This window comes from Bidens hawaiensis, unplaced genomic scaffold (assembly GCF_021521415.1).
Source record: "Bidens hawaiensis isolate Kalapana, Puna unplaced genomic scaffold, B.hawaiensis_p1.1 tig00014039_1, whole genome shotgun sequence".
In the NCBI taxonomy this organism is placed as follows: domain Eukaryota; kingdom Viridiplantae; phylum Streptophyta; class Magnoliopsida; order Asterales; family Asteraceae; genus Bidens; species Bidens hawaiensis.
Window position 1 is genome coordinate 268824 of NW_027492209.1, and position 123874 is coordinate 392697.

Here is a 123874-nt window from a genome sequence, read left to right on the forward strand (position 1 = left end):
CACTAGAACGATATAAGGCCCGGTTAGTGTGTGATGGTCGTTCCCAACAAGTTGGTGTTGATTGTGGAGAAACATTTAGCCCCGTCGTTAAACCGGCAACAATTAGAACAGTGTTATCTTTAGCTTTATCAAAGTCGTGGCCTATACATCAACTCGATGTCAAAAATGCTTTTCTACATGGGAACTTAAATGAAACGGTTTTTATGCATCAACCAATGGGCTTTCGTGATCCAACTTATCCTAATCATGTTTGTCTACTCAAAAAGTCTCTTTATGGCCTCAAACAAGCACCGAGAGCATGGTACCAACGGTTTGCGGATTTTGTTTCACAAATGGGTTTTCAACATAGCCAATGTGATCATTCATTATTCATCTTTAACCAAGGTCCTCAAATGGCATTCATATTATTATATGTTGATGACATTCTGCTGATAACATCTTCCGATGACTTAAGAAACAAATTCATGACTCGGCTTTCTAAAGAATTTGCAATGAAGGATCTCGGACCCCTTAGCTACTTCCTTGGAATCTCGGTTACACGGAACTCAAACTTTCTATTTCTTTCGCAAGAAAAGTATGCTCGAGAAATCCTTGAACGAGCCGGCCTCTCGGATTGCAACCCAGCAGCCACCCCGGTTGACACACAGAACAAATTGAGCAGTAATAATGGGACACCGGTTGACAATATTACACAATACCGAAGCCTCGCCGGCGCGTTACAATACCTCACCTTTACCCGACCGGACATCTCATACGCAGTTCAACAAGTATGTCTTCATATGCACGCCCCTAAGACCACTCATTTAAATGCTCTTCGAAGAATTCTAAGATACATTAAAGGCACAATCTCATATGGTCTTCACATTCAACCATCCTCGACATCCTCTCTCACTGCTTATACCGATGCCGATTGGGGAGGGTGTCCCGACACACGGCGTTCAACATCCGGTTATTGTGTATATATGGGTGACAATCTTCTCTCATGGTCCTCCAAACGTCAACCCACTTTGTCCCGCTCAAGTGCCGAGGCTGAGTACCGTGGCGTCGCTAATGTGGTTTCCGAAATTTGCTGGCTTCGCAATTTACTACTAGAACTCCATCACCCTCTACAACGCGCCACCTTAGTCTACTGTGACAACGTGAGTGCTATCTACCTATCCGGTAACCCAGTTCAACATCAACGCACAAAACACGTTGAAATGGATATTCATTTCGTTCGTGAAAAGGTCGCCAAGGGTGAAGTTCGAGTTCTACATGTCCCATCACGGTACCAAATAGCCGATATTTTTACAAAAGGGTTGCCAAAGGTTCTATTCGACGATTTTCGAACCAGCCTCAACATCCGTGATCCTCCCGTTTCGACTGCGGGGGAATATTAGAATAAGAGCTCAATCATATCATTGATTGGCATCATAATATTGTAAACCGCTCAATCATATCATTGATTGGCATCATAATATTGTAAACCATTTACTATAGCATAATTATAGGAGGATTCCTAGGATGACCATTGACTTGTAACCATTATATATTGATTGTAAATAATGAGATGAGATCACAGAAAGAGTTACAAACTCTAACATTGAAAGATGAACATAGAAATGAACCATAGAACATTAAGTCATTGATGAAAATGTTGATTCAATATTGTTTTACTAGAACAACTGAAACTATGCATGAGCTAAAACACCCTAACAATATCATGTTTTGTTGGGGTTCGTCGGATTTACCACTCTCCATCGTTTTGAATCGTGTTCTTCTTCCATGTGTTTTTTGACATTATCTGAAACACAATAACATCGGAAAAGTATACATGAACTAGAAAAAGAGTAACAACATGAACGATCGATGCTTACCATTGTCTTCATCAATTAAATCATTTACCATTTTTATGGTTCCCGGAAAGACTTCGAATATATATTTACAAAAGGAAGAAATTAACAAAAATACATGACTTTTTAAACAAAAAGATAATTATGAATCCCATAAAAAGTTAACAAACAATAACTACTTGATAATCATCAAGAGTATCAATAAAAACAAAGCAGTAATAACCTATATTGTGTTTTTAAATTTCCAATGACTTCTCACACTCCTGACTCCTTAAGCTATGCGTAGTGGAGGGGCTACAAAATAAGACGTTTTGTGCACAATCAGCAAAATGTGGTTTTTTTTTGTTTTAGTGGAGTGTGTCTAAAAAGTGTAAGAAGTAATTTGATGCGTTCGATATGTTGATCTGTTGGTGGATATGGAAAGCGAGTTTATTGTGCGGTGTGTTTTATTTTAGTTGGGGCGTGTTTATTGTGTGGTGTGTTTTATTATATCTAATGATGAAAACCACATTTTCTACACTTCTTAGGAAAAATTTACTTCTTATTATAACCTTATACATACATACACACACACACACCACACACAAATAAATATAATAATATTCTTAAAACAATCATCGGCGACAACCCCCCCCCCCCCCCCCCCCTTATCGCCCGGGGGGGGTACTCAAAAAATCGGCCCAAAAGTGGGCATTTGTCGCCCCACTACGGACAACCTAATAAACAGTAAGACATTTTTATCTTAACCCTTATATACATACACGCACACTAGAACAAATGGGAACATTCAGCCTAAAATCTACATAAGAGAATCCTGATATCTGTTAATCTCTACCTTCTACAAATGCACCCATACGATTACGCCTATTGTTAGAATACAGAACCTTGGGTCTAGGGTGGTCTTGAGATACCTCAATAATTAGCTAAGAAAAACATCCCAATGTATGGTGTGTTTATGAACTGACTCGGGAGGCTAACGGTAAAGGAAAAATACAGTCGTTTAATTGTCAAGAAGTGTTCCCAACCAACTAACTGTGCTTATATTAACAAATGAATATAAACGAACTTTATTTTTCTTAACGTAGACACATGAACGAACGAATATATAAATGTCAATGTGTTTGTGTTTGTTTCTCTATTCGATTTAACTCCCTCAATATCCGCCCAATTCGTTATTAATATTGTATGCTAATTTAGATCAAGCTGCGTGGAAGTGTTAATGCTGGCATAAATCAGTTTAAATAATCTGAAAGTTAATGTTAACTATAGATCCAACTATTCACTTAAGCTTTCAAATAATCTTTAGCTAGACATTGGTGCCGCCATTCTTGAGTAAGATGAATATATATAATTTAGATTAATCGCATCAGCAGCTTCTCTATCATCATGCTTAACGACAGATCACAGTAGCATATTTCAATCTTTTGCAGATAACGGAAGAAGCTTCTGCAAAGCAAGCTAGCAAAAATGAGGAGAATGATGCTGGATCCAATCCCCCCGAAACTGAAACAACTATGGGATACATGTGACCTAGAAGCCTTCATCATCTTAAGTCTTTCATTGCAAACGATTCTGATTTTCGTTGCTCCTTTGCGAAAACGATCAAAAAGCAAGTGGATCCTCGTACCATTGTGGTGTGCGTACTTGTCAGCCGATTGGGCGGCTAACTTTGCTGTTGGGCTTATCTTGAACAGCCAAGGGGACCCTGGTGAGAGCTCAGACAATAAAAAAGGTAGGAACCCTGTGGAACATGAAGACCTTCTTGCCTTCTGGGCACCGTTTCTTTTGATGCACCTTGGCGGTCCGGACACCATTACTGCTTACGCGTTGGAAGATAATGAGTTGTGGGTTCGACATGTTCTTGGTCTTGTCTTGCAATGTATAGCTGTTGTTTATGTGTTTATTATGTCACTTCCACGTAACGGGCTATGGATTCCCACCCTGTTGATATTCTTGGCAGGGATGATCAAATACATTGAGAGATCCCGCGCGCTTTATCTTGCGAGTGTGGATAGATTCAAGGATTCGATGCTTAGAGAAGCTGATGCGGGAAAGAATTACGCTAAACTCATGGATGAATATTATAATATGAGGAAAGCCAGACTACCCGTGAAAATAGAAGAGATCCCTGAGACAAACGCAATGGCTAAATCCACCATCAAGGCTACTAAAGCGGAATTATCCGAGTTGGACGTGGTGCGGTTTGGTCATCAGTTCTTCGAAAAATATGTCGGGCTCTATGTTGATATGATATTCAATGTAAAGGAATGGGATGAGAGCCGCAAATTCTTCCTCGATAGGACCTCGGAAGATGCATTCAGAGTGGTTGAAGTGGAGTTAAACTTCATGTATGAAGTTCTCTTCACCAAGCTTCGGGTGGTGTATACTAAGTTTGGAACCATTGGTCGGATTATCACTCTAGCCGGGGTTTGTTTAGCATTCGTTTTATTCGCACTGGAAAGCAAAAGCAAGTTCCGGGAGACTGATGTTATGATCACCTATGCTTTGCTCATTGGTGCATTGGTTTTGGATATAAGTGCTCTACTCATGCTCTTCTTTTCTGACTGGACCATCATACATTTACAGAAATTGGTGGGTGGCGCACCTCACAAGACTCTCAAGATCAAAATCATGAATTCACTTCTCAACCTCCGAAAAGGGATGATCGAGGATGCCAATAGAGATGCGACTGTGACACCGGAAAGCAGGGTTAATCAGTTCAAATCTAGTATATGTCAAATGCAAGTTATCAAGTCCCGAAGGTGGTCGGAAACCATTCCATCTTACAATCTTATCTACAACTGCTTGCACCCACGTGAAAAACGATGGGGAGAGATTGTTGACGCATTGGGGCTCACCGTCTATCTTGATAGCATAGCTTACGTAAAACCGAGGCCTTTCACCCTAGAGCTTAGAGACTCCATCTTCGAGGAGTTAAAATCAAAAGCCGAATCCGCAGAGGACTTGCCGAAGGCGAAAGAGTTAAGTTCCGCGCGAGGTGCTCAGGTGCTGGAAACGCACGGCTGGCATAGCCTAGCAGTGAAATATGTTTCAGAGGTCAACTACGATCAAAGTCTCATTCAATGGCACATGGCTACCGAGATATGCTACAACTGTGACCCCACCTACAAGGAAAAAGATGCCCGAGGAATGAAAATATCGAAACTATTATCCGATTACATGTTGTACCTTCTATGCATGCAGTCAAGCTTGATGTCAGGAGTGGCGGGTGTTGGACAAATACGATTTCTTGATGCTTGCGCAGAGATTTGCGCGCAAGTTAAAAGGATTTCGGACATTGAAAAATATATGGTGCCTGAAGGAGAAACGGTTAGAGGTGAAGATAAGCAGAAAAATGTTTGCCAAGGGATTCGTAATGCATCAGCCGAACTGAACTCCGATTTATTCGAAAGTTGCAATTTGGCGAACGAGTTATTGAAGATGGATGATAGATGGGAGATTATAAGGAAGGTATGGGTGGAGATGTTGTGTTACGCTGCGAGTCACACACGCGCCAACATGCAAGTAGCACAAGTGAGTAAAGGTGGTGAACTTATCACCATAGTTTGGTTATTGATGACTCGCTTTGGCTTGGGAGATCGGTTCCAACAAAATATACGTAAAACAGCACAACTCTTTGTTGGCAAGTAGTTAAAAGGACACAAACAAATTTACCAGGAGTATCACTGACAAAATTTTATATATAATACGCATTTTGGTGTTTTTGAATGAATAAACTTAGTCGTAATTACCTTTTGTGTTTGTTGTTATAAACTAAGTGTGTACTAATGTAAGCAATTCAAAGTTCATAAAATACACATATTTTGATTCATTGGGACCTTGCCGAACTCGTTTATAAGAAGATAAAAATATAAATAAAAACATACAAAACGAAAAAAGAGAAAAACAAATAAAATGAATGAGACCCACCATTTTAGATTTTTGAAAGTCTTTTCCCACAAATCTTAAACCTCCAAAAACCATCTAATAGCCCATGCCACGGTATACGGTCCTTTTCCTGCCGTTGACAAATGCCACATAAGCAGATATATAGGTTGGTGCTCGGGAGTTAAGATACGAACACAAAACCATCACTACGGTGCTGTTTGTTTTTCCTCAGAAGGACTTCTCCACCTCTTTTGTCTGCACTGAGAAGAGGGCGCGCAGACGTTGGGCTCTGCAGTGTGTTTGTTTTTTCGAAGACGTTTCATTAAAAAACGTCTGCGCGCCCTCTTCTCCCAGAAGTGTTGGTATTATCACTTCTTTAACCTCTTCTACACATTTTAGCTTATAACCGATCATCATCCTCCTCCTAACCCTATTCAACTCCTTCATCCTCACCAAGCCGCCGGTCGCTCCACACCTCCTCCGCTCCAAGCCGGCTAACTCCACTCCTCCTCCTCTCCACTGCCGCCGCCGCTCCATTCACCACGCTGCCGCCGCTGCTCCGGCATCTTCTTGAAGGTATGCTTTCTTTCTATTCTTTTCATTTTAGGGTTTCTTTCTATTCTTTTCATTAGGTGAAACTGAAAATGATTTGTTAAGTGATTGTATTGTAGTTAGGTTCTAATTTGTGCTAAATCTTGTTAATCGCATGCTACAGTGTGTTTGTGTATGTATATGTATGTCTGCTTCCGTCGATAACTTGACCCGTCGTGTCGATACACGGCCGCTGCTACTACTGCTGCTAAAGGTAGTCATTGAGGGATTATTTAGCCTAGTTCTAAACTCAATACCCAAATGCAGCATATTAGAACGAGCAGGGGAGCATAAAATCGGAATTTGTGAGCGTAAACTTGAGAACATAATACAACTTTATGTGTTATTTTTATTTTTTGACTCGGTATCTGTAAACTGGTCAAAAAATTTTATAAGTAATAAATGTGTTATTTATGATTACAAATTTACAACATATGGATTGCCTTAACAGTAATCTGTTTTTTTTAAATAAAACAAAACCCGTTGACCCGTTTACAATAAAACACAACCCAAATTGATCCGGTTATCAATAAATGGGTCAAAATTTTTGCAAGTATAATATATACTAACTGTGATTACGAAAAATAATCTAACTTTTTGATTAAATCATAACCATTTTGACCCAATTATAACAAAAACCCACCCAAATTGACCCGTTATCAGTAAACGGGCCAAATCACCACCATTAATATTATAAGATAATTACCCGATATAGCAGGAGTGAAAACACCATCACCAATTGTCATGCAAGTTCCAAGAAGAACAAAAATCAACAATCCTTTTCTAAACTTGGTGTGTTTTTCAAAGAAAGATTTCAATGCAAAACTTTGCCATGTTTCTGCAGTCTTTTTGACACCTTATGCAGATAGTTTCTCATCAGTTTCTTGTTGATTTGGAAGCATGCTAAGTTTTGCGTGACGGCATAATAAGGAGTACAATGCAAATGTGCCACCTTTAAAACACATTAAATGCCAAAGTTTATAAACGGTTTACCATATTTACAAAATCTGTTTTCACTCCTGCATGACAATTGGTGATGGTGTTGATTTTTGTTCTTCTTGGAACTTGCATGACAATTGGTGATGGTGTTTTCACTCCTGCTATATCGGGTAATTATCTTATAATATTAATGGTGATGATTTGGCCCGTTTACTGAGCGTAAACTTGAGAACATAATACAACTCTAGTTCTAAAAAATATTTTGACTCGCCCGACCCGTCTTAATAGGACAGTTGTCGGGAGACAATCCAATCAAAACCAACCAAACAAACCCTTTTTGGCTACTAGTATTTAAGCATCATCTATTTGGACCTAAACCCATTGCGACATGTTTCTAATCCACCTGACCTGCCTGCTTTGCTACCTCTCAAGTCATAAATATTTCTTCAAAATAGCCAAGGTTCGCTTCGTTTATATTGCTTTTCTTCTTTCTCCAAATACCAGGCCTTACCTTTAGTTATATATTCTGTAACAACAAACCAACATCACACCTTGGCTTCTTTTCATGCCCTACAAACATCCTTTACTACATGTTTACACACTGCATTATTCAAACAAAAAAGCTCACTGCATACTGCCTGATATGCATATTTGTTCGTTTATTAAGGAAATGAACTTGTTCGTGAACGGTTCAATATCGACGGTTTGGTTTTGCTCAAACTAACCATTTTGATATATTTTAGTTGCATAATACTGATATATTTTTGTTTTATAGTTACTAGTTAGTGATTTTGCTCAAACTAACCATTTTGACCAATAAGTTTGACAAAATAATTGTTGTTTCTTGTTAGTTGATCATAAAAATGGTAGAGAAACAACATTGGTCGAATGAGCAAATAAAATGTTTATTAGAAACATGCATTGAAGAGAAAAACGCTGTGGGTAAAAAAGGGTTGAGTTTGCACAAAGAATCGTGGGCTAAGGTAATACGGGTTCTTAAGGAAAAGTTTGGATTGGATTTGAGTCAAAAACAAGTCAAAAACGCCTATGATAATCTTAAAGCCAAATACATAGGATGGTTGTATTTGAAAAACAAAACCGGCAACATCTACAACCCTCAAACAAATACCTTTACCTTAACGAACGAGGAATGGGAAGACTTTAAGAAGGTATGTTCATATATTTTTATTTTTTAACATCTACCTCTACCTTAAAGTCCACCCCTAGTTTATTTTTTAACATCTACCATTATTTTTTTAGGGGCATTCGAAAGCGGCATCCTTAAAAACAACTCCATTAGCATTTCCTGAACTTCATGCACAACTGTTTGATGAGAACATTGCCACGGGGAATCGCAAGTGGACCTCAACCCAAACATCAGTGGTTGGATCATCCTCTTGTCATCAGCTCCAATCGGTCCAACAACTGATGATTATAGACAACACAGAAGATGATGCCTGCACTAGTCCTACTACCGAGCCTACTTTTGAGCCTACTCCTGAGCCTACTTCTGAGCCTACTCCCGAGCCTACCCCCAAAAGGGCTAAAACCTCAAAACCATCATCATCCGTCACTTTTGAGGATTTAGCACTTCACATGAAAAATGCTTTGTTACATTTGACTAGGGAAAAACCTGAAAAAAAACGCCCGATAGTTACAACAGTTGTTGAGTGTTCTGAGAAGTTAAGTTTGGTTGGGTTAGAGCCGACGGACCCTCTATATTTGGTTGCTTTTCATATTTTTGGAATGTCCACGGACATGAGAGAGGCGTGGATGGCATTGCCAAATGTTCCCGTCGTGTTAAAAGGGTGGATCGAGATGACGGCTAAAAATTTAGGACTTTTGAAGTAGTTTTTGTTTTGTTGAAAACATTATTTGTTTTTGGTGTATGTTTTTTTAGTTATGTTGAATACATTCTATGCTTTTTGGTTAAGTTTAACACATTGTATGTTATTTTATGGCTATGTGACATGGTTGTTTATGCTTTATGATAATGGTTGTTTATACTTTATGACATGGTTGTTTATGTTTTATTAACAGGTTCATAATGAATAATGATGAGAAAATACTTCTGGTAGTTGTTATGTACTTGTATATCCGCTTTTTTTGGAAGAGGGGTTTGAAACGAAAACAAGACAATGATTCGTCAATGACGGGACATAAATACACGTTAGAGTTATTGCAAGGAAATCCCAAACAATGCATTGAATTGTTACGCATGTCCCGTGAATCATTTGTTCGACTATGTGCACATTTTAGAACAAATTATTCGTTAAAGGATAGTAAACATGTTTCGGTTGAGGAAAAGATGGCTATGTTTTTTATGATAATCGGCCATAACCAACGTTACGTGGTTATCAAGCGTAGATTTCAACACTCAAAGCAAACAATTCATAAATTCTTTCATGAAGTGTTGGATAAAATGATGCTTTTCGCCAAAGATATGATAGTACCAACTTCTTTCAATCCGAATCCAAACATTCCGGGACATAACAAGAGGCTACGAAAGATTTTTAAAGGAGCGGTTGGTGCACTTGATGGGACCTTGATACATGCTGTTGTTCCTACTAGGCAACAAGATTTATATAGAGGAAGGGGAAAGGGTGATTGTTATCAAAACGTATTAGCAATTTGTGATTTTAACATGATTTTTACTTTTCTTGTGGCCGGATGGGAAGGGGTAGCACATGATTCTAGAATATTATCAGAGGCATTATTAGATCCACACGCGCCATTCCCATTTCCACCATCAGGTATTTTTATTGTTTGTTAATTATTTCTATGTTAGTTTAATATTGTAATTAATTGAAAATATTTACAGAGAAATACTATCTTTGTGACGCCGCGTATGCACACATACGAGGATTTATGGCTCCATATCGTAATGTGAGGTATTGGCTTGGAGATTTTCGTCGGAGACGTGCGTTAACCAATAAAGAAAAATTTAATCATGCACATGCAAAACTTCGAAACGTCATTGAGCGTGCTTTTGGTGTCTTGAAAGCAAGATTCCCTATATTGAAGAGGATGGCACCATTTCCATTGGAAACACAAAGGAACGTTACCGTTGCATGTTTCGCACTACATAATTTTATTAGGAAACAAGGTTTGGACGATGAGTTGTTTACACAATACGATCAACCCAATGTGTCGATTGGAAATAGTCGTGGGCAAATTGATGCTGATGAAGACGAGGTTGAAGCACTTGGCACTGCATCAGATCGGGAATATATGACTCAGTTAAGAGATGAAATTGCTGAGCAGTTAATGCAAAATACGGAATAAATGATTTAAAAAATGTTTGTGGTATTATGAATATTATTTCAGTGTTGTTGACTATTATTTAAATTTTGATGTTGAAGACCTTTTTTATTTATATTTCAGTTTATTTAAATTTCAGCTTATTTTAGCAGTCTGCAGATGTTAAAAAACAAACAGTCTTCTTGTTGCAGACTGCAGAGTTTTGGTCCACCTCTTCTGCTACAGATGTTGGCAGATGTGGTTTCGCAGTCTTCTGACATTTTACCTCTGAAAAACAAACAGCACCTACATTGACATAAGCCAAAACGCAAGGATCGCAACACTCAATAAAAAAAGCCTTCAAGAGGGTAGTATAGTGTTAAATGCTAAAGTCATTCTAACTTAAGTCTTAGGACTAAATCCAATTTCAACTATTTTTATTCCTTTAAAAGCTACCTACCCGGCATAAGGTACATTTTACTTACACGAATGGTTAGTAGGGTACGTTGGTTGAGTTTTATAACTTTTACAGTAACGAGTTCTTGTGGTTCAAAAAAACACCCAGACAACTGCAAGTTAGCTTAATGCAGGCTCACCAAGATCTTCATAAGGTCTAAGTATTCACGGAAGCTAACCTAAAGCCTAAACTATAAGCCCTATGTAGTGAAGTTAAAAGGAATCGAACCGCTGTTAGAGCCACAATATCATTTATGCTACTAGGTGAACTACTTTTCCCATCTCAAAAAAATTACCATGTAGATCTATAATTTGCTTCTTTCTTCTGAATAGAAAGATCAACAATAACAAAGAATAGATACATCTAGGACAAGTCACATTACCATATTCAACTATGATTAGAGAAAACCGAAGCAAAATCCGCGCTAATAGTAGCTTGACCGAGACTGATATTGGTTATAATTTGGTGCATTTGGGGTGTGATGTCCATATAACTTTATTGGATCAGGAGCTCCATATGTTGAACCTTCAAGGAATAAAAAGATGCAAAATTAACACCAATAAAAAAAGCTACATTTTCTGTCCCTAAAGATGCAAAAATTGAATCTATATCCATGTCATATACACATAAGGTGGTTATGTGACCGCATCTCTCTTTCCCCAAACAAGTGCTTATGTGGTTCTAGCATTTCTCTATAAAAAATTGGTTCTTTAAGGAACGTGCTATTACACGCATATGTACATTAGTACATATAATATACATACGTAAACGGTCTGTTCTGATCAAATATAGGAGGCTAAGAGCATCAAGTTTACATAATGATGAGTACATGGGCACACAAGTATTTGTAGCATGAAAAAAAATCCACAAATAAAAAACGTGTTACTAAAGAGGGAACTAGAACCATGTATCTAATTTCTAAACAAGGAATCAGATAATAAGCTGAGTACATTTGGTTTAATGTAAAAAAAATGAGCTGATAGCATTAGAAATTTCAACATTAAGGTGAGAATGTGATTTAATTTATACATTGATGATTTATTAACCTCCCAAATAACCTTATTATAAAAGTTTGGATCTTTTTTCCTGTAAGTTGCTGTAATCATGATTAACATGTTAACTAATTATCACATTAAAAATAAACAAAAGAAACGTCCAACATCCTATTATCTTTTCAAGTTTTTAGTTTTAACTTTTAACTACCATGTAACTAGCTTTTTGAAACACATCCTAACGATTCTACTTTCTAGTTATGTTTAAACTCGAGAAATAGAATATATGATGACATACTTAAATTAGAAGTGTAAAAGAGCCGAGCCACTAAGGATATACTTGGGACTGCTGGCTAAGAGTTTAACCAAGCCCTGGCCTATACTGAAGTTAATTTAATAAATGAGCCTAAACAAGCCAGTTATTTGTGTGAAAAATAATCTTTAAATAATACAATAAATGTATGGTTACGTAATATATATTATTATACATATAAATGTGATAATAATAATAACTTAATAATATATATATAGAACAATAACTATACACAAACATACACACATACAAGTAATAACTTTGGGACTTGTGAGATTCACTTACCATGCTGAATTGATGTAACAGGAGAATGAGTTGAAGTGTGCATATCAACCTGACGAGCAAAAGACAGTCCACCAAAGGCATTATACAGAGATGAAGACCTTGGTGCATAGCCTTCTACAGGGGCAGGATGGTAATTTGTGTTTGCGGTATACTGAGGAGATATATCCATTGTTTCATTACTTGCAGTATGGTAGAATGAGTTTCTCTGATAAAAGTTGGAAACAGTGATGGGAGCTGTTACTCTGTGCTCATATCCACTGTAACTACGGCGGTTATTCAAATCATCCCTAGGGAGAAATCTGCCTGAAATTAAATCATCAGGCATTTTGTTTATTTATTAAGTTTGATTAACATTGTCAAACATTATAATTCGTGTCTAGTCCACCCCTGGCCTAGAGGGGAAAAAAATGAGCGGTTCATGTGGGGTGGAGTCAAGGCGGGTAAGTACGATACAAACTCGAGCTGAATTGACCTGAAACACTTTTTGTCCAAAGGTTTTAATTAATTTTATAAACAATCAGTGAACCAGATATGATTTTATAATAATAATATCATTTCAATAACCGTCCAATTTTATAAGTAAAACTAGGGGTGTGCATGGTTTGGTTCGGTTATTAGCCTCAACCAAATTAACCAATCGGTTTTCGGTTACACAGATGGTCCCTATGGTTTGGTCCAAATTTTGGAATTCGTTCACAAAATTCAGAAGTTCGAGATTTAAATTTTAAATAATAAAAATAACTATACTAACAATTATAATACAACCATACCCAGTAGAAATCTCACCCACAGCAAAGCTATTGGTAAGGTTTGGGGAGGGCAAGATGTAGGGAGACCATACCTCTAGCCCAAGGGATAGAGAGGTTGTTTCCAGTGAGACCCTCGGCACTATTATACTAACAATTATAATATAATAATAACAATAATACGAAGAATATAATAATAATAATAATAATAATAATAATAATAATAAAACAAGGGTTAAATTGTAACTTTTAAAAAAGCAAATAAGTAAAGGAATTAAAGTGTAACTTTTAAAGGAGCTAAATATTAATATTATCTCACACATGGGCTACATTCGTAACTTGTAAACTTTAGTGATGAAATCCATAATTTGGACATAACCACAGGGACTATCCATGTAATTAACTTCCGATTTTTTACCTGTTTTTAATTTTTAGCATTTTTATTATTATTTCAACTGATACGTAAAGCATAACCTAAACCGACCCATACATTACTAAACAAGTAGAAATTGCTACTTCTACAAGCCAAATAGGATTTCAATTGAAAAAAAAAATGATACCTGATGGAATCGTCTGATATTGTAATGTGACGGTGTTTGAAATTCCTGAAGTTGGATGACTTAAATGTTGAGTTCTAATGCCCGATTGCAATTTTGCTTTCATTTCATCCAAACATTTCTCTGATTCGGTCATGTTGAGCTCTATGTATACAACCTATATTTTAGAAGAGTAACATTTAAAAATAACTAAATAATATAAGTAATTGTAGGTGTGTGTAGGATTAAATGTATAACATGGTCATATAGTGATGACCTGATCAAAATACTCATCTGTCCCAGGCATATCCTTGCTCCTAGGCAAAACAAAATTGGCTGAAAGTACCAAAAAGCACAATTAAAAATAAATGATTCAATAGTAAAAATGATGACAATTTATCATTAAAGGGGAGTTTGAAGTCTTAAATTTTATTTTGAGTTCGGATTTCTAATAATTTAGAGCGAAATAACACATTTGGTTGAGCTAGATAAAAAATAATAAATATGATTATTGAGACAATGGTAAGTTAACCTATATGTTAAACACATGAACCCTAACAAGACACAAGTTTCACGAGTTGATGCAAATAAAACTCATGTTACCCGAATTGTTATTTAGTTAGAATTTTTTGCAAACTAACTTTAGAATTACAACCCTACAACTAAAAACATAGTTTAAAGAAGATGGTTGTAGTGAAAGTAATGTTTATTACTTGAAGGTGTGTCTAATACATAAGCCACTACACCTATATATACACAACTAAACCCTAGCTAACAGCCCATAAAAGGCCCATGGGCTCTATCTAACCAAATGGGCTAAAACCCTAACTAAATACAATTAACACTCCTCCTCAAGTTGGAGCATAGATGTTAATCATGCCCAACTTGTTACAAATAAAATCTATCTGAGCTTTCCGGAGCGGTTTAGTTAGAATGTCTGCTAGCTGAAAATTTGTCTTCACATGAACTGGTTGAATGGAAGGAGGATCAATTTGTGTGCCTACTACCCGATCTCTGATAAGGTGGCAGTCGACCTCAATATGTTTTGTCCTCTCATGAAATACTTGATTCTTGGCTATGTGAATAGCTGACTGATTATCACAGTATAGCCTCATCAAGTCATTAGAAACAACCCCGAGCTCTCTGAGAAGACGACGAACCCATGTCATCTCTGATGTTACATCTGCCATGGCTCTATATTCTGATTCGGCACTCGACCGGGAGACCGTGTGTTGCTTCTTACTCTTCCATGATACAAGGTTTCCCCCAACAAACACACAATATCCGGTGGTAGATCGTCGAGAAATTGGACAACCTGCCCAATCTGCATCTGAGAACCCTGATATTCGACCATCTCCTTCTTCCGTGAAGGCACCTACACGACAATGACCCTGATCAGAGTATAATATGCCCAAGCCAGGTGAGGTCTTAAGATATCTTAAGACACGAAGGGCAGCATCCCAGTGACCGGTGTATGGTGTAGCCATAAATTGGCTCAGAACACTGACAGTAAAGGAGATATCCGGTCGTGTGACGGTTAAATAATTAAGTTTACCAACCAGCCGTCTGTATCGCTCAGGATCTTTCATTGGATCTCCTTCCTTTGGGAGGAGTTTCTTTGTAGGAAGCATTGGTGTATCAACAGGTTTACAACCCAGTAAGCCACATTCAGTTAACATATCAAGAACATACTTTCGTTGGGAGAGAAGTATTCCTTGTGGAGAGCGGGATACTTCTATGCCAAGGAAATACCTCAGTCGACCTAAGTCGCTTACCTGAAACTGAGACTGAAGAAACTGCTTGAGTTCGGAAATCCCGACCTCGTCATCACCTGTGATTATAATGTCATCCACATAAACAACTACGATAATCCTCTTCCCTTTCTGGTGTCTAAAGAAGACAGAGTGATCGTAGGCACTCCACGTCATCCCAAACTGTCCCATAACACTAGAGAATCGACCAAACCATGCTCTGGGAGACTGTTTAAGACCATATAGAGAACGACGTAGTCTACAAACTTTCGAGGCCTCCTCCTCAACGACGAACCCTGGGGGCTGCTCCATATATACCTCCTCCTCAAGAACACCATTAAGAAAGGCGTTCTTGACATCAAGCTGGTGGAGCGGCCAATGATTAATGGCAGCAAAAGCGATGCAAATACGGACAGATGGCATTTTAGCAACCGGAGAGAAAGTTTCATCGTAATCAATGCCATATGCCTGAGAATACCCTTTTGCAACCAACCGAGCCTTTAAGCGGTGTAGGGAGCCATCCGGGTGTAGTTTAACCGTAAACACCCAACGACAACCAACAATACGCTTCCCTTTAGAAAGTGTTTCAAGATCCCATGTATGATTGGACTTTAGAGCCCCGATTTCATCTTCCATAGCCTGTCTCCATCCTGGGTGAGCGAGAGCGCTCGTCACATTTTTAGGAATCGGGTAGGAATCAAGGGTAGTGGTGTACGCATGAGATTCAGGAGATAGGTGGGTGTAGGCAACATAGTCCTGAATTGGGTAACGAGTACATGTCCGGGGTTCCTTGCGAAAGGAAATAGGTATATCGGGAAGTGGGGCACCAGGAGGATCATAAACAGGTGTGTCAGAGGTTGGTGGATCGGGTAACGATGTAGTAGTGAGAGGTGTGGATTGCTCAGATGTAGGCGGAGTATCGGAGGGTATTTCGGGGTCGTGGCCAGGTTGTGAATCAAGAGTCGCTGATGTTTGACCCCTACCCCGCCTAGCATATGTGAAAAGCAGTGGCGGAGATTCTGTCGGTGGGTCAGAATCAGTAGAGATTGGATCGGTAAAAGGAATTGACACAGGAATGGTGGGGATGAAGGGAGATGTGGGTATATCGAGGTCGGGAAACGGGTCAGAAACAGGAGTGGAACACTCGGGAAAGTAAGGAGACTCGTGAAAAGTGACATCGGCACTGGTAAAGTATCGGTGAAGTGATGGGCTATAGCATCGATACCCTTTTTGAACCCGTGAGTAACCAAGAAAGACACAACGAATGGCTCGAGGATCAAGTTTGATGGTTTTTGGACTATGGTCATGAACATAGGCGACACAACCAAATACCTTAGGTGCGAGAGGAAATGGATCATCGTTGGGAAATAGTATAGAAAACGGTGTTTTACCATGAAGAACGGTTGAGGGCATGCGGTTAATCAGATATGTGGCAGTGAGAACGGCATCTCCCCAAAAACGATGAGGAACACGTGATTGGATCATGATTGTGCGAGCAACATCCAATATGTGACGATTTTTGCGTTCGGACACACCATTTTGTTGAGATGTATAAGCACACGATGATTCATGAATAATGCCGTTGGTTTTTAAGTATGAAGAAAAGTCGGTGGAAAAATATTCTTTAGCATTATCAGATCGTAAAGTTTTAATGGTGGTGTTAAATTGGTTTTGAACATAAGCATTAAATTCTCGAAATATGGAAAATACCTCACTACGAGATTTCAATAAATAAACCCAAGTAGTGCGAGAATAGTCATCAATAAAGGTAATAAAATATTCAAAACCCAACGTAGATTTGATAGGGCAAGGACCCCATACATCAGAATGCAACAGTTCAAAACAAGAACTGACTCGATTGGGCACCCTAGGGGGATAGGGACGCCTGGTATGTTTACCAAGTTGACACGACTCACAATGAAAATTAAAAGACGAAAGTGGTAAATCTGGTCGCATTTGCCTCAGAACTGCTGTAGAGGGATGACCTAACCGACAGTGAGCCTCCCTGACAGCGGAATCACATAAGTTTGCTACAGGATGCGAAAACGGGGATATACGATAGAGACCTCCTGATTCAAAACCAGTACCAATTACCCGATTTGTTTCTAGTTCATGAAAAACGCAGTGAGTTGGGTAAAAAGTCACAGAACAGTTGTTTTGTTTGGTAATCTGACTCACTGAACAAAGACTGGTAGGAAATTTAGGAACAAATAGGATAGAAGACAGTTTTAGGTTTTCCGAGTTACTGATGGATCCTATGCCGAGAACGGGACATGAAGATCCATCGGCAAGACGTACTGGTGCATGGGAAACATTTTGAAGACTAGAAAAAATACCCCGATTCCCAGTCATGTGATGTGTGGCTCCAGAATCAATCACCCATGATAAGTCAAGGCTAGAAGGTTTACCTGAATGTGCCGAGCTGGTTTGAGGATGAGGCAACTGGGAGGTAAGAAACCGTTGAATAAGATCATGCTCCTCTTTAGTAAATGTATACATGTATGTATTTTCGCCCATAGTGATACACGAAACTGAAAATTGACTGTGAACAGTAACAAGTGCGGGTGGAGGGCAGGAACAGATTCCGGCGTAAACAGTTACTCGTCGTGAACAGTTAATCCCGGCAGCGAACAGTAATTCCGGCAGCGAACAGTAACTTTCCGGCAGTGAACAGAAATCCCGGTAGTGAACAGTGTGTTTCCGGTATGAACAGTGTTTCCGGCAATGAACAGTACCGGTGAACAGTGCTCGCGTGAACAGTGCTCGGACAGAACAACAAGGCAGGAGCTTGTTTCAGATCTGAAGGCTGGTCAGACTCAGGTTCGGGTCAGATCGCGGCTAGGGTTTGGATCGAGAGCCGTAGCTCTGATACCATGTAAAGAAGATGGTTGTAGTGAAAGTAATGTTTATTACTTGAAGGTGTGTCTAATACATAAGCCACTACACCTATATATACACAACTAAACCCTAGCTAACAGCCCATAAAAGGCCCATGGGCTCTATCTAACCAAATGGGCTAAAACCCTAACTAAATACAATTAACATGTATAACTATGAAATAAATAAGTTTAACTTTAAACTATAAAGTTGATGCTCATTTCTTGTTGATCTTTTAAATTTTGTCATTAAAATTTAAAACACCAAATCAGTTTTAGTTATGATATAAAACCTTATTTTAAAAATGATAAAAATAAATAAGATAAACGGATCAATGCACGACCCGTTTAGCTAAACGTACTCAAACCCGCAAATTTCATGTCAGGTTTGTGTCATGTTGTCGTTTCGTGTCAGAAATTCACACCCCTATTAACAAAGTACCTATCATTTCATTGACAGCTTCAGCAGAAACCTCGTTTCCCATTTCTCTAAATCTTTTCTCACTGCGAGCTTTGAGATCTTCGGGCCGAGAGAAAGCTACAACTGCCATCTGATTTTAACCATCTTTTTATTTACAATCAGTTTATTCTCTACATGTTACATAAATTATTAACTGATGACGTTTACCTTCTGATAATTAGCAAAAGGCTTCAATTTGCGCTTACGAGCACTCTTGTAAACACTTGTCTGGTCTATAATTAAATTGCACGGTCTTTTAGAAGCCCGGGTTAATAAGGTATTAAATATTGTAGTTGCACGGTCCATTAAGCGGTCAAACCGCTCACCATAGTTTTGCTTGCGTAGCAGACCAGGAACCTAAGACGGGTCAATTCAGTTATGTTGTATCTCTTACTTATAAAACACGTTTAATCAAAGAAAACTGGTCAACTGGGTTGACTGGGCCTGGGTTAAATGTCGCCCAAAGTGTATTTTAAAAACATAAGCACCTTATGAAACTAGATCACTTTTGAAAAAAAAAAATTGTATTCATATTTGCCATTATAATTAACTTATAAGATAAAAGAGCTCAGGCAACAATATTTCTGATAATAAAAAAAAAGTAGGAGTGTAAACAAAGCAAGCTGGCTCGTGAGCTACTTGAGATCGGCTACTTAAAAGCTTGAATCGAGACGTCCTTACACGGGAACGAGCCTTAAAAATAGCTTGTTTTATAAGCGTGCCCAAGCCCGAGCTTCATATATCAAGCTCGAGCTGGCCCGTGAGCCAAATGAGCCACTTATTTTTATATAACTCATACTTAATGTATTAAGTATGTATAAATTTACATAATAGTACTTATTATATATAAAAATCTGACAAAAATAACTACATATATAAATATGTTATTTATAAAAACTATAACTATAATTGTATATAAATTATTTAGAATGTATGAAAATTATATAAAAAATAATAAGCGAGCTGAGCTCGAGCTTGAAAAACGACTCACAATCCGAGCACGATATTTTATAAAAAGAGCGCGAACAAGCTGGGCTTGAGCTTGAGCTCTAGTAACTCAGAACCAGCCTAGCTCGAGCTTGAATAAACGACTCACGAGCCAAACTCAAGCTTTAGAAAAGGTGCTCAAAATGAATCGAGCTCTCATAAGTCACAAGGAGCCGAGCTCAAGCTTGAAAAAATGGCTCACGAGCACGAGCCACACTTGAGCTTTATAAAAAGAGCTCAAAACGATCCGGGCTCAATCCTAGTCGAGCTCGGGCTCGGCTCGGCTAGTTTACACTTCACACTAATAAAAAGAAATACACCTTCATTTGATCCAGAGCCAAAATGAGCCGAGCTCGAGCTTGAAAAAATGACTCACGGGCCGAGCTTGAGTTCAAGCTTTATAAAAGAGCTCGAAACAAGCCAATCTCAAGCTTAGTCGAGCTCGGGCTTGGCTCGGCTCGTTTACACTAACAAAAAGAATATAGACCTTCATTTGATCCAAAGCCAAATTTGTTCCAAGCAAAATATATCGCTTTTCAGGGTGATCTTTAACCCATCTTTCGGCCCAAGTAGTCTTTCCAGAAGCAGGTAAGCCCACCATCATAATCAATTCACAATTACAAACATCTGAAAACGGAGGTCCCACCAAACCATTTCCATCCTCAAGCGCACACGACCACGGTCTATACCCATCTAATGGAACCAAACCATCTTCATACCCGAACTGCAACCGAACCACAACATTCTTCAAAAGAACATGTGGAAACACAGCCAAACCACCATTAACCAAACGGCTCGCAACATCGAGCCATTTCCCGTTCTTGGCAAAACCGATGGAACCCATTGGTTCGCTTTCCAAATCAACAACACAAAGAATTGTGTCACCAATATCAAACCTCTCACCATAATCAGAAAACTTTCCAGAATTAGAAAACTTCCCGGTCCCGCCAAACCCAAAACTGTGTTCGGTTTCACCAAGGTTTCCTACCTTGTCATCTATTCTCGAGATGCCGACTCGACAGAGGTGTTGTTGACCAATGGGAGTGTCATCCATATCAACAGGTTGACCAGATACTATTTTGCAGCTAAAACAATACTTCCCTCTAGTTATACCTACATTGGCCCGAGCACCAGACCAGCAGTAAGCAAATCCATGCTCATACAGTGCAGAACCTTTGAGGCCGTTTTCTTCAATATCAAAATCTAGTAACAGACAACAAATCACTCAATTTATCAGATAGTATAATCCTGGAATTAGCAATATGATTTCATCCAACTTATCAGCTAATATATTCTGATTAAATCAGTAATATATGATTTCACCTAACTTACGAGCTAATACCATCTAATGTAACTAGTAACATGATTTCACCTAACTTATCAGCTAATATCATCCAGGAAGTACCAATATGATTTCATCCAACTTATCAGCTAATAGCATCTGATTAAATCAGTAATACATGATTTCACCAAACTTACTAGCTAATACCATCTAATGTAACATTATTTCACCCAACTTATGAGCTAATATCATCTAATGGAATCAATAATATAATTTCACCTAACTTGTCAGCTAAATCATCATCTAATGGAACTAACAATATATAACTGGTAGCATTAGTTGTCCTAGGGTTTTGTTACACAGTAAACAGAGAATTGGACATTGAACAGGTTCATGAGATGCAAATTGCTAACAGAGTAATAGATCGACAAAATTGGAAACCCTAACCTGTGATTAATATTAAAAAGAAATGGAAATTGGTACTGCATTCATTCTAGGGTTTTGAATAGGAAGAAAAGTGGGAAGAAAGTAAGTTAATAATAATAATAATAATAATAATAATACCTAGATCAGAATCGGCAGGGTTAAGAACGACTCGATGATTGTTGAGCAGTGAATAAGGATGATCGTAATATAGGCGTGGTTTCTTTCCCGGCGAGTGGTTTTCGTGTGCTGAATAACGTTCCCGCTTCACCGACGACGCCATCATTGAGGGTGTGTTTGGGATTCCTGAAAAGAACTTTTTGTGCTGAGGTGGTAAGGTGAAAAGGTTTGTGAGTATTTGATAAGGAGTTTTAAAAAAAGTGTTTGAATTAACATAAGTTAATAAGTTATTTTTTAAAAAGTGTTTGGTTTAATTTATTGATGTAAAATGACAAAAAAAGACACCAATTGCACACATTTGGTTATTGATGCGATGCAACTGACAACAACACTTGATTGCAATACTAATGGTAACTTCATTAAGAGGAACACCAATTGCACACATTTGGTTGAAAAGATGAAGAGAGCAAGTGTAATGTTTGATTTTAGTAAGAGCAGTTAGCAGCTAATTAAACTTAACAACCGAGGGCAGGGGGCGTGTTTGAGACATTTCATCGAACAGGTTCAGTGCATCATTCAAGTTCCTGACTTTATGAAGCTTAGACCGATTATCATCCGAGTGAATGGAAGTAGCTTTAATAATGTGAGTACCAAATTGTAAACCTAACTGTAAAGATGAGAAATGGGTACCTCTGAAAGCATCAACAGCAACAGATTTTTGAAAGATTCATCATCATCATCAAAACCCATTTTGAAAGATTTATTTGTATTTTGATGATCGGCAAAGAGGTAGGAGGATGTGTTAAGGGTGGGTGGGTGAAATAATGATATGCATGGTGGGTGAAATAATGAAAGGGAGCTGGTGGAAGAAGGGTGAATTGGGTATTTAAAATGGATACGGAGATAAGCTAGGATATCCCAACTTATACAAAACCCATTTTTTAGCCTTATTAACAGGAAGAAATGCATAAGGACTTGTTACTTCCCAAACACTAAAGTAGAGAAAAAAAATTATTCATCTTAATAAGTTATAAGGAGTGAAAAATAAGGAATCCCAAACACCCCCTGAAATTGAAATGAGATGAGAGTAAATTTGAGTTCGATGTGATTAAAAAGAGTGGAAGAGTTTTGAAAAATAAAAAATTAATGTCAATAATAATAAATGTTTTAAAATATTTAAAAGTCAATAACATGATGGGTCAAGCTCATGGGTTGTATCTTTGATTATTTAGATTTATTATTTTCATTTTTTTATCATTACCAATGGGCTTTCAATACCCGGTAAAGAATCTTACGTTTAAATCTACTTTTTCGGGGTTATGTTCAAGGTCAAGTCCTCGACTGCCGTGAGACCGTACCCTCTGATGTGTGGGAACCGGATGGGATCCGTAAACTCCCGCCTTGTCGGGTTCGAACCTGGATTAAAGCCTTGATTCGTCTATTCACCCTGATATCCGTTGAATTGGCCCAAGTGAGAATCGAACTTGCATCTCCATTAAGAGAGGACATGCCTCTTACAACTAGACCAACTTCTCGTGATGTGTTATAGTTTAACTAACAACAAAGTTATTCTTTAATCTTTTTTATGTAAAAAATAAATGAGCGAATTTGATTGGTTAGAGAAATACGTGATCACCGCTTCCCCTTGACTAACGCTCACCATTATGCTGGTGTAAGAATAAATATATTTTATATATTTATTTATGTGGCCATCATTATCATTTATATAATAATAGATCAAAATAATTAATTATACCTTATTATATATTAGCTTGGTAATTGTTGATGGGCCATATTACTCTTAATAGCTAATAAAGGGTTTCCCCTTGGATGTATATATAGAGAGAATAAATTAACATCATAACCTAATCACACACACATAACAATTTTGTGTGCCTCCTCTCTCTTCTAAACCGGGTTTCCTCTCAAGAACCCTAACCATCCTTAACTATACATCATAAAGGGGAACTCGATCAAGATGACAAGCATGTCGGCTACATCATACCTTGCTGCGGTTTCTACTCTTCATGTTGTAACAGGTTCATAGGTTTAATATTTATCATGTTTTCTATTACTTACATGAAGAACTGATCAACATGTGGTATCAGAGCGATGTTGATTAATCAGTTCTTCATGTTTTTCCCTAAATCTGGAATTAAAATCGAAGAACATAAATTTTGATTAAAACCCTAATTTTTCCGGTTTTCATATTTTGTTAAGAAAACTGGTTATAATTGCTAAAATTCATATTTAAAACTCTAATATATTCGAAATCTGTTAAAAATATGTTTAAGATTTCGATTCCAGAGAAAATTGATTAAAGATTCTTCGAAGATGTTCTTCGTGTTCATCATAAAAACCGAAGAATCGCCCTTATTTTGGATGAATCGTAGGAATAAAATATGTTGTTTCCAATTTTGATTGTTTTTTATCTATTAAAAATTTTGAAACATGATATAGTTTTATTAATAAAAGATTTCAAAATATAAGATAATTAAATCAAATCTTTTAAAGTTGGAAACAAGATAATCCATTAAAATTCGAATTCCATCTTTATCATAAATTAGTTTATGGGATTTAAAATTAATTGACGGGACAAAATAATTTAAGAGTTCAAAATAGTTTATGGGTTAAAGATCTAAAATTAAATTTCGGTTTTTCTAAAATGGTTTTGGTTTACCAAAATCCCGATGACCTTATAAAACCCGAAAACTCTCATAATCCCGAAAACCCACTAAAATTTGGGCTCACTAAAATTCCCGAGAACTCATAATTCCCAAGAACTCAAAAGTCTCGATAACTAATTTCGCGAGAACTCTAATATTCCCATAAACTAAACCTAATTAAATGTTTTGTAAATAATTAAATCTTATAAAACTTTACAAAACATAAAAAGCTTAATTTGAGTGAATTTTGATATATCACTTCTGCCCAAAGGTGATGTGTTACATTTACCATCATTCAAGTTTAATTGAAAGCTTTTGTTAGTGTTTGCATAACATGATACAAATGTCTCACTTCTGTCCAAAAGTGATGTGTTACATTTTTATCTAGCAAAACTAGCCAATGCATAATTAAAATAATTGTCTCACTTCTGCCCAAAGGTGATGTGTTACAATTATTTTGCACACATACTTAAATAAAATTTAATTCTGCCCAAAGGTGATTTATTTTTTGTTTAAGTAGAACTTTTAATTATAATCTGTTAGTTTGATATTAATAATAGACATATCACATCTTCAATAAAATATAATGATCCTCACATTAATGATCCTTCATTAATCTAATGATCATAAATTTTAATATGGATTATCTTAATATCCCATAACATTACTCACTATAATTTTCTTTTATAAATAGCTATCTCATCCAAATCATCCACTCTGATCTCAAAACACAATTAAATTTTGTCTCAAAAAGAGTTTTAATAACATTTAGCCCTTCTCAATTTTAATTATCCATTAAGACATTATATGACTATCCTACTGCTCTTTCTAATAACAATTATTCCATTGAAAACTAGAGCCTAACAAATGGAATGAGTCAATCATAATGTCTATTACGATAATGATAATCAAGAACTTATATAAATAAATGCTATCACTAGAGTTATTATAGAATTAGTTTTTCCTAAGACTAATCAAAATAACTCCCAAGATTCATGCACTCCTTAAGAATTCTAACTATAAGGTTAGATGGTATTATTGAATATATCATAATGTACAATCATAACCCATAAAATTAAGGGCTCACACATGATATTAAGCACAATATTCTAGTACATTGCATACTCAAATTTTCAATAGTACAATTTGGTGCATTAAAAATCAACTATAATACTCAGAAGTACCAAAGGAAAATGAGTGTGTTGATCTGCAACATATGTACAAGAAAAGAAGCATCCGGTACTGGAAAATAAGATGTTATTCAACTCACTACCACTAAAACATAAAAGAGGATTATTCTAAGGTTCATAAACAAAATACAAGTATTACTTCCAGCTTTAAGTTCTCTAAGGAGAAGTCTCATTGCAAAAATATGCCATTAGATTAGGCATATGCATTACAAGATTATCCATAATTCAAAAGAACAATTGGCTAAAATTGATAGTTATATATTAATGATATTTAAGTCTGCTAACCTAATATTCTCATTAACACATGATTGGTTGAGTCTAGTTCTATATGTTTACCCAAAAATCAACAAATAACTAACATGAGGGTTAGTGACAAATTTACATGTTAAGGTTATTAGAACCATGATAAACTGTCTTCAAATTACGCTTTATGATACCTTAAATATTATGTAGATTAATCAGAATTTAGTATCAATACTTAAGCTACTATGTCAGTTTAAGGTTTGCATAGCCAAAATAAAGTCACTATTACCTTAAACTCTCATATGATTTGTTATCAATATTTGGATTGAAACATTTATAAATTACAACTAGATGATACTATATATTTTCACAACTTTTGTTATCATACAAATAAAAATGTAACAAAAGACAAATGAGACATATAAAATTCATCCATTAAAACCAAATTTCATGAGAAATCATGACATGGTTGATGAGGGTTATTTTTCATATAATCTCATTCTTAGTGATTTTAAATCATGGATTAAATGCCCTACACATTACTTGGCTTAAGGAATAAGTATGGGTCCACCATAAGTTATATTTCACTGACATTCGTGAAACTTATTCAAACGGAATATTCAGACATAATTCTTTTATTATTTAAAATGCTATTTACTTGTATCTAATCAGTATTCTATGGTCCGCGGTCTTAAAGAGATTCGTTCATATATACTTAATACGATTTCAATAAAATATGTCCTTTAAGTTTATTATGACATCTGGACGTTAATGGAATCAAATCAAGTCTAACATATATATGATGGATTCCCACGTCACGTACATCATTGAAACTTCTCTTGTATTTTCCTAGAGATATTAAAGATCAGTGGGAGCCTTAAGTGTCTCAATCATAACTTACAAGATTTGCAAGAGGTGGAGGAGTGAAAAATTGATATTGTCTTAATTACACCTCTTGTACAAGACACTGCTCCATCACAATACTATTTCATCAAAACTTATCTCTGTAGAATTTACTACTACTCTTACAAAAGTTTCGGTGTTTCTTAAATGTGGGCATACTCCGATTTCTTACTGAAATAATCCTCACAAGAGAAACTACGACGACTTACATCATTAACTCGATTTCTGTTAGAATTTATTGATCTTTAAATATTGACCATAAGCATGCTAATTTCCTAAAGGTTTTTAAAGTCAGTGGGAGCGGTGAAAGTCCTTATAATGACTTGTTAAAAGTCATTAAATTTTACTCCAAATTTAACACCAATTACACCTCTTGTACACCATACTGCACCAACTCTTACACACTTAGAATCCTGAAAATGATAGCAACCTAACTAAGAGCTAATCCATAAAACTGAGACTTTTAAAATTACCCAATAATCAACTTAGGAGGCCATCTAGGTTTTCAAACCTACTAAATTTGATGCTTATGTAACCTCCCTAACTAAAGTTGAATTGGATGTTGGAAAGTTTAATGATCATAACCCTTATAATTAAACCATTATCATCAATCATAATTAACTCCATAAGTCGCTAACGTTTTGAGATTTGGTTGAATCACCTAAAGGTGTTCATAACTAAACGAAATCCTAACACAAACGTTAAGACACTAAGAAGCATAATTGATTATTAAAGGTTAGATTCAAAAAGGAATAAATCATCAAAGAATCTTATAACCTATATTATAAAACATTTATTTGAGGATCATCACTATTCAAGCAGCTTATAATAGTTAAAGAGCTACGTTAGAAGAACATTAAAACAACATTCCCTAATAACTGACTTACATATCTACATGCTCATAAAACAACCTAAATGTTATAAACTGAAGGTTAATGAACATTTAGTCTATAAGTCAATAAAATCCATGTATGGGTTAATGCAAACATCAAAATTTGATGAAATATTTATACAATTATTTTCATCAAAACCCAAGTGGATTAATGTACCTACCTCAAGATGAGTGGGAGCAACTAAAAACAAACTTGTCCTTATATAGATGACATTCTTCTGACAAGTATATGTTACATAAGTCAAAGCATTGTTCACACACTTTAATATGAAATATCTTAAAGATATCCCTGACATAATAGATATCATAACATTCTGAGATAGACCCAAAGGGATATTAGTTTTGTTCTATAAGTTTTATCTTAAATGGGTCCTTACACATGTAACAAACAATATTGCTCTATTTAGAGGATAATAGGATCATTGTGATTATTACATTATGCTTCATTAAGTAGAAGCCTTATGTAGGTTCAAGTCTATACTCGTTCAGATATTACTCAATATTGAACACACTAGATATGCCTAGATTAATGTGAAACATCTAAAAGAGTATTAAAATATCTTTAAAAGAAACGAAAGACTATAATTTAAAAGAAGAAGTGAGAATTCAAACCGGTATATTACTCTAAACTTTGTCATATTCAGAGATAGGAAAATATAATTTTCGGGATATATTCTTATGTCAGTAGATAAATCTATCTCATGGAGGAGTCATAATGAACTGATAACAACAACCTAAGTCATAACAACATAATATGTTGATTAATTACAACGTTGTTGTCAATAAATGTTGTTGAATATTTATTAGTGGACTCATAAGTTTTATTAAACTCCAAATAACTTATATATTGAAGACTAATTGTGATAACGTCAGCTACCATGTTTTCTCAAACAGTAACAGTTTGAGAGGTGTTGCATTAAATTTTGATATGAAATTAATTATTCGTTTATGAACGAATTGAGGAATCTAAATTTTCATATCGAATACATTCATGATATGCTTAAGGATCCTATAACTAAAGGTCTATTACCCATAAGTATTATGAAAGCGCTTATAATCATAAGGGGTTTATTAATGACCACGTACAACTGCATATCGTACTATGAATGATTAACTATTAAATTTCCTCATCAGTTTTGATTTTGTACGTCTCTTAATATGTTCTGCATGCATAATGACATATAGACGAATTAAATATACAAATCAAACGTTCTGAAGGGCTTACTTGAAACTTTTGATCATAACTACTTAGGTTTTAAATAAGGACTGCAGTATGATTAATGGGGGTCTTGAGCTGATGTTCAATTCAATGACTGTATTTCTCTGTTCCAGTTTGAGTTTAAAACTAAAATGAGTGTTAACTCCTGATCAGGATTATCTAATACTCATAATAAATGATTACTCGGCCAAGTGGGAGAATGTAAGAATAAATATATTTTATATATTTATTTATATGGCCATCATTATCATTTATATAATAATAGATCAAAATAATTAATTATACCTTATTATATATTAGCTTGGTAATTGTTGATGGGCCATATTACTCTTAATAGCTAATAAAGGGTTCTCCTTGGATGTATATATAGAGAGAATAAATTAACATCATAACCTAATCACACACATAACAATTTTGTGTGCCTCCTCTCTCTTCTAAACCGGGTTTCCTCTCAAGAACCCTAACCATCCTTAACTATACATTCTAAAGGGGAACTCGATCAAGATGACAAGCATGTTGGCTACATCATACCCTACTGCGGTTACTACTCTTCATGCTGTAACAGGTTCATAGGTTTAATATTTATCATGTTTTCTATTACTTACATGGAGAACTGATCAACAGCTGGCTCTTGCGCCTTTGCGTGTGGTGCTCTCTTTCCTGATGTGAAGTGGGTTTTATTGGCCGCTACACTTGATCTTGTGGATTATCACCATTAGAGATAGCTATATCTAGATATGCAAATGAATCAAACGTTCAATGAATTTCTTCTTCATAAAATTTGTATATATTAATTAATTTATCAAACAAACGAGCATAGACAAAACTTTCTATCTATTTAACCGAATGAGCAAACAGGAACAAGTATTGTTCATCATGAATGCCCTATTGTTTAAATTTGTTTATATTTTTTTGATTTACATTCATTAATGTTTGTTAATGGATATTAGGCATAACAAATTAATATTCGCAGCTACTTTTAATTGGTGTTTGGTCAATCTTGTTTGTTCATTCTTTGACCGGCTATATTCCTAACATGTTTATAATGATCAAACATAAACGAACATGTTCATCTTTATAATGAACGAACAAGAACAAGAAACCTTTATTTCATGATTGATTGTTGTTGGTGCATTTTGTGACCGTCGCTATGCAATTCAGACCAGCGGAGACGCCATAGGTGAAGTTAGAACAACTTCGCCTTAGGCGAAGTTAGAACAACTTCGCCAACGGCGAAGTTAGGACAACTTCACCTTAGGCGAAGTTATCACAACTTCGCCATAGGCGAAGTTATGAACAACTTCGCCTACTGACGCCTACTGAAGTTTATATATATATGCGTGTGTCTTGTTTAGTTTTAAGAATCCAGTAATTCAGAGAGTTGTGTGTTACAGTTTGAGTGTCGAGAGAGAACAAACAGAGAGAGTGTCGTTAGGGACGACCCGAGGTAGAGCTCACCTCGGGTCGGTCGTGTTTTCTGTTTATGTTCTGTATGTCTCGTGGTTGATTATTATATATAAGAATCTGCAGATTTGTTTATCCCGTTCTTGTGTAGGTCCCCTCGGGGGCGTCGCCGATCGATACGAGATCCGCACGAGGTCTAGGAGTGCGGAATCCTCCTAGACTCGTTTATTGGTGTAAAGATGAAGAACACAAACACGTACACGAACAAATACACGAACAAATACAAGAACGGGATAAACAAATATGCAGATTCTTATATATAATAATCAACCACGAGACATACAGAACATAAACAGAAAACACGACTGACCCGAGGTGAGCTCTACCTCGGGTCGTCCCTAACGACACTCTCTCTCTGTTTGTTCTCTCTCGACACTCAAACTGTAACACACAACTCTCTGAATTACTGGATTCTTAAAACTAAACAAGACACACGAATATATATATAAACTTTAGTAGGCGTCAGTAGGCGAAGTTGTTCATAACTTCGCCTATGGCGAAGTTGTGATAACTTCGCCTAAGGTGAAGTTGTCCTAACTTCGCCGTTGGCGAAGTTGTTCTAACTTCACCTATGGCGTCTCCGCTGGTCTGAATTGCATAGCGACGGTCACAAAATGCACCAACAGTCTCCTCTTTGACCGTTGCTCTCAATTCTAACAAACACGAAAGATCATCTGTTACAAAACATGCACCAACAGACTCCCTCTTAACTGATGATCTTCTGTTTGCTCTTCAACCAGCCGTGTCTGAAACTGTCTTGTAGCTTCACAAATCTACCAATCACCCAGCGTCTTCCATATCAGATCTCCCTTTCAGTGTAAGCTTCTCCGACTATAATGATTGAGGTCTTTGAAATGCATGCATCCTCGTGCCAATAGATCATCTCAACCAATCACGTGAGTCCATCTGACTTCACCAACACGTGAAGTTGGGCGTCCTCCACAACTTCACCAACTCGTCGGCATACGATAAGGTTTAATTTTCAACTACTCAACATCAAGTGATCAATTTCATCACAAAACCACCTTGACAGAATCTAACACATGACCATTAATTAATCTGAAGCATCTTCAATCACCAGGGATAACGATCAAGAACATAAACACTTTAATTCCCGATTAAATCCAACTTGTTCCAGAATTTTCACTCTAATAAATGAGCATCACGTTTCAGGATCCAATTCTCGAACGCCTTGAAAATAACATAAATAATATGCTCTGACCGCAATCCAGTAATGACAAAAACCTTCAGTTCAATTTGACTTTCTTCAGTTGGTCAACCTCTAACAACAACAATTTCATTGCCCACAAACACCCAAATATGTGTCAATATCCAGTTTCAATCAATATCCCATTCACAAACTCAACTCCATATCCAGAGTTGACACGTATTTGTTCACACGTAAGACCCAGAGATAACAAGTTTCACTCGTTGACGGAACAACGTCTTCGGTCTCACAATAATCGTGTACACTTGGCCATAAAAACGAAAACTCCAAAACACTCTTTTTTTTTTCTCGTTAACTTCGCCTAAAGTCAACTTCACCTAAAGTCAACTTCGCCTGTTCATAACTTCGCCTGGCTATAACTTCGCATGTCCATAACTTCGCCAGACCTTATATCTTCGCTGAAACCCTACGAACAGTGACGACAACTTCGCCTGATGAACAATAACTTCGCCTGCGGCGCTGTTCGGCCAGAAACGCACAGAAACGTGCCAGAAACACCAAAACGCAGATCTCGAACCATAGCATAAGAGCCTAAGGCTCTGATACCACATGTAGGTCCCCTCGGGGGCGTCGCCGATCGATACGAGATCCGCACGAGGTCTAGGAGTGCGGAATCCTCCTAGACTCGTTAATGGTGTACAAGATGAAGAACACAAACACGTACACGAACAAATACACGAACAAATACAAGAACGGGATAAACAAATCTGCAGATTCTTTATAATAATAATTAAACAAACACGTTACATACCGTAACATAAACAGAAACACGTCCGACCCGAAGTGAGCTCTACCTCGGGTCGTCCCTAACGACACTCTCTCTCTGTTTGTTCTCTCTCGACACTCAAACTGTAACACACAACTCTCTGAATTACTGGATTCTTAACCTAAACAAGACACACGTATATATATATATAAACTTCAGTAGGAGTCAGTAGGCGAAGTTGTATAACTTCGCCGTTGGCGAAGTTGTTCATAACTTCGCCTAAGGCGAAGTTGTGATAACTTCGCCTAAGGCGAAGTTGTCCTAACTTCGCCGTTGGCGAAGTTGTTCTAACTTCACCTATGGCGTCTCCACTGGTCTGAATTGCATAGCGACGGTCACAAAATGCACCAACAATTGTTTGTTCGGTTAAAATTAAACAAGCAATACAAACATGCCCATTTCTTGTTCGTTCGGTGAATTGGAGGGTAAGAGAGAAACAAACAGATTTTAAAATAACAGAAGGTTGTTTGCTTTAATTTAATATTTTATATGCTTAAGTCTTCACGAGTTTAATGGGCCAATTAGTCCCAATAGTCATCCTTGTTTCTAATTTGCGCCTAAGCCCATTCTAAGCTTACCCAGTGTGACACTGTGACAGTGTGACCGTGACGTAATGACTAGTGTTTATGATAACATGATAAACTTGCCCACGGGTCATTATACATCACAAGGTTTAATTATCAACTTCCTTTTTAATAAATTTACCTTATTTGAAACTTATGTATTTACCTAGTGTAAGCTTAAATACTAAGGAACTAGGTTATTAACCCGTGTACGACACGGGTGGAAATATTTAAATTTTTGAACAAACAAATGTTATTTGAAAGGACAACATAAGTTGTTATATGTTATTCGAGACGATAACATACTTTAAGTTGAAACTAATATTGGTACAAAAACCAATGATTGCGAAATACAAAGATAAACCCAAACAATATTCAAATTACAATCTTTGAAAACATAATCAAAAATTAAAAATGTAAAATTCATAAGCTACTAAAAAGGCTTCCTTATAAACAATATTTATTCTTTATTTGTAACTTTGTCTTCCTTGTTTAATATAAGAATTTTAACAGCACTCTTCGCTTTTAATAAAGCTACATAGAGTTGTCTATGTGTAAACACCGGGTCTCCGAGATATATGTCAACTCTTGCTAGAGATTGACATTCACTTTCGTTAATGGTCATTCCAAAACAGAATACAACCGGAAAAAAACTACATTCTCTTAAATTTAAACGAAAGTTTCTTATCTGAAGGTGTTAAACTACAACTAATTATATAAGTGCAATTACCAGTATTAGTACCTGAAATAACTTTTACTACAACAAAACACCTACCCAAATTTATTACTCATAATCTTGGATTTTGATATACATCCTAAAGAGATTATAACAAAATCATATAACAACTAAAATAAATATATAACTCTATCGGAAAACCACAATAACTTCACTATATCAATTCAATATTGGATTTTGATATAGATTCTAACGATATTATAACAAAGTAATGTAAAAATTAAAATAAATATAAAACCTTACCAGAAAACGTTACCGGAAAACCGTAATAACTTCAACATATCAATTCAATCTTAGATTTTGATTTACAACCTAAAGAGATTATTAAAAAATCATAAAAAAATTAAAATAAATATAAAACATTACCGGAAAACAATTCAACCTTACCGGAAAAACATATAACAAAATTGGCCATTACCGATATATAGGACACGGTGAAGGAATAAGCCGAAAGAGAGAGGAAACAGAGAGAGAGGGAGAGAGAGAGAGAGAGATTAAAATGGTTTGAGTTTTCAATCTTGAGATTTATATAATGTAAATGAAATGATTTAGTAAGTTTTTAAATTCTTATAAAAATTCAAATAATAATATCAGAATTACATTAATAAGTTAATTATGATGTTTGACTAGATTTTAAAAAATATTTAATAACTATTAATACTCATTGATTGTCTAGTATTTTAGTTTATTTTAGAATTTTTTTATTCACATGAAAAATAGAGAAGTGGCAGATAAAAATAAAAAATTTAAGAATACACCAGTAGGAAGATATCATGTTGAGTTAAAGTCTATTGTTTTAATAGTATAGTTAGATGGTACGGTGGTACCTATACACCTAGAATGCTTAGTAGCATGACAAAACCAAATTCGTATGTTTATGTTACATGATTTTGACATATTATTGTGGATGCCCACATATCAAACCTTGACACTACCCGATTACTCTGGGCCATTTGATTTATCTTTCTCTTATTGATTATGGGACAATCAACAGGGACGCCAAATGGTGACGTGCACCATTTATGATTATGACATATTATTACTTGTTTATTTAAAACTAGGTTATTGACCCGTGGACGCCACGGGTGGACAAATATAAACTTTTTAACATGAACCAGTAATATTAAACTGGAAAACATAAGTTCATACATACATGTCGAGACGATAAAGATAATACACGATGGTTAATAACGTGGGTAACAAAATAAAAACATTACTAAACATAACTTCAAAAGCAAAATAAACTGCATTTTACAATCATTCTATTCAATAAAAATAACAATTTCATATATTACTAAAGAGTTCCTTATAAACAACATTTGTAGTTTTAGTTGTCACTTTTCCTTCATTGTCTAATATAAACATTTTAACACCGTCTCTACTCTTCACTCGTGATAAAGCAACATATAGTTGACCATGCGTAAACACCGGTGCTCGTAGGTATATGCCAACTCTTGCGAGTGATTGGCCTTGACTTTTGTAAATGGTCATTGTTGTAACAACTCGGGTTATTCGATTTAATTATCAATGTCTAATGCCCGACTCGTTTTTGTTTCCGGGTAATGTTAATCAATAAGATATCTAAATTATTTTATTATGTATTTTTTCTGTATTATAATATTTATATACATATTCTATTAATATTTTTATAACTTAGCATTATATACAATATACACCCTCAAAGTTTAGTTTTCACCTCCTTTTATCCATATCTAAAGTATAAGGACGAGTTAGAAAATCTACAAAAAAAAATAATATATTATGTTGTTATCAAACCAGGACCTATAACCCAATTTTGATTCAAACCATATACCCGTTTGTTTGCTTGATCCGTAATTCACGTGCTATAATGGAAATTGATTCTTGCAAATCTTTCACTTACCAATTTCGACCTACACCGACGTTGTAATTAAGGAAAACGATCATTAATATACGAATTTAACATGTTTTAGTAAACCCGACTATAGCGTAATGGTGATTTACCATCTAGGATTGACGATATTATAATTAAATAGGTATTCTGCTTCTAATCCAGCCGACGATAAAACCCTAAAGGAATTGAAGTATAAAAGCTTGTGGTATCGTTTTTGCTCGTCGTTTTGGCCGTCAGCCTCAAACAACCGTTCACCATCGATTCTTAACATAATCTGGTAACTCATTTATGCATTATGATCGTTTTTACCAGTTTAACAATAACCCTAACATTAATAAGAAATCTTTCATCATGTTAACGATTCACAGATTTAGGGTTTATAGTGATTTGGGGGTAAATCAACTGTTTGTTTATATAATTTGGTTTCTGGGTATAAGCAACTGGTTTGGGTGGATCAGATGGTTTGTGTATGCGGGTTTGGATCCGGTGGTCGCGGGTTCGAACCCGGCTACCTGACTTTTCAGATTTTATTTTTTTCTTATTAGTTTTGTTAAATATTATAATCTAAGTTTAATAAATGATAAATTATATTAATTATTAGATAAACATTTCCTTACTAAAACCGACATCTTGAAGTTATGTTCTTGTCAAATCTCGTTAAAATGCTTTCGTTTACATGTATATATATGTATTATATGTATGTTACTAATAATAATAAAAATAAATCGTTGTTACTTTATTAAAACCCGAAATCAAAATTTGATTATGTTAATTATATATATATATAATAAATGTATTAAATAAATTTTATTAAAAGATTCAAACAAAATATATATTTAAATATTACTACCTATTATAACTAAATAATTACCCATTATTATTATGATAATTTATTTATATACTTGTATTTTATTATTTTTGGATAGTAAAAGTATATTTTATAGATCAAATTTAGCTATCTAAATTATTAGTTTACAATTTTGAGTATATGTTTATCATATCAAGTGAACAAAGGCAATTCTATAAATATTAAAAATAACGACTTTAATAAATAAATGGTAATCTATAATATTAATCTTTGCAATAATAATTATTATGGGAATCAATCGTTTAACCAATAACGTTCTAATCACAACCAAACTTGAATCCATCGAAACCCTAAAAAAAAGTATTTATATGCATTATATAATTTGCAACTAATTAATATTATATTATTAATTAGGAATCCTTGTCGGTGCATCCCGAAGGGTTCATCATTCTCACACATCATTTTAATTTCGTTCATCCTATCAAGTGAGTAATCACTCCCCTATTTTACTTGTTTTCAAATGCTTTGAGGACACTTGCGTACACCATTTATCATATTATTTATCTTATTATTTCTCAAACGCAAAATGTGATCTTTGTGTTGTGTATTAATTGAATGATTTCCTGTTACTTGCTATTTGCTTACTTGCTTACTTGAATCTCATTCGAAGAGGTCCAACATAATCTCATTATAGTATGATCATACGACCATCGTAGTGGCCGGAGCCCGATCGCATTGGCAATAGTTTCACCGACACCTCATTTTTGGTAACCAATGCCCATTCACATGGCAACAGTTTAGCCCATTCTTTATGGTTGATTGTTTATGTATGTGCTATGGTTTAATTGTTTATACTCACAGATAATAGTTTGCCTATTTTTATTCACTTATATCATTATATATTATTACCATTTTTGTTTGTGTCAAAACTGGTGATCTACTCACTCAACATGTGTTGTTGACAAACATATATTTTGTACGCATTTGCAGGTTATAGATTTGGATTGCTTATCGAACTAAAGCTCACATAGAGATGACTTTAGGATAAAACATATACAAGAATAGTTGGTTTTGTATTTGTAATTTTCATTATTTTTGTTGTATACGAATGTTTTTTGATAATAAATAAGTTAATTAGATATTGTCCCTTTATAATTTCATGATAGTAACCTTGTGAGCTGTGACATTCAGTTCACGCCTCGAAATTTCCGCCGTAGGTTAGGGTGTGACAATTGCAAAACAAACCAAAACAGGAAATTGTCGTCGTTTTAATTTAAATGAAAGTTTCTTATCTGTAGGAGTTAGACCACTACGAGTTATATAAGTGCGAAACCCAATATTGGTACCTGAAATTACCTTGACTTCGATAAAATGCCTCCCCAAACTAATAACTTGTAATCTCGTCCCATTGCATAAACCGTTCTTTTGATCAATATTCCTTAGTAGCATTATCGACACACCAACTTTTAGAACTAATCGATGATTAGGCATGCCAGAAATCTTTAAACCATTTCGAAAATCTGGTGAGTGTAATGCTGCATCGAAACCAGGACCAACACTTTCAGAGTTGTCGTACACGGGTGGAAATAAAAAAAATGTATAACAAACACGTGTAATTTAAAACCACAACATATGCTATACACAATAATTCTGAAATACATATTTCTTTTTAAACTATAACTGAGTTTCCCTATTTTTAAATCAAAATTCCTTTTGAAATGATCTCGCATGTATTAAATTTAGTTATTAGTTTATAAAACTAAACTCCCTAAAACGAGAAAAGTAATTTGTAATAAAACTACTGTAAGTGAGTAATATATGGTATCACCATTAAATGAAAAGTTTCATATTGTAAGAGCATATATATTAGTCATTTTGTTTTGTTTTAATTTTTAAAGTAACAAAGTTTGACTTTGACATCAATGTTTGACTTATCTATTGGATAGATAATACTTACCTTAGAACTAAATTTAACAACAATTATCTCCAAGTCTCCAACGCATTTGTACTTTCCAACCACTACATTGAATCCACATAGCTCGCGTAAATATGTTCTTCAGCGCCAACAATCGATTATAATAAGAATATAATAAAAATCAGAGGGCCGTGTATACACCGGTGATGATTATGACTTGTATATTTGACTTTCAAAATAAAGAAAAAGAATGTTTGTGAAAAGAATTCGTATTGAGAAAATTGATGTTTGGAAAAACAAGCATTAAACATATAACTCAAATTTAGGAGTTAACTAATTTCAAACTTCGGAGATTTGAATTATTAAGTCAACATAATAAATTGTGATTAAGAAAAATTAGGAAACTCAACTCAAAATTAATAAACAACAATTAAAATTAAAACTCTAATAAAATGTGATTTTGCTAAATTAATTATCTGATATTTATATCACAATGAGTTACCTTGTTACTCATATAATAATGTGATAATTTAATTTTCTAATTTTTAATTATTAACTCAACATAATATATTTTGAGTAAGAAAAATAGGGAAACTCATTTCAAAATTTGGAAGCAACGAATCAAATCAAATTAAATTAGAAAATTAATACAACGGAAATTTATTAAATCAAATTATACTAAATAGTTAATTTAATTAAAGTATACGCAAAAGAAAAAAAAAAACAAACATATATAATTATTGGTTTAATTACATAAACAAAAGCATGTCAAAACTCTACCTGTCAAAAATGACTGGGTGCAATAGTTTTAATTGAACCAACGGCTGCCTCTAATGATCTTTTGAGAAACTTAGTCAAATGATCTTTTGAGAAACCCATATGACTTCTGCAAAAAATGACACAATATTTTAGATATATGAAATCAAACAAATACGTACATACTGATGAACAATTCTTTATAGCTTTTTCCATTGTTAGCCTCAAAGTGCACTAACAATAATTACATGGTTAGGTTCATCTTGTATTACCTAGACAATTCTTCCTGGTTATTTACAAATCCCTTGGCGTCACCCCATATAATAAACATATATTATTAAAGGGAAAATGTCAAACAATAATAATAGAATTTAAGTTTAAATAATAATATCAAGAGAGAAATAAACAAACGTTTCAACATCAAACCAAGCAACTAAGAAACACGGAACCATAATCCGTTTAAACAAACGTATTCAAACGCTGAATGGAATTCAATTTTTTTTCTAGAATGAGAAAAAACCAAAACCACCACTAAACCCTAGAATCAGTTGACCCAAATTCATTTTAATCCATCACCCACCCTCAACTGACCCTCTCATTTTGCCAGCCTTACTTTAGACCCATTTGATGTAATGTAGCTTGTCATTCCAATATAATCCACCAAAACTAAATAGAAACTTAAGGACTCACAACTTGATTTCGATACCTTATCTTAAAAAAATATGCATTGTACCTGGTGAAATCTTTGTTGCAGCCGCTTAACTACTTGCACCGGTTATCGTGACCTGCAAAATTGGCTTTTACTAATACAAACAAGTATTAAGATAATAAGAAAATGATATGTTACAAACCTGTTGAAGAAATTATAGGAGATCGAGACATTAGGTAAATTGACACCCATAATACACAAAAAATATCTTCAATGATGTGAAATTGAATATGCGATATGAACTTGCAAGTTACATTGTTAGCAAAAAAAATCCTATATACCTTCACATATAAACCAACTCAAGTTGCAATTCCGTAATCCTGCAAAAAATAAAAACTACCCGAGTGGTATGAAGTGTTGAAACCACATGATGTTCGAAGAAAAATACAATTTATATATATTAAAATAAATCAAATTCAATTAATCTAGTAATGTTAGATTCCAAGTTGCAATTTCACTATATAGATTAAAAATATTCATTGTATATGGAAACTATCTAACTTGTAGCAATTTATAGGGAAGAAGTCAATCACAATTAGTCGATTAAACCCTAGACCTTAAATCATTTAAAACCGACAGTCCATTTTAGAGCACTAAATCAAAGTTGTAGTAATATCCAACTTCTCCATATTGTAACTCTAATTATTTAAAACCCACGGTGGATTAAACACAAATCGATGAAGATATTGATTATCCAACAATAGAATAAACGTATATCGTTTAGATATGATAATACCTGAAATATGGGTGAGATTTTACATCCAATCAAAACACAAAAAGAATGAATAGATGTAGCATTAATTGTAGAAACTCTGTGATGATTGAATGGTGGAAGACGACGGAGTGTATCAGACGAAATAGAGAAAGAGTAGTTAAGATTTTGTGTAAATTAATTTTAAAATTGCTCTTCCAATTGAAACGGGTGAAGAGAGTGTATATCACTTTCAACATTGTAATTTTTTCTTTATTATAATAGATAGAAATTCTATGGATGAATGATATTTTTGGAAAATAGTTAATTGAACCAATAGAAATGTGTTAATAGTCTAAGTAGATGGGTTCCTAATTAACTGAATTTGTTTTTGAATTATACAATTAGAAATAAATATTAAAAAGTGGTTGTTATATATGGAAGCAACATGGTTTGACCAATAAGAAGATGTCACGTGTCAATAAACTCTAGGTTTAATAGCATATAGGTTATTAATCTGTGTACTACATAGGCGGAAATATAAAAATCGTTAATTAAACACAAACACACATATATTTAGATTTGATGAAATGTAACAGATTGTTTTACATAAATTGGTCGGAAAAAATTGTTTTACCATAGTAGAAAAGTTATGTCATGAATTGTGCGATGCAGCCTAACCATTAACATCATCAGTTCAAGTGTTCATAAAATTATTAACGTATCAAACATAGACCAAGCTAAAAAAAAAGTAAGCATTGAACCAATGTCTTTGACGAAATAAAAGAATTGACAAGCCATCATTTTATGTTTTTGTTATGATCACTCAATAAACTAAAAGAGTAAGAATTCAAATTTGTTTGCATATACGATTTACCAAATCATTACTAAAATTCACCATTATATATTAGAATACAATACTGAATTAAAAATAAAAACGCAGTCTATACGTAACAACCCAAACCGCAACCTGCAAGAATAAACAAAGCAAACAAACATTATTTACATGACAAAATTTTCAAAGTAATTATTTAAAGAGGAAAAATAAAAAAGAATAAATGTTAGTCACTAACTACTTATCTTAAAATAAATATAAATTAAGAATAACAACTTCAATACCTATTTTAAGGAAACGTTAAAACCTAATTAAATATAATTAATACAAAATAAGTATTTGATTTTAATAAATAAGGAAATCATATTAATTGTTTAGAAAATTGCTTGAATAAAAAATGGTAGCAATTTTGTGTTAAGAATTATAGAAAGGTAAAGAGTCTAATTTTCAAAAAAATATTTTTTTCTAAAATCATTTTAAGAAATGTCAAACATGCATCTTGAAAGTAACAATTTTGAATATAACAATGCAAAGTATGTTTTGCAATTGTTTTAGTAAACAATAGAGAATGCAAAACTTGAAATTTAACCATTAATTTTAGGTTTTGTATTATGGGGTGATGGGTTCTTTTTGATATATAAGAATATGAATAAATGATAATCCAAAACAAAACAATATGAAAATGAAGTTGACTAATATGTATGAAAAAACATATTAATACTTTCAAAATGATTCGAAAAGACTTAAATTTAAACGGATTTACATATTAACGTATATAGAAAGTCTAATTTTTTTATAAAAGAAAATACTATATAATTAAAGTTTCATTTAAGATATAATTATTGGTCAAAATCAAAAGAAAAAACTTAAGTCAAAGAGCTTCACATATATAGAAAGTATAACTATTGTTAAATCAAAAATTATTGGTCAACATAATACAATTTATTATTGAAATTAAATTTTAGATATGTGAGAATGTTGTAAACCCATTGCCTTTATATATGGGCTAGTACTTCATACTGCAGCCACAATTACAAGTCCTAAATTATATACGGTTGCAAGAATATCTAAAATAAATAACAATGATTAAATGAATTATTTAAATGGTTTTGTTCATAATAATAAAACTTACACTGATAAAACTTTATCAACGTTTCATGTTATTTTAGTTATCAACAAACTATTTAGCTTACTCTGTGTGTATACATTTTCATATTTATAAAATAACTAAATTCTATTTTATTGCACATTGAATTTTTGCTTTTAAAAATTAATAATAAATAAATTGAATTGTTTTATGATTGTTCGATTTCTCAAGGTCAAACTATGTAAATACATTAAAATAGAGAATTTTGTCTAAACATGTTCATTTTGGTCAATACTATCAAAGTATTTTGGTAGAGAATTTGATACTTTTAGCATGACTGAGTAAACTTGCACTCAATCATTAATTTCACAAACAATAAACGTGCACTCAGTCATTAATTCATTAATTTCACAAACAATACCAAAGAGGAATAAAATTGTACATTGCGGGAACGATAGGCTTGCAAAAAACAAATATAATTAACACAAAGAACAGTTTTAACACCCTTGTAAATAAATTCTAAAACCTTAAGATCAAATATTTAGACAGAGAACATCAATAAATGAATAAAAATTGAACCTTACCATGATGATCAAACAGTGAATACAAAGATCGGAATCAAAATCCTGTATGAAACACAATCAACCGATTAAAGCCGTAAATAAATAAAAACTTAGATTAACAAACAACAAAGACGGTATTCACAAACCTAATACCTTAGGGAGAACGACTATAGAATCAATTGGATTTTGAGCGGTCATACTGAAATTAGGGTTAACTTTACTTGAGAGAGATGATTGGTGAGTTATATATATGTCATTGAAGAACTGAAACTGAATGATCCCAATTGATGTGGCCATTAAATCATTTGACTACCAAGTAAAATAGTTGGCAAAATAATTAGTGGTCAAACTTCTTAAAATGATATTCTCATATTAAACCATTTCCTTATATCAAGATATCCTTAATGATCATAATTTAAATATTTAAAACTTTATCTTTTGGTAATTTAATATTTATTTATTTTATTAATCATAAATTGGTTGTGATTAATTAAATTTGTTTTGAATTATTTTATTGGGAAGAAAATCAAAGAAAATGTAGTTATATATGGAAGTAATAGGGTTGGATCAATAAGAAGATACCATGTGTTTATAAACTCTATTGTTTTAATAGTATAGGTAGATTATCTAAAAAATAACACAGGTGGTGAATGAAATTAACCAAAAAATAACAAAGGTGGTGAATGAAATCAACCAAAAATAATAAAATATATTAATTTTTTTTAATATTTTGTATTTGAAACTATAGGTAGGATTTTAAAATAATACATTATTAGATCGAAGGTCAATGGGTCAATCGGTCAACTACGGTAATTATAGTAAAACTTAATGATTGTTAATTAATTAAAATTTATATTCAAATGTAGATCATAATTGATACAATAATGAATTCAAATAGGCAGGGGGAATATCAAATTTACAAATTTACACATTCCGTAATTAAACCATTGCCTTTCCTATTTGGCCGTAATTAAATTTGATATCAATTTACAAATTTAGACCGTAATTAATAAAATTTATTAATAATTTAAAAAAATTAAACATGAATGGTACAAATGGGTCATCCTTTACTAAATGTATATATATATAATCTAACTGATAAAATACAATTCAACACAGGTTGTAACATAAAAATAATGTATTATAACTGATAAAATACCATTATCGTAATTTTTTATATCATTTGTATCTTTAGCTTATGATAATGTATAATTAAATTATATATTACATATTATCTAAAAAAATTAACACAGGTGGTGAATGAAATCAACCAAAAAATAAGAAAGGTGGTAAATAAAATCAACAAAAAATAATAAAACATTAAAAAAAAATTTAGGTCAACTATGAAACTTTATCACCACTTTGTAATCTCTTCTATTGATGAAATAACAAATAATTAATTAAATTATATATTATATATTATCTAAAAAATTAACACATGTGGTGAATAAAATCAACTAAAAAATAACAAAGGTGGTGAATGAAATCAACCAAAAATAATAAAATATATTAATTCTTTTTTTAATATTTCGTATTTGAAACTATAGGTAGGATTTTAAAATAATACATTAATTAGAATATTCAAAATGAAAAATTAAAGATTAAAGGAAAGAGAAAAAATAATACTTTAATAGCATTGATGAATCTTAATTTAATATATTATTGATTTATTTTATTAACTTGAAAATTAGAGAAAGCATTGATATACATGGAAAGTATGAGAATTAACCAATAGGAATGAGGGATGTGGACTTAAATCTTATTGCTTTAATAATATAGTTAGATAAGGGATTCTCTTGCTTGTTTGTTTTATTACTCGGTAAACCTCGTATTACTCAACTCTTTTTTCTCTTAAGTACTTTGGGGTTGAATATGCTCACTGTTGTTTTTATACAATTGCATACCAAACCACTTTGGATGTAAATCTCATAACTAACTCTTCCTTCTTTATCTTAAATGTTTTGGATGAGGCATGCTCTTGGTCAATACAATATTATATAATATAAATTATAAGTTCGGTGTCGCAAAGCGCTGATTGAGCCACTTTACGACACCTTATTGGTAGTTTTTTTTATTGTTTTTTTTAGTTTTGGCCATAATAAACGTAATGAAAACATATCGAACGAGAATTTTCTTTTTGTTCTTAATTTTTTATTATTTTGTTTTAGTTATGGTAACGTGCCGAACGCGACGAAAACCAACCGAATTTGTGTAACCGCGTTTTGTGTTAGTTCTAGTACTGTAACGAAAACCGACTGAATGTTGATTTTTGTTTTTTTAGTTTCGGTACCGTAACGAACATAACGAAAACCAACTGAATTCACGTAGACTCAACCGCCTCAAAGCAGGGGATCGATGGTTGTTTGGTTTTACAAATGATCGAGTTTTACCGATTGACGCCACGCCATTGGTACACCCCAAATTTTATATATTTTTTTTATTTTTGTTTTAGTCCCGATTTAATAACACACGTAACTGTAACCGACCGAATTCGCGTCAACTTACCGTATCAACGCTTGTGTTTTACCACCGCTCGTGTTTTACCAACTTGCCCGGCACAACGCGCGGGGTAAAACACTAATTTTATATAAAAGACTTACATTTTGGGATTTTAGCAATATCTCCAGTCGTGCTATCTTTTTTCGATCTTAAAGGTTTGGAAAGATAGTGATGATTACGTCTTTGAACCAATGTCGGCTTTGAGGAGAAGAGGGGGGGGGGGGGGGGGGTTGATTGGGGTGCCTGAAATAGGTATTGTTAATGCTAAAACCCAATTACCTCACTTAGGTCCATTTTAATAAGAAGAAACTTTTGTACAACTCAAATCACAGTAAGGTCATTAACAATATAATCGTTTAAACCAACAATAAAAAAAACCTTTTTACTTAAGTCACTTTTTCTTGCCTTTGGCCCAAAAATTCTTAACGATTATCAGAGATGACCCTGCTTTAAACTATCAAATACGAAAGAAAGTGACGACTACTTCTTTGAACTGTCGAATACAATTTTACATTTACCTTCAATGTTGTCTCTTTCTGAGACTGAGAGTATGCCTGAGAGAATCACAAGAAGTGAAGTAAAGTAATGTTACAAGAACCTTTTGAACGCCCCACCATCGAGTTAAGCAAGTAAGCAACAACTTTATTCTGACTTTCTGAGTGTGTATCATGTTTGGATAAGCTCTATAATTTTGTATAGTCCGGATATTTAAATTTTTATGGTTTGAATAACTGCATATTTACGTTATTATAGTTTAGATACCACGAATTCTTAAGTATATAATAATCTGAAAATTATTATTAGATAAAGAAACGTTTTTTGTTTAAAACAATGTAATCACAAATCGACGGCAAAAGAAACCAACTGCAAAACTGGTCACAATTGCAACATAACATAACCAAGAGGGTTGTTTAACACAAACTTATTCTACTTTCTTAACTTAGACTCAGGTCATAATTTGGCTATCTAAGAGACTTTGTTTCTAACACTAGATCACCAATACATAACAAGCATGAAGGTTTTTGCTATTGCAATTTTGGTTGCAAACGCAATTTGCTACCGGAACTCCTAAATAGTCGTATTTCTAATATTGTTATTAGAATAAGAGCTCAATCATATCATTGATTGGCATCATAATATTGTAAACCCCGACACACGGCGTTCAACATCCGGTTATTGTGTATATAATGGTTACAAGTCAATGGTCATCCTAGGAATCCTCCTATAATTATGCTATAGTAAATGGTTTACAATATTATGATGCCAATCAATGATATGATTGAGCGGTTTACAATATTATGATGCCAATCAATGATATGATTGAGCTCTTATTCTAATAATTGTGTACCACGTAAATCATGAGGTAATTCAACATACGTAAGCCTTGATGAGTACAAGTGCCAAAGCAACATAACACATCTTGTCTTTCCTTTTTCTTTTCTCTTTTCAGCCTTTCCATCGTTTAAATACTTTGCTCTCTTGTGAGTTTATCTTTTATCCAGCAAGCAAATTGGGACTGTCTCACTAGACTGCTTTTGTATATGCTACATCTATATTCGTGCTCATAACCTTTTAGTTTGATGCTTTTATCTTATAGTAATAGTTTCATGTGGTCAAACAACTTCATAAATAATTATAAACTGAAATAATTACTTTTTTTAGCTTCGATTAGAAACAAACAAAAAGGAACAATATAAATATATAATGGTGTAAAAAAAGAAAAAATCTCGGCAATTGATTATATTGTGATATAAAAGAGGGGAATGATCAAAATGCGCATTTTGATCACGTTACTTGACTAGCCCTCATTTCTAGAATGTCTAAAATGGCCATTCAAGAACAGTCAGATGGCCTAATTAAAATCTGTCATCGATCCGACTAGTTATGAAACCATCCTCTACTAGACACGTGTCCTCATAAAGAGTCAGGTCCGCCAGTTTTTTTTCCTCTACTAGACACGTGTCCTCATAAAGAGTCAAGTCCGCCGGTTTTTTTTTAAACGACATATGCTCAAAAACAACGAGTTAGAACGACTGCTTAAAGTTTTGTTTCCGTTGGATCCATTTGTTTAAAGTTTGGTCGCGTGACCAATCTAAACGGTTGGATTTTAATAAAAATTGTCGGGTAGCCAATCTAAATGGTCAGATTTTTATGAAAATGGCCGGATGGCTAATCTTGTTAACATGGGGAAGGATTTTATTGGGTTACAAAAATCGGGCGGATGACATATGAAAACAGGCGAATGACATATGTAAACAGACGGCCGGCGATTTTTGAAGTGGATGCATTTTTTTGAGGATTTTCTAAACAAAATGATGCATTTTGAGGATTTTCCCTATTAGTTAAAAATGATTTATTTGATAACTAATTACTAAATGATTCTCGCTTGAACCCCTAGCTCTCAAACCGGAATCATTCATAAAGTGGTGTACAACGTGGGTTTTCATAATTTAAAAATTTAACATACTACGTCATAATATCTTCTTTTATCATTACCATACTGGTGAGGTATCTCCAAAAGACTTAAAATTAACATTCTTTTCTTCTTGACAACTCAAAGGATAACATCCTTCATACTCTTTTGTTAATTCAGTCGATCAGTCTTAAAATATATTTTAGTTTTGTATTCCTGATTGCATGACACAAACGATCTTTTAGCCATTTTAAATGAAATTATGAAAGAGAAGTGGGATCGCTTTAAATGAAATTTTGTGAGGTGCGCAATTCATAGAAATTTCATAGCACCAGACTACTGTCCCAGGATTATATTGGACATGACAGTGAGGGAATGGCCCGACTAAGAAGAGAACTTTGTAAATATGCATGGTTGCCTCTGTTTATAACCGTTATTTCAAGGACATCAAGTCTACTATTCATGTAGGGAATAACGGAAAAAATGTTTAAAATAATGAGTTTTTAACAAGATAGGAAAATTATTATCTTTTTTCAAACTTTTAGACTTAAGTAATTGTATTTATATGTACGATGTATAGACAATTGTTTTTTGGGTTAGTTTATTTCTACTACACCAGAGCTTCTCAACGAATCAAACTGTTTCCAAAATTGAAGTAAATATGAATAGGATATCGAGGCTCGAAGTTGTGTTGTTGGAGCAACGGCTTGTGCGAAATTTAAGATTTTGCTAATGTTAGTGTGCAAGTTACCACTCTAATGCACGGATGTCCAGTTATGTTTATTTCTCATTAAGCTTTGTGATTATTACAATAATTACACTTAAACCTTAATAGGAGCCATATAAAATTGAGAATAAACATATCACTAAGCTATAAGCCCTTTGATGTTTAATGATATCTACGAAAGATTATATTTTGTAAATAAAAAGTTATGTTAACTACTATTTTTATTGTACTCCACAGTCTACGTAGAATGATCACACCTTTATAGGTGACTGATTCTGTATATATTTAAAAAATAAATGATATTTTATAATTATTAACATATATTTTTAGTTTATTCATTTTGAAATTTAACTTCGCAATTCTGAGTTGTACTATAGTTTAGAAAACCAAAGAATATGATACGATAATAAATAAATGACTTATAGCTTTTGTGTGTTTGTCTCCCTGTCGTGTTCACTTTTTTCTTTATATAGTGCTTGAAACTGATCAAACTATTGTGTACTTTAGAGATTGAGTGTCTGCAGTTCTTTATGCAATTCTAGTAACCCTGGCTGTCTTCTTCTTCAGGTATGCCACTGCATTTGATATTAATGGCAAACTTTATTACTTTCCTTCTCAGAAAACAGTTGCAAATTTTTGACATTCTCATATTGGTTGCAAAGTTTTTTTCTTCTATAAACATTCAAGAAAATACTAGTTACTGAATAGTTATTTATTGATGGAGATAAATAATTTTCTTGCAAAACACCTGTAGATGTGGTAGCTAGTTTGCATATTAAAAGACAATGACATGTGTAAGCTGTAACCATGCAAAATAATAATAATAATAATAATAATAATAATAATAATAATAATTTCTCAATTCACACCTTTTACCGTGTGTTCTTTATTACTCAATAGCTCTCGTACCTTATTATCTAGCTATCATAAACCATTCGTTAGTCATATATAGAAGCTTATAATCATGATCAACATGGGCTTTTTACACTTTGTATATGGTTTAATCTTATGCTTATGTTTAATCTTTATCTTTGTCGATTCATATTTCGTTACAATTGTCGTTAATATCGTCACATAGGTTTTAGACACGCATGATTTCTAAGGACAAAAGGTAAGTAATGCATTTATTAGTTATATCTATATAGTTTTCTATTATATTTAATAACTAAATAAAGTTGAGAAAATTCTCAAAATAAGCGTTTATGAAAACGTTTTTCAGATTTTAGGTGTCATTTGCAAGAAATTCCCAAAATATGTATTATAATCTAGTCGTGACTATATATGATGGGGCCCCATCTATATATTTTTTTAATTATGTCCCACATGTTATATAACTTTTAACATAATGTAACGAGAAATCATTTAAAATTTTAAATAAAACGTACACAACATTATATGATGGGGCCCGCTTGAACTTTCTTCGGCATCCATCCTTCACACAGATAGATGTTTTTATGTTTGATATTCTTGGGGCACTCATTAAAACATGACCACCTAAATCAATACAATGTTATGATAACTTGACATCAAATCCTTCAAATAGTACTATTGTGAATACTTTGCATCTAGTGGTGAACTTTAAAAAACCAAAATATGTCTTGGTTGTGAATTTTTATAGAGTAGTTTTATGGTTAAGTTAAGATTGAATGTACATTTAACAACTAAATAAAGTTTTATTACAGCTTTAGACTTTTTTCATAAATTAATGTAGCAGTTGCACTTTCCGCTATAAATTGACAAGTTTTTTCCTCCAAACTTGATTAGATTTATTAACTGAAATGAGTTTGAATATAAATGACGCAATCATAGAAACCGTTTTCCCCGATAACCAAATAACCTAGAGTATCATTCGTGCAACACACCCATCTTTGTTTCAAACCATCAACTTAGCATGCCTCGTCATATTTTAAACCAACATACAAAAACTTTCTCGTTTCCAGTAATTATTACATATCCTTTTCTCAAACCGTCACCTTATCAACTACTTTTCCCTTTATTTAATCAGTTTCAGTTATATCTTTCATAAATCTTTGTCCATGATCCCAAATTGACTTATTGCAAAATTCATTTTGTTCATTACAGAAGTTAAAAGACTTACTAGTATAATTACTTAGACAAACCTGCCTGAAAGTGCGTATACACATTATTCTCCGTATATTATTTGTCAAATAAAGCTTCTTCACGTGTTACCGTTCCTTTTCAAATGTGCTTAAGATGATTGTACCTTATGCCACATCATTTGTATTCTCTACATTTCACTTTCTTTCCCTAGACTTTACTAAACTTAAACTTTTCTTCCCTAACTATTAATTAAATACAACATGACCTTTAATTATACTAATAAACTTCATACTTATAAATTTCTTTTAACTATTATTTTATTAGTTTTATTATTGTATGCTATATTACCATTTTGATTTTGTTATTTTTTTCTTTCTATTTTTTATGTTATTTACCATTTTGACTCAAGTATTTTTTTCTATGTTTTACGTGATCGGCCTAACTTTTATGTCTATTTTGTTTCGCTTAAATGGTCTCCCTGTGATACCATTTCTATTTAGTTATTCGTTTCCGTGTTTTAAGTTTCAACTTACATAATCTTTTCTATGAATTACTTTATAAGTTTATTTAACTTATTCAATTTTAATAAATCCTATATTGATATCGGTATTCATTTTAATGGTTTCCGTATGTATATATTTTATCCGCTTATTTAACTTATGTTTTATGAGTTAACACACGTGCATGATTCAAATTTTTATATTTACTTATTGTTTAGTTAAATGGTCCTGCCGCAAAATCCAAGTCCTAATTGTATTTGTAAGAATGTATAAATGCTAATCCCTTTAAAATTTTAACTTCGTGATTATGCTACGTTTCTGTTGACCATTGGCCAAGATGTCACACTAGAATTTTACGAAAAGACTCATCGACAAACTGAATTTAATTAGATAATATTCTCACACCACTCCATTTCTGTACTTCACACCTCCAAAGGTTTTAAAACGATTGTTTGACAAGTATTCAAATGACCGCTTGAGAAGTGGCAAGTCAAAACCACCGTTTGACAAAATACTCGATCAAATGGTTATTTTCAAAAGTAAGGAGCTATAATTTGAAATTATGAATTTAAAACGGTCATTTGACAAAAACTAAAGCGGCTGTTTTGAAAAGTAGGAAGTCAAAACGGCTGTATGAGAAATCCTGAAAATATCATTTGAAAATGGTGTGGGATTAGATTGTTAGATCAAGTGGCGAAGCTTGGACTGAAGCCAAGGGGGCTCAAAATGTATACAAAATTTAACAAACGAGGAGGGGGGGGGCTCAATTTTCAGCCAAAAAAGACTAAACTTACACTACGTATAAAAAACCGATGAATTCACACTACTGCGCAAAAAAAGGGGGGCGGGGCCACCCCGGCCCCAACTAAACTTCGCCAATGGTTAGATGGGTTGTTTATAGCATGCTGCATGCCCCTAGAGTTTAATCACAAAAACAACTACTATGAGTTTATGATGGGTAAGATTTAAAATAATCTTTATTTTTTAATCTTGTGTAGCTAACTTTGTAAAGCAAGCAAAAATGGGGAGAATGATGGTGGAAATCCCAATCCCTCCAAGATGGAAACAACTATGGGATACATGGGATCTCCGAGGCTTCATCATCTTAAGTATTTCATTACAAACGTTTCTGATCTTTGTTGCTCCGTTTCGAAAACGAACCAAAAAGAATTGGGTAGTCATGCCATTGTGGATTGCATACCTGTTAGCCGATTGGGCGGCTAACTTTGCGGTCGGGCTTATCTCAAACAGCCAAGGGAACCCTGATGAGGCCCCGGGGAAGAAAAACAGGAACTCGGTGGAAAACGAAGACCTTCTTGCCTTCTGGGCACCGTTTCTTTTGGTGCACCTTGGTGGTCCGGACACCATTACGGCTTTTGCATTGGAAGATAACGAGTTGTGGCTCCGTCATCTCCTCGGCCTTGTCTTCCAATGCATAGCTGCAGTTTATGTGTTTGTTCAGTCACTTCCACATAACGGGCTATGGATTCCTACTATGTTGATGTTCATGACAGGAATCATCAAATACGTAGAGAGAACTCGCTCGCTGTATCTCGCGAGTGCTGATAGATTCAAAGAGATAATCCTTACAGAGGCGGATCCGGGCTCCAACTACGCAAAAATGATGGGTGAATACAAATCCAAGAAAGAGGCCAAACTGCCGACTTCAATCGAAATAGTAAAAGATAGTACTACAGGTGCGACCGTATCAGCCAACAAGGCTAAGAAAGGGCAGCTAACAAAACTGGAGGTGGTGCAGTATGGCTTTCAGTTCTACGAAAAGTTTAGAGGTCTTATTGTTGACATGATTTTCAGCCGAAAGGAACGGAATCAGAGTCGCGATTTCTTCTTGAATAGGAATCCGGGAGACGCGTTCAAAGTGGTGGAGGTCGAGTTAAACTTCATTTATGAAGTTTTATTCACCAAGCTTCCTGTGGTGTATGGAAGAATTGGATTCATTAGTAGGTTCTTCGCACTAGCCACTGTGTGTTTAGCCATTGTCTTATTCATAATGAAAGGCAAATCCAACTACCATCCAGGTGATGTTACTATTACCTATGGTTTGCTCTTTGGGGCATTGGTTTTGGATTTGAGTGCTCTATTCATGCTTTTGTTTTCAGACTGGACCATCATTTCTCTTCGGAAGTCGCCGGATTTGGAGCCTGACAACTCTCTCAAGAGCAGATTTATTACTAGTGTCCTCACACTCCGCACTTTGGGCACACTTCAGCCCTCCAAAAACCCGACGGAACAAAAAAAGGTTAATTATCTAGCCAAATGTATGCCAATTATGAAACGAAGGTGGTCCGAGACCATTTCAACTTTCAATCTTATCGACTACTGCTTGCACCCTCTTGCGCGCCCATATCAAAAAGTATTTGACAAGTTGGGGATTATCGGGTTTATTGATAGCATAGTTTTCGTAGACAGTAAAAAATTCTTCGAAAAACTTAGAGATTTCATCTTCAATGAGCTCAAGTCAAAGTCAGAGCTCGCGGATGACTTGGAAACCTCAAAAGAGATCAGTTCAGCACGCGGAGATTGGGTGCTTCGAGTAGAAGACGGTTGGAGTGGCTTGCTCAAATATGTTGGAGGCGTCGACTATGATCAAAGTATTATTCAATGGCACATCGCTACTGAGTTATGCTACAACGCGAAACTCCACGATGAAAAGAACAACAAGGGGATACCCGAGTCAGAAAAAGAGAAATTAGATAGGGAAAACTCAAAACTGCTATCTGATTACATGTTGTACCTTCTTATGATGCAATCAAGCATGATGTCCGCAGTTGCAGGCATTGCACAAATACGGTTCAAAGATACTTGTGCCGAGACCGAAAGGTTTTTTGGTGATGTGAAAAGTAGCAAAGAAAGTGCATCTCAAAACAAAAATGGTGATGAGCACATACAAGCTTGTATGGATATTTTGAATGTATCGACCGACGTGGAACCAGTTGCCATAAAGGGCGACCGAAGCAAGTCCCTGTTATTCGACGGTTGCATTTTGGCGAAAGAACTGATGAAGATAGATGAGATAAAACCAAAGGAGCCAAAAACAAAATTGAATAAATGGGGGATTCTAAGCAAGGTATGGGTGGAGTTGTTGTGTTATGCTGCGAGTCATACACGAGCCAGTATGCAGGCAGCACAAGTGAGTAAAGGTGGTGAGCTTATTACCATTGTTTGGTTGCTGATGACTCATTTTGGTTTGGGAGATCAATTCCAGATCAGTGAAGGTCCGAAAAGAGCGAAACTCATCGTTGGCAAGTAGTTTCGAGTCTTAATTATCTAGCCATGGGAACTGCATCAATAAATTAAGGTGTTCGATCTATAAGAGTTTTCTTTTTGTTGTTATTTTTTTTCTTGTTTTGTATGTTTGGATAGAAGGATATTATGTAATTGAAGAAACACTAAGTGAACCCACGGGCAGATTATAGATAATCTGGGGGTTAAGTAATGTTTCCCACGAGGATGAGGTCCAGCAGAGAAGGTTGTTCTTCAGGGGACCTGCAAAACAGACACCGTAAGCTCGTCACTGAGAAGGGGGGGTTCCTCCTTGTGACCACCCTCCGGCGTGAGAATCAGACTAGATTGCTCTGAATATAAGTGTATATTAAGAGATTGCTAGATAAGATTGAGATATCAGATGATGATCCTTACCATTCCAAGGTGTTGGAGTATTTATAGCCGAAGGTAGGTTTCCTAGAAGGTACAGCCGGCTGAATAGTATTCCTGTTCTACCAACAGTGGACTACGCACAGGCCATGCTGGTTGGTGGATAGGCTACGGCCAACAGTAACAAGGTCGGCTGTATACTGTTCCTTTACTGCCGGCTACGCACTGTTCCACCAACTGTAGGCTGCGCACGTCCCATCGTAAGGGTTGGTGAGTAGGCAGCGGCTAATAGTGACAAACAGTACTGGAGGGTGCTCCTCCTCGTATTGTTGTCGGTGAGCTGTCACCCTGTGATTGGTTCATGGGCTGCTCTGGTCAAATTGTCTGTTCCGCCCATACCTTAGTAGGTGTAGTACGAAAGACCTTCCAGAAGCATACGGACTGGCTCATTTAGGCGGGAGTATTCCCGCCTTGCTCATTCCTTCATGTGACTACTGAAGTAGCGAATGCCTTGTGCGTGTAGCCTTGCTGTTAGTGCGGGTAGCCTTCCCTGATGGCTTGTATCCGCAGCTGCGGGAACAGGCGGGGTACTTCACCATTGGGAGGCTTTCCCTGCGGGTACAGCTGGCGTACTGCGCGTAAGGTTCTCTGAGCATGGTGGGTCCTGCTGGAGCAGTTGGTCATTGCGCAGACGTCCCTATTCAAGGTGAGTCTTGCGGGTCCAACTAGGCTCTGCTGGGACCTACCTCTTCAAGTCCCCCCAGTCCAATGTTCTTCTCATGAATTATTAATAAATGAGGTGAACTTTTGGACTTAGCAAGGGGTTTTTGAAAAGGGTTTAGTTTTTAGGTTTTCCGTGGTGATTCTTCCCGCGGTTTTCCTGATGTCACGCAGAAATTCCCGACTTTTCTGCTTGATCTTTGGGTGTGAAGCGGGTAGGTTTGTAACCTCCTCATACGTCAGGAGCGTTGAGTCCCACTTGTGTGGATTCTCCATGGGGTTTTGGTAGTTTTCAACATACTGATCAATTATGCTAAAACCACCAATCCCATCATGGAGTTTCGAACAATGTAGTTCTCGACGTTCCCGCTATGCGGGGATGTTATTCCCGTTTCCGCAAGCATTGCCCAGAAGATCCTTCTTGGTTTCAATTCCCTGCGGAGCGCTAGGTATGTGAAGGGTTTTGCCTTGACACTGTACCCGCACTCGTCTTACGGTTACTTTACTTCCAAGGTATTCCTGGCGTCAATTCCCTGCGGGTGCTAAGTATGTGAAGGGTTTTGCCTTAACACTGTACCCGCATCCGTCTTACGGTTACTTGGTTGCCAAGGTAAGGGGTATTTTCCCGCTTACTTTTGAATCTTTTTGAATTTTGAATTTTGAAATTCGAAGAGTTGGTGGAATGATAAGAACAGTCCAAACCTCTGAAACGTCGTGCGACGGTTTCTTCTGACTGTGTCAGGACGTGCAGGAAGTTATGGTGATGTGACAGTACATGGTCATTCCAGACGCTTTTTCAGGCGCGTGGGCGCGATTTTTCGGGCGCGTGGCCGCGAAATTAATGGTATGCGTCCTATCAACAGCTGTTGCCAGCTTGCTTTTTGCCACGTGTCTTAGTTTCATTGCACCTTCGATTTCTCTCTCTTCCGCATTAAATGCATCGCATTAATTGCGATTAGTATATAAAGGGGGAGAGGGTTCTTTGTAATCCACACTTTCACTCTTCTCTTCATCTTCTAAGCGATTTCCGGCGAATACTCACCTTTTCAGGCAAGCATTCTTCCGAAATCGTTTTCTTTCTTTTGCAAGATGTCGTCTCGTGATCTCGATTCTACAGCCGATGACAAGAGTACTGCTGGCGAGTGCCAGTGTGCTCTGCCTGGCGATCTGTATCATTACATCGTCAGGAAGTTCATGCTCGGGTCTCTCGAGCCTGAGTTTCCTGAACCCCACCAGACGGTGTATGATGCCCCCAGAGGCAAGATCGGGGTTTATGCTGCATTCTTTGTTTATGGGAATCTTAGGTTCCCATTGACAAAGTTTGTTTACCGTGTCCTTGAGAGGCACGGTGTGCACTTGACCGAGGTGCACCCGATGGCGATTGCCAAGATTCGGCACTTCGAGTGGGTGTGCCGGATTCTGGGCGTTGAGCCCTATGTTGACCGCCTGATGACCTTCTACACTTGGAGGTGCATCCAGGGGTGGTACACGTTGATAACCCTGATTAAGGGTTTGAAGATTTGCGCGACCGAGCGCAGTCTTCGCTCGTGGAAGAGGGAGTTCTTCTTCATCTCCGCTCGCGCCATCCCCCTTGCCATGAAATTCAAGAACGGGCAAGCACTTCCCAGCCTTCACGCCTCCAACTACGAGGAGGCGGAATGGTTTTCGAAGATATCCCGGGTCCAATCTCCGGTTTACCGGTTTGCGGAGTCCGGGATGGTGATGTTGGGGATGAGCCGGGTGTGGAAGGAGGCGGATGCGCGAAAGATTCCGATCGTCCTCGAATACGGTTCGAACTCTGTTCCTTACGGTATGCTTTGTTTCTTTTTGTTGATTCTGAATTTCTTCTAACTTCTTTCCTGTTTATTTCAGAGGGGAACGACTTGCAGTCGCTCCTGAACCCGCGGGAGGCTGACGGTCCCGCTCGGATGGGTACTCGTGCTCTGGACGAGAACGAGTTGCCCATCCTAGAACAAACGGCGGATCGGTTCGTGGAGGTCTATCCGCAAGGCCATGAGATCCTTAGCGCCCGTCGGCCAGGTAAGGCGCTATTCGACCCTCGACCCCTCAATGTTGAAACCTCTGCTGGAATTCCTCTAATCGTATGTTCTGATGAGGAATCCGCAGATGGTCCTCCGTTGGTGCGGAAGAAGAAGGCTGCCGGCGGGAAGGGGAAGGAGAAGGTGGCCTCCACTGCCGATCCAGCGCCTCGGTCTGATTCGGAGACCGAGAGCGAAGAGGTGGCGGGGAATCCCGGTGGTGATAAGACCACCGCTCCGGAGGCTGCGACTGTCACCTCCGGAGAGCCCAAGAAGACGACGGTGAGCGGCGCAAAGAGGCCGGCTCCATCGGGTTCGTCCCCGCCTCTCCGTACCTTTAGGCTCAAGAAAACCCGTAAGTACAAACTTCCTTTATCTATTAACTTCATAGTTCTTATCATTAACACTTATCTTCTTTACGCAGGCGTAGATGTTGACGCATTACAGGGTGGAGCGCAGAGGAGTACCTCTCCGCCAATGACGGTAGGCTTGGTCAGCCTTCCTGAGACGACGACCCAGGCGCCTGCGCCTGCATCCGCTGGTTCAGTCGCTCACTCCTTTGAGCCGACTGTTCCAGCTGTGATGACGTCACCGCCGGCTGTGAGTGCTATTTTTACAGCATCTTTCACCGAGCCGGCGGTTACTATTGCTGCGGATTCTGCAGCGGCCACCGCGGCGGCCGCCACCATGCCTCCTCCGTCATCGGCAACGACGGCCGATCCTTCAGGTATGCATGGGGCGTATCGCCAAACTCTGCCACCTTCCCATCTGCCTGACCTCTTGGATGGATTTCCCTTGGGTTCAGGTGATGGGTTCGGCGGCTATCGGCCTGTTATTGACCCTACAGGTGCGTAGGGTTCTTTTGGCCTATTTTATATTTTTCAATCATCTTTTCCTAACTGCTCTTTGTTTTTTGCAGTGTCGGATTCCAATGAAGTGTATGTTCCACGATGGAACATTCGCCGAGGAACAACCCTTCGCACACCTGTGGAGTGCGTGGAGTGGGCTCGTCACGCTGCTCCCAGTGGTGCGTTGGGGGAAGCCATGGCTAGCTACCAGAAGGGTAGGCTAAGCAATGAGCTTCGGGTTCTCCTGGCCCGGATGCAGCAGCGCGTCGAGCTGCTTTGTCGTGAAAACGACAAGTTAAAAGCAGCTCGCCTTCAGGAAGTAGCTCAGGCGCGGGCTGTCCGGGAGGAGAATAGGAGGCTTTCCGCCGCGGCGGCGGAGAAGGAGAAGGCGTTCAAGGCTCTTGAAGTCGAGGTTCAGGCCCGTCTCGAGGCTCGCTCCAAGGCTGCCCAAGCTGTTAATGAACAGCTTCGGCTGGCTAAGGAGACTGCTAGGAACGCGACTGAAAGGGCCACCAAGGCTGAAGCTGTTGCTGAGCCTCTACGCCTGGAGAATGAAGAGCTTAGAGCCAAATTAGAGGCTCTCCAGCAGGCTCATGATGCCTTGGCGATGGAGGACGCTAAGAAGCTTCAAGAAATCCTGGACCAGAGGGGGGTGCTTGACCATACCGAGCGTAAGCTAAAGGGCGTCGAAGAGGCTGCGGCTAAAGATGTGTTGCTTGCCAACCTCAACAAGAGTGAAGCCGAACGCGCCCGTAACGAAGCTCAAGCTGCCCTCCAAGAAGCTCTGGTTGCCAAGGAATGGCTTCTTCGAGAAGAGTTGTCTCAGGTATGTTTAGCTTCATGTCTTCACGCTTTTATTTGTAAATAGAAAAGGTTCTGATACTTGTATTTTTTTCTTTGTAGGTTGTGCATCGGGTCTTCTCAGAGACGTCTTATGACGATGCTATGAGCACAGCCCTCAACGCTTCTCATGAGGATGGGGAAAAGGCCGGCTTCCTGCTTGGTATAGGGTTCGTTGAGAAAGGCATCCCGCCTTCCAACTTCCCTTTGTATGATGTGGATACTGAAGCTATTTACGACCAGGCAGTGAACCAGTATGCCGCCTTCTCGCATCCGGTGGTGGAGAAGGTAAACGAAGTTGCTGCTGCTGATGATGGGCTAGCTATTCTTAAAGCCTTCCTTGAACCATCACGCTCTACTGATGGAGCGGGTCCAAGTGGAAGTGGTCCTGAAGCTTGATTCTGAAGATCCCTTTCCACCATTAGCGTAGATTTTTGCTTTTGTATAGCTATCTTTGTAATATTTGAATTTGATGAAATAAAGATTGTGTTTGTTCTTTGCCTTGTTTATTTTACGCATGTTTTGATCTAACTTAGTAATTTCTTTAGTACTTAGATAAGTTAACTTTTTAACGTGGTAAATTATAAGTTTGTTTCGCTTCCTCTTTCATGATTGTGCGGGTATGACCGTCACTTACACTTAGTAGGATGGCTTAACTTTACTTATATCTGACCTGCGTGGAAGTTTTCCTCATCTTTTCCTTTGAAATTTTCTAAGTGTTCAGAATAAGTTAACCTTTGAACGTGGTAGATGATAGGTTGAAGTTTTGCTTCCTTGCTCGTGATTGTGCGGGTAAGACCGTCACTTGCACTTACAAGGATGGCTAAACTTTACTTACATCTGACCTGCGTGTAGGTTTTCCTTATTTTTAGCGTTGTGTTTATGCGGGTTTTGCCGCCTTCCACACGTAACGACTTACTTCTTTCCCCATTTATGCGGTGAATACCGGCACCAGTGTGGGAAGTTCATAAGTATAAAGGTAAGGCTATCAACACATTGTGAAAGGAGAATCATTTCCATTAGAAGTGGCTCTAGGCCTTTTCTTTACAAGTTTGGAATTGATCTACATATAACATTTGCGTAATTGAGCTCCATTCCATGTTCTTGGGATGGGAGTGCCATCGAGCCTTTCGAGTCGGTATGCGCCCTTTCCCAGGACTTCTTTGATAATGTATGGCCCTTCCCAGACCGGGGCCAGCTTTCCTGGGCGTTCTTGGTTCGAAGCCTCGTTGTTACGCAGTATGTAGTCTCCTTCATTGAAGTTGCAGAGTTTTACCCGCGTGTTGTAGTACTTTTGCATTTGTCGCTTGTAGTTCTCTTCACGCACTGCGGCTAAGTCTCTGCGTTCCTCGGTTAGCATAAGGTCCAACCGTCTTTCCGCATCATTGTCTTCTGGCTGAATCAAGACCCTTGGTGAGGGTAAACCAATTTCGACCGGGACCATGGCTTCAGTGCCATAAGTGAGACTGAACGGGGTTTCTCCCGTACTGGCCTTCTTCAGCGTTCTGTTTGCCCAAAGGACGTGCGGAAGCTCGTCCACCCAGCCGGATCTGTGTTCCAAGAGTCTTTTCTTTATGCCTTCGACGATGCTCTTATTTGCTCTTTCCACCTCACCATTACCTTGCGGGTGTGCCACTGAGGTAAAGGTGTGGGTGATTTGAAGTTCTTTCAGCCACTGTTGTAGCTTCTTGTCAGCAAAGTTGGTGCCGTTATCGCTCACCAAATTCTTTGGAAGTCCAAAACGACAAATAATAAATTCCCAAATAAACTCGATCTATAAGAGTTTTCTTTTTGTTGTTATTTTTTTTCTTGTTTTGTATGTTTGGATAGAAGGATATTATGTAATGTTCATCAATTTTAACTAAGAGCATTCACAACGGGGTGGGTTCCCGAGGTCCGGATACATGTGGCAAGGGGCGAACGAGGATCAAGCGGACAGTCACCGTTGTAGTGCCAAAGTCCGGCGAACAAGGTTGGATCTGCAAACGTCTGACGGACGAGAAGATGTGGGCTCGTCGACAGTTTTAAACATTGCTGATTTTAGCAATAGATAAACGGAACTGCCCTGAAACAATTTATACCTTAATCACTGCTACAGATCACCGTCTGCCGCTGCTTGACGCCTCGATTCCGATCTTGTTTACAAATCTCCGATCATCTACAGTGAGTATAAGATTTTTGGGGGTTTGCCAATATAGAAATTGAAATTGACAGTGGGTACGGTGAATTTAGGGTTTATGAAAAAATTAGGGGTGGATTAAAAAGTGGAGTTGAGGAGATGAAGAGGGTAGTTAAGTTTGCTGATGTAGATGTAGTGTTTGTGGTGTTGGTTGAATTTATCTGATGTGAATTAAATGGTCAAAGTAATCTACAGTTATTGTTGTGTGCATAAGTATTATTCATTTTGAATTAAATGATTAATTAAATAAAATATAAAAAAGACTAAAATAAACTTTTTTTTAACGAAAATCGTATATTTGAGCAAACCTTAAGAACGATTTTAGCACTTCACTCTTAATTAAATATAAAGTAGTAGGTGATGATGTGTAGGTTTGTGGAGGTTTGTTGTTATGAAAGAAAGTGTGAGTTTTTGAGAAAAGTTTGAAATTTGATGTGATGCTGATGTGACGGTTTGTTGAAGTTTGTTGTTGTTGATGCTCTAATGATAATAACAACGTACCATGGGTTCAATACTTCAATCCTCTGCTACCACTTGCTCATTCTTTATTTACTTTTTTGCATGTCACTCACGTGCACACCACGTGGTTTCTTTTGTTTTTTTCTTATTAAACCTTTAATTATAGGAAAATTGGATTTTAATAATCCAAACTATCACTTATTGGCCAATAATAATTCTAACATTTTAACTACTAGCAATCCTAACTTTTAACTTTGTTACCAATAACAGTCTCACACTAACTGATCACTAACTCCGTTTAACTTTTATTACACAAACAGTCCCTGTCGTTTCCACATTTTACGATTTAACATAGTAACCATTAAATCTTCATGGATATTATTAGGATATATCATATTTGTCTCATTGTATTTCCGGCCACCATAGCCACTAGCGGCCTGAACCACAGTATTCTTTCTTTTTTGCTTGAACATCGAGCTCCTTCTTCGAATTTAGTCAGCTACTCCTCAAATCACGAGCCGAAGGAATGATTCCTCATGAGTAAATTTGAATCTGATGTGCGTGAATTTCTACAGTAACACCGAAGTTAATGAATTTGAAACAGGAACAAAAGAAATCGACGATCCAGAGCGGATTCTTTCGCCGACGTCAACGACGACAATGAGCGGTTCACGGCGAGTTCGGGAGCTTATTAAGGTTGCACGGCGTGTGAAATTATTAGGGGCTTTGTGGTTTAAATTGGGGATTTTTGTTTTACTAGTGGCGTTTAGAGATTATCCACATTCAAGACATTTGTGTGTAAAGCATTTGTTTAAGAAATCACATGAAGCTACTGTAAATTGATAAGTTAGTAAATTATCACCATCAGACTTTGTCGATTTCATTGGTTGGTGATAGGAAAGAAAGAAAGAAAACAAAGATGGTGGTGGGTGGTGGTTGCTGCCGGCGGTTGTGGTGGCTGGAAATACAATGAAACAGCTAATATCTATAAATTAACAGATTCAATGGTAACAACTAACAACATATATCCATAAAGATTCAATGGTTACTATGTTAAAATCGTAGAATGTGGAAACGACAGAGACTATTTGCGTAATTGAAAATAAACGGAGTTAATGATCCGTTAGTGTGGGACTGTTATTGGTAACAAAGTTGAAAGTTAGGATTGCTAGTAGTTGGAATATTAGTTGGGATTATTATTGGCCAATAGGTGATAGTTTGGATTATTAAAATCCAATTTTCCTTAATTATAATTTATATTAACATTTACAACTAATTTTATACACATTTGATTATCAAATGCTAAATTTGGGTAGGTCACTGGTTGCCACGGTTTTGTAATTTGGATATACGACTTTTTACAATGATATAAATTTTCCGATTTTTTTAATATATCGTCACAACATGCTTTTCCTACCTACGTGTTGATAATTAATCAAAGCTGAACCGTCATACCTTCATACGCATTTCTTTTCTTTACATATAAACCACATCAATGTCACCGTGGCAACACGAGGCCACTAATATCACTCTGTTCTTAGATCTACTAGAAATCAAGTTATGTACATATAATTTTTTAAGGCTTTCAAAGTTTTAATAAACTTAATTATTAATTTAGTATCTAACCGTATTAGCGGTGCATCGAATAAAAAACATCAAATATAATTTAAAACAATGGTTGGTGAATCTCATAGACCGATGTTTTCTATATATTAATACACGCATCAGTTTCAAAGACTTATGCATACTCTAGTGATGGATCAAATCACACACAAATTCATCCAAGTCAACGGGCTAAAGCTTCATGTTGCCGAGATCGGTTAAGAGTCATCTCCAGCTGTGATTTTCCTTCACGGGTTCCCGGAGATATGGTACACTTGGCGTCACCAGATGATCGTGGTGGCAAAGGCTGGTTATAGAGCCATTAATTGCAACCGATTTCAGAGGATACGGACTGTCTGAACCACCTGCCGAACCCGAAAAGGCCACGTTCGCTGATCTTATCAACGATACCGCCTCTATCCTTGATTCTCTTGCCATTTCTAAGGTACAAAAGTTGTTGATTCTAGTGTTGTGTTATCATATTTGAGTTAAGTGCTTGAACATTTCGATTCGTAGGTATTTGTGATTGGCAAAGATGTTGGAGCAGTTGTTGCGTACCCATTCGCCCTTCAGTACCCGGACAAAGTCGCTGGGATTATAACACTAGGCGTGCCGTTTATGCCTCCAGGCGCCTTCACAACTAAATTTGTCCTCCCAGAGGGCATCTACATTCGACGATTTCAGGTCGATAGCGTAAGATTGGATATATCATAGTTATAGTCATTCTAATTTGATCTAGTTTCTGTTAGACTTTGAGCAAGCGAATCAAGAACACGCACACGAACACGAGCTTTGATCAACACACGATCGACTCTTTTATTAAGAGAACGACAAACGAGAAAAACTTAATAATTACTAACACATTGAACCTAGGGTATATATAAACCCACGGTTCCAATCCTAAACTAACTCAAATACATAATTTGAAACCAATTACAGTTAGGAATTAAGATAAGACTAACTTATCTATAATAATAAACTACTCCTATTAAATATTCTCTAAGATTCTAGGAGCCTTCAATCTGGTTTGGTGTTGGACACGTTTAACAGTTTCCTGTTTAAAAAATTTCCTACATATTATGTGAAACTTTCATCAGAAACCTGGAAGAGCCGAAGCTGATTTTGGCCGCTTTGATATTAAAACCGTGGTGAGAAGCATCTACATCTTGTTTTCTCAAAGTGAAATGCCGGTAGCCGATGAAAACCAAGAGATAATGGATTTGGTTACACCATCAACTCCTTTACCCTCTTGGTTCACCGACGAAGATCTTGAAGTCTATGCGTCTTTGTATGCGAATTCGGGATTTCAAACTCCACTCCAAGTTCCCTATAGGTATGTACATTGACTTTGGGCCAACCTTGTTAGATCTAGACTTGATGGACAATAATATTGAATTTAGCATAATCTGTGCAGGACACTGAACAAGGTTGGATCCGAGGTACAAGATCAAAAAGTCGAAGTTCCAACAACGGTGATCATGGGTGAGGAAGATTATGTGCTAAATATGGGAATGGGTGAATACATAAACAGTGGAGAAGTGAAGAAGTATGTGCCCAACCAAGAGACAATATATGTCCCTCAAGGTTCTCATTTTCTTCCGGAGCAATTCCCGGACAAGGTGAATGAACTCGTGCTCGACTTTCTCAATCACCACAAGCATCTTGTAGTAGTTTAGATCGATTCTGCGGACAGGAATCAGACAAATAAAGTTGCTATCAATGTTTTCGGAATTTGTTGTAATACGATTGTTTGAAGTAATGATGTGTGTTTTTGAATAAAAAAATGGCTTTCTGAAAATAAATAACAATAAGAACATATTAACAAGTGACCCGTTTACAAAACAAATTTAGTATTCGAACCCATTCGAGACTTGATCCGATCATTATTCAACATGGTATTTGCCTAAAAATATACCTTAACATATTAGCAAGAACATAAGTGTGACGAAACCCATAGGAAATCAAGTAACGAAAACAATCGCACGAAAAACTAACTGGCGTACGATACGCCGACCTGCAGGTTGTTGGTCCATTTTCTGTGTTTTCGTCCTAGTTTGTATCTCATGCGCTAGTTTTACTCTACCCAATAACTCGCTAAACACGATATTATATACCAATTGCTTCGTTCCCAATCATTATTCCTTGCACCAAGCCTGTTACTATTAGACTATTGAAATCAATCTCAAATAAACTAATTACAATGTTTTTCTCATGAGCTTTTCAAATAGCAAACCTGGACAATATCATTTTAACAACACAATACTACTTAGAAATATCTACATAAATCATAGTTTAAATATGTGAGTAAGAGTTTCACAAACTCCATTGATCATAACTCATGACATCAAGTTCTGTATATAAAAGAACAACACTGCATTTCCTGGTTATGGTTGGCGGAGTTGGACAACTGACAGTTTCTTACAACTAAAAATGTTAATAAAGACCATTTACTAGTCGGTTAAATATTAATCCTACGCCGGTGGAGGCTACCTTCGATCTTCAAACCGCTTCTCGATACGAGCCCTAGGCTTTGATACCGCTTGTTAAACTTTGAGCAAGCGAATCAAGAACACGAACACGAGATTTGATCAACACACGATTAACTCTTTATTAAGAAAACGACTAACGAGAAAAACTTAATAATTAACTAACACATTGAACGTAGGGTATATATAAACTCACGGTTCTAATCCTATACTAACTCAAATACACAATTTGAATCTAAAACAAATAGGATTAAATAAAATAAGACTAACGTATCTTATAAATAACAAACTAATTATTATATTAAATATTTTCTCAGATATTAGGAGCCTTCAATCTGATTTGGTGTTGGACATGTTTAACACTTACAACTAAAAATGCTTTTGCAGTATGATGTGGTCACACCCGACACATGTTCGGTTACCTAAATCGGTTTGTTGATCTATTTTTTAATGCGTAATTTTGATCCACAAGTTTTCAGGTATGGTCGTATGGGTAATTAGGTTTTGGCTATTAAAATCCTATTTGGTATTTTAATTAGGCTCAATGAAAAAGTTCTATTGATTTAAGTATTGACAGTTGAACAATGCTTGACCTATTTCATATTCTGTTGTTTTCAGCTCAATTTTTACAATTTGAGCTCTAATTTTGTAATTTTATATAAAACATAATATTTCTGGTTGGTGCAAGTCATTAAAGCATATTAATATGATATATAACTGCGTAAACTACAATTGTAACATGGAAGATGCCATAACGGTTTTCATTCTTTGTTTCTGGTTAGTTTGAAATTTTTTAATTGACTCGTTTTGATTCATACCCATTTAACATATTGTACCTCTTCATCCAGTAAGCTTATTATGACTTTGGAGTGTACATATATAATGTTTGTAACATAAGGTTTTACAAGTTTATAAAACATTGCAAAAAAAGTTATAAAACTTTGGTTAGATAATCATATTTTGTTTGTGTTTCATGGTCATTAACTTCACCTATTTTCCCTCTAACTTGTCATTTTCGGTCACCCTTATCGCTGCACGTTACATGTCACATAAATGCATGTGGCTATATTGGTGAAATATTTCTCTTTGTTTAAAAGGAATTGATAAAGACCATTTACTAGTCGAAAGAAAATGGCAAAGAGAAACAAAACCACACAACAACATTTATGTCTTGTTAACCCATTTTGGAAAACAACCTTAAACTTTAATCAACTTTAGATTTTTGTTATTGAACTTTAATAAAATTACCTTACAGTTTGTAAACTTTAATAAAATTATTATTTTTAGCAATTAAAATAAAAATTACAAAATTTTCACAATGTAGTTCTAAATATTTATAGAATGTTTTTAAAATAAACACACTTAACAGTTAAGTTTTCTAAAACCAAAAACTTGTATAAATCTCTCTCTCTCTCGTTTACTTAGTCTCTCTCTCTCTCGTTTACTTAGCTGTGTTCCCGAGTTCATTTAAGAGAAGAAAGGCAAGGAAAAGAAAATTTTTTATTCTTATATTTTCTTTTGATATCTCCTCTTTCTCTTCAACTTATTTTCCTTCCTAATCTTTCCAATTTGAAAAGATACAAATTCTCTTATTTTACACATCATTTTCTCTTCTCTTCTCTCATTTTCTTTCTTTAAATGAAACTCGGAAACACCTATTTTAAATTTTCCTTCTTTTTCCTTTTTTTAAATGAAACTCAGGAACACAACATATTTTTTCTATTTCTCATTTTCCTTCCCTTTCCTCAGTTAAATGAAACTCGGAAACATAATATTTTTGGGTGGTAATGGAAGTTTTCGCTAAGGGTTTGTTCCATGGAGATATTATGGGTTCAAGTCCTGAATAAATAAATTTTGTCAGTGCCTAAATTGTTAGTTGTTAAAAAAATATAAAAAATATAATATCATTATGACCAATTAGATTCTCATATAGCATTAAACTAAAACACACAACGTTAAATAAAAATAACATATTGATTAATTAAGTAATCTCCAACTAATACTTCAATATATTTTTTAGAGTAAAGTGTGATTTTCGTTCTTTTGGTTTGTCCAAATTTACGGTTTTAGTTCAATATTTTCAAGTTTGCAATTTTCGTTCTTATAGTTTCATTTCACTTGCAATTAAACCCGAATTTATTAATCTCGTTAAGTCTCGTCATTAATTGATCTGCGTATCTCTCATGTAACGACCAGTTTTTTTGTTTTTCTCCTCAAATAAATCTCAGTCCTAATTCGCAAGCCTACTCACGTGAGAGTCTGGCGGTGTATTTGGAGAAAAAGGAAAAATAAGAAACAAAACTGCCCCTCGCGTGAATGTCACACTGACGGTTTTAACAACCAGACTTAACGAGATTAGGAGATTCGGGTTTAATTGCAAGTGAAATAACTATAATTGCAAGTGAAATGACAATAGGGAAGAAAAATGCAAATTTGAAACTACTGGACTAAAATTGCAGATTTGGATAAACCAGAGGGACAAAAACTGCAGTTCACTGAAATAAGTATTATAATAAGAAATAGTAAAAAGACATGTCTACCCCTGACTTAACGATTCAATTTAACTGAGTTAGTGATTTGGGTGTAATTGACAAGAATTGGGAAACGTGGAGGATACATATAAAAATTAAACTTTTTAAACTAAATTCGTATTATTTGTCAAATCACAAAGACGAAAATGACACTTTACTCTATTTTTTATTACTATGCATATTGACTCTACTTTAAACACCTTAAAATTTACAACGCTAATTAATGAATAATTTTGCTTTTGTTGGTTGTGGCTCAATGGTAGAGCACTCACTTTACAAGTGAGAGGTAGGGGGATCAAACCTCACTACCACCAACTTATATGGGAGATATGAGGGATGACCCTGGCTTTCCAGGGTTCGAGTCCTGATCTCAACCGGTTTTACCGGCTCCTCGCTGTCGTGCCGTTTGGCGGGCGTGGGGGTCGGGTTTTATCCGGTGAATCCCTCAACAGGTGGACCGCTAGGGGCTCCGTCCGTCCGGACTAGTGGCCGGCTCGGGCTACCTTTAGCCAATGAGGGCCGCGTATGGGATACCCCGCGTTACTTAGTTGGCCGTTCAAAAAAAATATTACCGACCAGAATATAAAAAAACCGTAATTCATTATTCATTCTCTGATTTTACTAAATACTTATTAAATATAATATTGTTAGAAGATGATTTTTGTTGAATTAGTTGATTACATTAAATAGTAAGTAGTGTTAAAGTATCTTTGTAAGGTAGAGAGCTAATTAGAGAGAGAGAATGTGAAAATTAATGACTGAATTCAAGATTAGACACCAACTTTTAACCTTATAGTCAAATTTAAGACCCAATTACAAATTTTGTCCTTTAAAAAAAGCCAAATTACGGTTCGTGTCCTTTCCTTGCAGGCGGTGTCCTTTAAACTTTTTTTTTCTACACGTTATGTCCTTTACGCTAACTGGGTTAGAAAAACTCAGTTAAATGCCCTCACGTGAGACGCATGTGAGGGCATTTTTGTCTTTTCACCACCTGCAACTTCTTCCTCTTTCTTCTTCATTTTTCTTCTTTATTATTATTTTTCTTCATTTTTCTTCTTCATTTTTCTTCTTTATTCATCCACTCCCACCACCAAACGCCGATTCACATCTCTTCCGACTCCCACATACTCCCAAACACCAATTCCCACCATGGATTCCGGTCTTCCCGCCGCCGTAGACGCCAGATCCGGCGGTAAAATATCAAAACGGAAACCAATTTCCGCCAGAACCACTCCGTACGACCGACCGGAACCCTCCAATTGGCGTAACGGCCTTCTTTTTCCGGCCAAAATCGTCGCCGGCGGTGCAAGTAAACTTATTTCGTCGATTTGGAGCCCTAAAACTTGGGGCTCAAATGGGTTGTCTTCAGAAACTGATTCCGATTCAGGTTTGTGTTCAAATTTGGGGCATTTTTGTGTTCAAACCCTCCACGTCATCCTTCCCAATAACCCACACCAAACCCTTAATCACCATCCGCCACCCAACCCCTAATTCATGAACGGCTCTGATTCAATACACGCACATCCACCAACGGCTCCATAGATTGATATATAAAAATTAGGGCTTGCAACTACAATGCAGATAATTGAGAATCAATAAGGGATTTGGGTTTGCAAACAGTGAAATGATTTAGGGTTTGGGTTTGGATCTTTAGTGGCCTCCCAAATCTCTATTCAATTTCAACCTTCTGCTGCCGGTGGAAATTAGTGGTCGCAACAGCAGGTGATGGGTGGTGATGGCGGTGGTGGCATGTGGTGGCTGGTTGGTGATGGTGGTAGTTATGAATCTTATGAATGTTATAGAGAGAGAGAGAGAGTGAGTGAAGAAGATGAATGTTATAAGAGTGTGTTGGTAGGATGAAAGAAGAAAAATGAAGAAGAAAGAGGAAGAAGTTGCAGGTGGTGAAAAGACAAAAATGCCCTCACATGCGTCTCACGTGAGGGCATTTAACTGAGTTTTTCTAACCCAGTTAGCGTAAAGGACATAACGTGTAGAAAAAAAAAGTTTAAAGGACACCGCCTGCAAGGAAACTTAGAAAAGGACACGAACCGGTTTTTGGCTTTTTTTAAAGGACAAAATTTGTAATTCTGTCCAAATTTAATTAATATATAGACTATAGAGTAATAATAATAATAAAAAAAAACTCACTTAAATTACTTTGAAACCTTATCTTAAACACTTGATCCACGTTTGTCTTTTGACTATTAATCTCGTGACTCGTACGCGCTGAAAATACAACACCCAATCGTTGCACCAACCGTTCTCATAGCTGAATAAAATTACACCAATGTTTTCTATATAAACACTTAATAAATGCCAATAAAACACATGCACCACTTCACAAATCACACCACAAACGCATACCATCTATCACCATGGATCAAATCACACACAAGTTCATCCAAGTCAATGGGCTAAAGCTTCATGTAGCCGAGATCGGTTCAGAGTCATCACCAGCTGTGATTTTTCTTCACGGGTTCCCGGAGATATGGTACACTTGGCGCCACCAGATGATCGCGGTCGCAAAGGCTGGTTTTAGAGCACTTGCACCGGACTTCAGAGGGTACGGGTTGTCCGAACCACCTGCCGAACCCGAAAAGGCCACTTTCAATGATCTTATTATTGATACTGCCTCTATCCTTGATGCTCTAAACATTTCTAAGGTTTGGTTATATTAAATTACTAACTAAATGTCTAAATGTAACGTTAACTTTTATATTTCACGAAAAAGTAGTGTTTACATCGATATAATAAGTAAAGTGGGCTCCGCCCACTAGCCTTTTTGGATAGCAAAATTAAGTCGTCCTGTTTTCAGGTATTTTTGATTGCGAAAGATTTTGGAGCCATTGTTGCGTACCCGTTCATTCTTAAATACCCGGAGAAAGTAGCTGGGATTATAACACTTGGGTTGCCGTTTATGCCTCCGGGCGCAATCACTACCGCTTTTGTCTTACCTGAGGGCTTCTACCCTCGAAGATTTCAGGTTTCGTATCATATAATTATGTAATTTTGATAGAATACATTGGTTAGGATTTATTGTAAGTAATCATGTGTGTTATAATTAGCTAGGATACTGTTTTTTAGTTGTGTTCTAATATTGTTGGGACTGAATTAAATCATTTTGGCAGCTGTTGTTAAGCTTATCCTTTTGTGTTGTTGGGCATGTTGACATATAGTTATGTTGTTGATTTTGCAACTAGTTTGTGGTAAAACCTTTTAAATTCAGGTACCAATTGAAGTATTATGCATGAAATAGTGTTATTGGTTTAGAAATGTTTTTTTTTACATATAATTTTGAATTTTTGATTTTTATTTTTATTTTACTTGCTTTTCTAGTTGGGTTATTAAAATAGAGAATATGACTTTTAAATTTTTAATTTTTAATAACCCAAATTCGATTTGATGAGCACTCCTAGTTGAAGATGATTTTGGTCGCTTTAATGTTTTAATATCTGTGATTTAAATGGAATATATTAGTTCGGGTTTATTGTAATTATATCTACCGTAATTATGATACATGATTTGATTATGAGCTTCCCTTTGTTGTTAAATTGAAAGTAATCTTGAATTCATATTGTTTGAAACTTTTACTAGGAACCCGGAAGGGCTGAAGCTGATTTTGGTCGCTTTGATGTTAAAACAGTGGTGAGAAACATCTACATTTTGTTTTCTCAAAGTGAATTGCAAATAGCCGATAAAAACCAAGAAATAATGGATTTGGTTAAGCCATCTACTCCTTTACCCTCTTGGTTCACTGAGGAGGATCTTGAAGTCTACGCGGCTTTGTATGAGAAGTCCGGATTTCGTACCGCACTCCAAGTTCCCTACAGGTATATAATTTGATTTAGATTGTTAGAAAATACATATACTTCGACGTTCAGGCAGTTTTTTTACTTGAAATAATATTTGTAGGACAATGCTTATGGTTGGCTCCGAGGTTCAAGATCCTAAAGTCGAAGTTCCAATAACAATGATCATGGGCGAGGAAGACTATGTGTTAAAGATTCCAGGAATGGGTGATTACATAAGGAGTGGAGAGGTGAAGAAGTATGTGCCCAACCAAGAGACTATATATGTCCCTCATGGTTCTCATTTTCTCCCCGAGCAATTCCCCGACAAGGTGAATGAACTCATCCTCGACTTTCTCAACCGCCACAAGCATCTAGTAGAAGCTTAGCATGTTTCCGTGAGCGAAAATAAGACGAGTGGACTTGCACTTTTAGTTTTCTGAATGTGTGTAATGTTCCTGTTCGATGTGTATTTTTTAATAAAGAAATGTTTATCAAAGTGTTTTTTTTTTTGCACGTTTGAATTAGAGATAGTGATTAGTATGACGCTCAGGTTTGCGGACTGGCATGCTCGTATAGCTTAACCCGAACCCGGCGTGATTAAAAAATCGTGTCTGGATGAATGTTGGATAGAATCATAGAAGCTAGATCTCATGAAAGACTTTTCGTTTCTTTTAGGCTATCATCTATGGATTATTATTTATGCTTAAATATTTATTTTAACCTAGTTTGTTAGATTCTTCTATGTTCGCTCTTGCTTGTGTTTCTCATATTGGTCAAAGGGTCAGCATTGACAAGTCAGGGGCAGAATGGTCAGTTTGGTGATAATACAGATTACTAGTGGTAATTTGCAATGTTTTAAAAACCGGTTTTTTACCCGTATCGGATTGGGCTAAAAATGGTACAACCTGTTGAACCGGGTTATACCGGGAGTTTCAACCGATTGAATAGTTTACTTTATAGTTTCCTATAAATGCAACTTCAACTCCAAAAATAACCCAAAAGTAAATGATTTCATAACAAAAATAATCCAAAAGTTTATCCATATTAAAAAAACTAATACAAATGCATTCAATTTAAAAAAAAATAGTCGTAAAGTTTAAACGTTTGAATATTAATTGTTGGGCTAAAAGTAATTTTGAAAAAATATAGGCCGCAAATATCAAAAATTTCCCAAGCATAAAACTGGTTTGCCAGAAAAAACCAGTATTTTAGAAAACACCGCCGGTACGATGTTCTAGCAAACCGACCAAAAATATCGGGCTTAGAAAACCAGTCTGCTATGCGAAATCCGGTTCAACCGGCCGGTTTGAACCGGTTTTTAAAACACTGGTAATTTGGGAATTTGGGATTTTATGGAAGCAGACGTGTTCATGGTCAATTTGGTTTTTAGTCAAAGTTGACTTTTCAGATAATTTGGGAAGGTCAATTTTTGACTTCCTTGTCAATATTGACCCTTTTACCAGTTTTGACTCTGTTGGAATCAACCATTTCTATTGTCCTACAAACATTATGTCAGATTGGTTTTTTAGTTATTTGGAAGTTTGGAATTTGGTCGATGTAGTGATTGGGCTTGGGCTTACTTGTTACTTTGGTAGACTAATTCTTTTATTATGTTGGAAATTATTAATTGGAGATTAAAAGCAGCATTTCATTATAATTTACTATAAAACGATTATAATAGAGTGGCAGACAAACGGGCAACAAGCTGCGCCGCAACCCCCTTTTGAATAGCAAAGTCAATCCTGCTAAAAACGAAGTTTTGGGACCTAGAAGCTGAAGAGGTTCTGTGTACGACGTGCTGAACCCTACTAAAAAATTTCACAGCCTATGTGGCCAGGAAATCAAATGTATCAAAGACAAATGGTAGAAAGACATGTTGATTATCTAAATAAGCTTTCTCGTGTTTAACAACTTTTCCCGATTCAGCCTTCAACGCAGCCTGACCCACAACAAACACACGGTCCCTGAGCCCAACAAGAGGAGACACTCCTGTAAGATCCACACAGGCGTGTTTCCCCCCTGTCTACCCGAACGCAAGAATATCAGCTGGTCGTAAAGTGGATTTCCTTTCAAAAGGATTCGTGAGAAAGTTAACAGGGGCCTCCTTTTTAGCATAAATCCCTGCCCGTTTTTTTATTGGGCCGGATGCATGTGGGCTACAAAGATGATATTTTCCTTAATTGGGCGGATCTTCGTTCTCATCAATATTTTAGTTTGGATATGTTGTTTGGTAATAAGATTGTATAATTGTATTTGTAGTTTATATTTTTTTATAATTTCAAGTTCAAATTTAACACAAACCAAACTACATCTGGATAATGGGTAAGCGAGCAACAAGCTGCGTCGCTACCCCCTTTTGGATTGCAAAGCCTATTCTCATCATCATCGTACTCAGTATATCCCACCAATAGCAATGCTATGGTAGGGTCTGAGGAGGGTAAGATGTAGACAGCCTTACCTCTATCCCATAGGGATATAGGGACTGCTTCCGGTGAGACCCCCGGCTCGATAGTAGTTTTGCATCAAGCCTTGGACATAAGACACATAGCACTCAATCATCGGGACACCGGCTGATTGGTGCATGTGCCCTTGTCTTTCGGTTATCAACGCCACCACATGATGCCTGATTAACCTTCCGCCACTTTTAACGTTATTTTCATGAGATTAGTAAAATAATGTCAAAATTAGTGCAATTTTACTTTTGCCCACCTGAGGGTTCACGCATATATACATTATATGCGCGCACCGCAAGCAGGGCGTCTTGCAAAGCCTATTCTACTGAATATAAATCTTTGGTTCCTCGAGCTCTGCGAGTCACTGTGTACCACCTTCTGCACCCGCTCCTAAAAACGAACCGCCTCGGGAGCTAGGGATCCAAATGTGTCGAAGGCTATTGCTTTGGGTCGGGTTTAAATGTTTAATATTCTTATGTTTTAGACCCGAAGCCATAGTTATTTTATGAGACATAGTACTTAGGGGTATGTTTTTGTATATGTTGTACAATTTTGTTGATATTTAGGGGGTGTTTGGCTGAGCTTAATTTTTTTGCTTTTTGGAGGGGTAAAATGTCCAAAATGCCTCTTAAAAAACAAAAAAACTTCAATTTGATGCTTTTTAAATGTTTTTGAAGGGACATTTTAGAGATTTTGCCTCTCTAAAAAGCAAAAAAAAAAAAATAAGCTTAGCCAAACACCCTCTTAATGTATACATGTTTAGGATATATATGTATTTCTATATAGTTTACATATAATTATATATGTGTGTGTGTCAATTGTCATGAATCACAAACATGTTTTCTAGAAGCGTAGTGAGAGTTGTTATTGTTGTGGTCTACAAGGAGCACTTTATATATAGTAATTAGCACATGAACGTGAATAACATGAGGGAAACACTGTGAGAGAAATATATATAAAAGTAATTGTTGGTGCTGATTGTAAAATTTGAAACAAATTAAAATGATAATGTCTTTTGAAAATTGCAATGAACCCTACTGAAATGATGGTTTCAAAAAGCATCCACTTCACGTCTATAATGTGAACATGTAATATTGGGTGGTTATTAACCAACGCCTTTTGATACGATTGAAAGAGTGAATAAACCTAAAATAAACTAAACTTAGCATACTAGCTAGAGCATGAGTGTTGCGAGTTTTTGAAAATCAAAGCATGTATAAACACACGCATACACTTTGTGACGTTATATTTGAAAATTACGAAAAAGTAAACACAACTCCATTTTCAATTAAATTTATGTTGGATTGTCGAGAAGAAAAGTTGAATACAACTACAAAAATCATAAAAACAAATACAGGTACTGGTTGTATATATGCAACTCTTTTGATTCAAAGTATTTACGAGCTGGTGTCCAATGTCTAATTAAATTCATATGGGCAGCAATCCTAGACATCCCAAATATCCAATGTTCAATGTCTATTTATGATTGTATATGTCTAAATTGGCTATTACACATAAGTAAATTGTTCACTAAACGTATATATAACCTGCTTATTACTTTATTAGACATATTTAAACTTGTGATTACACATATTTAACTTATTACAAAATTGTATTTATGGAATCATAAAACAGTCTAAAAAAATAAGACAGTCTAAAGCTTAATATTAAATATCAAAATAATTGTGTGAAAAATAAGTTAATGGTTGGTTTTTAGGAGTCTAAAAAATTTTATTTACATATATGTAAACTTGTGATTATAGATATACGTAGTCACAATTACCATATAATAAATGATAAAACTACTCTCAAATAATATAAATTATATAAAATAAATATATAAAATAATTAGTTGTTAGAAGTTCTTAAAATTTATAAAAAAATTTTTGAGTTAGGAAAGGAACCCTACTACTTATTTTAGAAAAATAAATTTTGTTACTTAATTATAGTGAGAAAAGAGGAAACTTAATTTTATGCCAACTCTAGAGGAAACAAAAAAAGTCATGGTTCCATACTCCCTGCTAGGTAAGATTTTATCTAACTGGCCAATAATTGTTTTAAAATGTCCAAGAAGAGCTACATGCATGTCAACATCATGCATTCTATATATGATTGAACTTTCATGATTTCCACATGGTACATTGTAGATTTAAAGAAATGTTGATGACCATCATTACTATGAATAGATTCACACTTCAGTTTCCCGACACTTTCTTTAGGATTTAGTGTTATACTAGCTAGTAGTGATTTTCCTTCTAATAAAATACTAATATTTAATGAAGCCTTAAAAATAAGGATTAATTTCCAATTATCATTTTATTACACAACATGATAAATGATTCTTAATTACCGATAGATGGATCACAAGACCAAACTTTCGCATAAAGCAATCTTGACGACATGTCGGCATGACAGGGTCTCTCAAACAACATCGTTTTGTTGTTCACTTATAGAACCAAATAAATATAAAATAATAAATATAAAAAATAAATACATATAATATTTCTTGACGACTTGTCGTTGCAACAAGTTGTCTGAAGTTTTTCTATCCTTTTATTTAGACAACGATAAATAAATAAAAAAAACTCTATCTATATCGAAGACACGATGTTAAAATAGGGTTCCAAGTTAGCAGTCTTAATTTCGCATATCCCTCCAAAAGTTTGGCCACCCTATATCGACGACATGTCTTTGCTAAAGCCAAGCCATGCCGACAACTGGGGGGGAGGGGGGGCACTATAGGGTCTGCCGCTATAAGGTCTGATTCTTGTAGCTAGTAATAATGGGCCAAGGTTCCTCACAATTACGACAATGTGCTATAACTCCTCCATCATCCCCAAGGGGATGATCGATGTCGAAAGGTCAATCAAAAACACTTATAAAAATACCTTTACTAGCTAGGGCAAGTAAGGTGTCGAATCCACAGGGAATCAATGGAAAGTGCAAGTGAAACTCAAATTTTATAATAAAAATAATTAAATTGGACAGACGATGTCAAGCGGTTTAGTTGATTAGTTTGTAAACAATAATATAAAAATAACCAAACTCCAAGGTTCGGGTCTTGCAACAAGTTAAGGAATTGATAAACTTCTTTGGACGGTTTCTTATAAAATATGTAAATCAAAAGACTTAACGATTGACTGTGTTGATCGTCAGAACTGAATCCGAACAATTGATACGGCTTAATGAAAATCTAATTGATAATTGGTTTTACTTGTTGAAACACAAAATCAGTAATATGGTTAATGATAAACGGGTCAATGACGAAAGAACTTAATCCTAATTGTTGATAACCACAAATCAATAACTGACAAAAGATTAAGCAATCAATTAATAAAAACCATTTAAGCACAAAAGCAAACACAAAGAATTGATCAACCGAATGATTAATCAAATCCAAATTCAAAGTTAAAGTTTAGAATATCAAAACCTAATCATGCAACTCAACCCTACACCCGGAGATGGTTATGAAACCTTTAGCTTTGCATCTTGATCTTCAAGCTCTTGATGGTTGTGTTGAGGAATGATTTCATGGATCAATCTTGTGATTAGGATGTGTTATGGTGGTGTAAGATGGCCTCCAAGAAGTCCCAAAACTGATGGTTATTGAATGGTATCGACTTTAGGGTTTTTGGGCTTTAATTATGAAAGAAAATCACCCAAAAACCCATTTTCCGTCAGACCAGACCGTAACACCGTAGCTTACGGTCAGACCGTAGCTTACGGTTCCCAGCTGCTGCTTTACGGTCGCTGCTAGGCCAAAACTGTTTTCTTCATAAAATCTCCGTTTTCCTCCCCGTTTGCGGCCACGTCTTCGTATTTCAATTCTCTATCCTCTCATAGACCATTACTTTCATTTCCACTCCATCATGAATGCTCCAAATTAGATTCGTTAAGCTCCGTTAAGCTCCACACACCTGTAAACATAAAACATATCAAAGTATTTGTGTTCGATACATATAAACAAGTAAAACACACAATATAAAACACTTAAAGCACGTTCTTTCATCCTTTTACATTAGGGGACATGGCAGATCTTGATAATGCAAGACATACTTAAAACATTACCCATTTTTCTTTATCAAAACTTTAAAACAAATTTTCATTTCACTTAACTGTTCACACTTTAAAACATATCTTTTCCGTCCCAAAATAAGTATAAACAGGTTCTACGACTCACCTAGATACATGCAGTTTTAACTACATATCTGATTTTCCGTCCTCTTACACATCTAAACTTATTGCTCAAAGTTCATATATGAAATGTGTCAAGTTCCGCATATTCATGGTCACCTAAAGATGTCACACTTTCTCTTACTCTTCACACGAAAGTTTCAAACTTCTATGCTACCCCTTAATGAAAGTATTAACTTTCCCTAGGACCGTTCAAACGAAGATTAAGATACTTTCGAATTTTTGATTGCAACCTTTTTCGTGAACCTTATTCTAAGGGAAAGCATGTCATGTCAAACACGAAATTTGGCTGCGTTTAGTTCCTTCGATGATCAGCTATTGCAATTTGTGCTTTATTTCTATTTAGTTTTCTAGTATATGTATTTTTATATAAGTTTTACATTTAAAGGATTAAGAGATACCTCCTACCAATATTAAAAAGTAAAATGTAATTATAGATTATTATTATTATTATTATATTTATAAATCGAGTTTCCATCTCATCGACGATTATTGCATTACTTTTTATTGTGGATGATTCATCACGAGAAGACATGGAAAGAAACACGCCTCAGACGTCATTACTTTCCGTTAAGCCTTTCACAATAGATGATCCTCATTATAAGGTTTAGCTTAGTCTTCATGACTGGAATACTATCTTTTGCCTATACAAAGTAATTCTATTTAGTCTAAATGGTATCAAGGTGTTTATATAGTGTGTATCCTTGATTTAGGGGTAGGATTAGGTGTGTGTGTTTGTTTGATAAAAGAAATCAACATAGGAAAGCTATGATTAGGCTTTCTCCATCCTTGGTTTGGTTTCTTGAATGCATGAATCGAACACATCATCATCATCATCATCATCGTACTCAGTATATCCCACCAATAGCAATGCTATGGTAGGGTCTGAGGAGGGTAAGATGTAGACAGCCTTACCTCTATCCCATAGGGATAGAGAGGCTGCTTCCGGTGAGACCCCCGGCTCGATAGTAGTTTTGAATCAAGCCTTGGACATAAGACACATAACACTCAATCATCGGGACACCGGCAGATTGGTGCATGTGCCCTTGTCTTTCGGCTATCAACGCCACCACATGATGCCTGATTAACCTTCCGCCACTTTTAACGTTATTTTCACGTGATTAGTAAAATAACGTCAAAATTAGTGCAATTTTACTTTTGCCCACCCAAGGGTTCACACATATATACATTATATGTGCGCACCGCAAGCAGGGCGTTGGTGGACCCGACACAAGTCAACCACCAGCAACCTCCCACCTGGATCGTGGCAAGAATATATTGATTTGGAAAGAAAAAGTCTACAATCTTTTTATTATCCAAAACAGACTATCTAGATATGCATAGATAATGGCCAAAATCCAAATATATATTAAACAAATGTATATAATTATAAACTTTTCCTTCTTAACTAATTTGGTTAGTGGGATTTGGTATCTCAACTAGTATAAATAGGTATATGTCTTCTTGTCATTTGGCATAATAAGCTGAATTAACTGAGCTTAACAATACTCGTAACATATGGCTTTCACTCTAAATTCGATATCCATTTTGAAAATAACTGTTTTTGTATTGTTATCTAAAAATATATTTGTAGTTGCAAGGAATGGAAAATTGTCCAATGAGAAAGAAACACGTGTCGAGAATGTTGAAGATCTTGTGACTAGCTTGCCTGGTCAGCCTAATGTTGACTTCAAACATTATGCTGGATATGTGACCGTAAATGAGAAAAATGGAAGAGCACTGTTTTATTGGTTTTATGAAGCTTGGACTCTTCCGGATGAGAAGCCCCTTGTGCTATGGCTTAATGGCGGTAAGCATATTAAAGTAACTCGATATAAATTCGTTTCTTGCTTTAAATTGATATTAGATATTGTTTATGTTTCAATCATCGAAAATCACCATTTATATATTTTTTTAATAATAAGAACCTGTTATCAGTAAATTAACGGGGCCCACCAATATCCTGTTAACAAATGTGATCTGGACCTCTGGTCATGTGGCATTTGAGAGGTTGTGGTAGAAACTTAACCATGACTCTAATACTAGAGGGGAATCAGGTGTTTACCACTTCAGCGCCTCTTGAAGATTAAGTTGCCATTTTTTTTATTTCACATAATTTTTGGAAGACTATAGTTATGACTTATAATTTGACTTTAATAGGACCTTTTCAATCTTATCTCAATAGCTTCTTGTTAAGAAAACATTTTATGGTCATTTTCATTGGTTTTGGGTCCCAAAAGTAATCCTTTTGATGCCAAATAACTATCAGTTAACCGTTTTTCCTTGTATCTAAGCCTGCATCTTCATCAGGTATATATGCCAATTCATTTTTCGTACGAAATATGATAGATCAATCAAAATACTCAAATTTAGCAAGTAATATAAATGTAAAGTTAGTTAACACAAACTTTTCATGATGGTTAATGAGTATTTGCTGACTGCTGATGGAGATCAATATTTATCCTTATAAAATTTACCGCTTAACAAACGAAAATGATTTAGGATTGCTGTCATCATGGTGACAACTGACAAGCCATTGTGTGTTTCAGGTCCGGGGTGTTCATCAGTGGGATATGGAGCTACACAGGAGATTGGGCCATTCATTGTGAGCACAGATGGAAAAGGCCTTCATCTCAATCCGTACTCGTGGAATAGAGGTAAATTTATTTCGACTTCTTAGTTAAATCCATCTAATACATAAATTGATGCTCGTTATATTGTTGTGCAGAAGCTAATATGCTTTTCCTTGAATCACCTGTTGGTGTTGGCTTTTCATACTCAAACACGACAAAGGACTATGATAGCCTCGGAGATGATATCACTGGTGAGTCATGGAAACTTATCACAAATATCGTAATTCACACATATATAACATAACGCATACAATTTACAAATATAATCATAAGTACTAACTACCTAGTTCCTCGGCGTGTTATAACAGCTAAGGATGCATATGCTTTCCTTCATAACTGGTTCCTGAAGTTTCCTTCATATAAGAATAGACCGTTTTATATTGCTGGAGAGAGCTATGCAGGTATATCTTTGAAATATTTTACAAGTTTGAATAATACTCCCCATGTCCCATTATAAGTGTCATGGTTTGGTAAACACAAAGTTTAAGGTGGATTGATGGATTACTTTTTTTTTCTTACTAAATGACAATAATGCCCTTGAAAAATGGGTCCATCAGTATTGTTTATTAATATTAGTTGTGTGTGTTTAAGGGTAAATTTGAAAATTGACTAATAAATTTTAAAAGTGGACATTTGTAATGGGACAAACAAAAAAGAAAACGTGGACACTTTTAATGGACGGAGGGAGTACTAATTAGAAACACAAAATCATATTATATAATTTGTGCAGGGAAGTATGTTCCAGAACTAGCAGGCCTAATTTATGATAAAAACCGTGTTTCTTCGCAGTATATCAACCTGAAAGGCATACTGGTATGGCCTTTAAAGTGATTTTAAAACTTCACACGCGCAGTTAGGCATATCATTTTATTTTACAAATGGACATTAATAAGCATAATATATATCTTCAAATGCAGTTAGGTAACCCTGAAACAAACGATGCCGAAGACTGGAAAGGTTTGATTGACTATGCTTGGAGTCATGCTGTTGTATCAGATGAAACTCACAAAATCATAAGAGACAACTGTGACTTCAATAGTAACGATACATGGAGCAACGACGACTGCAGCCAAGCTGTGGCAGAAGTTCTAGCACAATATAAAGAGATAGACATTTACAGCCTCTATACGTCGGTTTGTATTGGCAATTCGGCTTATGCAGATAATAGTAATAATAATAAAGCAATGGAGGTTGTGTTCAAGAAGAGCTCATCTAAGATGGTAGGTGCTTATACACTGCATGCATCCATATTCCATAAACATGTCATTTGCACTTAATTTTTTTTTACAAAGGAATTATTAGTTTAATTAGATACCTCTAGTGGAAGAACATGTTAATTAGTGGAAATACTAGCTAATTATAAGTCAACTCATGCGCACACTTTATTGGCATATTCACACACTAATTAATATTATGTCAAGTAATTGGGTGACACAGCTAGATTTTGACACCTTCAACTGTGGACAAATTTCTATTTCTCTAACAACTCTACCCACCAATGTTTTTTACTTGTTATCTCTTTATTATGCAACACAACTTTTATACTTATAAAGTGTGAACAATTAATTAATGTGTAGACAGTTTGGATAAGTTAGGGGACAGTATCCTGGCAAATTAAAAGTTGAAGAAAATAAGTGCTTACAGTTTATGCACTTATCCCCTTTAAACCCATATGTCATATATTATTAATTTAAAGAGTAGTGGTTACATCGAAATAAAAGGCGAACGGGTATCAAGCTGTGCCGTTAGCGCTTTCTGAATAGCAAAAGAAAAGTCTTTTAAAAACTACGTTCATAAATCTTAGGGTCATAATATTACTAATTATGACTAAAAAAAGTGAAGAACGACATCATCGTATGGAACTAACTAAATTAATGTTGATCATGTTCATTTTAGATGCCACGTATAATGGGGGGTTATGATCCTTGCCTCGATGATTATGCAAAAAACTATTACAATAAACCTGAAGTTCAGAAGGCTCTACATGTTGGCGACGGTCTTAAACTCAAGAACTGGACCATTTGCAAGTAAATACAAAACCGAGTTCACGTTTACTATTTTGACATAACAATTTGTTACATTTTCTAATATTAGCTTATTTACTACATTTGCGCAGTATGGACATATTCTATGGCTGGGCAGAGACAAAAGATTCGGTTCTCCCTATATACAAGAAACTAATAGATGCCAAGTTAATAATATGGGTCTACAGGTATGTACCCTTAATATGTCATCCCTATATATAATCTTCAAAGTTTTGATTTATCGATATGATCATATGTTATTTCTGGGTGCAATAGTGGAGATACCGATGGAAGAGTCCCGGTGTTGTCCACAAGATACAGTTTAAGCTCTCTAGGACTACCTATTACTCAAGCATGGAGGCCATGGTACCACCAAAAGCAGGTAATTATGCCTCGAATGTATATGTCTAGGCTGGTCCATTTATAAGTCTGCTAACTTTTGAATCACATATCACTATTTTTTTTTAACATTTTCCAAACTAGAAATTATGTTGAGTTTTTAAATTCTGCCCGGTTTTCAGGTTGCTGGTTGGATTCAGGAGTATGAAGGTCTTACTTTTGCTACGTTTAGAGGAGCCGGTCATGCAGTGCCCATCTTTAAACCGAGTGAAACACTGGCATTCTTCACTTCTTTTCTTCTCGGCGAGAGTCCACCTTTAAAACGATAAATGTGTCGTTAATATGATATTATCTCCTATCTTACCATGAAGGATTTCCTTTACATGCACGTCTACTTTAGTATAATGGTAAGCTATATGCGCGGTGTGGTTTCTCCATAAATAATCAAATAATACAACATGTAATAATCAAAATATATAACTTGAGTCTATATATATCAACCTTTTGTTAGAATGTACGAGATTGTTGTATGAAAAATGCAAATTGTAGTTTGCATATTATGTAATAAAACAGTTCCGGATGGTTACCCATATCAGCAGACCCACCTCTTTAAATAATTTGATCACCTTTATATGCAAATTAAATATAACCTAAATACTTTATTAATTACTTTTTAAAATGGTATTTAGTGGACATATAATATTGCTCATCAAGCAACATTCGTGGAACTTGTAAACTGTTGGATTATTGCCAAACACATTACACATCCATGTTGTTGATCCAAAAAGTTGTCACTTATTCATTGGATTACTTTTGGTTACGATGATTACAATCACAAACATAAAGACACGATTTTAATGCAAAACACAAAGGTTGAAACTTGATAACGTGAATGTGATAATAACCAACTATTTACAAACGTTCTTGGTTAACCCTACTTATACGAACTAGGTGCAATGATTGGGGATGAGATCGGTTTTTTTTATTAAAGTCTTATACGGTTACAATTGTAACTGTATCGTATAAATCAAGTTTAATCGAACAATCAACAAACCCTAAACGAGCCAAAGTAAATTGGAAAACCAAAGGCCAAACAAGTTTAATGTACTTAGACCTAGTAACTTAAAATAAGTGTAAAACAAATAAACGAACCCACTAATAAATTAACAAGTTACATAATAATCAATTCCTTTATGTAATCTATGTAATTAATATTGTTCTAAAAAATATTCTTTCTAACTGCTCAAGACTTTTATCTTATTTTAATGAATGAGTGGCATTTTTACTTTCAAGTGATAAATAAAGCTGATTCAAGTTGCCAATCATTTATGGTTACTAAGATGTTACATAAATTATGTATACCAAATAAATAACCAAAATAAACATGTAAATTTAAGTGTGATAGCAAGCGGACACAACTTGAATACTTGATTATAATTGTTAGAATATCATCCTTGTTGACAGTTGACTGTGTTAAGTGTTAACCATCCTTGTTGACATCACATACCTAAAACCATGGCTTCTCTTGCTCTCATTCTCTATTTTTATTTTCATCAATCATCACCCTTTAGATCTTCATGGAGGCAGTGATGGAGAAAATTCGTTCCCATCAAGGATTGTCTCTCTTATGCTATACGTTAAGTCGATTTTGGGTTATAGAATTCAGGGCAGGTAGTCGTGGTTCAAGATGTCATATGTGACAAACTTAAATTTGGCAAACAGTCTATAGTGAAAGGTTTATTTGTGATCCAAAAATGTGCTTGTGTATATAAATCTTTGTAAGCAATATAAATGTATTTATAACTTTTTATGTGTATGTAATTAGCTGAACAAAACCCAATAGCAATACTCATATTGGGCTAGACTTTAGAATTGTGGTATCTTTTGGTGGCATTGCGCCATTGCATGTGGATGCATTCGGCTAAGTTTGCCATTGATCCAACCAACTTTGCACATATATCATTTTCTGTGTGCATATAGAATTATAGATAATGTGAAACAATGACGCACGAGCGCATCACAACATTCGTAGTTTTTTTTAAACTTTGTGTATAAAATCAAAAAGGCAAATCATAAAACACTAGAAACAATTCATACCATTACCAAATAAACTCGCAGACAAACAGAACACTAGATAGATGTCAATAGATAGATGTTGAATGATAATACTTTAAAAGCAACAACCTCATTAGAGTAACAATGATCGACCAACGTTTCATATGTCTGTATGCAGGTAACCTAAGAATACATCGGAGATTAACGTTTGATCTTTCCACCACAAATGTCAAACCGACAGTTCTAAAACTTGAAATCCTTCTTCTTTGACTTGCTGTCCTTTTCCTGCATCTTTCGCTTCCTCTTCTTTTCATTCTGCAACAAAGTTATACATGTGTTAATAACTTAATATCTAGATGTCATATAGTAAGATACATGATTATAGTTTGATTACATACCTCGGCAACCATGTCACTGAAATCCTCCTTTTGACTTCGCATCTTTTCTTCTTCTCGAGCTTCCATGTATCTGAAATGCACAAGATAAATAATTAAGTATACAGAACGACTCTGGTTTAATGATTATATATTTATGTATGTGTGAAATAATATCATGGGAAACAAGGCAACACTTACTTGGCAGGCAAGACATTGTCCATAAGCTCCAATTCTTCGGGTTGTAGTGACACGTCAACCCTATCGGTTTTCTGACCTCTCAGCAAATCAACCTGTTAAAAGAATATTTGAAATCAAAGTCGTTTAAAACAAGCAATAGATCAAAATCAAAATCTGAAATCCAAAACGTACCCTTTTGTTGGATGCCTTGTCTTGTGGGGCACCACCGATCACATAGCTGAAAAGAAAATAAAATATGATTAAAACTTTAAAATAAATAATTTAGAAAAAAGGAAAAATAAAGACAGAGAAGTAGAGTTTGTACGTGTGTGTTGTTCCGAGTAATGTTCCAGGAGCTATCTTCTCTTCTTTTTCTTCTAGAACCTTTTACCGACACGTAATAAAAGGTAAAAGAATATATTAGCTTTACTTCAAATTAAAAAAAAAACACTGAATTTGTGTAGCTCATAATATGAAAATTTAAATGGATATAGTACCTGGTAAAGCGGTTTCTCGGGTTCCTTCCTTTGCTGCTTACGAAGGTCGATAACGTCCGGAGTCTCGACACCAGTAGGGGTACTAAAATGTCAAAGAGAAAAAAGAAAACATTACAATCGAAGCCCTGAGTCAAACTTGGTCAAAAAAAACTTTTCTTCATCTTTGTGGGGAAGTAACTATGAATGATATAAGCTTGGTTTTAAAAACGCACAAGAAAACCGAGACGTGAGGCATGACACATAAACTTCACGAGCGAGCGTGACACAGCGTACAACCAAATAACGTACAACCAAATAACGTAACTTTCTTAGTCTCTTTTACAAATCATTTTAAACAAGTAAAACATTTATAATCTTTTAACCCTTTTGGTAATTTTTACATATCACCCTCCTCCAAACACTAAGTTTGTCAAACTTAGCCACACACAGTGCCACCTCAAAGCCCCGAGTCATGTGCCTCATGTCCCGGACACGTTTTTTAAAACCAAGGAATCACATAAAGAAGAATAATAGTATGAATAACAATGATACCTTGATAAACTGTCAACTGACTGAATACCATCCTGCAAATCTTCTTCTTCAGATTGCTCTTCAACTTCCTCTTCTTCTTCTTCCTCCTCTTCCTCTTCCTCCTCTAAATCACCCCAGTGCTTGCTTTTATCAACGGGCTCTTCCTGAAATATAATTAATATTCAGACGTTAATGAGATTATGTACAGGCATAAAGTATAAACAACTATAAGATATTGCCACAAATAGATCCAGTGTCTGTATCTTAAAAATCTCAATGATGATTATAACTTAATACAAGAAGCGGATTCTTACATCATAGCTGGGCAATTCTTCTTGTTGTCCAAAAACATCACCATACACGGGGCGCCCAAACTACATCAACAGAGAAGGGAAAATGTGCAAGATATAGATATAAGGAGCTAACAGCACAAGTATTAGTGACTGATCGTTCGGTGAACTGTTCGTGAACCGTTCAGCGACAAGTTCCAGTTAAATAAACGGACGAACATGAACTTAGGTTGTGTTCATTCAATTGTGTTCGTGAACGTTTGGTAACGTGTCCATTCATGTTTGTTCGTTTACGTCCATTCATATTCGCTTGCATATATTCGGACAAATATTTTATATTTTTAAGATGTTATGTTTAGCATCCTAGCATTTAAACTTCTATAAGATTATTTGTTTATAATTCAAACTTTTATATCAGAAGCCCTAGTACTTCAATTAATATTTACTATAGGTAAATATGTCTAGTATCTGAGTTTAGGAATGTTCATTTCTATTTAACAAATTCGCTATGTTGGTTTGTGTAAATTTGTTTGTTTGTGTTTGTGTTTGTGTTCGTGTTCGTTTATGCAATTAACAAAAGTACACGAACAAAAATTTATGTTTGGCTTATGTTTGTGACCCTTGGTTTGCCCAATAAACGCTTAACTAACAAACGAGCATTAACAAGGTCTCATTCAGTTCAGTTACAGCCCTAACAAATACGATGAGTATAAAAAGAACTAGAGAAATTAACAAGATACCTCATCAACAGGCGGCTTGCATATATTCGGACAAAATATTTTATATTTTATATTTTTAAGATGTTATGTTTAGCATCCTAACATTTAAACTTCTATAAGATTATTTGTTTATAATTCAAACTTTTATATCAGAAGCCCTAGTACTTCAATTAATATTTACTATAGGTAAATATATCTAGTATCTGAGTTTAGGAATGTTCATTTCTATTTAACAAATTCGCATATGTTGGTTTGTGTAAATTTGTTTGTTTGTGTTTGTGTTTGTGTTTGTGTTCGTTTATGCAAATAACAAAAGTACACAAACAAAAATTTATGTTTGGCTTATGTTTGTGACCCTTGGTTTGCCCAATAAACGCTTAACTAACAAACGAGCATTAACAAGGTCTCATTCAGTTCAGTTACAGCCCTAACAAATACGATGAGTATAAAAAGAACTAGAGAAATTAACAAGATACCTCATCAACAGGCGGTTTGCCCCAACCACCAGGATGATAACCAAAGCTAGCACCAGGTGGGATAGGAGCATTCAGACCGGGAATTTTTAGATGTGGATAAGAAGGTGGAGGACCATATCGCTACAAAACCATTAAAGATGTCATTAGTGTGGATTTAAAAATAATCAGTTATAAATACAAGTTTTAAAAAATTCATTTACCTGCATGTTAATAAGCCATGGAGGAGGTGCACCTTCTGGCATGCCTAGAGCTTCTTTTAGCTCCCGTGACAAATTTCCTGGCTTCCTCTCTCTAAGCTTCATCTGTATAAGTTGCCAAGTAAACATGAAAAGTGTCAAAAAGAAGTATCATTCTCATAAACACTTGCAGAATTAAGAAAACATTACCTCAAACTCTTTTCCTTCATGATACAAATCACCATGTGACGTCAACTTTGGCTTCGTTTGATATTTAAAAAAAGCATCATGAAGTACCTACACCATTATCAGATTATTAGTAAAACATGTATCAAAGAACTAAATACATTATAGTATTCACAAAATTTAGGTAACCGAACCTGATAATCAATATCCATTTTTCCCATCTTCGGTTGCATGCGCTCGCGCTGCTTCTGTTTAAGCTTCTTATTGTCCTCCTTTTCAATGTAAGCCTGCCCAACATAACAAAAAAATATTGTAAGATTAAATAAATTCTTAGTGATCACAACAAGTTTATAAAAGTAGATCTTACTTGTCTGATTTTTTGAATCCCGGTGGCAGCAATGAAGTCAGGAAGTTGAAATGGGGGTTTCTCAATACCTCGCTTTCCCTGCCACACGATTCAAAACATGATTAGATCCAAATGAACCAACAGAAATACAAGAAAGTAAAACACTTAACTACATCATTTCATTATTTTTAAATAAACACTAGTTATTTATTGATATGTGGCATTGTGTAAATGTCTATGCCCCAACCCACAGAAACCACATATATGCAAAACACCTACATGTTCGGCCTCCAAGATAGTCACATCCGTTTTCCTGCAAGAACCATATATACTTATAAGATAAACCTCAACAACTTATCTTTCAACCCCAAACCCTCAATTCAGAGTATTTATTCGCATAAATAATAAATAATAAGGTATATAATATATACACCTATTGACTTATCCATGCAACTTAATCTGGCCATAGTAAATGTTTCTTAAATAGTGACACACCTGTAAGAACTTTCTCTTCTGGCACCAATGTCTTGGAACAGGAACAGTGTTGCGATATGATTTAAGAAAAACCAGCAATTTAGGGTCAGCTGACGTGGCATCCCAAACCTAAATCAAAACAACAAAGCTGTTAGATAATGATGCGGGTACAAAGCACCAAAAGCATGATTTTTTTGTAATAAGATCATATTAATGCTTTAGAAAATATCATGTTTTTCGTGGAACTACGTTAATAGAAAAATAATTGTTCAAAGTTCAGCTTTTAAAAAACAACCAATAACCAAAAATGTGTTTCAGTATAGAAAAGCAACATTTACTAAATAATGAAAAAAAATGGAAGATTTGTTAGATAAACATGACAAATGAACAAGATTTAATGTCAACTAAAGAGAGTAGGCGCGTAAATCGTATCAAGTTGGCCGGTTGAAATCTTCAACCCTAACCCAACCCATATACTTACTTGTGTCATGTCGGACTCACTTAAAAATTGTGTTGTGTTCTGATCGACCCGTTTTATATTCATTTTATAAATATGAGTAATACCTAGTAACCTAGTAACAAGTTAAACAATTAATTACTCCAACGCATATAAACCTTTTTGTATATAGTGTTATTTTAGATTTTTTTTGTGTATTATCTCTCATTCCCAATTAATAAACTTGGGTTTATATATTTGGCTCGATATTAGAATAAGCAAATGAGAATAATTAGAGACTGAGCTGTTAAAACTAATAAAATAAAATTGTTGAGAGTGATGAGTATATAAAAAGGTTCAAAAGGAAAATTTATTTCACTTTTTTAAAGTTACTAGTTATATGAATTATTAAAGATCAAAATACTAAACTTCAGATTTCAACACTTTTCATCTCTGAATTTGAAACATCAACTTCTTTAAAAAAATGAGAAAACAGGTCACCCCACTTTTCTAAGGGTTGTGTTCGAGTTGACCTGTTTAAAAAAAGCAGTCATGTCAGCCGCCCCATAACTGTTTTTTTGTCATGTTTGGGTCTATGTCAGAAATTACCGCCTCAACTTAAATGAAACAAAATAAATCAAGGACTCACCTCAACTACATCTGGTCTTGTGCTTATCTGCTTCAGCTCAGCAATCTTCATTCGGCGTTGAAGCTGAACAAAAACATACGCCAAGGTAATATAATTAGCACCAACATGAAAAAAATAAAAATAATATCCAGACAAAAACCAATAAAGAAACCACAATATATAACCTTTTTCTTTTTATTAGAAATGCCATCTTTATCCTTTTGCTGAGCATCTTGTTCTTCTTCATCAGAATCTGAACTCGCTTTCTTTTTTAGTGCCTCGTTAGCAGCAGCTTCTTCATTCTTAGTGTTTTCCTAAAAGTAACAAAAAAATTACCCAGTCAAAACCACGTCAAAATGACATAATAAGCACAATCTTTAAGATTTCAGAATGTAAATAAAATTAAACCGATCTTACCTCAGAGGAAGCAGTTTCCTTGAAAGTAAATTTCTCAAAGACCTTTCTGAATTCATCGTCTAAGAAGCCATCAAGTTCTGCTTTTTCTGGGATGTATTCGACTTCCACTTGCTCAATAATCTTCACGTTAAAGAAAATATAGTTAGTAACAATTCAACAAAAGATATATATGCATGAGCAACAAAATATGACACTTTGCAACCTAGATATGCTTGGATAACTTCAATCTAAAACATAAGTACAAAACCAATAAAAGAAGCAGGCTATTCTCAAATATGATACATTACCCAAATATGCAATCTATTGTACAGCTACAATGCATTCAGTAACTACTAAGTAACTATATAATAGAATCTGAACAGCTATCTTTTTTTAAACAAGCTATTTTCATTTAGTTTGCTATGTACTAGTAAAATCAGACTATCAGTAACAGACTAAATTTTAATGTTGCAATTTCGAAGTCTTTCGATAATGAGAGTCAAACAGTACAGAACACGAAGTAAAAGCACTCTAAAAGATGACTACTCCCTAAACAAAACCTAACCAAGCAGCGCTCATGTTTGCATCACAACCTAATAACAGAGCAACATGTTTGAGATTAAGTTGACTGTTTTGAATGACTCTTCGAATACACACAGTTACAAACCAAAGCTTGACTTAGACCCCAACTTTATCAGACAACTCCAAATCCAATATAAGTATACCTCAAACCACTTCATACGCAATTCGTGTCTTAACAGGTTTAACATGCCAGAAACGACGCGCTTCACACAAATATCAAACATGAATAAAACTGATTTAACTATGTTATATGTCATGACTATAAGACAGTTTTAAGATTCATACTTTCATGTACCAATAAGAAAATGATGGAGCCTAGCCGGCTAATTTCAATTATTTAAGAAAATAAAAAAATCACACCGCACTTTTTATTAACAGGTGTTATCGTGTCTTAAACAGGTACCCAATTGTCATCTTCTTCTTAACTATGTGACAAATTCCAGTAATAGTGTAATACCTACAATCCTGACTCCTAATTAACATATAATCAGAAACACCTTATGCACATTAGACTCTAAACCCTAATTCATAGCAGGTATAAGTAAAAACAGTTACGAAACCCTAACTCGCAAATATAATGAAATAAACCGGCACTACCTTCTGAGGATCGGAGTTCTCTTTGGCGTTATCATTGCCGGTAACTGCGCCGTCGTCGGCGGTGGAGTCTTCTCCTCCGGCGGACTTGTTTTTCTTCTGTTTACGGCGCCTACGACGGCGTTCAGATTCACGCGATTTCTTCGACGTCTGATTCGTATTCGTATAAATATTGACGGTTACATCGCCTGTGATAACTTCGGCTGCCATCGGAAATCAGTTTGCGATAGATGATAAATAGATCGTGACACAATTAATGTCCGCCAGATATTTATATATAGGGTATGATGTGATCCTCCCACACCACCATCACATGACTATACGGCTTGTATAGGCTTATACGGTCATATAGGGTACACGTGGCTGACAAAGGGACAAAAAAAACAGCGTTTTGCAGCCTATACGACCGTATGGACATTAAATATCTCGTATTGCATTCAGACAAAACCATAAAGCTATACGGTCGTATAGGGCTATACGACCGTATATAAAATAAAAGCTATACGATCGTATAGGGCTATACGACCGTATAGAAAACATTTGCAGAAACATTTAGACTGCCTTAATCGCTGCCGGAAAACGATTTAAAAAAAAACCTCAAATTTTGGGGTGCATTTTTATTTTAATGTATGTTGACTAGATGTTAAAAAAACCTCAATATTATTATATGTAAGCAACAAATATGTCTAGAGAGTCTTGAGCTTTTGACGAGCTAAGCTTGAGCTCAACATTTAAACCCGTTAAGATGAATGAACCAAATACGACCCGTATAAATCACATATATTGTATATATGGTCATCATTTTTTGTAAAAAAGTGTCTATAGACGAGTCAAATACGACCCGTATAATCACATATATTGTATATATGGTTATCATTTTTAAAAAAAAAATGTCTATACGGCCGTATAGGCCTATACGACCCGTATAGGCCTATACGACCGTATAGGCTTATACGAGGCACAATAAACGATGGCAGACAACCTCTGACACGATTCAGGTCCTATACGACTGTATAGCCCTATACGAGCTGTATAGGACAAAAAATGGTGTATGAGGATCCATGGTGGTGTGGGAGGATCCTATGCCATCATATAATCAAGTCGGTCATGGATAAAATTGTATCAAAATAGAAAGGAAAATTTCCAAGTTTAATATTTGTATTTCTAGCTTTGTCTTTTTCTATTGCTATTGTTCCGTCGATTAGTTAACAAACCAATCGTAGCAAGACGTGTGACCGGAAACACATAGTCTCCGACGTATTAAACACCATATCTCCTCGCCCCCGGTGTGTTACTTTAAAGTTTAAAGTGTTATATTTGATGTTTACTTTGTGTTATACTGAAGTAAAGATTGTAAATACCAGTACCGTACTTCAAGTAGGTGATGGTATTGCTCGTATTCATGGTCTTGATGAAGTAATGGCGGGTGAATTAGTAGAATTTCAAGAAGGTACAATAGGTATTGCTCTTAATTTGAATCCTTCTATCGAAACTTCAGAAAAGATGAAGGATAAACCTGTATACATAGAAGAATTGATGTGAATCGATTCCATATTGAAGAAAGAATCAAATATTCATTGATCAAAGCATTCACGCATAATCTGATAGATCTTTTGAAGAACTGATTAATCGGACGAGAATAAAGATAGAGTCCCGTTCTACATGTCAATACCGGCAAGAGTTGGTTGGAGACTACAGTAAGCATTTGAAGTTTATTTCAAGGTGTTATATTTTTTATTTTATTTTTGCTATAAAACATATTTAATTTGTTAATTTTGGATAGCATTTGAAGTTATGGATCTATATTATGCTACTTGAAATACCACCAAACTCTAACGGGACAATCTTAAAGTGGTTATTGTCGTCAAAAGATCAAAAAAAAATTCATTCGGGATTGGTTTATGGTAAAGTGCCATATTTTCCAACACTCGAGTCCGTTGAAAAAGTAAGTAAACAACAAAAATATATAACACCATAAAGACCGCCTTAAAGTAATGCATTAGGGACGACTGGACGAGGAGATAAGGTGTTTAACACGCCGGGGACGATGTGTTTTCGGCTACACGTCTTGCTGTGATTTGTTTGTTAACTCATCGTTGGGACAACCTAACACATCGCCGACGATGCGATAGAAGAGAGACAAAGCTGGAAATACGAATTTTGTGTACTCAAACTTGAAATCTCTCTCTGTTAATGAGTTATTTTGGGAATTTTAATAAATAAAAAGAATGTGTTTCCTTTGTATTTTGAAGCAAAGGCTTAAGTAGAATATAATAAGAAGTTAGTGCAAAATATTATCGTATGGTGCAATTTTTAACCTGTTTTAAGTATAAATTGTAAACCTAATTATACGATACAGTTTGAAAAACATTATTTATAATTGAAGTATTTCATGTGATGACGACCCTTCAAATGGGCTAAGGTATTTTAATCATTGAGATGTGTTAATATCCCTTAGTTAGCGTTTAGTATGTTGGAATGGAAGACTGAATAGAATGGATCATTGTGAGAGAATGTAAAAAAGGTGTTTGGTTGGTAACTGGAATCGAATCACCCGTTATCATGCCCGTTTCATCCCTCCTAAAACACTTTAAATTCAATTCATCCATCACCCTTGTTTTTTTTTCATTCCACCTCTCTTTCATACTATATCACCTCCAATACCTTCCCACCACCACCACCCATTACACTCTCACCACCATTACTGCTCGCAGTCCACCACCACCATTTGTATTTTATTCCGGCTTTTTCTAGCATACCAAACAACACAAAGTAATAATTCATTTTATTCTCACATAGTAACCAAACGTCTCAATGGAATGGTAATGATTCATTCTATTACCTCGTCCATTCCAATCTTTTGTTCATTCCATTTCATCACTCATTTCATTACCCCATATAAACATACCCCGACCAAAGTCCTCCATTTTTAACTAGAGTGATTATTATGTGCCAGGCAACCCAATTAACTTTCAACTTATCCTCCGTACCTCCCAAAAAAGAAATTCTTGTCTAATTTTCTCTAAGTTTTATAGAGCTCCTTATGGGACCGAAACAACGAAAAATAGTAACTCGGTAAGGCGTTTAGTACTTATTTGACCAAAGTCACACGACCTCCAAATGTCAACTTCTTTGCCTTCCATAATGACAATCTTTTCCGAAGCAACTCGGCCATTGGATCCCACGGTTTCATCAATGTCATATTCCTCCAACTCGGAAGCACAAGTGACAAAAAGGGGAACTAACCTACTGCGCGCCTCATAATTGAAGCCATCCCATGTACTTCAAAATCTTTCACTTTCATCCCAACACATCTTATACTTGGTGAGATTTACTTTGAGTCGCGACACCAGATTAAAACACCTACATAATCTTTTCAAATTCATGTTGTTTATCTGGTCTCATTCCCCTAAAAATATAAGATCTTACGCCTACATAAAGTGTGTTAACGTAGGCTCATTTATACCACAGTTCGAACCCCAGTCTAGTCCTATATAACTCGCTTTCTTAAGCATGTTTAAAAAACCTTCCATAGCGATAATAAGGATATAAGGTGATAACGGGCCACCTTGTCAAAGGCACGTGAACACTGAAATTCCTGGGTCGACAACCCGTTTACAAGTACCGAGGCCCAACCAAAACCATTATAGCCTACGCCCATATTCTCCATAATTCCATAAAGTTCGTTTGAGCCATAATGGAATTATGGAATCCATACAAATAAAGAATACTTAATCTATAAAATCTTTTAAAAAAACTAGTTAAACAAGATTTAAGTGAAATAGTGTCTATCCAAGAAATAATTCAAGCGAAAAAGGTACGATTAAAACAAGTCGGGTCAAAATGATGGGCGAATAAAACCTGGTTTTACTCAATTTTTTCCAGTTGTTTCACCTAAACAAATATAATCTTTGATTATATACGATTGATAAACCAAAAACTAGAATACATAAAACACTTAGCAAATTCAACCAGTAAAACATGTAATATTCTAATTTTGGGGTGATTAAATTCAAATTATGCTATAATTTTTAATTTGTAATTTTATATGAACAAAAGAGTGTCAATGTTTGTTTTGCCTAGATGAAACTACTAACATCATTCACTCATTGTTGCGCATATCTCCGAAGAACCGGCCGAACTTCTATGGAAGTCCTACTTGATACCAATTGTAACTCAAAGTAATTAAGAGGGGCATTGATTGATTTCTTTTAGCAGTAAGCAGTTGGTTTGTTTTGAAAATGAGAGGTGACAACTCAGATAAGGGGTTTCAAGTTTGAGAAATAGTGTTTTCGGATTTCATTTTAGTTGAAGTCGTTATCTAAGATAGCTACTTTATTTTCAATATAAGTGAAGTCCGTATTCAGATAACCACTTCAACAAACAAAAATGTGAACGGGATTCTCACAATGCTTAGAGGATATGAATTTAAGGAGCTAAAGTAAGGCATTGCTCGACCCGCAACTTAAAGGACTCTTTCATCACCGACTTTCAAAATATCATACTTATAAACAAATTCCGGGATTGGTTTCTTTGTTATAAGTTGATTTTCCTTTTATCAATTTTTTTTCTAAGTATGCAGATTAATAAGAAATAGTGGTGCATGAATGCAAAAGAATATAGTAATGTTAAAATCTATCTTAATCAACTCACTGGAGTTCATATCAAAGTTTTCTTTTCTATTGTCGTAGAAAACCAAACATACATTATCTTGAGGCATAATGAAACCGAATATACATGTTTCGAAACCCACATCATGAAGTTTTAGACAGTCAAATATGAACCATGGTGGTTTTTTTATTAGTGTTCACGCAAGCTAGACACAACACACAACTTTCTTTAATAGAAGTGAAAATTTCTCATACATTGACACAAATACGCTCACACATATACTGTTAAAATATGTAACATCAATTCATTATCAAACACGTATATTTGCTATAAGTATTTCTCATCTCATGATATTTTTTTTTATTTGTGCTTGAACCTGGAATTGGGCTTGGAGCTAGCGATCCAGGAGATTTTGAATGTTCTGAAGGCATCCTTCACATTCGATACAAATACAAAAATGCGCATGTGGCTCGCTGGTTACGGACTTACGGTCGTATCGTTCCACCCATCATCAACCTGAATTATGGAACCAATTTCAGAGTAAAGTTAGGGATTTGGTCTAGAGAGATTTTAACCTTTCGCTTCGTCATAGAGTATTCATTACATTGACGAATCTCTTGTTCTTTAAAGTCTTTGAGTGTAAAATCATTGTGTCGATCGTATAGGTTCTAAGTTTTGACTCTTCTTGTTGATTTCCTAATTCTAGTTTATTTTGAACTGTTTTTGGGTGTAAACAATACTGATTTGGGAATAATAATAATAATAATAATAATAATAATAATAATAATAATAATAATAATAATGTTAAGATTCTTGTTATGTGACACCCACATTAAAACTGATATCTTTTTTTTCACATATTTAAATATCCGATCAGATAATGCAAATTAGTTTGAAAAAAGAAAAGGTGGCATGATCAAGCATTGAAGCCGTCCACGATGATATACCGCAAATTCAGCAAAGTTACCATTTAAAATGCATGTGCTTATTGGTGGTTTTGGCGGTCTACGTACAGAAACATGCTTCCAACCGCCAACACTCCACTTTATGTGGCTTACCAATTTGGTTAAGATAAAGTGTGTTGACTATATAATATTTCGTTATATAAATCTTTAATATGTCTTAAATGCATCTTATTTTTCATGTTAGAAAAGATTTTTTTTTTTTTTGGTTTCATATCGGTATTTTTAGCCGCTTGAATTTATAACTATTGCCAATAAAGTTTTGTGTTGAGTCAAGTCACATAATAAAAAGGCAATGTCATAATAGGCGTATGTTATTAAAAACACATACAAAAATATACAAAATCAATTGAAACACATAAAAATAAACTTATAGTTTATAGTTTGTTATCATGTCTTGAAATCGATTTACTACATTTCTATTCACAATTTTCGCAAGGTACATTCTTTTTATATAAAACTGATGGAATAATTAAAAAATATCGGATGCATTCAAAATACTCGTGCTATATGCTCTACGCGAAACATGAAAAGGAATGGCATTGGTTCAACCCCACACTGGCCCTCATAGTACCTCCGTTGATGATTAGATATATAAATTAACATTTGTGATGAATATAACTAATCCTAGTTATTGTGACTCAGTTATCATGTTATCCTATACAAGTATACATTCATCTATGTATTTATACAATGAGTAACCATGTACAAAGTTGGCCTGCTAAAATATCAATGAAACTCCAATATTTTATCGAAATGGGTCAAAATGGCAAAAATAACTTTAATGAAACTCGCAGTGTGAGGTCTTTGACATCAATTTGGAAACTATTTCATATGGATACCACTATTAAGAAATAAATAAATCTACTAAGTAAACTTTTCATAAAACATGTTTACTAAATAGTCCCACACTATTATCTCTTAAAACATAATGAACTTAAATCATGAACATTCATTAAAATTCTATCATTTTGAATGCTAGATAACCTCATTTTGATTACTCAAAAGTTTCCTCTAATTCGTAAACCTTCGACTCCTTTTGACTACCTAAAAGTCAAACTAGCCGTAAGTTTAAATTTTGGGCATAAGAGCATTCACAATAAGGCGTTTTTAGAGCTTGTTTTTTGAAGTTTTACAGATCATGCGTTTTTCTCTATCATGGAAGTCGTTGTTAGGAGACATTTGTTCAAAAAAATTCTTCACCAAAAACTAGAAAAATTGAGTTGAAGTGGGCCCTTTAGCATATGGTGGGGCCGGGTGAGGGTTGAGTAGTGGATAAAAAAATAATACTAATTTTGTTAAAGGTAAAAAATGGTGATTATGTAACAATGTTTTTAGTTGTTTTTAAGATTTCATACTATGTAAGTTTTGAATGTTTTTAAAGAATTGCGTTTCTATGATGTGAAAACTGACTAGGTATGTTTTTGGGTGTTTTTTTACCTCCTTATTGTGGATGATCTAATTGCATAACCATTAATTATATGGTAACTTTATTATAACATCTAAACACATTCAAATTTAGCCTACCATGATGTTGTGATTCATTTGATCTCATAGTATCATACCAATTACTTATTAAAGGATATGAACTACCTAGTTCTTTGCTTGAAAAAAACTTATATAGTTTGCGTACGTGTGTTACTAACATTCTTAGTTTCCAATACTTTAAATGCATTAGTACAGATATATTAAATATATTAGAACAAAACTTAGTCGATCCACACATCCAAACACCATTTTGGCATTTAAAGCCTAAAATGAGATAAAAACACCCTAGCTTTTTTAAACATAATATCACTAATTTTCACTCCTCAAGTTTAAACCTTTGTATCCAATATGGTGATCTTTATTCTTATTTGGATACGCCAATCTTTAACTGTACATTGATAAAATTATCATCATAACTTCATCCCCTTCTCAAAAGAGATCATATATATGACATACTTTTCAAGTGTGGTTTGCAACGAAGGTTATTGGTCCCCTAAGTTTTTTTTCCCGGTCTCTCAAGATCCCAACATATTGTTTTTATCTTAAACCACATAAGCCATGGATATCCTTAAAAGGGCAAACATGGAAACTTGCAATCCAGTTAACATACCCGTTGTCATGGATGGATAACTCGGTGGCTCGGTGCCAATGCCGATACCTTAATCAATGATCAAACTACTTACCGTAGCTTGCCATGGACATATTAAACGTTCACCCGTCCAAATATATCATATGTTGTGCAACAAATTTGCAAGTCCATGCATGCTCCCGCACGGGTTATCTGAGTGCCTAATAATGTGACTCTTTGTGCACTAAAGTCCGATTTCTACACTTGTATCATACATGAATGCGGATTGGGTGAGATGTTCAGATACACACCGTCAACATCCGATAATCGTGTTTATTTCGGCAACAATTACGCTCTTGGACATCCAAGTAATAGATAAAAGTTTTTTGCTCAAGTGCCGAGGCCAAGTATCACAGTGTAGCTAACGTTGTAGCCATATATGTTGGCTTCAGAACCTTTATATCAAGTTAGGCCAACCACCCACACATACATCTCTAGTCTATTGTGATTATGTGAGTGTCAACTACATGTCCAAAATTCAATTCAACAACGTACAAAACACATCGAGATAATATTCATATCGCTTATGAAAAAGTTCTTCAAAACCAGATTCAGGTGCTACATGTTCCTTCCCATTATAGAATCACGAACATCTTCACAAAAGGGTTATACCACGGATCCTATTCGATGATTTCTAATCAAGCCTAAACATTATTCTTTGTCCTTCTTAGACTGAGGGGGTATAATAGATCATATTTTATAAAAGAATTATTTTGTATAGTTTATCTCCTAGTTAGGTGATTAGTTGTCATCCTATAATCTATATACACAATTGATCAATGAGAATAAAGACATCAAAGCCTTCCATTAGTTTGTAACCCAAAGTTATTACACAAGTTTGAATTTGAGGATTACTTCTCCAATCTCCATGATCATGTTTCCTTCCCGAGATGGATTTGTTGGTTCCACTTCGGATCAACATCTTGGCTCAATTCATGACCAAGAAAACATTTGAATTCGAATTTGAACTCTATAAGTTTATGTATATATGTTTTTTTTAATTGTAATGTAAAGAAGGTACAAATGAACAAAGATGTAATGTGAAATAAATTTCTTCCCTCGAGTCAATCCATGAAGAAACCCTCTTAATTATTACTTTGCCCGAAATAACCCCAACTAGCAATAAATCCACCACCACCACTTTTGCACTCAAACCCTACCATGTCTGATTGACTTTCAAATGCCCCCCTATTTATTCTTTGCCACCAACGCCTGCCTTTTTTTCCTTAGAATATGTGCAACTCAATGTTGTAAACAATATATAACTTAACTCATCTTCTTCTATCTCTCTCCCACACACACATTAACTCTCTATCTCTCTCCAACCACAAAACACCAAAGGAGGCAATATCATCAACCTTGACTATGAGGTTGTGAAAATCAAAGAGCAACTCATGACTATATGTGTGTATGTATAGGAATATCATATATATGGTAGTAGTAGTAGTAGTACAATCTTCTTTGATAAAGATTTTTGTGAGAGTCCAAACTTGCTCTTGCTTCCTTATTATTATTATTATTATCTTTGTGTTACTTACCCTAATTTGTAAAATGATCTTTATGTTCAATAAGCTACTCTTTTCTTTTTCACAACAAAACAATAATATATAAAGGGTTAGATAAATAGCAACATAAAATATTCTAAGATAAGGGTCTAGGGATGCTACTCAATCTGTTGTATCCTAGAAATTTGTTTTACATGTTCTTATGGGATCACAGGTGATTCTTGTTTTAGGGTTACTTGTGTTTTCTATGATTAATTATATAATAAACATATACATGTATGTATGGTATACTTATTGATTCTTGTTTGCTTGTGAATCTATCTATAAATAAATTTATTTTATAGTTTTCTAGTTATATAAGGGAAATATTGATTGAAACTGAACTGAATGCAGGGTTAGGTGAGGAGTCTATGGCTATAAGAAGATATGTTTTGTTTGCCTAGACCTTTCATTCTTGTTCACTAAACCAAAAAGGCAGAAAGAACAAAGAAAGCAAAGCAAAAGATGACCTTTCTGTCTCTGACTTGCTAAGTGTCCTACAATTTCATTCATCATCAATCATTCAAATCATAATCATAAACAGTAGTAGTCATAACTCATAACTCATAACTAGCTAGTATGGCTTCATCTAATAGGCATTGGCCTAGTATGTTCAATTCCAAACCCACTTGCAACACTCGTCACCACCACCAATGGCACTCTAATGACTCCAACAATCTCCTTTCTTCTGCTTCAACCTGCCACCGATCTCCTTACTCATCAGGTATTAACTCATCTAACCCTAGTTTCATTTTCTTGTTTATTGCACACACTCTGATAAAGGGTGCTGCTAATTATTCTCCATTTTTTTATACGTTTAGCCAACCCTTTTAGTTTTTCTTTTTATCGAACAAATGTTACTCGTACTTTACTTTGCATTGTTCAACCCTTTTAGATAATCTTGGTGAATAAAGTTTATATTTTGTTGGACATGCAAACATGTTTTAAAATATTGGAAAAGAAACTTAATATTAAAAATGGCAGGATGTGAAGAAAGAAGTCCTAAGCCTAAGCCAAGATGGAACCCGAAACCCGAACAAATCCGGATACTTGAATCCATATTCAACTCTGGAATGGTGAATCCACCAAGAGAAGAAATAAGAAAAATCCGAGCACAACTACAAGAATATGGACAAGTTGGTGATGCCAATGTTTTCTACTGGTTTCAAAACAGGAAATCAAGAAGCAAACATAAAAGCCGCCACCTTCAAAAGCCTCAAAACCACCAATCTCCAGCCACCACCAAGACCACAAATCCATCTTCATCTTCCTCATCCGAAAAATCATATTCTAAGTCCATTGACTTTCTTTTAAACTCCCCCACCGCTTCAGTAAACCAAAACTTTAGCGGTGGGGGAAGTACTGGTTACGGTAATACTGGTAATTACCGTAACCACCCCGAGTTCTCTACAGAACAATCCTTTTGTTTCCCCACGGTTCATCAACCACCACCACCGACAACTACATCCACTAGTGCTAGTTTCACTCAAGGGTTTTGTTTCTCACAGTTTGGGAATAATGATGAGGCAGTTGGGAGTGGGTCTGAAATGTTGTTGACTGATTTGTTGATGATGAATCAACAAAGTGTGAGGAAGATGAATAATAATAATAATAACAAAGGTGTTGAAGAGAAAAGTGTGAAAGTTTCTAGCTACAATTTTACACCACCACCTCCTGCTACTACTACTACTAGTGTTGTTCACTCTAATGCTACTACAACTAATGTTCCATCAATCTTAGGTGATATTCAAGGTACCTTTAATTTGTTTTTGTTTCTGCTCATGTTCAAATCAGGGGCGAAGGTTAGTGAGGGCCGGGGTGGCCCCGGTCCCCCGGTTTTTTGCGTAATAGTGTAAATTTAACTGTTTTCGTCCGAAAATTTTTACGCATAGTGTAAATTTAGCCGTTTTCGGCCGAAAATTTGAGCCCGGCCCCCTCTGTTTTTTGAAATTTTTTATACATTTTGAGTTCGGTCTCCCCGGTGTTCTAGTCCAAGCTTCGCCACTAGATCAAATAATTAAATTATATATTACAAATTGGCATACACAGAAACAAAAATATAGTGTCCATTTTTTTAAGGAAAGAAAAATTAAAATATAAAAAGGATGGTTTGGTAAGTTTAATTATATTCATTTAGTTATAAAACCTAGATGTGTCTTGTGTGTAAGTCATGTTAGGGTATGGTACCTTTAGATGATGAATTGATGATGATCTTGTGTACGTAGATAAATCATGAATGATTATAATTTTAATAAAATTTGTATGAAAAATCAGTTTGATTGTTTGTAGTATGTACATTTGTATTCAATAAAGATATTGATGAAAAATAAAGTTTTTAAATGTTTTGTAATGAAGGGACTCACTATTCTAAAATTCAACCTTGGAAGCTGGTCCTAGTTGCATGTTTATGACCATTTGTTTAATCAAAATTTCATAGTGCTCGTTAATAAGAATTTTTGCACTTATTATGTGAGAGAATTTCATGTACATGTATATAATATATCCAATTTCATATGTGGTTTTAACAATTTGAATTACAATTTACATACAATTAATGATCATTGATGTCTAGTTGATCATATCATATAATATGAGTAAAATGAAGAACTTAGTAATGGTGGTTGAAGGTGCAGGTGTTGTGGAACCAATGCCGACCGGGAAGTCGACTGTATTCATCAATGATGTAGCGTTTGAGGTAGCGGTCGGTCCGTTTAACGTTCGTGAGGCGGTTCGGTGATGATGCTGTGCTGATCCACTCTTATGGGCAGCCAGTGGTTACCAATGAGTGGGGTGTAACCCTTCAGTCTCTCCAACATGGTGCATTTTATTATCTGGTCCGTTCATTCTCATATGGTCAATCCAACACCATTGATTTGGTACATATTTTTCTTTCACTTGTGTCTTAGAAACCCTAGCTAATTTCTACATGTTACATTACATGTTCTCATCATGTTTAATATTTTTATTTTCTTTTGTTAGGGTAATATGTGACAGCTTTTACTCAACTCCGATGTTATATAATATAATATACAAGGCTACTTAATTTGCTCAAATATTATTTTGGGTTATATATATTGCAGATTTAGAAGCTATAAAGAGATGGTGAAAGAGTTATATTTTGAAGACATGTTGAGGAAGAGATGGTGAAATAGTTATCTTTAGGTTTCAACTTGGATCTAGAAAATATGTAAGGATTGAGTTGTAATGTATCATTAATGCCTGTTAAAACTTAAGCTTAGTTTGTGGTTTAAGCATCTTATAATATGTTGGTATTATTATGTTATAGATATGGACAATGGAAAGGGCAACTTTTCATTTTGTTATATATATGAAAGTAATTTTATTTCTATTTTGGTGATTAATGGTATCATAGTGCATGTTATTTATGTATATTCATGATGGCAGATGGACATAATTAAGTATGTTGTTTACAATGGATGATGTGTTTACAATATCTATGAATCTATGAGGTGTATCAAACATGATTTGCATGTATGATGCATAAGAGAGAAGATGAACTTGTGTTCATGTAAAGATGCCAGGATATATGGTATCAACTTTCTTGTTAACATTTCATATTTTTAGGGTTTATTTCTCGCGCAAATTCCCAAAATAGCTCTTTTCAGGAGAGAGAAACACCAAAATAGCCCGTGAGATTTAGAATTCCCAAAATAGCCCATTAAATCTCACGTACACGTTAGTTTATGAGATTCCCAGTTAATTTTCGTGATTGAATCAGATTCTGACAAGTGTCCACCCTTCCCACCTACCACGATTTTTTTCAACTCGGATCTGTCGGAAACGTGTTATTTGAAATCAAATATAACCTGAAAAAAACCAACTGTGACGTGATGTTTCAAGCTGTTTTTATCGGCAACGTGAGTTTTCAAATAAGATGGATTTGAAAGGTTTTTTGAAATTCATCTCCTTAGATGAATTTCAAATGAATTCAACCTCGAAGACGATTTTCAACTAAACTTCATTATCTTCTTCTATTGTAAACCTCTTTCAAATTTTTTGTATGTTTTTCATCTCCTCACAGCCTCATCCGTCCTAGTGACCTTCCTAAGCAATATCACAGACTGTTCTTGTTCGTACACATCAACGTGGACACGCACCAGTTACGAATGGTGGTTTAGAGAGCTAAGTTAGGTATGACGGTTGAGAAATCCGGTTTGGATCCGTCGGGTAAAACCGGGATGAAATTGAGGTGTTGGCAGGCTTCTACGGATCTTCGTTCAAAGGTTTGACCGGAGGAAACGAAGACCGGGTCGAACATTAGTGAACCGGAAACCGGACAGATAAATTCGTTTAGTGGCTTTGGTTTCTCCGGTGCCGGTGAAGATGATGATGTTGATGATGAGGATGATGATTTGTGTAAGGAAAATTTCCACTTCTTTAGCTTACCATTACCCACCATATCTTCTGTGTGTTTACCAATTCAACAAGTACATGATAAATAATTGTGAGTAGTTGTTGAGTTTAGGGGGTTTGAAGATTTGGGATTGGTTGAAGAGGATCCAGATGATATCACAACCCCAGGGACAATTATTTTTCTTATTCACAGAGTTAGAAAATAATAATAATAATAATGAAAGACACAAACACATTGCACATCGTGCGTGCCTTCTCTTGATAATAATAGAGAAAATTCCCAAAGCTGTTCGGGAGTGGGAGAAGAACGTTCGGGAGTGGGAGAAGAACCTGGTTGTGAGAATATGAAAAACATACAAAAGGTTTGAAATTTGTTTACAATAGAAAAAGATAATGAAGTTTAGTTGAAAATCGTCTCCTAAGTTAAAATTCATTTGAAATTCATCTAAAAAGATGAATTTCAAAATCCCTTTAAAATCTATAAATTTGAAAACTCACGTTGCCGATAAAAACAGCTTGAAACATCACGTCACAATTGGTTTTTTTCAGGTTATATTTGATGTCAAAAGTTACGTTTCCGACATATTTGGGATGAAAAATAGCGTGGTAGGTGGGAATAGAAGACACTTGGCAGAATTTGATTCGTCCACGAAAAATCACGGGGAATCTCACAAACTAACGTGGACGTCAGATTTGAAGGGCTATTTTGAGAATTTTAAATCTCACGGGCTATTTTTAGTTTTCTCTCTCATTAAAAGGGCTATTTTGGGAATTTTCTCTTATTTCTCCTCATCACGACATATATATTTGGATATTTTTCGTATATATATAGCATATGATACAGTTTTTCAATGGCACACAAGAATTTTGAATGGTGACTTTTGAGTCTTTTTAAAATGATTAGAAAAGATCAATTTATACATGTTATATTTAAAATATAATTTAAAGTTGTTGATAAACTGACTGTCAATTCGATTAAATACTTTAGTAGTTTAGTTGCCCTCTATGAAGAAGCGTGTATCGACTTACTTGTATACGATCAACGTTCCTCGGGTACGAGTGTGCTTTATCACCGATGGTTTTCCGGGATACGAGTTCTTCCACCTACAAAACAAACAGCACCGTGAGCTTACCCCTCAAAAAGAGACAGAGGGGTCCTCTTCGGGGTAACCCTCCGGTGTGAGAATCAGATATTGTAGGAGAAGATAATAAGGATCTAAAAATGAGTGAAGGACTTAGAATATATATTTTCTTTTTTTCCTGCTTTCCAACTGTTGAGGTGGTGTGGTATTTATAGTATTAGGGTTTCCAATGATTGGGTTCAGACCCAATTAGGGCATTTTTGGCCTCCTCCTATTGCTTCGCGCCACGTGTACTTAGGACACCTGGTGCTTTTTCATTGATTATTCTCTGATCAAGGTATTTCACCTGACCCATGTGCCATCACGTGGTGGCACATGGGCTTTGCTGAGTTGTCCACCCTTCATTGGCAGCTGTCAACATCAGCACATTCTTTATTCATTAAAAGATACCTTCTGGAAGGTTGTCTGATGAGTACAATCATGGTTGTCCTTATCCTGATTTGGATTAGACTATTGTCTCATTTGTTGTGTGTCGCTTACGCGCGGCCTTTATGCGCCTATCCCGGGGATGCGCAGGGTCTTCTCTTTATTCTCACACTAAATGTGTGTGTTGTGTGCATATGTGATATGCGCCACGCGCAGATGTTTCATGCGCTTGCGCATAGGTTTTGGCTTTGTGTCTTCATGACATCCTGATTTCAAGCCTCTTGTCTATATCTTGTGGGTTGACCCGCCCCGCTCGATGTTAAGACGGGTGCATACCCCTTCACTCTATATATAGATTTCTAATGAATAAAATATTTGGAGTTCATCACCACGTATCTACATATCACCAAGTTCTTGTTTTTATCAAAGTGAGAAAGGCATATTTCATATCATATTCTAACTAGATCCTACGGTAATATTCCACTAAAGTCTTCGTAGAGCTTAAATAGTCATTCGATCAGTTTTGTCACATTGACTCACATGACATGCAAGTAATGGCACATATTGACATATATAATATATTGGCATGAAACTTGTATAAAAAAGTTGAGAAAGAAGTAAACTTATCAACCAAATGCAATTTAAGACACCTATTAATTTGTTTTATCAAGCAGTCTAAACACCCGGTAACCATCTTAAATTTTTTTTGAAAGACAGCAACCATCTATAAATATTTAAATAATATGAAATAAAAAAAATAAGATACTTATAAATGTATTTTAGTTTATAAAAGTCTTTTAACTAGTAAGAAAATATAGAATTAATTAAGTAAAATATATGGGTGTTTAAAAGTGGATGTAGTGTACGTTAGAGGAGAAATAAAAGTTTTTGGTGTTTGAAAATGAATGGGTTGAAAATCTGATGTGGCGCGTTTAGTTTTATTTTACTCATTCACCATTCACCATTGTAGCTGGTCTTATGTTCTTTATTAATTTGAGTATTCACAAATAACTTGTGCTTGGTAGTTCATTTTAGTAGTTAAATATGCCGTTTTGTTTCTTCTTTTTATTTTTATGAACACTCTGATATATATATAGGTTTATAAAAATGAAGTTGTTGACATTTTGGATTGCAACTAATTAATCAAAATAATTAACAAAATTTTTAAATAATAATTACAAAACTAGTTTCACACTCACAAGACCATAACACATCTAGTGAGTGTGTAAGGTGAAAATAATCTTGTCTACATGGTGTTGTGGTGGTGATGACGTGGATGAATTATTGTTGGTAACATATTTAATAAAATAAAAGCTTGTATATCACATCGATCAGATCGTACCATTTTCATAAACAGAAACAACTTTCACTGTTTCACGTATTTCGGCACCCTATTTTTGCTTTCCTTTAGGATAATGCATGCTATAAAGATTTCTTCTGCAAATCCATCCAAAATATGTTTTTCATTTCATCATTAGAATATATATTAATTTTAATTTTAATTTAATATGTAGTATAAGATAGCCTCTACTCTAATAAATATCTAAAGAGTAAAGACTGGGTTAATCATTTTAACTTTGATTCATCATTTTTATACAAAATAAACCGTTGAAAAGAAAGCTTACGAATTTTATTTATGATCTTCATGCTTCGATTTTTTTCCATAATATTAATATAATACAATTATGTTGATTAGCTTTAGATCAACCTGTATTGAAGAATAAGTGAAAATTTGGGATAGAGACTGCAAGGTCTCAAGTATGAAGTCGATCCCAACCGGGTTTAACGCAATGGACCTTTGGGGTTGAGTTTTTTCCGAAACAATAGATAGTGGACCATTAAGTTACCATGAGTAATTGAGCTTTATTTATCGGTTGTTAAAAATATATATAATATAGTCTAAGTATTTATATGTACACTTGTATAAATAGGTATTTTTATGAATTCCTTCGTTGTTTTAAGAAAATAAATAAATGTGGAGGTTGGGGTTGGGTGGGGGTAGTTAAGTAAGGTTTTTACGTGCACACTGGTGGGAACAGTTTTTGATGGATTTGTTTTGAGTGCTTTTGATGTATTAAGAAGACATCTCATGAACCATCACTTTGGTAATCATTATGTGGCATCACTATCAAGTAACATCCCATATGGCCTGTCTTATGTTCCAACAGCGATCCTCTTCCTCTCTCATATATATTTATATATATCAGCTCTATCTATACTCATATTTACACTATATTAATATGGGATGTGTTATCTCTTACACCCTTTATAGTCTATATAGAAGATAAAATGTGTGTTAAAAGGGTGTATGAATATAAAAAAAATAATGTGTGAATAACCATTGCCATTAATATTTAACACTATATATAGTGTTAGAATAAAATATAAATAAAATGAAAAACATATAAATAACTAAATTAATTATGCCAACAATACAATAATCTATATCTATATTATATATAAAGGAAGAGTGATTGACAATATAGGTAATTTCACAATTACATGACAAGGGGAAAATAGTCATTTCATAATTGGGCATAAAAAGTAATTTGCCAACACTTAGATCAATTCTTAAAGCACTTGGTGCAACTTGATGAAGCTTCATCCGCCTACGAAGTTACTCTCATGTCTTTTGCCTAATGAAGTTGGAGGAAATCCAAAGGTTTACCATTTAGTGGTTGTTCAAGTAATTATGATAATTATTATAAGTTATTATCCACAATACCATCATCTTAAAGTCTCATGATGTTAGCATTAGTTACTTCTGTAACATCATCTATACTATATATAATACATCAAATAAGGGCAAATTAAGACACTTGATTTTGTAAAATCCTAAAATTTTAATTATAAATAAAGAAAGTTATGTTTAGTGATTTCACGTTGTTAATTATTTAATGTCGAGTAAGGAGGGAGTTGGGCTTAGATTGCGTAAGATGGGTTAAATGAGAATGGGCCTCGGGTCCGTGGGCTTAGAGGGATATAAATATCCCATCCCAAACCCAATCTTTCATTTCCACCTTCTTTCTTCACACACTCAAAACACACACATTCTAACCGATCAAGATTCGAAGCCGAGACCCGAGATTTTGTTGATAGATCTGAGTTGGTAAGGTAAGAACAAATCCACCAAAGCTAATATTACTGAAAATGGTTAGGATTGGATGGGTTAACCGGACCCGAAACCCAAACTGCCCAAATCGGACCCCTAAAACGTCGATTTTAGGCCGATTTGATGGTTGGGTTTTGTAGGCGCCGATCATACGATTCCGTGGGTACCAAAATCGAGTTATTTGGCTAAGAAACGAAGGAGTTATGGGCAAACAGATCTGCAGCGCGATAACTTTGCCTGCAAGATTAAGTTCGCCTGATGAACTTCGCCTTCAAGCGTAACTTCGCCTTCAAGCGTAACTTCGCCTAAGGATAACTTCGCCTACGGCCAAGTTCGCCTAAGGATAACTTTGCCTGAAGCCAAGTTCGCCTAAGGATAACTTCGCCTGAAGCCAAGTTCGCCTAAGGTTTAACTTCGCCTGAAGCCAAGTTCGCCTAAGGATTAACTTCGCCTGAAGCCAAGTTCGCCCGAGGTTTAAATTCGCCTGAAGTGAAGTTCGTTTAGAAAATAAATTAAAAACCTAATGGAAAATGTGTTAAGGCAGTTATCGAAAATAAAATTTTTCCAAGCTGACCTGGCAGCTTAACCCCAGCCAGGGGCTCTGCCCCTTGGACCCCGCTAGGGGCTGCCGCCCCTAGAACCCCGCTGCCAGGGGCGCTGCCCCCGGACCCCCGTTCGTTGTGGGTCATATATAGATAGAAATACAAAACGAGTAGTAGTAGTTAATTGATATGTGTAAATATTATACAGTTAGCCGAGCCCAGTTAAAGAAAGGAATTACGATCAACGGCGAGCGTAACAGGATCCAGGTGAGTTCCTAGCCCCATTCCTTGTTATGTTTTCGGGGCTGTGTGCATACTTGATGTGTTGTTAATACATTTATCCTAAGTGATAAGTGTATGCCATATGTGATATATGTGATATGTATGAATGATTGCTTGATGGTACATGAACGATCTTCGGATATTGCACGTGCTGTCAGGTTGTAACGTTATAAATATGGTAAGTATGATATGTATGTTTATGTGTATGAACGTAATTAAGTTAATAAAAGAAGGAAATGACGGTTGTATGGTTGTATGGTTACGAAAAGGGTACCGAGCCCTAATAATACTCGAGGTATGATGTATGGTTGTATGGTAACGAAGAGGGAATCGAACCCTACTAATATTCGAAAACAAGGGACCAGACCCTTATAATATCTGTGATGTTAGGGACCAGACCCTTATAATATCTGTGAGGATAGGGACCAGACCCTCATAATATCTGTGATGTTAGGGACCAGACCCTTATAATATCTGTGAGGTTATAGGGCGAAAGGCTCTTTAAAACGTATGATTATGAATGTAAAGAAAGTATGTAAGTAAGAAAGAAAGTATGTAAGTAAGAATGAAGGTATGAGTACTTATGTGTGTATGAAAGAAAGTTATGAGGTTAAGTACGTATGTATGTAATAAGGTATTGTATGGTATTGTATGATTAACTAGAACTCACTCAGCGTAGCTGACTTTTAGTATGCACGCAGGTGAGTAGGATGAGACAGCTGGCTTGAGTGGTGGACACATGGCAGAAGACTAAAGCATGGCATCTGAAGATCTGATATGTTTTATAAGTTATGTTTTGATTTTGAAAGACAAGAGGAATGTTTTAAGACATGATTATGAATTGATATGTAATGTTTTATGAAAGTTTTATATGCCGCGTAAAGTTTTTAATTAACTCTGATATTTAGAACTGTGTTTATGAGTAAATCCAACACGAAAGTAGGGTTACCGGTGACTGGGCCTTACAGATTTTAAGAGTTTTACAAATGTTAATACATAAAGTACATGTGTAATTAGGGGTATACTTGTCTTTTAAACACAAATCACACAACTTACAAGTTTGCCCCCCTCATTTTTAACCATATTCTTTTTTTAGTTTCAATTTTAAACCAACTTCTCACCCATGGTTTTTATACGACAATAAATTTTTCATACGTTAATATTTTTGTAAAAATATTGTACCATAAAAACGAGTATTTTATTCTCTTTAATTTGAGTATAATATTGTTATAAATTTTTCCATTAAAAAAGTTAATATGTTACGTAAGGATGTTCAATGCCGGTTTTGATTGTTTTTAAGTTATAAGCTTATGAGTCCAACCGTTAGTACCCATCTTTTGTCATCCAAAACCAAAACTAAACCATTGAAAATTGAAACGAAACTGTAATTAACGGTCCGGTTCTGGTTTGGTTTAACAGTATAAGCTTTGATAATAAAATTTGTTTAAAATGATTATTAATTTAACCGTATCATCAATTCCAACTAAGTCAAAATATGATACTTGAAATGATAAAGGAAGTAAAAAACAACCAACTGAAAGTAAAAAACTCAGTGGTGAAACCAAACCGATGACCGGTTCAAGGTTTTAAACCGAGCCATGAACACTCATAATTGTTACGTGATTAATAGGGTTCGCGTTTAAACACCCACTGCATCGCGCGGGCACTCAGTCTATTTTTATATATGTGTGTACTTTTGAAGAATTCCTATCAATGTTATATGCATTGCACGGTAGGGGTGCTTATCTTGTTATTATTTAGTATATTCAAATGATTTAACTCAATTCATCTTCTAGATGGTTGTTTGATGTTCCTTTTATTCAAGAAGAAAAACAAACTATATGTACTGTTCTTTTCTATACTTTTTTTTATCATAATTTAAACAAATTATTTTGAATAATGCGACTTAAAATGAGTATGATTAGTTTTTTTATGTTTTTGGTTAATTATATGATTATTCATGTGTTAACTCAGGCATGTATTGTTCTTTCTTTACATTTTTTTATCATAATTAAGCAAATTTTTCTGATTAATGCAACTTGAAATTGGGTATGATTAGTATTTTATGTTTTTGGTTAATTATATGATTATTCAGGTGTCAAGTCATTAGTTTTGGATAACAAGAACGATTTATTTACCCAAAACCCACACCTAAAAAGTGTTTATTCAAGAATGGGACAACTTCATATATACCTCTCAATTAACAAAAGCAGGAGTCATAACAGGAGCAAGAGTTTGTTGTGGTATGATAAAATAAAAAAGTCGTATTATCTGAAATACATGTAGATGCTGATAATAGCATTAATGTAATGTGCAGGTGATGGTTTGGTGTGACCATGAAATGATGGAGCAGGAAAGGTTACTTAGATGCATGTTTTGCGTATAACAGCAACTGGAAGTGTATGGCTTGAAGAATGTCATTGTCTGTTTATGTTTTCTAGACGAGGTTGGATAAATTTGTAGAATTGGAATATGTTGTTGTCTTGATGATGAGATTTAGTGTGTTTTTAACTTTTTATTAGTTGTCACATCAATTTAGGAGGTGCTATAAAATAGAGTCCAATAAAACCATATGGGCTAAATTGTCTTAAACCGTATATGTGTCATTGTTTTAATTTTTCCAGATATGAAACATATAATCACAAAAGTTAATCAAGAACCACCAAACAAGCATTATAATAAATTAAGACATGATCATATAGACTTGTAATGTCCCTAAAAGAAACTACTAAGTTATGTAAAAATTTACTTCAAGTACTTGATATTTATAGATGCAAACTAATAACTCATCAATTTAAACCAATATTAATTAATAACTCATCAACTTAGATTAGTATATTCACGAAATGAAACCCACTTTCCATCAACTCACCAATTAATACTCATTGATGCATCCATTCAATGACACTTTTGGTTTCACAAACACCATCACTAGCCTTTTTTCAAGTTAACTCGCATATTATTCCTAGCCACTCTTTGCAGTCAAACATTCCATCTACCACTCTTCTCATAACAAGTATACATAATGTTAATTCCATCTAAAACTTTCAGAATGTTAGACACAAACATTGCCTCTCGCGCACTTCACAAAGACAACAGGCACAAGTACCACTATTCGGGCCACCCTATTCAATATTTTTTTTGCATTATATGTGAATACCGGGTATGGTGGGTAAAATCTTAGTTTTACGCAACAAATAAACGGTAGTTAATATAAGGATTACTTTCATATATACTCTTACAAACATTACAAATATCATATATACCAAAGCAAAACTTAATATATCATATATACTCTTACAAAGTAACTAAAATATCATATATGCCCTTATAAACACAATTAAAGTATCATATATACCACTGTTAATTAATAATAATTTAATAAAGGGAATATCTCATAGAATAGTAACTAACTTTCAAAAGTGTTCCAATTAGGTCACTCATGCATATTTTTCTCAAATCGGGTCACTAAATCTTCAAATTGAGTCTCACCAATTTTTTTGTTTGTTAAGAAAGAAATGGAGGATAAGTTGTGGGGGTCGGAATTTGAAATATATGTAGTTATATTTTTAAAAAATTAATAAACGTTAATTATATTAAAATTAAAAAATAAAAAATAAAATCCACAATGCCACTCAACGTCAACATCAAAAAAAGATAAAAAGATTTCTTATGTAAAACAAAAAACAAAAACGTTAAAAAAACATGTTAAAACCTATAATTTAATAAAATATGAAAGTTGAGTGACCTAATTTGAACACTTTTTAAAGTTTAGTGACCTAATTAGAACACTTTTAAAACTTGGTTACTATTATATGAAATTGCCCCTTTAATAAATGATCATTTTACTGTTACTTTTTAAAAAAATTAACTTTTATTTATGCCCATTTTAACGAATATACCATTCTACCCCTTTCTATTACATAATGTGTTTATACCATATGTTATTATTTTAATTTTAATTGACGTTTCTCACCTTTAACGACAACTAAATCGTCTCTCGTCACTACTTCAGAATTGTAAACCATTTGAAGATTTATCGCATCAAATGGTCTACACTATAAACCTTTTATTGCTTCTAATCAAACAAGAGTACTATGGTCATTTTTTTAAATTTTTTAATGAATTGATATATTAATAACTTTGTAAGGGCATATACGATATTTTTAGTTTTGCATGAGTATATATTATTTATGCGATTGTAAGGATATATATGAAATTGCACCTTAATATAATCATTCTCTATACACTAATTAACCGATTTGTCCAGTATGTGTGTGAATAGAACTCGAATTTTGATGGCCCATGGGTGAACATGGATGGGTCGTTTCGGAGGATTGGGGTAGGAATGATCAAATATATTTTATTTCTAATCTTCATGGAGTCATGAACATTAATTGCAAGTAAATGTGCTATTATAGAGGACGGGACACCCATATAGATAGAGTGCATGGCTTCCAAATCACATGGAAACACCACCTCACACAATGAAGGTGAGGTGCGTGACTTCATTTCATGGCAAATGTTTGCCACACAAAATTGATTCACTGTTGACCATTGAAGAATTAAAATGGATTAATAAAGTTTTAGGGTACTTGTGGGTAGGTGCTGCCGGTAATTTTGTGGTTTATGGGTAATTAAGGGTAGAAATAAGGTGACAATACATGATTGACTGATGCATGAGTAATACCCATGAGTGCCATTCTCCCCTTACATCTTAAATATGTACATGCACCATTTTGATACACATATTTGATAAGATACTAATGAAACTCGCACCAAGAATGCCCCATGACAAAAGCAAAACTCATACACCACTAAGCAACACTAACACGAGTTCTGCTTCAAGAAAGGATTCATTATCAAAATGTCAAAAAGGACTAGACCCTGGTACACTCATAACATATTTCATGACCCATATGATTTAACTACAATTTATACAGTTTATTTTTATTAACAAAAATAACATTGTTGGTTGTTAGCAACACCCACACCCACTTTAAACACAACTAAACTACGGTTAAAGATCGGATGTCCTATCATGTTGCTAAGAAACATTGCCCCATCAAACGTCATAGACAAGGGAACAAGGCTATATGCAAGGCATTCAAGCGTAATGTGATTGACACTAAGATAGCTATCGGGAACACCAAGGAAAAAGAGTGTTTCTACTAAAGTATCACACTCACCGTATCTGCAGACGACATGTTAGGCGTAACATTGCTTTTGAAATAATACCATTTGCTGAAGTTATTTTAAAATTATTCCGGTATTGCTATCTTACTAACTACCTGGATTGTTTCACTTATATCTTATGTTATTGATATTTTTAATATTTACTTTATGAATCAAAACCTTATTGTTAATGTTGCGTACATTTAATCGAATATAAAAAAAGCATTATATATTCTAAATCACATCATTAAATCATTTTACACTAACTATTTTACACTAACTAAATTGTCTTAGAAATATCAATAATAAAATTTAACTATTTTTCTAACTAAATCTGACAAGAGTATCATGAATAGGGTGACACAGTAAATTTTAATTTTTGGTGATGTAGCATGTGTGTGAATAAAACTCGAATTGTGATTGTACATGGGTGAACATGGATGGGCCATTTGGGTGGATTGGGTTAGGAATGGTGAAATATATATTCTTTCTAATCTGCATGGAGTCATAAACATTAATTCCAAGTAAAGATGTTATAACATGGTTGCATGCCAGGTTCTCTTCGTGGACTATTAACCACTCTTACACGCATACAAATTATAATAATAACTCATTAGTTTATATTCATATGATGTATTTAAGAAATGAAACTGACACTTTATCAAGTGACCAATATCGAAATTAAGGGAACAAGGCTAATATGCAAAGCGTTCAAGAATAACATGATTGATGTTGAGATAGCTATCGGGGAACATCAAGGAAAAACATGTTTCTACCAAGGACAACCCTCACCGTATTTGAAGATGACATGTTAGGCGTAACATTATTTTAAAATAATATCGTACGTTGAGGTTCTATTAATAAATGTCATGTCTTGCTATCTTACTAACTACTTGGATTGTTTCACTTTTATCTTATGTTTGTTACTGGTATTTTTAATATTTATCTTATGAACCAAAACCTTATTCTCAATTTATGTGAACTACCCTTTGAGTCCACTAATATTTTCATGGAGATTGCATATGGTATTGTTTATGGTGCGTTTTCTACTTGCTCACAAACCCTAGGAAAGTTGTAAAGTTGAAGAGATGACAAGAATTACCATATCTTCTAGGACTGCTATACCTTACCACTTTGAGTACTTGTAATGTTTGATATCATTACTCTTTTTATTTGTATATAAATGTCCTTAATTTAAGCAGGTAAAATCATTGTTAATGGTAGGTTTTGAAATTTTAATCAACATAAAGGATTGAATGTGTGTTAATTGGTGAGTAGTTAGAGTTGAAATTTATCTAGGAGATGAAAGAGATACTCAAACAAAAGTCAATTAAGCTATCTGTTCACGAATGATGTAATGGGTAAAGAGGTGGGCATACGCGAGTTGGTTGTGCACATGCATACTGGTGTATGCATATATATTGGATCGATGATGTTATAAAGTAACTGATACTTGCATAAACAAAAAGTTTCTACTTGGTGCCTTACAAACTGTCAAGCAAGAATATTAACAAATATTTCACAAAACATGATGTATCCAATATATATGCATCTATTAATATTTTAGTGCCCCCCCCCCTTTCATCCACACGGGCACACACACACAAACAAATGCAAAAATGTGATCGCACTTACAACCCATTACACACCACACCAAACACTACAAACTAATACAAGGAGATAAGTTACTCGAACCCGCAGCAACGTGCGGGCACTTTTGCTAGTTATTATTAACATCTAATTATTGAACTAGTGTAATAATTATTACCCAACTTCATTAATTTTAGTGTAATTACTTTTGTTATAAATACTCTAGTCATTTGTATGTTTAATAAGTCTGTCTATTGTGGCTAGCGAATAGATGAATTGAAAGATGAATTAATTTAGCCAACCGGCTCGCACACACCACAACGACCACGTTTCAATGTTGTTGCGAATGAATAAATTCAGTCAGCTCGGCCAAGCGAATGGAGAAAAATTGATGGTTTCGCTCACGAATGGATGAATTTAGCGACACGAACGAAAACAGGGTGAATTCAACGGTGACACAAACGACAAGGGGTATGTGTTGGTTTCCGGATTAACAGTCGATAACCATAAAACAGATCTCAGATCTGTGAATTATCCGATTACCACTATTAAAGATCTAGCTCATAATTAACCTTGATTTAACGTTCTGTATGTGTATATATATTATCAATAATGTTAAGATGAAGCTTGAGAGAGAGTAATTACTCAAAGCTTTTCTCTATAAACTTATATCTCTTTAAAACCTTTTTATTTACAAGTGAACAGTTGTTCACTATATATAGAAGGCAACCTGGTTCGCTAACATCCCCTAGCGAACCAGCTTCCCCTTCGTTACATAACTTAACAGAACGAACCACCCCCTGATTCGTTAACATCCCCTAACGAATCAGGAGGGAATACATTAAAATGTCTTAGTTCGCTAACATCCCTAGCGAACTAGACTTAACCTTAACGAACTAGATAAATATAAACATTAAATATTACATTAATTATCAAATAAACATAAACGATAAATACAAAGACTCTAGACGCAAAACCGTGCACTAACAGACACCCCCCTCGTCTTGAGCTCTTTGTCTTTAACTTATTTAAAGCTCTTGGACTGCCAGTCTCTGCAACTATGAATTCCATGTTCGTGACACACACGAACGACTAGTTGGAATTGCATAGCCAGGTCGTAATCTTCTTGGCGTTCAAACAAAATCTGCTTCCTGTGTAGCACGTCGTTGTCTGTCTCTGATAAATTAACCAACCACATCGGGTCGATTATCTTGATGAGCTTGGTCTGCAGTCCTCGACCACGAACAATAACGGCCTCGCCAGTACGATTGTCATAGTACCAACGGTTGAAAGACAGATAAATATCTTGAGGCATTGTCTTCACAGGAACTTTTTTCATTGTCTTTGGCGGCTTCACTTTCAAGACAAGTTTCTTCCAGCCGGTCCTTGGATCAATCTCATCAATGCGCTTACGTCTTGGGACCTGGGGCTTGAAGAATTTGAAGCCATGATTGACCTCGAAAAGTAAGTGTTGATGAAACCACTCAGCCGTTCGGTGACCTCCACGATTGAAAAATGGACATCTCGCGAGGGTACGTACATCCCAACGCGGTAGAGTTAAAACATCAATTATCCTCTCATAATACTGGACACCCTTTTCCTACTTGACTATGCATACTTTAAGGTCTGAATCATAGAGCCAGGAGACAATATCACCATGTACCTTAGAAACAGTCTTGAAGGTAGTCACCTGATTTGCCTCAATCCAAGCAGCAGCAGTATCTTTTCTTTCTTGATCTACATAACGATAAGCACTGATAATTTTACCCACTTTCTGACGTTTGAACCATCTTTCTATGTCATCATCAGTCACTTCTTTGAGTGAAGGAACTGTTCGCTGCACAACCTTTTCCAGTTCATCCTCAGTCTCTTTAATTACATCTTCATGACATACCAGAGCACCTTGATCAACGTTTGCGTGTTGATACAAGTCCGGGTACTCTTCAGCTGTCACATCCTCCATCTCAATCTCCTCGTTCTCATAAATAAAATCCGTATTCATAAATAACGGATCAACTTCCATTTCTTCCTCATTGATCACTTCGACATCGGGCTCAGTCTCTAAGGCAGTCAACTGATCGTCATTCAGCCCAAGCAGAATCGAAATCTACTCCCGTGTCAGGGATCTAACCACAAACTCACCAACCTCTATCTCATCTCTGTTTACCACACTACGAACTACCCCTGATCCATCAACAAATACCACTGTGTTAGCTGCTATCATTTCAATTGGCTTGGCAGCTGTTGGATCTTGATAAATAATTATCTGCTTGTTCGAATCGTCAGCACCACTAACACCAGCACCAGAGGATGAACCATGCGATTGTTTAGGCTCACCTCCTGCATCAGATTCGTCAGGATCATCATCGTCATTTTTAAGTTTCTTGAGGGCATCTTCTTTACAAGTTAATTGTAAAATTAGCTCTTCTTGTTCCTTTAATTTCACCCCCCTGAGACTCAACAATCGTACGTAACGACTTAGTCTCCTTCTGACAGAAAGAAATATAACTCATCATTCGTCGTTGATTCTCCATGAGTCGTTCTTGAGTTTGACGGTCAGCTGCCATTTGATTTTCATATAGATGTAGCAGATTTAGCAGCATTTCAGTTTGACGACCTGGTGGCAAGTTGTATAAAGATGGATGAACAGGTTGAACAGGTCCTTGAGGCCGAGTAATCCTCATGAAAGAGACATCACTAGGTGGAGGTGGAGGAAGAGTAGTTGTTGGCAGAGGAGGAGGTCTCATTGATGTGGTAGAAGATACTGTAGACAACACAGCAGGAGGCCTTGGTATCTCGGTTAATGCCATTTAAGGAATAAGACCGAGCCTCTCATGTGACACCATCGTCGTCGTCAAGGTAAGCATCGGAGTGCTAGTAGTTAGCGGCACCGCCGAGCTTTCAGTAGTTGACTGACTTGGTGGTGGAGTTCCAATAATTACCCCAGCCCCAGCAGATACACGGGGCTTCTTTGATGGTTCACCAGTAGCTATAGCTTTTCCCTTTCGTTTTCTTTCCAGCTGAGCTTTCATGGTGGCAGCTAGAGCAGCATCGACTGCATCTTGTTGTTCTTTAAGAGCTCGTTCACCATCTCCACCATCATCATCTCAACCATCATTGTCACAATCATCATTGTCACCACCTTCTCCCCCTTCACGCTCGGAATCCGAATCATCATGGATCCAGCGCTCATTAGGAGGACATACGTAATCCGGATTGACTATATGACCAATCATCCGTTTATCATGTGGCTTGTCTTTTCTATAGATTAACATACGATGCACCGTTTCAGCTTTCATATGTTCCATATCAAGAACATCGTTCACCAATGATCGATCAATCACCAAGTTCGGAATCAAATCCTGAATAATTAGCTGTAAAAAGCGAGGGTACATCAAGAACTTCTTTGACGGTAGAGTTTGCTGAACTTGCCCTTTCAGATGATCAAAGATGAGTTCTGAGTAGTTGAAGGGCTTGTTCAGGATTAGAGCAACAAATGCCGATTGCAAACTTAGTCTACACTCATCAAAACCACCGCGACGTCCACTCATACAATGAAGTAAAACATGCAGCAGATACTTGTAAGGTGGACACAACCCATTCTTGTTCAACATAGACTTACGAATATCACCCCCATAATTCAAGCATGTGAATAAACCCCTAACCAATGTCCTGTCAAATTCACTCGGGTTATCATCATTATCGTCAAATTGAAGTACCCAACGAATGACCTCAACATCAATCGTAATAGGGATCTGATTAATTGTAGCTCTAACCCAATTATTTTCCTCAACATATTCCGCCGTTTTCCAAAACTACCTGATTATACTAAGATACACTTTAGGTTTAGCAGTGATTGCATAGTGTATCTTTGAACGGCGTAAGAAAGTCAACATAGCTCCAAACGTTCTCAAATCAGTCACATCTTGATCAACATAAGCACATATGTTGTGCTTCTTATCGAACGGCAATAAGATCATTTCAGCTTGTTGATCTTGTTGTTGTGGTTGTCCTTGTGGAGGTTGTTCCTGTGGCGGTTGATTTTGTTGTTCTTGATCAGCCATGTTTTACTGTATAAATAAAACCGAATATGAGAATAGATATCAGAATATATAATCAAAAATATGTGTAATTAAGCTATTTACGTATTTGAGACGATGTAAATCTTATATATTAAAATAAATGAATATTAAAATTAATTTTTTTTTAAAATGTCATTCGTTAGGAATCACACTGATTCGTTACACTAAGATAACGAATCAGGCGATTCGCTATCAAGTAAATACTTTAACGAACTGAACCTAGCGAATCACTATTTAATTTTAACGAATTAAACTCCAGTTCGTTATATTTAAAACGAATCCAAATTTGATTCGTGTAACAACTTATTCGCTTAGCTAGTTCGTGTAAAATCTTAACGAATTGGACACGAAACAGTTCCAATTGGCTAAGACTAACGAATGGTCATAATTAAGACTTGTTCTTTGACTTCACACAGTCAAGGTCAAAATTAGGATGAACACAGATAGTCAACAAGATGAACCCAGAAACAATTAGGCCATAACTATCGTCGAATCATCACACTAATGAGCTCGTTGTACTCGGAATTACATTCGTAATCGAAGATGAATGAGATTAAGACTCAAAATCTCTAAGTACATAGGTTAGACGAACCCACAGTAAACACCAATATCACAAAACAATAATTAACCCGACAAACAACAATCAATTCATGATTGAAGCCCACCAAGGGTATCGGAATATGATTCCGATCATAATGACATCAAAAACATACATGAATTAACATAAATTATACACAAATGGGTTTCAAAACTTCAGAAACCCTTAAACTCCTAAGATTTCATAATTTAACTATCAACACATAGCCATTTTAACGAAAATTATATCGCCATAATCAGCTATACCTTAGAAACTCAAATATGACCTTGAAATATTCAAACAAGAAAGTCGAAATTTCAGAGAGAATTTGAACAGGTTTCTTAAAGATGAAGAAAGAAGGCGAACAGTGGAAGACTGTTCGTTTTCTTGTCCTATATAACATTGCACGCACCCCTAGGTACAACTTGTAGGAATCAGATGTTCGTACAACTTAAAGTTAACGAATTAGCCCATTCGCTAACTCAATTCGTTACCTTATGTTGGCGAATCGCTACTTGATTCGTTAAATTAAATGTAGGGAATCAAGACATGATTCGTGTCAAGATTCGTTAAATATGCATAACGAAGGGATGATTCGTTACAGAGTGCGGAAGCGAATTAGGTTAGCGAACCAGAAGCTAGTTCGCTAAAGAATCACCTAGTTCGTTATCCATAAATAACGAATTGGATTTTAACAAAATA

General features: G+C 35.3%; 5 protein-coding genes and 2 pseudogenes across 6 annotated transcripts; 5 read left to right on the forward strand and 2 right to left on the reverse strand.

Moving 5' to 3' along the window:
• Positions 1 to 11152: 11152 nt before the first annotated feature.
• Positions 11153 to 21881, reverse strand: LOC143545826 (uncharacterized). The gene is made up of 8 exons (XM_077037638.1): positions 21740 to 21881; positions 20381 to 21096; positions 19075 to 19263; positions 18889 to 18997; positions 14097 to 14155; positions 13844 to 13997; positions 12538 to 12840; positions 11153 to 11472 (listed from the first exon to the last, which is right to left on the reverse strand). Exons 1-8 carry the CDS (start codon positions 21879 to 21881, stop codon positions 11372 to 11374), a joined length of 1773 nt encoding a protein of 590 aa, XP_076893753.1. The 3' UTR covers positions 11153 to 11371.
• Positions 21882 to 48761: 26880 nt separating this feature from the next.
• Positions 48762 to 54296, forward strand: LOC143545847 (uncharacterized). Its single transcript, XM_077037656.1, has 2 exons — positions 48762 to 49031; positions 52024 to 54296. The coding sequence occupies exon 2, from the start codon at positions 52047 to 52049 to the stop codon at positions 54294 to 54296; it is 2250 nt and encodes a 749-aa protein (XP_076893771.1). The 5' UTR covers positions 48762 to 49031; positions 52024 to 52046.
• Positions 54297 to 63361: 9065 nt separating this feature from the next.
• LOC143545807 (epoxide hydrolase 2-like) lies at positions 63362 to 65215 on the forward strand (annotated as a pseudogene). Its single transcript, XR_013137497.1, has 4 exons — positions 63362 to 63772; positions 63844 to 64011; positions 64425 to 64660; positions 64742 to 65215. The product of XR_013137497.1 is annotated as an epoxide hydrolase 2-like (transcript).
• A 5384-nt stretch (positions 65216 to 70599) lies between these two features.
• Positions 70600 to 72593, forward strand: LOC143545808 (epoxide hydrolase 3-like). Its single transcript, XM_077037623.1, has 4 exons — positions 70600 to 71007; positions 71160 to 71327; positions 71939 to 72174; positions 72257 to 72593. The coding sequence occupies exons 1-4, from the start codon at positions 70720 to 70722 to the stop codon at positions 72519 to 72521; spliced, it is 957 nt and encodes a 318-aa protein (XP_076893738.1). The 5' UTR covers positions 70600 to 70719; the 3' UTR covers positions 72522 to 72593.
• A 7411-nt stretch (positions 72594 to 80004) lies between these two features.
• On the forward strand, positions 80005 to 84152 carry LOC143545809 (serine carboxypeptidase-like 31). Its single transcript, XM_077037624.1, has 10 exons — positions 80005 to 80592; positions 81332 to 81439; positions 81511 to 81606; positions 81724 to 81816; positions 82146 to 82228; positions 82333 to 82635; positions 83312 to 83442; positions 83532 to 83627; positions 83716 to 83821; positions 83961 to 84152. Exons 1-10 carry the CDS (start codon positions 80301 to 80303, stop codon positions 84105 to 84107), a joined length of 1455 nt encoding a protein of 484 aa, XP_076893739.1. The 5' UTR covers positions 80005 to 80300; the 3' UTR covers positions 84108 to 84152.
• A 1770-nt stretch (positions 84153 to 85922) lies between these two features.
• LOC143545827 (uncharacterized) lies at positions 85923 to 92935 on the reverse strand. Its single transcript, XM_077037639.1, has 18 exons — positions 92701 to 92935; positions 91543 to 91662; positions 91311 to 91439; positions 91147 to 91209; positions 90083 to 90190; positions 89609 to 89686; positions 89436 to 89528; positions 89266 to 89352; positions 89080 to 89181; positions 88880 to 88999; positions 87709 to 87768; positions 87416 to 87558; positions 86885 to 86966; positions 86713 to 86771; positions 86580 to 86625; positions 86409 to 86500; positions 86232 to 86301; positions 85923 to 86148 (listed from the first exon to the last, which is right to left on the reverse strand). The coding sequence occupies exons 1-18, from the start codon at positions 92905 to 92907 to the stop codon at positions 86077 to 86079; spliced, it is 1731 nt and encodes a 576-aa protein (XP_076893754.1). The 5' UTR covers positions 92908 to 92935; the 3' UTR covers positions 85923 to 86076.
• Positions 92936 to 102193: 9258 nt separating this feature from the next.
• LOC143545810 (WUSCHEL-related homeobox 9-like) lies at positions 102194 to 104858 on the forward strand (annotated as a pseudogene).
• Positions 104859 to 123874: the final 19016 nt, after the last annotated feature.

What these genes read in the sequence shown, in the direction of transcription:
- LOC143545809 (XM_077037624.1), top strand. Translation starts at nt 80,301, where the DNA reads ATGGCTTTCACTCTAAATTCGATATCCATTTTGAAAATAACTGTTTTT. An exon ending in TTAATAATATGGGTCTACAG is followed by an intron (nt 83,628 to 83,715) that starts GTATGTACCCTT and finishes TGGGTGCAATAG; the next exon opens with TGGAGATACCGATGGAAGAG. An exon ending in CATGGTACCACCAAAAGCAG is followed by an intron (nt 83,822 to 83,960) that starts GTAATTATGCCT and finishes CCCGGTTTTCAG; the next exon opens with GTTGCTGGTTGGATTCAGGA.
- LOC143545827 (XM_077037639.1), bottom strand. Translation starts at nt 92,907, where the DNA reads ATGGCAGCCGAAGTTATCACAGGCGATGTAACCGTCAATATTTATACG. An exon ending in TTTCTAATAAAAAGAAAAAG is followed by an intron (nt 91,210 to 91,310) that starts GTTATATATTGT and finishes GTTTTTGTTCAG; the next exon opens with CTTCAACGCCGAATGAAGAT. An exon ending in GCAAACCGCCTGTTGATGAG is followed by an intron (nt 87,769 to 88,879) that starts GTATCTTGTTAA and finishes CTGTTGATGTAG; the next exon opens with TTTGGGCGCCCCGTGTATGG.
- LOC143545847 (XM_077037656.1), top strand. Translation starts at nt 52,047, where the DNA reads ATGGGGAGAATGATGGTGGAAATCCCAATCCCTCCAAGATGGAAACAA.
- LOC143545808 (XM_077037623.1), top strand. Translation starts at nt 70,720, where the DNA reads ATGGATCAAATCACACACAAGTTCATCCAAGTCAATGGGCTAAAGCTT. An exon ending in ATGCTCTAAACATTTCTAAG is followed by an intron (nt 71,008 to 71,159) that starts GTTTGGTTATAT and finishes TCCTGTTTTCAG; the next exon opens with GTATTTTTGATTGCGAAAGA. An exon ending in TCTACCCTCGAAGATTTCAG is followed by an intron (nt 71,328 to 71,938) that starts GTTTCGTATCAT and finishes AACTTTTACTAG; the next exon opens with GAACCCGGAAGGGCTGAAGC.
- LOC143545826 (XM_077037638.1), bottom strand. Translation starts at nt 21,881, where the DNA reads ATGGCGTCGTCGGTGAAGCGGGAACGTTATTCAGCACACGAAAACCAC. An exon ending in CCCTGCCGATTCTGATCTAG is followed by an intron (nt 21,097 to 21,739) that starts GTATTATTATTA and finishes GTCTGTTACTAG; the next exon opens with ATTTTGATATTGAAGAAAAC. An exon ending in ATATCAGACGATTCCATCAG is followed by an intron (nt 12,841 to 13,843) that starts GTATCATTTTTT and finishes ATTTAATTTCAG; the next exon opens with GCAGATTTCTCCCTAGGGAT.